Consider the following 144179-nt stretch of genomic DNA (forward strand, 5'->3'; position numbering starts at 1 on the left):
CATTCATATTTTTTAATGTCCAAGTTTGTTTTCCGGGGGTAATGTGAATAACCTATATGCGATGTAAATTCATATTTTCCTATAAATTTCACAAGTTTGAATGAATATCTATATTAGTCTCTAAGACTTAAACTTAGTTTGCAACTCCCTTTGAACCTTCTTCTTAATGAGAAAGGTAAATATGCTAGATATACTTCCTGGAGATGTGATAATATTAATGTACTTACCGTTATCTTGTTGATATTGATGTGTTTCCGTTAAATATTTAAGAATATTCTAAATATACTACCGAAATTTACCCAAAGGAACTTTAATATTTTAGATAAATCAAACATAAACGGTTATATCTTTTCTTTCCTAGAGTTAAGATTTTACAAGAGAAACTCTACACTAAGATTTAAAACAATAGGGACAATTTTCGTTCTTTATTGCTAATTTTCCTATTTTGGATGCTGATGTTCCTTTGGCACCATCTTACGATGATAACATATAACAACTCGTGTCTGTTGTGACGATTTGGATTTCAATGAACGTAATCTATATATCAATTATAAATTATTTAAAAAATCATGGAATTCGCTACCATAATTAACTAAAAACCTTTACTAAATTCTAATATGCACATTGATAGCTCGGCAATCTGTCGATACATGTCTACTAAGAACAAATAGTTGGTGCAACAAGTAATATAACCTGAAACAAATGTCTGCAACAAGGACACATAATAACGGAATTTCTCTTATGGTTGGGGCCTGTTATCTATTTCTCGCATGAATAGATAATTCTCGTATCACACTGTCCGGAGTGTGATACGAAAAAGTGATACGAAAAATGCGTTAATTTGATTGGCCAACGAAACCTCCTGAAACGATATTGCGGCATTTTCATTGGCTATTCTTTAGGTCATTGTTGACAGTTAAAGGTCACAATGATGTACATTTCCTCCATTGCAACGGAGATAAGCGATGTCTTCAATAATATAGAAAATACGCACACTTTTCACCTTATTATATATTCTTATTCAAACATTATTACATTCTGAAGCGTACAAAATGTTTAAAAAAGTCTTATGTTGAAGATTGACGACGAACAGGACATATGACATCACAATGCAGTTATGTTCAAGCGACTGGGTCGACGTTTCGCGGATTTTTTTTATTAAGCACAAAAAGCATGTTTACCATAAGAGAAATAGGTTTCACAACTCGGGAGAATTAGATATCGTTTGATATCAACTCTCTTTTTTTAATTTAAATAGTAATAACAAACTCGCCACAGGCTCGTTTATTATTATATTGAAATTAAATAACTCGAGTTGATATCAAGCGATATCTAATTCTCACTCGTTATGAAACCTATAAGTACAAATGAATGGGTTTGTAACGTTTGTAAAAAGCATAGGTAAATTTCGGTAGACGTAAAATCTTCAATGTTGAAAGATAAAAAATGGAGTATCATCATTATCAGACAATTTTATGATGTTGTATCTAACTTTTCAGTTGTATTACTGAAATTTGAACATTAAAATTAATGTGTACACAGGTTGACTTTCTGACTATCCGAAATATTGGTCACATAATTTTTTCTGCAGGAAATAGGTTTGCTGTTTTCTTGTGAAATCCTTTCCTTGTTGTGCCCGTGACACACTTCATTTTTACTTTTATGGTACTGACCCATGCCTTAAAAAATCTTTTTAATTATTCTTATCACGTAGTTTATCACAATTTGCCATTGTCAATATCATTCAAGATATTTGCAATAGATCTTTTGCAAGTTGTTTCGGTTTCATCTTTGCAAAAATGCATACAACTTGTAAAGTCAAACAAATAATTTTGATGAGTTTAACTGAGACATATAATGCAATATCTGTCCCTAATTTTCATTATCGTTTGCCTTATAACTCAAGACAGCATGGTTTTTAAGATTGTTTCTATTGAGATTTAAATATGTATACATATTATATTAAAGTCATTTGACATTTGTTGATGTCTAGATGACTTGTCTTCTTTATCGTTTACTATCCCATCGATTTAATTCCCAAATCTCATTAATTCATACTTTCTTGGTCACTTTTGGTCATATATTTCCTATAGATTCTACATAATATTTATGCATTCCTATATTTGAAATGTATAGATATGCGTTTCCGTGAAGGTTTAGTAAAAAAAGCGCTTTACACCACGAAATTCATTCAGTGTTGTTTTCACCGGAGACGTTGTATATGTCTCTGTTAACCATAATTGAGGACTACTTCAAAATAAAGCTTGGCAGAATAGCAAACCAAAGAATCTTTTGACCAGGACTTTGAAAGGCAGTTCGGTAACGAATTGTTGTTATCATACAAATCTTCAAATCACAATGAAAACCATGTCAAACTTAACATGAAAAGTTCTGATCGTATGGAGAAAATGCACGACGGACAAGAGGATAGCAATATAGCGGCCACAGTTTTAGGAGTGTGGATATAACTATTATTATATGTAATACCACTGCAATCACAACACACTATGACATCAGTTTTACTTGTGCTTTTCGACCAGCTATGTCAATGTTATGTTATTGCAGAGTTATCTCTCCTATATTGACCAAAAAAGTTCTTCGATAACAAATAAATATTGTTCCAATTTAAAATAATAACTCTTTAAAATTATTTTTTTATTATCTATAAGTCACTAGCTTAGTTGGAAGACCCTAAGAGGAATCGTGCCAGGCAGACATATACACCTACCGATCATTCCATACACCAAATATGTCGGTCCTATCGCTTTAAAGTTCTTCATAAACAGATCAAACCACAAGATCCCAATATTTACCAATGAACACCGAAAAAGAGGTTAAGGTCAAATTAACCCTTCCAGACAGACATGTACATCTTACGATCATTGCATATACCAAATATAGTTGATCTGTGTTTATAGTTGCTGATAACAACTGACATAACCACAAAAACCTATCATTGACAATTGATTCGTGAAAATGAGGCCAAGCGCATATGAAATCTACCAGACAGACACTAATAGATCAACTAAATTTATTGTATGGATTCATTGTAAGGAGTATGTCTTACTGGCAGGTTTCATCTGAACTTGAACTGAAGTTCGTGGTTCACTAGAACAATGTTTAGTCTTTTGTGGATTGATCTATTTTTCAGATGCTATAACCAATAGGTTAAGTATAGTTAGTGTATGAAATATTTATATGGTGAACACTTGACCACATACTTTTAACCTTGATCACTAATCTATGAAATTAGGTCGAATTAAGTCATGTGAACCCTGCTTGACAGACATGTAACCCTTGCAAAACAATATGCAAAATATTGCTACCCTATTCCTAATAGTATTACTAAGATTGTAATCCCTTTGTTCTGTATTCTGTCTTTTTTCCTAAGGTGAGACAAAACTGCAAAAATACCATAATTTCAAATTCTTAAAGATAATATCTATAAACACTTAGGAAAAAGTATCACACCACCATGATCCTCCACAAACCAAAACCTTTAAACACATTATACTAAATATGGGGTCTGATATATAACCCATAAAATGAGCCGTATTTTGCAACAATAACTCTTATTCAAAGATGGTAATGGGTTTTGTTTTGCATATGGCCTTTCAATCAAATTACACAACTTTGATGAGGAAGTAACTTAAGATAAGTTATATTGCAACCTTTCTACACTGAAAGGTAAGTATCTTTTCCTTTTATTAAACTCTGTGTGACAACATATATTTTGTCAGTTAACTTGAAAGCATATTATGGGAAGGAAGAAAACATTAGTGAAATGTTCTTTGGAAAATAAACATCAACACTTTTGGCCATATTGTTTCCTCTGAAATACCAAGTGCAATTCCATGTTATTTTTTAAAAACCATGTGTTTCAGCTGTCTCATTGGCACTGATACCACATCTTTTTATATATATTGTAATGGTTTGGAATCTAGTTGGTTCTTACAATGTATATAAAATAAGGAGACATGGTATAATATAAATGAGACAACGATCCACCAGGCTGTGATCAAACAATGAAAAATCAAACAACTACAGGCCACTGCATGACCTTCAACAATGATCATTCAAAGTGATTGTAAGCACAGAAGGGTAAAGATTGTTTTTATTTATCAGTGGGAAGTAAAACCAAATATTGCATTGTTTAAAGTTTTCTGGACAATAGAAGATAACTCCAACGTTTAAAGATGACTAACAATGACATCATCGACTTTTTTAGAACAATGCACCCTGCTAAAATTGTGAAATTTTCTTATCAAGTAAAGTATCATTTTGTGACTTGATTATCTGCACATATAAATTGTTTCTGGAAATAGTCTTGGATAGGATGTATAAAGGTATAATTTGTGTATCTCAGAGGTAGTGCTAAACTTTGACAGGGTCTGATATCCAATCAGTATTGTAGGGTTTTGATTTCATGAAATCTTTACCCAAAATCATATACCTCCCATAAGTCTAGATTACTGAATCAAAATAACTTCAAATAAGAAAACCAATGCTTGATATTTAGTAAAACCTGTATAAACCGGCCGGCTATGGGACTACGAAAAAGGACCGGTTATGGACAGTGAGCCGGTTTTATACAGGTTTCCATTTTGACTGGAAGTAAATGACATGTGACGTCCGATATTTTGCATGAAAAAATTCTGTCAGATTGTAAATTAAGAAATAATTCATGGAAGCCATAGATTATTGGAAATTTACACATGGCCTGGGCCGTGATATTCGAATTTTATCCTGAGCGTCAGCGAGGGATAAAATTAACGAATATCACGGCCCAGGCCATGTGTAAATTTCCAATAATCTATGGCTTCCATGAATTATTTCGATTCTAATAAGACAAATACGATCATTTAAAAAAATGAAGCGAGGGTTGGTAAAGCTGTGTGTGTGGCTGTTCTTTTTCACTCCCTGTTAGATAAAGCTCAAACATTCGAATAAATCCGTAGCCTGCATGGATTATTTCGTGAACAACCGCTAAAATAAAAATCTGTTTCATTCTCAAAACCATCAATTGTCATTTTGATTTACATGTTTTTCTCGTAAGCTACCGTCAAATTCAAAGTTGACATTTAGTAACTAAGGAGCCGCCATGTTGACTTGTTGGAATTAGTAAATATGCGAATAATGCAATAGAATGGAAAATCAAACAAAACCTACCTTGATGATCAATTTTAATACAATAGTAAACAACAATTCAATGGTTCGCGTAACAGAAAACTTTCAACTCTAGCGTTTTCATTTGTATGACGTCATGTTTTGAAATGACTTATATGCGCCAAAGACATTAATAGACTTTCGCGGAATTTTATTTTATTTTTATTTTGTTGGTTTTTTCGATGTCTTGTGCAATACTTCTTTTTATTATGCATTCGAGTAAGAATAAAAGTGATTTCGTCTTTTCTTAATTGTAATTTTTAAAACAATAAAATCGGCAAAGGGTCAGTTGCAAATAGGTTTCACATTTGGATTTACGTGGGAAGTATATTGTAACAGCCATTATTATGTACACCACGGAGTCTGCGCTAAGTATAGATATATCGAGAATTTTATCACAGTGTTGTTTACAAAGCGAAAGAAGCACGTCATATTAGAATTACAAAAAATGTATAGACTGATAAATTAAAACACGAAACGCAATAACGTTATAACTTCGTATGATCGTTGTTTTGAATCTTCATATTCATTGGCTGTAAAAATTTAGAAACCTGTTGAAAAGAAATATTCAAGTCAGTTCAACGTCAGTTTAATCCGAGATATATTCGACGTGTCTCGGCTTTAGATTCATTAACACATTTAGTGTTTTAATAAATAATACAGCTTACTACTGTCCGATTGTAAGCTCACATTTTAAAACATGGCTAATTGATCATCTTGAAAAGCCATATTGTATGAACAAATATGTTTTCATTGCATATCGATCATTTAAAATTAATTGGACAAACCGGTTCTGACAGGTAGTAATTGATGTAATTAAGAATATTGGGACTGCATCATAAGACCGGAAATCGGAATACGCAGAGTCCGGTTTACAAAGGGTATTTCAACAAAGACTTTGAAGGGAAAAACGGGACTTTAATTTTCGGCCGGAATGGACAGGAAACCCATTTATTCAGGGTCAGGTTGACTCTGGTTTTACTGTATATGCTTTAACCTATGGGAACGAACTGTGCGTCTCTCCTTGCCAATCTCTTCTTATTGTCATATGAATCAGAGTTCCTTCAGAAACTTGTCCAAAAAAAATCAAAGAAGCAAATTCAGATATATTGATGATGTTCTTTCCATAAACAATCTATAGTTTTCTGATTGGGTTCCATCAATATATCCCCCGAACAGGAAATTAAAGAAACAGACACGGCTTCCTCTATCTCATTTTTAGACTTAGACCTAGAATTTGACATACACGATCATCTCAGTACCAGAATCGATGACAAAGGAGTCGATTTTAATTTTGAATTTATCAATTTCCCCCACCTTAGTACCAGTATACCAACTTCACCTGCATATTGGATATAAACTTCCCAACCGATTCGGTATTCAAGAGCTTGCAGCAACTACATGTTTTACTCAGACATCGTAAAGCGTCACCAGTTTCTAAGCAGAAAATTTATTAAAAAGTAAAATCACAAAAATACTGAACTCAGAGGAAAATCAATTTGGAAAGTCCATAATCACAAGGCAAAATCAAATAACAAAACGCATCAAAAACGAATGGACAAGAACTGACCAGAAGTATGTCAAAGAACGTCTTATCCTTTTTCTAAAAATAAAGTCCATCGGAAGGTCCCAATACCTTGTTGATAAATATTCTATCACAACTTCACAAATTATACACGATGGTCTTGAAGTATAGATTCTGGGTTCTGGCATTGTAACGTTTGTCATCTTAATAACGTGTTATTCTTTTATTGGTATTTATTAATATTACTCTTACTGTTAAGTCTGTTCTCTTGGTGGAATTCGTTAGACATAGCTCTGTACTTATACATTCCATCATTGTGTTATTATGACATGGTCAATGTTTTGTTATATATGTGTTTTTTGTTAAAGTGATAAAGATAACTAGAGGCTCTAAAGAGCCTGTGTCGCTCACCTTGGTCTATGTGAATATTAAACAAAGGACACAGATGGATTCATGACAAAATTGTGTTTTGGTGATAGTGATGTGTTTGTAGATCTTACTTTACTAAACATTCTTGCTGCTTACAATTATCTGTATCTATAATGAACTTGATCCAGTTAGTTTCAGTGGAAAATGATAGTGAAAATTTACAAATTTTATGAAAATGGTTAAAAAATGACTTTAAAGTGCAATAACTCCTTAGGAGGTCATTTGACCATTTTGGTAATTTTACTTATTTGTATATCTTACTCAGCTGAACAATATAGCTGTTTACAGTGTATCTCTATCTATAATAATATTCAAGATATTAACCAAAAACAGCAAAATTTCCTTAAAATTACCAATTCAAGGGCAGCAACCTAACAACAGATTGTCCGATTCATCGGAAATTTTCAGGGCAGATAGGTCTTGACCTGAATAACAATTTTATCCCTGTCAGATTTGCTCTAAATGCTTTGGTTTTTGAGTTATAAGCCAAAACTGCATTTTACCCCTATGTTCTATTTTAAGCCATGGCGGCTACTTGGATGGTTGAACGGGTCATCGGACACATTTTTCAAACAAGATACCCCAATTATGACTGTGGCCAAGTTTGGTTAAATTTGGCCCAGTAGCTTCAGAGGAGAAGATTTTTCTAAAAGATTTCTAAGATCTACCAAAAATGGTTAAAAATTGACTATAAAGGGCAATAACTCCTAAAGGGGTCAAATGACTATTTAGGTCATGTTGACTTATTTGTAAATCTTACTTTGCTGAACATAATTGCTGTTTACAGTTTATCTCTATCTATAATAATATTCAAGATATTAACCAAAAACAGCAGGTTCGGGCCAGGTGAGCTTATAACACAACGTCGACTGCTGTACCCCTTTTTTTTATAACGTTTATACCTATTATGTCTGTTTGTTTTGCTCACACATCGTTGTCATAATAATTGAATTTTATAAGACTGTCATGATCTGTCATACAAATCAGTTCATTGTGAACGGCCTAACAGATATAAATGTTGGATTAGGGAAAGTACAGCATACAAGGGATTCATATAGGAAACCAAAATCATTAATTATTCAAGCCTTATTTGGCACAACTTTTTGGATGTTTTGGTCTGCATTGCTCTTCAACTTTATGTTAGTTTGGCTTATTCACGATTTTGATCTGAGTATCACTGATCAGTCTTATGCAGACGAAATGCGCATTTGGCATATCAAAATTATTAGCCTGGTACCTTTGATAACTACATGTATTAATACTAATCTAATGATTCTCTTAATTAAATTACTAAATTCACTACAACATACTTAATTATAGCTGAGTATGCCGTATGGGCTTGGTTCATTGTTGAAAGCCATACAGAGACCTAGGCTGTTTATTTCTGCGTCATTTTGGTCTCCTGTGGACAGATGTCTCATTGGCAATCTAACCACATCTTCTGATTTTTATATTTATTTACATTTGTTGGTACAACACATATGCCCCCATCAGCTTAAATTTCAAATGTATACTTACGGGAGTTCAAATAAACATGTTGAGTACAAGGATTTCAAATATTTATTCAAAGGTAGAGAACATTTCCAATAACAAACAAAATATCAGCTCAATATATCTACTGGAAGGCTTAAATCAGGGCAAAAATAATGGTACTTTTTTTAATAAATTATCAGAGCAAATTGCCAGACATTATTTTTTGCAGATTTATTGCATGTTTTTGAATGAATAAAACAGTGTGAAAAATCACAAAAATACTGAGCTCAGAGGAAAATCAATTTGGAAAGTCCATAATCACAAGGCAAAATCAAATAAAACAGTGTGAAAAAGCTAATTAAGAAATCATACTTGCATTTGAAAATATGTATTTATGTTTTATGGTGTAAGTCCCATAACTCTGAAAAGCTTAATATTAAAATCTTTTATTTCAAAAGCAAGCTTACTTTTTAATGTTGCATCATTCTCAAATAATAAAAATTGCCTTATTTTTCATAAATAAAATGTTCACAATTAATCTAAAAACCATTAAAACAATTAGTTTGTAGCTTCATATTCCTGAAATCATACTTTATATTAAGAATCATGTATGCATCCCTAATGTTTGAAGTTTTTAACCCATGACTCTGAAATTACTTACATAAATCTAAACCAGATGCTCCGCAGGGCGTAGCTTTATACGACCGCAGAGGTTGAACCCTGAACGGTTGGGGCAAGTATGGACACAACATTCAAGCTGGATTCCGCTCTAAATTTGGATTGTGATTAAATAGTTGACACAGCATAGGTTTCTGACACAGAATGAATGTATTCAAATGAACTTAAAATTTTTGTTTTCTCTTAGAGCAATTCACTATGCTGTTGAATATTAATCCTCTCAAAAAAATGTTTGAAGAAATTTTCTTTTTATTTATGAAATTTCAAATGAGAAAAATTGAACCCAATTTTTTAATCACATCCCCCTTTCCCTTATTCCAAAACTAATTTCAATTAAAATATTCTAATGGAGTTTGCAACAATTACTACTCATTTAAATACATCATAAAATATTAAGATGTAAAAAAACTGCTTGTTATCACTGAATGGTAAAGATTATTTAAATTTATCAGTTGGTAGTAAAAAGTGAATATACATTGTATATTGTATATAACAAAGATTTAAGTTGATTCTGGACAAAGAAAGATAACTCCAATTAAAAAAAATTCTTGCAGATATTTCTTGCTTACTATACTGGACAAAGAAAGATAACTCTTAATTAAAAAAATTTGCAATTTCACAATATTGTGAAATTAGATATTTCTTGCCATTGCACAATACTGTGCAATTGAAAAGACTTGCTATTGCACAATACTTAATATAATAATTTTGGACCTCGATTTGGACCAACTTGAAAACTGGGTCCATAATCAAAAATCTAAGTACATGTTTAGATTCAGCATATCAAAGAGGCCCAAGAATTTAATTTTTGTTAAAATCAAACTTAGTTTAATTTTGGACCCTTTGCACTTTAATTTAGACCAATTTTAAAACTGGACCAAAAATTAAGAATCTACATACACAGTTAGATTTGGCATATCAAAGAACCCCAATTATTCAATTTTTAATGAAATCAAACAATGTTTAATTTTGGACCTCGATTTGGGCCAACTTGAAAACTGGGCCAATAATCAAAAATCTAAGTACATTTTTAGATTCAGCATATCAAAGAACCCCAAGGTTTCAATTTTTGCTAAAATCAAACTAAGTTTAATTTTGGACCCTTTGGACCTTAATGTAGACCAATTTGAAAACGGGACCAAAAATTAAGAACCTACATACACAGTTAGATTCGGCATATTAAAGAACCCCAATTATTCAATTTTGATGAAATCAAACAAAGTTTAATTTTGGACCCTTTGGGCCCCTTTTTCCTTAACTGTTGGGACCAAAACTCCCAAAATCAATACCAACCTTCCTTTTGTGGTCATAAACATTGTGTTTAAATTTCATTGATTTCTATTTACTTTAACTAAAGTTATTGTGCGAAAACCAAGAATAATGCTTATTTGGGCCCTTTTTTGGCCCCTAATTCCTAAACTCTCCCAAAATCAATCCCAACCTTTCTTTTGTGGTCATAAACCTTGTGTCAAAATTTCATAGATTTCTATTAACTTAAACTAAAGTTATAGTGCGAAAACCAAGAAAATGCTTATTTGGGCCCTTTTTGGCCCCTAATTCCTAAAATGTTGGGACCAAAACTCCCAAAATCAATACCAGCCTTCCTTTTATGGTCATAAACCTTGTGTTAAAATTTCATAGATTTCTATTCACTTTTACTAAAGTTAGAGTGCGAAAACTAAAAGTATTCGGACGACGACGACGACGCCAACGTGATAGCAATATACGACGAAAATTTTTTCAAAATTTGCGGTCGTATAAAAACTAAATAAGAGAGTTTTCCAGTTCTCATTAAAAGCTAACACTTTGTTCAAATTCAGAACATGTTCAATAAAGCATTCTAGAATAATTATTTAAAAAGTAGCTGATTTTGATACCATCGGTAGAATCAAAACTCACATATCAAAGAGAGGCTTGACTTATATCATGGACATACATGGACTGATGAAGAGACAATGGTATATCATAAACAGTACATATAACTAGAGGCTCTAAAGAGCCTGTGTCGCTCACCTTGGTCTATGTGCATATTAAACAAAGGACACAAATGGATTCATGCCAAAATTGTATTTTGGTGATGGTGATGTGTTCGAAGTTCTTACTTTACTGAACGATTTTGCTTCTTACAATTATATCTATCATGAACTTTGCCCATTAGTAACAGAGAACTATATTTGGTAAAAATTTACATAAATTTACCAAATTAATGAAAATTGTTAAAAATTGACTATAAAGGGCAATAACTCCCTAAGGGGTCAATTGACCATTTAGGTCATGTTGACTTATTTGTAGATCTTACTTTGCTGAACATTATTGCTGTTTACAGTTTATCGCTATCTATAATAGTATTCAAGATAACCAAAAACGGCAAAATTTCTCTAAAAATTACCAATTGGAGGGCAGCAACCCAACAACCAGTTGTCCAATTCATCTGAAAAATTCAGGGCAGATAGATATTGACTTGATTAACAATTTAACTTCTTGTCAGATTTGCTCTAGATGCTTTGGTTTCATAGTTATAAGCAAAAAACTGCATTTTACCCCTATGTTCTATTTTTAGCGGTGGCAGCCATCTTGGTTGAATGGCCAGGTCATCGGACACATTTTTCAAACTAGATACCCCAAAGATGATTGTGGCCTAGTAGTTTCAGTGGAGATTTTGTAAAAGATTACTTAGATTTATGAAAAATGGTTAAAGATTGACTATAAAGGGCAATAACTCCTAAAGGGGTCAACTGACCATTTTGGTCATGTTGACTTATTTGTAGATCTTACTTTGCTGAACATTATTGCTGTTTACAATTTATCTCTATCTATAATAATATTCAAGATAATAACCAAAAACAGCAAAATTTCCTCAAAATTACCAATTCAGGGGCAGCAACCCAACAACCGATTGACCGATTCATCTGAAAATTTCAGGGCAGATAGATCTTGACCTGATAAACATTTTTATCCCATGTCAGATTTCCTCAAAATGCTTTGGTTTTTGAGTTATAAGCCAAAAAATGCATTTTAGCCCTATGTTCTATTTTTAGCGGTGGCGGCCATCTTGGTTGGTTGACAAGGTCACGCCACACATTTTTTAAACTAGATACCCCAAAGATGATTGTGGCCAAGTTTGGATTAATTTGGCCCAGTAGTTTCAGAGGAGAAGATTTTTGTAAAAGATTACTTTAATTTACGAAAAATGGTTAAAAATTGACTATAAAGGGCAATAACTCCTAAACGGGTCAACTGACCATTTTGGTCATGTTGACCTATTTGTAGATCTTACTTTGCTGAACATTATTGCTGTTTACAGTTTATCTCTATCTATAATAATATTCAAGATAATAACCAAAAACAGCAAAATTTCCTCAAAATTACCAATTCAGGGGCAGCAACCCAACAACCGATTGACCAATTCATCTGAAAATTTCAGGGCAGATAGATCTTGACCTGATAAACATTTTTATTCCATGTCAGATTTCCTGAAAATGCTTTGGTTTTTTAGTTATAAGCCAAAAACTGCATTTTACCCCTTTGTTCTATTTTTAGCCGTGGCGGCCATCTTGGTTGGTTGACAAGGTCACGCCACACATTTTTTAAACTAGATACCCCAAAGATGATTGTGGCCAAGTTTGGATTAATTTGGCCCAGTAGTTTCAGAGGAGAAGATTTTTGTAAAAGATTACTTTAATTAACGAAAAATGGTTAAAAATTGACTATAAAGGGCAATAACTCCTAAAAGGGTCAACTGACCATTTTGGTCATGTTGACTTATTTGTAGATCTTACTTTGCTGAACATTATTGCTGTTTACAGTTTATCTCTAACTATAATAATATTCAAGATAATAACCAAAAACAGCAAAATTTCTTCAAAATTACCAATTCAGGGGCAGCAACCCAACAACCGATTGACAGAATCATCTGAAAATTTCAGGGCAGATAGATCTTGACCTGATAAACATTTTTACCCCTGTCAGATTTGCTCTAAATGCTTTGGTTTTTGAGTTATAAGCCAAAAACTGCATTTTACCCCTATGTTCTATTTTTAGCCGTGGCGGCCATCTTGGTTGGTTGACCGGGTCACGCCACACATTTTTTAAACTAGATACCCCAATGATGATTGTGGCCAAGTTTGGTTTGATTTGGCCCAGTAGTTTCAGAGGAGAAGATTTTTGTAAAAGCTAACGCCGGACGACGACGGACAACGGACGACGGACGACGGACGCCGGACGCAAAGTGATGAGAAAAGCTCACTTGGCCCTTTGGGCCAGGTGAGCTAAAAATGATAAAAAAAACTCTCACACTGGCCATTTCGGCAAGGCAAGCCTTTTTTGTTTTTTACAATCTATAACTTAATAATTTTAGTCTGAGATTTTATAAAAAAAGATGATTAAAAAACAATAACAACAAAAGATGATAAATGGATTGATAAAATGACTATAAAAATGTATGATTATAGTTGTACTAATGGAAACATGTCCTGTTCTAGCGGCTTTTTCACCCAAACACCAAACCCAGCTCTTTGGAATGTATTATAAAGTTCCTCCTTAGCAAGCTGATAGTCCATAACTCTTCCTTTAGCCTCTGAGTACAATTGTGGTTCATTAGACTCTGATTTACTGACAATGGAGGGAATTTTACCACACAGTTTAGAGAACTGATTAAACAAACTTTGTTTACATAGTCTTGAGATTCCACCTTGCTCTGTTTTCCCAGTTGTAGTATTGATGACTTCTAAGGTGGGATTTGATAAACACCAATTGACTGCAAAACTTGGTGCTTTACCTGGCATTCTACTCTCAGGATTTCTGATTCCACTTAGAAATGGTTGGTTGAGTTTGTATGGTGTTGGTATATCTTTGATACCACTAAGTCTTCCAAATACAGCACGTGACAAATGTTCTGCATGATATAAGTGGCCTAATATGATGCTGTCATAATATACTGGCTCAGTGAAGTGACTAAGTAAAGCCCCTGAAAGTATATAATATATAAATATATTTCATTAACATATAAACAAACTCTGTATAATGATTTTTATCTCTATAAGAGCACCAATAATCTTCCCTAGAATATATTTTACCTAAACCCTTGTTTTATCATCACAATGCTTACTTTAATTGTAACATTTTCAGTAACAATTCTGCACTAACTTCTTCAAAGTACTGTTTTAACTGAATCATTATTTTGCATTCATCTTTTTCTAGCCAACTTTGTTGAAATTTTATTTAAGGAATGACTGTAATATTTTTTTTGTCTATGAAGAAATAACATAAAAAATTTGGTGCACACTGAATAACGTGTGTTACAGTAGCAGATTATTTAACAGTGTGCACCAAATTTTTTATGTTATTTCGAATAGATAGAAAAATATTACAGTCATTTCTTATAATTTCATTCTAAATTCCCTTTTAAACCGTAGTAAACCATGAAAAAACGTTGATGACATCAGGGTCACATGACTAAATTATGTCTTTGAGCTCATAACAAAATAATGTCAGCCAATCAGAAGACGTGTTACATCCAAAATTTAATTATTAAGCCATATTCAAATTTACTTGGTGTATTTGAAGAGGTTTTCAAGATACAAGTTTTACATGTGTTCATGACAACTTATATTTATTTTATTTGTTTTAATTGTGAAACAGTAATTTTTAACAGGATCTTAATTTACATAATTTGATTCTTCCTGATTTACAGTACCTACTCTGCTTTTTTGTGAAATGAAACAAAAGACACAAATATTTCTCAGTAGTACAAAACAGCACCAATTGACAATTTCAACCAGATTTGATATTTCAGAAGCTTGTAAACATTTGCATCAAAGATAAGACAAAAACACACAAAAATGAGTGGTTAATGTTTGAAATTTTGCATGAATTTTATGTTGTCTGCAGACATAAATCCATAAGAAAAAGGAAAGTTATTCGTTGTCACTGTGGCAGTAAACCATCAAAGACAACACGAAAAGAAAGATAATTGTTTGCCTTCAATAATAACAAGTAGAGACATTATCTATAAAAGACATTCTCAGATTAGACATAAGATACAACAAAACAACATAACACTTGCTTGTAAAATAACATCAACATAACTTTCTATCACCTTTGTGGACAATATAACTGCAACAAAACATCTTAACCTTGTAACTAATCTTATTCATGCATATGTTACTATAGCATTACATGTAAATACTTGACATCAAGTGATGTTACAACAACATATTTATCATGACTCTAAAAATGATAGCATACTTAACCAGATGCTCCGCAGGGCGTAGCTTTATACGACCGCAGAGGTTGAACCCTGAACGGTTGGGGCAAGTATGGTCACAACATTCAAGCTGGATTCAGCTCTAAATTTGGATTGTGATTAAATAGTTGACACAGCATAGGTTTCTGACACAGAATGAATGTGTTCTAATGAACTTAAAATTTTTGTTTTCTCTTAGAGCAATTCACTATGCTGTTGAATATTAATCCTCTCAAAAAAAAAATTATGTCAAAATTTTTCATTTCAAATGAGAAAATTTAACCCAATTTTTTTAATCACATCCCCCTTTCCCTTATTCCAAATTAATCTCAATTAAATTTCTAATGGAGTTTGCAACAATAACTACTCATTTAAATACATCATAAAATATTAAGATGTAAAAAAACTGCTTGTTATCACTGAATGGTAAAGATTATTTTAATTTATCAGTTGGTAGTAAAAAGTGAATATACATTGTATATAACAAAGATTTGAGTTGATTCTGGACAAAGAAAGATAACTCCAATTAAAAAATAATATTGCTATTTCACAATATTGGGCAATTAGATATTTCTTGCTTACTATTCTGGACAAAGAAAGATAACTCTAATTAAAAAAAAATATTGCTATTTCACAATATTGTGCAATTAGATATTTCTTGCCATTGTGCAATACTGTGCAATTGAAAAGACTTGCTATTGCACAATACTTAATATAATATTTTAGATCCTAATTTGGACCAACTTGAAAACTGGGCCCATAATCAAAAATCTAAGTACATGTTTGGATTCAGCATATCAAAGAACCCCAAGATTTCAATTTTTGTTAAAATCAAACTAAGTTTAATTTTGGACCCTTTGGACTTTAATGCAGACCAATTTGAAAACAGGACCAAAAATGAAGAATCTACATACACAGTTAGATTTGGCATATCAAAGAACCCCATTTATTCAATTTTTAATGAAATCAAACAATGTTTAATTTTGGACCCCAATTTGGACCAACTTGAAAACTGGGCCAATAATCAAGAATCTAAATACATTTATTGATTCAGCATATCAAAGAACCCAACCGATTAATTTTTTGTCAAAATCAAACTAAGTTTAATTTTGGACCCTTTGGACCTTAATGTAGACCAATTTGAAAATGGGACCAAAAATTAAGAATCTACATACACAGTTAGATTCCACATATCAAAGAACCCCAATTATTCAATTCTTGATGAAATCAAACAAAGTTTAATTTTGGACCCTTTGGGCCCCTTTTTCCTAAACTGTTAGGACCAAAACTCCCAAAATCAATACCAACCTTCGTTTTGTGGTCATAAACATTGTGTTTAAATTTCATTGATTTCTATTAACTTAAACTAAAGTTATTGTGCGAAAACCAAGAATAATGCTTATTTGGGCCCTTTTTTGGCCCCTAATTCCTAAACTGTTGAAACCAAAACTCCCATAATCAATCCCAACCTTTCTTTTGTGGTCATAAACCTTGTGTCAAAATTTCATAGATTTCTATTAACTTAAACTAAAGTTATAGTGCGAAAACCAAGAAAATGCTTATTTGGGCCCTTTTTGGCCCCTAATTCCTAAAATGTTGGGACCAAAACTCCCAAAATCAATACCAACCTTCCTTTTGTGGTCATAAACCTTGTGTTAAAATTTCATAGATTTCTATTCACTTTTACTTAAGTTAGAGTGCGAAAACTAAAAGTATTCGGACGACGACGACGCCAACGTGATAGCAATATACGACGAAAATTTTTTCAAAATTTGCGGTCGTATAAAAACTACTATTAAAGAACTGTCATATATTCTGAGAATATCTTGTTTTAGAAAATATTCTAGTTAAAGGTGTGCTTGGCTATTTAGTTTTAAAAGTCAGATTTTGAAATTAAAGTATCTTCTTAAATCTGAAGGAAAGAATAAGATAAGCCTTTGTACTTTAATATTCTATCTACAAATCATCAAACAACTTTTTTCTGTTGGCTGTCTGTTTGGCTAAGCTATGCATGATGTAGGATCAAGTCTGATTATGGACAGCATCGATCATATCCAAACTTAAGTTGACTGTTATACAATTGACAGGTTTGGTATAATTCAACTGACCTCTAAAGGTTGCCAGTATATATCATGATATATGGTCCCAATGGTCCCTTTACTGCCATGAAAAGAAATATCATTTCAAAAATTGCCAGTATATATGGTCCCTTGAAATAACTGAAGATATGATTAAAATGTTGCCAGTGTATATGGTTCAATGAAAAGAGATATTATCTCAAAAGTTGCAAGTAAATATAAGGTCCAATGAAAAGAGATATCATTTCAAAAGTTGCCAGTATATTTTGTCCTATAAAAAAAAAGATATTACTGCAAATATCTATATGTATAGATATATATTGCTATTTTTCAAGAACTCTCATATACTTTTCAATACATGTAGTTTATTTTGTAAAAGAGAAATTGTGTAATTAAATACAGCAGATGATGACAAGTTACATTGGAAATTAAGAGCTTAACAAAAAACATGGCAGTACAGTGGTACTTATAATCATTTACAATCTTCAACACTCCATGACATGTTGTGATAAATAAATGTCTAAAGGATTGTTTTTTCTCTCTAGTGGGTTTGACATTGAATGATGCCTTAATCATCTTCACTATTGTAATGTTGGAAGAGTTGCTGAGTTCTACAATTTGTCTGTAGTTCCACTTAAAATGCTAACAGTGAGATGTACATGGCAGCTGACTGATCATCAAAGCTACATTTACATGCATTTTTGCGCCTGTCCCAAGTCAGGAGCCTCTGGCCTTTGTTAGTCTTGTATTATTTAAATTTTAGTTTCTTGTGTACAATTTGGAAATTAGTATGGCGTTCATTATCACTGAACTAGTATATATATGTTTAGGGGCCAGCTGAAGAACGCCTCCGGGTGCGGGAATTTCTCGCTACATTGAAGACCTGTTGGTGACCTTCTGCTGTTGTTGTTTTTTTTTTTTATTTTTTTTTTTTTTTTATTTTTTTTTTTTTTTATTTTGGTCGGGTTGTTGTCTCTTTGACACATTCCCCATTTCCATTCTCAATTTTATTTTTTAACACGTTTTTTCCTCATACCATTGAAAAATGAGAGCTAAAAATGTTAACTGGCTTGGACATTAATGGAATGGCATTGATCTAGAAAGTCATATACAATTGTATGCTGCAGTGACATGCATGCAAATTCAAACCCAAATGCAAATATCAATGAAATAAAAATTAGGTAGTTCTTGTATAACGTAACACTCATTTTTGCTTAAGCAATACTAATCATAATAAAACAATACTTAAGCCTTTCTTCTTATTTCCTTAATAAAAACAAACCATATGAGTGTTAAATTAGTGAAAAATTAATGACTTGCTCTCTCAAAGGTAGTAATTCTTATAATCTTAAATACATTAAACACTATTTTCCTAAAGGAGAAATTAATTTAGAATAGAAAATTGACCCAATGTATCAATCACAACAAGAACCAACTGAAGTAACCTGACATTTCTTAATACAATTTCCCACAAGACTTTCAACAACAGCATCAATAAAATGTGCATAACAATCCATTTAAGGTAGTAGCTATTAACACATAAACTGTATGATCAAATGATTGGAAGAGGATTTAAGTACTGTAGTGATCTGGATAATGACTATTAAGGTTATGTTGAGCTCCAAGGATATAAAGATTTATGAGATTAGAGAGTCTTTGACGTCATGTAATTATTTAACAAAATGAAGTAAACATAAGGTGGCATTCAATAAACACATCCCTTCTACTGCAAAAGACAAGTTAAAATTAATTCATAATTTCATTAAAAGATAAAAGATTATTCCAAACTAGCTTTTTTTCACAAGATTTAACTGCCACTGTACAATTTACTGAGACAAATTACTCCATAATTCCTTCATATATTCTGGTTGCACTCCATGTACAGAACATTTCTGACATATTGATTTTAAAACTGGTTAAACTGGTTCAGTAGCTATTGTTTACAAGAGGATGATTTTTAAGCAGACATACAGGTTTGATTAAAAACGAAAGTTTTACAGAACAATTTCTACCATTTGTTTCATTAGTTCAAGTTACATGTAATTCTCACAGGAAAAAAAACTGTCTTATTTAGTCGTTTTAATGTTTTAAATCATTTACCTTTAACAGATATGATAAGTATGATTGATTTGTGCTTAATGCCACTTGCAGTATATGCTATATCAATTATTCGAGGCAGCCAGCTTTAATTTGTTAAAGAAACCAGAGAACTTTAAGAGAACTACCAACTTTTTAATTGGAAGCAAAACAGACAACCTTATTCAATTAAGATCAGAGGCCAATGCACCTGCCACATGGGGGTTCAAACTCACCGCCTCAGTCAGTGTTGACAGGCTAGTAATTACTGTAGATGAACTGGTAAGACAACTAGGCCACCAGGGTATGGTGATGATTTGAGTGAAATCACCACATTTAATTAACATGATTAAAGCAATCTTTCGATCTTTTGTTTCCGGTCATATCTACTGTATCTATATGGGAAATTCTTCCATGTGTAAACAACAAAAATAAGTGTTGGAAGGAAAGTTAATAGTAGATAATTGTATTGTACAGAGATATCTGTAAATCTTAATTACAAGTCTCTGGGGCTATCAATCAATAATATATAGCAACAGTTAGAGCTATAAATCCAACAATTACAGAACTGGCATTGTAAATTAACAGGGAAGAGGAACTAGATGGAAACCACAAATTCTGTTACAGTCGATTGCATTGAGAGTGTAGGCATTATTAAGGTAATATCTTTGGTTAGCTTGCTTGGTAGCTGAACCGTGAAGTCATTATTAGGTAAGGTACACTACCCTCCTTACAAAGTAGCCTAGTACTACAGACAGATACATTGGTTATCTGTAGGACAAGTCTTCTCTTAAAAGAGGGTAGTTTACCTAACCTAATAATGACTTCACAGTTTTGCTACCAAGCAAGCTAACCAAAGATATTACCTTTGTCACACACTTGATGCAATTGGCTGTAAGTGCAAGCACTCACTTCAGATAAATATTTTATTTGCGAGAGGCAATAATCACCTAAAACTATCAGTACTTTTTTTATATTCAAAGACTTAAATTACATAGTATAAGCAGGATAAAAACTGGTCCAACTCAACAGATTTTACTTTAAAATAAAAACCAGTTATGACCTGACTTGGAACTCTGTACTAGTCATTATACCTTGTATGGTATATCTGTATCAATATCAAAAAAAATATTCATTGCCAATCATACAGACATGACAGAGGGAGTAATATAAAGACTAAATCAAAGTTTTCAGCTGGAGAAATAATTTATAGTTTATTCATATTGTAATAGATAACAGAAACTGTAATCATTTTTTTAGCAATAGAAATGTGAGTTATGTATAGCTATTATCTGGAAATTATTTTCATTTATTTGTAATCAACATTTTATTCCAGTCATATATGGAAATCTAATAATGCGGTAATAGCATCTTTTATCAAACACTCTTACCTTTAAGCTTGGAAAATATATAACACATTTACATGGCATAAGGAGAAAAATCGATTTTTAACAATCAGAATTGTTACAAAGAGTTTGTTTAGAATAAAGTTTTATCATGTCTATTTCAGTACATGTATATGTAATATGTATTTTTTATTCATGCAATTATGATGCCTTTTTTTTAAAATAGAACATGCCCGGTAATCTATCAAGTTGACAATAACAAAAGCTCCCTACCTACTAGTAATTGATAATCTGGCAGTATTGAATTTTTACAAATAAAAAACATATATATATATAACTGTCTTGATTACAGAGCAGTATGCCATATTACACAACACATCTTTCACTCCCTTCTTAGCCTGTTGATACGAATTAAGATTGACAAATATAGCTTACTATGCTGTATGTTTTGCTCATAATTGAAGGTTGTATGGTGACCAATAGTTGTTAATTTCTACATTGTTTTGGTCTCAGGTTAAAAGCTATCTCATTGGCAATCATGACAAAATATTCAAAGTTTTATAAAAAAATAATTTAACTCGACCTTTGAAAAAAACCACCAATAATACCAACCTTGTACTCCTAATACATTCCACCTTGCTACTTTATCACTACATGACATTGTCAACAGTCTTTCTCCCTGTAAAATTCCATCCCAAGTCTGTGTGACACCTGACGGCTTCACTGGAATGGTGCCCTCCCCTGATTCTATTTTAGTCCTCAACTGACCTCTCGCCTTTCTATTTGGATGAGGATCTTCCTCTCCTGTTTTGGCCTCATGTGGTGAAAAAATTCTAGAATCACCGCAAGGTGCTGTGCTAATGTATAAATGAAATTTTATTCCTTCTTTAAGTCTGAACCCTCCATTCTCTCGTTTGTCAAACACAGATGTCTCCAAATTACCTTGAATTGGTGATAAATATTTTGCTAATTCAAAGTATAAAAAGTTTAACAAAGAACGTCTTGCTAGAATTTCAGCATGGCAATCATTCACCGATTGTCCCTTTTCACTTATGAATTCACCATTTATACATTTTGTCCCTGTGGTGACACATATGACTTGTGTTGAATTCGGATCACCATCCCTCGTCATGACAACACCAGCTAGTACTTTGCGTTTAGCATACTGAGTGGTAAAACTATTTGTCAGATCACTGAATTTTAGCAATACAAGTTTTGATACAGTATTGGCTAGTTCATGTGATATTTCTGCTGAACCATCATCTCTTTGAACGGGCTGCATGTCTGAAATAAAATTAGATATTCTTATTAAGGATCATCTTAAATGTTTTGAATTTATAAATGTAAACTGATCAGAACAGTACACATGGTACAAGTAAAAGATAGCACTGCCAACTTATACTCCTTAAACTGCATATTTATTGAGAAAAAACATTCAGGTATGTTCGAAGAAAGAAAATAACATGTCCTGTTATTGATAATTTTAGCAACTGTGTAACTGTATCATTTCAAAATTGGATTTCTTCTCCTCATTACACTTTGAATTCCGTTTAATTGCAATTTTACTGGTATTTTTTTAAAAACATTTTCTAGTTGCTTTGGGGATGTTTTTAAAGCCAATTTAAAATTAAGAAACTTCATAGTTATATAACCTTTTTCTTAAAAATTACTGCACTGTGTTAAATATTATTGCAATTTCTCTATTCCTTACTGTATAGTACTGTAGAATACCTTTATTCATGTTATTCATATAATTTTTTTTTAAAGGTCATATCTGTATTATCTTACTTGACTCGTGAAGATGAAAATGAGAATAGTGGGGAATATGTAGAGACAACAAACTGACCAATGAGCAGATAATAGCTAAAGCTTTCATTAAGTGCTCACCACTTTATATGTGAAAAACCCCCAATATGACCATCTTGATGCATGTAATTATTACATAATTTATACCTGGTGCTTGACAAGTGTCAATTTTATAAATTTTAAATAGAGCTGCAGCAGCTGCTCGTGCTTTAGCTATCCTCTTGTTTCGTGCAGTTCCTTCAAAAACTTCCTTGTCAACTTCCACTTTCATTGTAAACATTTTAGAATGACTTTCACCATGTTCATTTACAAACTCATACTTAAGTCCTGGTCGTAATTCATTCAATATCATGACAGGGTTTTTACCATCAGGGTTAATTGGAACTGTTGATTTTTTAGTGATGGCATTGAGAGCTCCATTTGTACTCACAGGAACTGTTGCTACAGGTGTGCCATTTTGATTATTTGCTTGTTCAAAGTTATTAAAGAATACTGTATCTTGTGGGTCAATAGATACATCCGATGTGAAGTCAGTGCCCTGAATTTGTGGTCCTAACACTTTATGGGCATCAAATGCATTGGGAAATTGCACAAATGATTTCAAAGCTTTTTCTGCAGCTATCAATTTTGCTGCTTTCTTAGTTGTACTAGCTCCTTCATAAGCCATTCCATTAACTTCTACAGACATAGTAAATATAGGTGCATGAACAAGTCCAGTTTGAGACACAAATTTGAATTCAAGTCCAGGTTTCAGTTCATTGAGTTGCATAAGGGCATTTTTTGGAGGTGCAGGGCCATTTGCTTTTCGTTTTTTCTTGCCAACAGGGGATACAACTGCCCCATCAGAATGGGTACGTTTTCCTAACATTGTGCTCTGTTTTTCAGTGTCCTCTTCTCCTATTTCTTCTTCTTCCTTTACTTCTTCTATATCTTCTTCTTTTTTTACTTCTTCTTTTGTTTCTACTTCAGTCTCTTTACAAACATCTATAAAATATAGAAGAATAACAATTACTATTACTGATTTTAATTTAATTATTCGCTTTATCACTGAAATTATCATTTAACATTATTCAATTTATAGTAAACTTCATAATCAGTGTAAAATTGTCATGCATATTTAGCCGGATACTTTAACTGCCGTGGAAAATCTGGGTAATTTGGATAGGGTACAATTTATACCTCTTATCACAGACCACTACAGACCTCTTAAGAGTTGCTAAAGGTTTCTTTAACATTCATAGAACATGAAACTCCTACATTGGGCTTCCTCAACCTTTCTTTAAATGAGTCTGCATATTCAACACTATGGATTCAACATAAATAGGTTTGATTTTATAAAACAGCAGAATTATTGAAACCACAACATGCCAAAATTCTTGACTTTACGTCAGGGGGGGGGGGGGGGGGGGGGGGGGAGATAATTTGTAGTTTCTTGATAATTAGTGACATCACAACAAAATTTTATTTAAGAAAAAATCCATTGTTCTTCATGATATTCATTTTAAGGTGTTATTAATTCCCTTTTGACAATGTGATGTACAGAATAGTTTGCCATTTTTCCCCTCAAACTAATTAGCTTCAAGCACAATAGCTACATATATATATAGACTGGCAAAGACTTCAATCAAAAGTGTCTAACTTCCATGAAAGTACAGAAATTCTACAAGAATGGCCATCAGTATGATCAGGAAAGAAAATCTCCTTCTCTTAAATCAGACAGATTAAATCAGACAGATCATACTCCTCATGTTATACTTGAATCAATTTTATAACTAATGAAATTCATATATCAATTTTCTACACCTCTCAGTGATTTTCCTTCATTAATTATTGATAATCTCAGAAAGTTTTATATATTGATCACTGTGAGGGAAGGTTTTTTATTTCTCTTAGAGTTGTATGGTATGGTTTTAAGTAGATAACAAAAATTAAATTAGTATGATTATCTTTGTATTATGATCATGTAGAAAGAAATCTATCAGCATGGCCTAGTTAATAAATTCATCTAAACTGAGTGAGTTAGGGCATTCATACTGTTTGCAAAATAGATGTTAATCATTTGTTACAAGTATTGCACCAGTAGTAAATATCTTCATTCATATCTGTGCTAAAGCTTTTTGTTATTTTTTTAATTGTTACTTAAAATTATTTCTGTAAGTACCATAGAAATAAGAGCTCTATTCTCCCCTATTTCTTCCAAAATCTAATCCTTTCAGTTTATGCAGTTGGGCTTTTCTTCCATATAATTGTTACACACACATGGATCATAACTCAAAATAAGTTGTACAGAATATCATGTAAATAATCAAGAAAGTTCAATGAAGATTATCTCAAAATTTAAATATATTGACAAAATATACATGTATAAGTTGAGGAAAATCTTTAAATAATGCTTTTCAAGGATTTGTACTGAAGACTATAGAAGGTGTTCTTTTTTTCTAAGATTAAATCAAAAAAGTACAGTGTCGTTAGATTATTTTGTTGAAAATAACATAGTTCTAAAGTCTGTTAATTTTGATAAAATTCCTCAATCAATTTTATATATAAAGATGTATAAATTCATTAAGTGTAAAATCTTTCAATAAGTTTCAAGGATCTACATGTCTAGGTGAAAAACTGTAGGAGTTGATTGTAAAAAGAGGTATCTACTTATCCCCACTCAACTCTACATCAACACACTATTTTAAAATGGTTTTGCACTTGGTGCAACCAAGCTAATAATAAGCTTGTGACATACATAAATATTTATATATATGCTTTCTTATATGATTTAAGAAAAACAAACTTAGCATAGTGATTTTTTTTTATATTATCATTACCTTGATCTTATAAACATATATATTATTTATATTAAGATCCGTTTTGTTACATCTTGTGATCAATTTTATTTGGCAATCACCAATGGCAGTCAGCAGGGTTAAAGAACATCAGTTGTTCGACCTGTTAGTAAAATGCGTTTTGTTTAAATATACCTTTTTGGTCTTTTGGAAAATGTTGTTTGTGCTGTTTTTAGACCCTTCTACAACGAAATTTGTTTTACATGCACACATATAAAAATTGCGGTTTTTATCCAATGCAATCATAGGTTTGAACATAGTTTTTAATTTAGACACGTTTATACACATGTATATGCTACTAGTATGAAATAAAAAAACAAATTCAGTATAAAATCCTTCCCAAAACAATGTGTTTTAATTAAACAAATCCATGATCTTACCTTTAATAATAAGATATTGATATGAGTTTCCTGTATAACACAGTGCAGTACTAATGAAAACTTATCAGTAAGTCAGATGAAAAAAAATAATCAATAGGAACGACACAAAACGTCCTAGCCCCTTCAAGAATTCCTAAAGAACATTTCTCAGGAGAGTAAATTGATTAGGTTACCCCCTTTATAATCTGACAGTTCTGATAGATTAAGAATTAGTTGGAGATTATATACAAAGGGTTTAAGGTAGTGTAACTTTAAATAAATATATTCTGGATTAGGAAAATAAATAGTCTGTTTCTCAGTAAAGCAGGTGGTAGCATGATTATTAACTGTTTAAAGTGCATGGGCTATTTGCAGTATATCATTTGTATAAAATGTGTTGCTACCTGCTGAAATTTGTAATTTATCAAGTTTGATCAACTGTAATTTCAAATTTGATCAAGACTACTTTTTCCACTAGTCTTCATATCATGTTCATATGAAACTTTTTTGTGAGAAGATTTATGTATACATGGCTCACAAATTCAATGTATTGTGTGCATTTATAATTTAATTAATTGTAATTCTTATCTATGCTGTACTATAGGTCTTACGAAAATGGAGTCAGAATATCATATACATAAAAACAAGATGCTCCCAAGAGACAGCATCGCTGGGCTGGGGTAAACAAATATGCCATTTTGATATTTATTTCAATATTTTCTTTCAAGCAAGTAATAAGTAATAACAAACTTACAAGGACAGTAACTCCTACTTTTATTGACTTATTTTTCATTATGATTGCCAATTAATTAGACAGATATCCAACAAACAACAAAGGATGAGAATGCAAACAGCTTAGTTTATGCCTTTAACAATGAGCAAAAACAATACTGCAACAGAAGCTGTAACTGGCCCATTGTGAAAATTGTGAAACTATTCAAAAAGCAAGAACAACAACAGTGAATGCAAACAAATGGGACAGACAGCAACCATCAACAACAACAAAAAACAAAAAGGTTGTTGGCTTGGAACAGATACAAATAGAATGTATTGTATATGAGAACATATTTGCCAAAACAAAATTGCTAAACTTAATTCCTCAATTTATATTTTTGGGGGAAACCGTTTAATTTGGTAGACAAGGGTCCTCTCGCTCCACTCAGCATTGCCACAGAATCAATGCACAATATTTGATCTATGGCTATGATGTCTGACTGAATATTAGATAACTGGAGTTTGAAATCAGTCATCTTACGTTTTTACTATTGCAAAGTCCAGTTTAATTGGTTTTTAATTGATTATGTTTTGAGATCAAATTTAATACTTATGATATATAGAAATAATATACACTGTACGAAGTATGATAATTTCATAGACAAATATTCCAAGCAAAGTTTATACACTGGTAATTCTGTTGTAGAAGTACAGGAAATTCTTTATGTAGACATTTGATTTATGTTAAATATTTTCAAGCAAATTAATAATAGTTTCACTTTCATGTATTAAAAATTCAAACTAAAGTCTAGAATACTCTTAAAATCAGTGAAACATTCCGTTCCACAATATTGATTGCTTCTTTAAACATCGTAAAATCAATTTACTGCATTAATCACTACACAGTTTTTCTACATTTTTTTTAATTACACAAATTTTATGCTTCCTCCATTCCATGATTGAAGTTAATAGTTTAAAAGCCAAAGAAGGCTTGAATAATTGTTTTACTTTATGCAATAAATGCTGAAAGAAGACAAACTTTTTCTCGCAAGCAATTAATTGGACATTGATTTATACCCTAAAAAATCAAACAAAAAACATCATGATATTATAACAGGCATTTGTTTTCCTCCCAAGAACCACAACATTTAGACCTTATCAAATTATCTCAAGAAATGACCATGAAAACAAAACCCAGAGTATTTACACCATAAATATGTAACACTCCCAAACGTATCCTTCCCCCCAATCGTGTCCGAGTCTCCCAAACGTGTCTTTTCTCCCTAAACGTGTCCGAAATGTACAATATTTCCCAAACGTGTCCAATTTCATAACCCCCAAACGTGTCCGATAAATGTTATTCGCCAAAACGTGTCCAATATTTAACGCCAAAACGTTACACGTCTTTGAGCGCGTTGACATGTATCTCTTGAATAATATAGCTGATAACGTTTACGGCAATTCTATGATGGGAGACACATGTGATGAAGTTGTCATTTATCAAATTAAGTTAGTTCGATGTAGGTTTTTAATGATTAAAATAATTGCAAAATTAATCTGTTATTATTAAGTAACTTTGACTGCAGTTGTTTATTGTCCAGTTGCAAGTATTTCATATTCATTTAGAGCGAACATACACATATATATTAACACACTTTGTTAATTATTTTGTACTTATTAACTCCGATGATGCCTTTTATATTTATCCGAATATTGCATGGCATGCTTTTAACAGTATTTTTTTTAACTTTTGTCAATAGTTTGTGTGTATTTCAATAGCCCATCAAATTATAAACTTGTTATCCGGGTTTTAAATAAATTTTAAGTTTCCACCATCACTAAGGACACACGATAAGAAACATAACGTCCAGTGTCAAATATTTCATAGTACTAAAAGACAGCTGAGTGACCATACATTGTATGTGTTCATAGACCACCGCAATTTGCGCGTCCCAAGTCAGGAGCCTCTGGCCTGTGTTAGTATTGTATGATTTTTAGTTTTAGTTTCCTGTATATAATTCGTAGTATGGTATTACGTCCATTATCCCTGTACTAGTAAACATATTTTTTAAGGGGCCAGCTGAAGGACACCTACGGGTGTGGGAGTTTCTCGCTACATTGAAGACCCATTGGTGGCCTTCGGCTGTTGTCTGCTCTATGCTTTGAAACATTCCCTATTTCCTTTCTCAATTTTATAGAAAAGATCATGAGTGAGCGTGGACAGAATATTGTGTTCAAAACAGTATTGTTGTCAACACAGTACTTACAAAATAGAAAACATTTTATATATATGTAACATGTATTAGGCAAACTGTGAAAATGTAAAAGTTATACAAATGCTTAAACCAATTTTTTGTTAATGAATGTTTTCGTTGAGGAATCAAAGGAAAACAAATTTATCCAAATTTAGTGTAAAACTAAATATTTGACATATATCAGTAAGGATTTCATTGAAGAAAAAACGATTTACTAGATGAATCTAATACCTACATCTCCTTGGAACCTAATAAAGTGATAAAAAGTGATTTTGAATAAATATGATCCTTATAAATTGCCTTGATTATTTTTTGACATTATTGATGAGTTTTTAACAATTTAGTTCAATAGCTCTTATACCAAGTTTCAAATTGTGAAAAATTTCTTGCATTCTAATTTGTGAGAGATTTTTTGCTATAACTGGCCAATAATTACGAAAACACCAATACAAGAAATGGACAAAACTATGTACCTTATCTCTCAATGATGGTGAATAACTGCATAAAAATAATCTTACCGGGTAAATGGTATGCTATTAAGAAAATCAAAAAAGGCTTTAGGTCTACTTTTACCTTTATTTTAATACAGCTCAGAACCAAAATGGAAATTATGTTTAGTTTGTTCTTCTGTGCATTGCTGATGTATGATGGTCTAATCTCCAATTATACAACATCTCCTTACTTTCATATTTATCTTAATAACTTTTTAATTTGTAGAACTGTAGGTTGATGGCAGATCTTTGATGGTTTCTGTTAAGTGACTTAAGTTTATTGACAATTTTTTTTAAACAAGGGATGATTAAGACATGAGAACCTGTCTATTGAGGGGGGATAGGACCTTTATCTGGACTCCGGGATCGGGTGTTTTTAAGCTCGGGATTTTGAGATTGACCCTTTCGGGATCCGGGAATTCTTGTTTTCGAAATTCGGGACGTCAGGATTTACTTTATTTAAATTCGGGACCTCTGGATTTCGTGTTTTTAAACCCGGGATTTTGGGATCAGGACCCCTCCTATCCCCCCTCTCTATTGTCTAGAACTATATGATGCCCTCTAGATGTCTTTGGGTAAGTTATGTTGCTGGAATGTCTTCTCATAGAGTTAAACCCCCACAGCTTCTGTTATTCATGTAACTTGTAAGGTTGACAGTATTCATATGGCACTAGATCACTCTAATTTACAAGATTGGGAAAACTGCCAAACAATTTTTAATCAAGTTTTTTGCAGTTACACAATGAGAGACAATATATCAGACCTGCTGTAAACTTTGTAAAACATTATCAACATGTGTGGGATATTCCTTACAGCCTTTTCATAGTAATTCCATAGCTGATAATCATGTAAAGGAAAGCAATTAATCAGAAGAAACCAGTGATGGATTTAATTAAGTAAAACTTTTTTTCAAGTCATATCCCTTAGAGATATTTTTTCCATTTCATGCCATATGACTTTTATATGTGTATAAGGTTTCTTATCTTATACAAGTGTTTAGTTGAGGAGGAAAAAAATCCAATTGTTCAAAAATGTCCATCAACAAGACCAGTAATTCCAATGATTTACAGAATACTAATATTATATTGAGCCTTTTACAACTTCATTAAATATTGAATACCTTGAAGTTTTGAAATACAACAAATGATCATTATTGACAAACATATGGCCTGTATACTGTGTAACAATGAATGTAGTCTTGTTTAACCATTGCAATTGTCATCACTTATCTGTTTTCAGTCTGGAGAAAATGTTGATGAAAATTGTTTCATCAATAGTCTAGGACTGAAGTCAATGCACTCTACAAGGTGATTTAATAAAATGAGGCTTCTAAATACATTAATTTCCTTTGTATGCAGGTATTTTTCATCATTTGTTTGAGAAAATAATTCAAGATCTAAAAGTGGTAATACACTATGTTCAATAGACAATTTTTAAAAGTTAAAACCAAGAGAACTGAAAATAAATGCATTTCATAATTGATTTATTTTCAATGTGTTTTATTCTCATCTATAAAGTGATCTGATCTTTTGGCATGTGTTTATGTGAAACTAAGATAATAATCTTTATTTTTTTTAGAAAATTTCCAGAAAAAAATCAAGAATTCAGAATATACGTAATGTTAAACAATGTCAGATGCAAGCCCAGTGTAGAACTCAATGCTTAATCTATCAGCCATCCATTATCAAGCAAAAAAATCCACAAATAACATGAATTATTGTTTTCTTTAGCACCAAAATATCTCCCTAAACATTTACTTTGCACCCCTGTAGTGTTTAATTATGCCTACTCTGATAAATCTAATCATGGTAGCTCGTTTTCAAACCATTACATGAAGTCAGTAATTTTGTTCTCCACATTTAATCAACACAAGCACTCAAACATCACAATATTATATTGAAACAGATATAAGTTGTATAAAAGAATCTTACAAACATCAAAAGATGTATCTTTCACCACTTTAGAATACTTCATTGCTCATCCAAAGATAATAATCAAATTTTCAGATAGCAAACATTAGCAGTTAACTTCCTACTTCAATTTTTTTTAACTATTAAATGATGTTTATATGATATTGCAGTAAGTGTAAAATAAATAGATTTATTTGTAAGAACGGAAAAAAAATCCAAAACATCCCACAAAAAGGAAAAAAAAAACACTTTTAAGAATCGTAATTGTTCTTATGTATAATGGCTCTTATTCAACACTGACCATTTGACCCTTGACTTGTTTCAATGGCGATTGGTGTTTACCTCTGGTGGCAAATATTATATGCATTTCAGCATATTAAGAACTATAACAGTAGTATGAGTTTATTTCATCATAGTTTAGATAATATGCCTTTAGCCACATTAGAACCCTAATATATAAGAGCAGCAGATCAAATCATTGCCCTTGCCCTGCACTGGAGGGGACTATGCTAACAGGAAACCACCATGGTTTCAGACCACAAACTTGGATGGAAGTGAGCCTCAGAGAGTCAAGAAGACTGATAGACAAAACATGAAAATGAAAATTAATGCTCACTAATAAAGAGGGAATAATACATAAATATATCACAGAAATACATAACATACAATGTTGTTTTCTTAGAAACATGTTCACTGTGTCAATATTTCACAGTAGTTATGACCTTCAGAAGAATGTGAAGCAAATGTTATATTTTAGTTGATGTATTGTTTGTCTATATGTATCTTCATCCAGCTTCATCTTCATCAATACATGTCAGATAGAAGGCACCTTTAGATCAAAAGCTTGATAATGAAGTCATTACTGTAGAAAATAAACATGCCATTAACACAACTATTTCAGTTCAAATCTGACTTCAAATTGCCCTATAGTTACATCAAACATATCAAATAGGAAATGTTTTACTTTCATTAATATTCTTTATAACAAAATGTACAGTAGTGATAAATATAATATTGAGATTTACAAAAAAAAGTTCAAAATTAAACCAGAGGCTTTAAAAAAAACATAAACAAAATACTGAACAATGACTAATTACAAATCACTTGGTTTATTCTGTTGCATTTAAGATAGTAGTCCCTATATTTTGCAACCTTCTTTATTTTTCTTGATACACTTTCCTAAAGAACTTTTGGAAATGTGCATATATTATTTGAAGTATGAAGCAATTGTCCATTTGCCAATTACCAATTTAATTCTGTTATGACACACTTTTAAAACAAATTACTTCCCTTTTTCAATCTTAGACTGGTTCCATACCGAACAAAATTGTCTTTTGCCAATGCAAAGTTTGATGAATTGAAAGTGATGTATAGGCGGTTTAACTAATATTTCATAGCTCTCCATTATAAATGAAAATTAATGTCCCTCATAAGGGAGACAACTGAAAGAGGGATCTTTAATTACAGGGTCAATTATGGGAATTGAAAAATAGCCTATTGGTTAGGGATTTTCATGAAGACAGGTAGAAGAATGACGTACTGTAAACCAACCGATACACCAACAGATACTTTATTTAATGTTAAACCCTTTGTATTCCTTTGTATCCATTTCCATTGCATTGTGATTTTGTCATTATCAAATCGGTTTATTTGAAGAAGTTGAATAAGGAACGATCTAACTTTACATATTCACGACAATTTATATTTGCGTTATTTTTCTACTCGCAAAAGTGGCAAAAATAAGATTGTAGACAATGTGTGTCTTACTTTTAATTACTATTAATATCTGCGTTAAATCATCTAACATGATCACAGTTTTAAAATAAATCTGCATCTTCATTGATTTTTTATCATTTAAAGGTAAAAAATGTACTTTACTTCAGTATCTAAATATAAAGTTTGATTTGATTCTTCGATTCTACCTTTAAAACAGTCAATAAGATTAAGTAAAACTGATTGGCAATCAATAGTTACTCTTCTAAATCATCTACTTATTGACAAAAGTTTGAAACTTTACAGACAATATTTCAATACCAGTCAACACAACTGTCACTTGAATGAATAAATCACCATCAAAAGCAAACTTAATTGACCGATGAAGAATCATAGGTCAATAGGAGCTAGCAAATGGAATTATAACAGAAATCGAAGGTCCAAAATCAGTGGCAAATAAAGTATAATGCTGATCATATCCTGGCTTACTGCGTACACTTTATAATTAGAATAGTTGGGGGTTCAAACAGTAGGACCAAGTATCTTATGTGCCACTCACTCAAAGAGATGTGTACCAATTCAATATATTCAAATAATTTATTTATTTTTCATTTATAAAACAGAATGTGTCCTTTGTACACTGATGCCCCAATAGCACTATCATTTTACCTCTTCAGGTGGACCATGAAATTGGAGTCAAAACTCTAATTTGACATTAAAATTAGAAAGAACACATCATAGGTACATGTGTACTAAGTTTCAAGTTGATTAGACTTAAACTTCATCAAAAACTACCTTGACCAAAAACTTGAGCCTGAATCAGGCTCGATGGATTAACAGACCGAAATAAACAAAATGCCCCTAACACTTCTTGCTACAAGGTCAAACATCAAGAAATAAAGGGAAAATGCATTTTATTCATAATTTCATAAGCAAGACATTAGTGGTGTCTAAAAATGAAAGACTGTCATCTCTTTGAAGATCACCTTACTCTTTGATAATTTTCAAAGTATAATAAATTAATATTAAAGGAGCCTAGCTATAGCTGAACAATCAAATTAAGAATGGAAATGGGGTATGTGTCATAGACAACAACCCAACCAAAGAGTAAAAATAGCTGAAAGCCACCAATGGGTCTTCAACACAGCGAGAAAATCATGCACCTGAAGGATGCTTCAGCTGGCCAATAAACAAACATTTGTACTTGTTAAGTAATTTTTAAGAACTATTTTGTATCAGTAAGGAGCAAAATTGTCTGAATATATTATTATATTAAACCTGGCGCAGTTAATGTACACTTTTGAAAGACCTTAAATTGATATGACCATCTGTCACATATAGAACACAAAAGGAATATGTCCAAACATATGTTACTCACACGCCTTTATCAAGATGTAACATGGTAAATTAAAATACACAATATACTAAACCCGCTCAATTTAAATGTAACTTTACAAATGATTAGCAGGTATTCAAATTCATATACAAAGCTTTGTTGAACTTACTGAATGAAGCTTAAGAAAATCAATTGTTTTAAAGTAGCACATTCTGTCTGAGCATGTTCATTAAATCTTTTTTTCTCTCGTTTACTTCTGTAGTCTCACCCACTAATAAGACAGTATTCACAAGAGAACTTCATTTTTATTACATACAAAATTGCCAACATTGCAAATACTACATAACTCTTTTTTATTATTTTTTCCATGTCAAATACTGACTACTGTTTTTAGATAAAACTTAAGTTTTAGGATTTCATTTAAGCTTATGATTTATGTTCTTTTAAGAATTTTACATTTTAAGGTTACATCTCCGATGAATTCGTTCAAACCTAGCTTGAGTATAAAGTACAAATGATTAAGAATGTGAATTTGAAATTAAAGTTTATATAGTGACTTCTAAATAACATTTTAGTTTATAATATTTTACATTTACCAAACATTCCCTTATTATGTAATAATGTGAGAACAAATCTCTTAAATATATATAAGGATCTACAATAAAAGACCAAAAAAATAATCAAATTTGTGGTCTGCTTCCCCTTTTTACATAGATTTTTATGAATGTGAGAAACAGAGTATCTAATCTGATTTGAAAATGGACTTGTCATGACCGATGGATGGCTTCAATCAAACATTTCTGGTCAAATCATGGAAGCGTTCAAAAAGAAAAGAGGTTTCACACAAGAAATCATTTTAATCTGAAAAATTCATGAAAAATGTATGATGGAAAATAACACAATTAAGGAGTATGTATTAGCCATGCATGCATGACAAAGAGAGGTTAGTAAGTGCATACTGAAATGCGAGTAAAAGTAGCATAAATTGTATATATAGCCTATATAGTGATCATTATATACTTGAATTATCAACTTTTCCAGAATTCAAATAATTCCTTGTTTTTAAACTGTTTTCAAACACTGTCTAATTGTCAATGGTCAGATGAATGATACATACATATTAATGGCAGTTGCTACTACTGCTCCTTTGGTCAAGTAATGGTACAAATCAGCTAAAAAATTATCAATCAAGAAACAGTTTGAGAAGTTTGAGGTATGAAATGGTCATAATAACATAACAACTTGTCATATCAATATTTATTTCCTTCAGACAAAATATTTGGAGGTCATTAACTTCATAAAAATGCTGAGTAATCTATCGTAAAAATTTAAAATATAGCATTTCGATTAATTCGGAACCCTAGGCCTTGCAAGACAAGATTTGGTATTAAACAACAACACAATGTCCCTCCCCCTCTCCAAAAATCTACTCTTATTCTTAAATCAACTGAAAAATAGGACACTTACTGTATTTAGAATGCTCTCGTTGCCTGATACCTATATTTTATCAGACAACTGTTTCATCATAAATGTTATGCAATTAACAAACCATTTATACTTTTCCCCTAGTAATCTTTAATTATTATGCAACATATATCTAAGGTATATGTTTTTGATAAAGCTAGGTTATTTGTTGTTCTCTGCACTCTAAAATCAGCTAAAACATAAATACACTATACCACCTGGGTTATACATTAAAAGGTTATTTTAAAACTAAGAAACGCCTTTTTACTACTGTATATACACTATTACTTCTCTCAAATTAATATACAACTGATGACATTTTTTTGTAGTAGGTTGTATTGCTCAACATATAATTTTTTAAAGGTTTATAAAATAAAATAAATAATATATTAAATCAATTAAAGCAAAAAAACTAAATCAATTTTAGTAATGTTTTTTCAAAATGTGAAAAATTAAATAAATTGAATCTTCTCACCACATTGAATTATAAATCCATAATTAACAAAAATTAAGTGGGTATCATAAACACAACTTTTTCATCAGCACATCCCACAGCAGTTTATCCTATTATACTGACAAAAGGTACAGTAAAATACACAGCTGATATTGATCCAGCAGATGCAATCGTCCTCTTTAGAAATTTGAATGTCCTTGTTCATGCAGATACAACATGTGTTTGGGACTTAGTTTACATGTTAAGTACTAGTTCGGTGTTTAAAGTACAAGGTATTAAACAATTGGAAGAATGATAGATCCACTGAATGCCTGGTATTAAGTGTTTAAATTGTATCAGACCTATAATCTTTGACAAAAGAGAAGATTAAATGATCAACAACAAACAAAAGGTTTATCAAGTGTTCAATTTTATTACTGTTTGGATATAAACATTCCAGTGTATTATATGGCACAGACATGTATGCTCTGATTAGTTTATTTGGTTCCTTTTGAGGAGTTGAATAAAAATAACATTTCTTTATATGGAGGTTTCCCTATCAATATTTCCTTGATTTCTATGGATTCTACCTTCCATCAAGGATTTGTATAGTAAGTCTTACTACATGTATGTACTATACAAATCCTTGCTTCCATATTTTCAACTTTTAATAGTTTTAATTAGAAAACAAATCTAACAGAAAAAATAAAACACCAGAGTTGGTTACTTTATATGAAAACATCTTTTAAACCTCAGAGTAGAAAAAATAACTTTAAAAATCTTCATAAATTGTACAACCCACTTCCCATAAAAACAAATTATCAGTCTCATACTATCTAATGTTAAATTAGACATGATAACTGATCATAAGTTTATAAGAGAGATTTAGTTCATACAGACTATAGCTAGCACTAAAGTTAATTTATTCAGCTATGTCTCACATGTTCTCTATATGAATTTAAAACCCAGGGGTTGACTAGGGTATAGAAATACAGTTATACTTTTGTCTTAAAACCCTTGGTAAAATGAAGTGTATGTTGGAAGGTGAAGATTCTATAATTGTACAACTCTGTCCAGTCAGAATGGGGACGTTTTTTTTTTAACCCTTATACAGTTATTACTCCGCTCTGCATGTTAAAGAACACTTGTCATAACTCTCAGAATGGTCCAGAGGTGACTTATTGCAGGACAAATTTGTATCCCTGTCCAACATACTCCTCACTTTTTCAAGTTGCAGCTTGAATTCACTGCCCTTCAAACAGCACCTTGAAGAACCTATGAAAAGTATTACTAATAATTGGTAAAAGTCTCTTTTGTATTCAATCTTCATTCACAAGTCTGCAGAACATATGAAAATTAATCCTTTCAATCAGCTTTTCTATGATGTCCTTATATCATTTATTGTAAAGACATGGAAATAAACTATATTTGAACTCTGGTGAATAGCATTGTCTCATTGGCAATCATATCACATCTCCTTATTTCTATGCAGGTATTGTTGTAGTTATTGACTAATAACTGGTATAGCCATACAACATATAACAGGATGAAGGCAGATAAAGTCAGATTTTTGTAAAAAGTGATACTGACCTAAAGATTTGGAGGATCTTAATAATGGGTTAATAACAGTGGAAGAATACAGGGTGGTCTTACAAGAAAGGCTTATCACAGAATAGCACAGCAATCTGTAAACACGATTTTTCTCTATAAAGATGACCTATTTACAGGTATTACTTTACAGAGGTGACTTTATAGAGAGTTTGACTGTAAAAAATGATGGTACAAAATGTATTCATATTGATTGACTTAAGGGATTTTGCATTGGAAACATACACATTTATTCTGAAACCAGTATTTAGCATTAGAGATTAGGGTTATGCTCTATTCAAACATTTTATGATGGTATGATACTAAACCCCTAATGGGAAGTATTTGTGCTTGATTTTCCCCACCTCATTATTGCTCCTTTCCCACTAAATTAGAACACAATTTTATTTAGTACCCAGCTGAAGCACTCTTCCAGATGCAGGATTTTCTCCCTGTGTTTAAGACATCTTGGTGGCCTTGGGATGTTATCTGCTCCTTGTATTGGGCTGTTATGTCTTTGACACATTTCTCCATTTAAAATTGAGAATGGAAATGGGGAATGTGTCAAAGAGCAGCAACCCATCCATAAAGCAGACAAAGGCAGAAGGTCACCAACAGGTCTTCAATGCAGCAAGAAATTCCCACATCAGGAGGCGTCCTTCGGCTGGCCCCTAAACAAATATATCGCCATACTAAACTCCAAATTGTACACAAGAAACTAAAATTAAAAATAAATACAAGACTAACAAAGGCCAGAGGCTCCTGACTTAGGACAGGCTCAAAAATGTGGCAGGGTTAAACATGTTTATGAGATCTCAACAATCCCCCTATACATCTAGGCAATGCAGAAAAGTAAACGCATCTATATAGCAATTCTCCATTTTCAATTTAATCAAAATGACTTTTTGATAATTATAAACTTGCACTCTAGTTCCCACACATGTATACTGTAAATCATCTGAGTAGAACAAAATCATTACCATGATTACTAGGTAATTCTATTGTCAGGAAGGTAGGTATTTATGACCCTTTCTCATAATGATTATTGGTCTTCTCTGACATAATTATTGCTTCACTATGGTATCCAAGAGAGTCGCAATTACTGAACTCATGTCTTTCTTTGTCATAAAGGTTTCTTTTATAATTATGAATTATCAAATATGATCCATTCAATCAACTTGACGATAGGATTCACTTAGTGTATGTAGTGTGCAACCAATAAAAAAAAGCAACAGTAGACATGCACTCCGACAAGCAAGGTTACAAATTTGTGTGTAATAACTGAATCCTTTTTTCACTATGTATTATAGCAAAAAAAATTAAGCTAACTCCACCAGAGGCATATATACGTATATATACTAGTATGTCTCTGATTCCACCATATTATTCCCAAAATCACTGTATCATATAGGCATATCATTGAGGGACAGACTTACATATGGACAAGGGTACACTTAATGCCCCCTCTCCATTACAACAGGGGAAACAATCTCTACCAACCTACCCAACCCTACAACAGATGGGTAGGCATGTGGCAAGTAGTGGTGATAAAAAGATTCTTTAATCAAATGTTTCAAAAAGGAGTACCGGTAAATTGCAAAAATTAGGTATTGTTCCCTCTTTTTCCTCATCCTCCCTTTTTATACTCCAAATTCAGTTTAGACTAAAAACTCTAAAAACTTCTATTCACACCTTTTATATTTAAATTTCTATATCTAAACAATTAAAACTTTCCTAAGTTATTGAAGTATGATCATGTTATCAAACAGGTATATTATCTTTGAAACAGAAATGTAAATATGTTATGTAAAAGCATATCAATTATCAATGGTCTAGTCAAGAGTCCTTATTCATATTAACAGAATCAAAACTTGTCTATCATTAAAACCTCTATGGTACTTCTAGTTGTTTTTTGACTTTTTGAAGTTTGAATGCCTTCTAATCACATCTCAATTGCATCTTACAAAATGTTAAAATTCCAAAGCATTCTAGTATGTCCAAAAGCTGGAGATTCATATTCTCATTGAAACAGCTAATATGCACAAAACAATAGAAAACAAAATATCAACTTTGAATGCTTACATTTCAATATTCACTGGAAAAAGCAATTTCTAGCAAGGCCAAACAAAGGTAGTCAATCAAATATGGATGGATGAATACAAAACAGGGTAAATCTATGTAAATTTGATGAAAATGACTACAAAATACTCTTGAAACACAACTTTAAGCGATATCCAAGATATTTGTAATGTGTTCAATCATGATATAAACATGAAGGAATATAAAGTAATTAATTACTAACAGACAGCACTGGTTAATCAAAACAACAAAAAATAATTACCTCAACATTCTGATGGTATTAAGCAAAAGTGTAAAACACATTTTTTGATTCTAATTGGTATAGAATTATTTCGTATGTTTTTTTAATTAATATTTGAGCATATTTAATGACAATTTAATGATTATTTAATACTCCTATGCTGATGAGGTATAATATAGAAAAGCATAAACATGTACGCCTACATTTCTGTATGTCATCTTGACAGATTCAATAATTCAACTAAGATTTACATTAATACTAAGTATTAAATTGGAAATAAACCAACTATGAATTTAATATAATATTAATTACCAACATGCATCAGAAAAGGAAATTGGTTTAGCATGTGATTCTCCAATATGTCTAGACAATTTAAAAATCTATTTTTGGTGTCTACATGGAATATATAAAGTCAAAGACATGAAACTGCATAATATTCTGATTAAGAAGAATTGAATCAATAATTTGTAAGATATCAATGTAAAATATATACTACATACATGTGGATTCATTAATTTACGTAGATACCAATTTTCGTGCTTTCGGGAAAACTTTCATATTCGTGAATATTTAATTTCAGGGTTTTGGTAAAGTCTGCATTTTGTCCTTTGGAAAATTTGTAATTCTTTGAAAATTTAAATTTGTGGTTCCACTGTACCCATGAAATCCACGAAAATTGGTATCCTTTGAATATTAATGAATACCCAGTATACATCATACTTGAAAATTATTAAGAAATGTTTACATGATACAACTTTCCATGTAATCTGAACATGAAGTAAAGAAGACTGTATGTCAAATGAACCAAATGAACCTTGTCATATCATATCATATCATCAATTAACAGGTTCTTCTTTCTTTATACTTCTGAACTTATCATGAATTGATGCCAAATTAGACTCTGATGAACAATAAGATTAGTTTATTTATATCATGTTTGCCTTTTGCATGAAATAAGTATACAAAGTAATCAGCTTCAGCTAATAACAGTCATGATTTGGTTTTTGGTTTCAAAAGTCATTTTTTTCAAATTTCTTCTTTAATTTGAAAACATGTCGGGTGGTCATGGATTATTAATTGGGCTTTTATCTACACTGGCAAGTTATCTTGCTGCAATGAAAATTAACAGCAGATAAATTCTTCCTTCTGCTGGCTGCCTGACAAGATTTATTATATCCCAAATCTCACAGACAACATAAGCACAGTTGGTAATGAACTCCTTGATAGATGATTTTTCAATAACATAATTTTTAAAGATTTTTCTTCAAAATTTTGATAAATATATAGATCTATGAGTTTAAAGTGACTGAAAAATTTAGGCATACTAATATATGAACATACATGACATACAAATTGCTGTGGTAATTGAAAATCTAAAAAAAACACAAAAACTTAACATTAACCAATAAACCATGAAATCTAGGTGAAAGTCAGAAGAAACCTGCCAGACAGACATGTTCCCCTTACAAACATTCAATACATCCAGGGACTTTCTATATGAGTATAGAAAGTCCCTGATACACCACATGCATGTATAGACTTATAGTTGACCTGCTTATAGTATCTGAGAAACAAACCTCATCATTTAACATTAACAAGGTCAAGGACAATGGACATATGACAGATAGAAACTGCATTACATAAGGTATCTGCATACAGTGTATGATGCATCCAGGACTATCAACTTATGAAATTTAAAGTCTTAAGCTTTACTCAAATAATTTAAATCGCTGCCGCTGACGTTCAAATGTAAACTTTAACACATCTAAGAAGAGGGTCTTTGTTGATGCCATAGGGTAAAGAGCATTATCACACTATGTTGAAGTGTAAGATGCTACTTACAATTCTTCAATACCTGATACAACTTGTTGTTTTCTTTCAAATAATATTAAGTGAACATGGGAAACAAGATTTAATCTTCTTTAATATCATATCAGGCATTTCATGTAATGTTTAATGGTTGACTTTTTTTTTATCAAGAAGGGTGGGGTTTTGGGTTTTAAAAAATAATCACCTTAGTAAATAAGTAAACAATGAAATGCAATTAAAATACAAATTTCACTATGAATATCAGATAATTTGAAATAAGTGCAAAATAATATATAATGCAAACCGAACTTACTTGGACAGTATTCTGTGTTGAAGAGTTGACGTAGAGCTGTCTGAGCTGCTGCCATCTTGGCAGCCTTCTTGTTAATTCCTGTGCCTTCAAATACCACTCCTTTAACATCGACACCCATGGTGAACACTTTCCCTTTTTCTTTAACAACCTCTGACAAAAGGTCATACTTCAAACCTTGGACCAACTCATTGAGGTACATTACAGGGTGTTTATCTGTCTGCTTTGAGGCAGGTCCTTCTTCCATTTTCACATCCTCCCTCTGTCCTTCAGAAGAAGGGCCTGTCTGCTTTGAGGCAGGTCCTTCTTCCATTTTCACATCCTCCCTCTGGTCTTCAGAAGTAGGGCCTGTCTGTTTGGTTTCAGAATTGTCTGTCTGTTCAATTTTGATGTCACTGGATGTTGTTGCATCAGAGATTTCTACGACTATACTTTCTGCCACTTTCTGGATTTTTTCCATGACATCCTCCTCAGATACAGACTCCTTCTTGATTGTTTCCATGTTTGAAAATTCTACAATGTAGCAATTAATTTTTGACAAAATTGCAATGATTTATCATGTTTATAGTTTTGTTTCAAGTTTAGGTGATTTTTATTTTTAGTTTCAAAACAATTTATCCTTTTTTTTATGCTTTACAAATTTTATCAACAAAACTTAAAACCATGCAAATAGCTTTTCTGGCAGTTGAATTTCATATCAATTAGGAGAGGGAGTTTGCAAACTTGCAAAATAATAAACTGTCTATATCACAGATATGTCTTAACTTTTCGCATGTTTTGTAATTTTGATTATGTAAATGTTGAAATTAAAATAGCAATACTTTAACATGCAAGTTATTTGCAAATATTCAAAATAGATGAACCATGACTGAAGGTATATGGCTATAAAATCTCCATGGAAATGAGATGTGTCGTTTCTAATACAACTGCATACCATAACCAATTGATTAATTATAAGTTGTTCCCTTTAAACAAACCTTAGCATAAACTTGTAAACTATGAAAAAGTTTCAAAGTCAATGAACCATGATGAGGGGTGGGGCTATATAATCTTCATGGAAACAATACTTGCAAATGCCCATAAATTTGCATACCAAATATCAATGACTTAACATAAGCAGTTTTTCTTAAATTGATCTAATCACAAACTTATACATGTACATGTAAACTAAGCAAAAGATTCAAAATAAATTGACCATGACTGAATGATCTGAGTCAACTATTCTCCATGGTAATGAAATGTGCTATTTTTTATACAGCTGAATACCAATTAACAATGGCCGACCACTAATATTTCCTGTTCAACTGACCTAATCACAAAATGATACATGAATACCAAACAAAATTTTCAGTCTATAGACCATGACTTACAGGCAGAGCCAAATTATCGCGATGGAAATGATATAAGCAAATGCTTATACAACTGCATACCAAATATCATTGACCTACGACTAGTGGTTCTCCATAAACTGACCTAATCACTAACTAATACATTTAAAATAAAAGTTTCAAAGTCAATAGACCATGACTGAGGGGACAGGGCCAAAAAAATCGCCATGGAAATGAGATGAACAAATGCTTATACAACTGCTCGCCAAATATTATTGACCTACCACTTGTGGTTCACCATAAGTTAGACGTAATAACAAATTAACTAATGCATTGTTGATGCCGCCTTCACTGGAAACAGCATACATGTACCTATGTATTGCTAAAAATTTACGTGTGTCGAGATAAAAATGGGACACACAGAACAGTCAAGGGTAACAATTAATGCCCCTTTGCTTTCCAGGATCATTTTTTGCTGATTTAATTGAAATTTGACAACTGTAAAAAAGAAGGGAGCTCAATACAATGTTCAGAAGAATGCATATGCCGGATCACAACTCAAGCATTAATACTGAAAGGAATATTGTTAACAATAACTTAAAGAATTCAAAATATTCCATACACAGATAAACAATGGGTTTTATTGTACTTTTAAACCAAAGGCAAATAAACAAATGCTTTTTAAGTAAAATGTAAATTAAAATCAAACTGTTCAGAATGACTGACTGCTTTTCATGTTTATCCTTAACAATTATTTTCTTAAACTACAATGCATCATGTCAATGCATGTGCATCATTACTTTTTATCTAGATCTAAAAAATTGAACTAAAAATAAAAGTTTAGAAATATAAGATAGTTGTTATTCTTATTTCACCTTATTTCTGTTAGTCTTTTAGAATTGCTTAAGTAAATATGTCTTGAATAGTTAAGTGGTTATACAGTTTACCCAAAAGGTATCTTGTAAAATTACATTTGGTTAATTGGAGTACAAAATTAACCCATTAGATACCCATATTCTCACAGAATATTTTGATCATGTTTTTCACATATATAAATGGCCCAAGTTATGTCTTTGTTCAACCTACAAATCTGACAACTTCATTATCAAAATCAGCCTTGATGACTCACAGAAAAATAATTTATGTTAACATAGTTAAGTTAAATGTTTTTTCTACTCATATTGAAAGAACTTGTTTACAAAATGCATGATCAAGCAAACATTTCAAACAAAGAGAACAAATTAGTACAACTAACTTGTGATGAGTTTTGTGAATTAACTTTATTTGCTACTAGACATAAGAATGATAATAAACAGCCAGATCATTTAAAACTTGTCATTCATTGGAACTGGGCAAAGGGGTATAACTCTAATTCACTAAGTAACTGTATTTTTAAGTTTTATGGGAATTGATAGAAACACTGGATCATTGGATTTAAACAATGGGATCATGATTGATTAACTATTACTTAATTAGGAATAATTGACTTCATAGATTTTTAAGAAATAATGTTTTGCTCAATGAAACATGTTTAGAACTAATCACTTACATATATATGGTCATTATGATAGAACTTAGAAGTACAAAATGTATCTGTATCTAAATTATACTATTTATAAACTAGTGTTCTTAACTATTGGTTCCATCAGTCTACATTGGCATGATAACAAACTTTAAATATTTGGAATTTAATGACTGAACAGTATATAACATGTCACTTGCAGCTTAACAAAAACCATTCACTAACAATGAGCTACATGTAGAACATTTAGCATGAAGAGTGAATTCAGACTGTAACTTGATAAAACCATTACTATGAAAGGACAAAGTAATTTTTAAATACTATAAATTCTGAAAATTTTGCATGCATATACATGTACTATTGCAATTGTTGAACAATAAACAAATGAAAGTTTGAGTAGTGATTTTGGTAAATGCTGCATATCAATAATGTTATATATCTTGACATGTGAGTGTTTTATCCTTAATAAACCTATCCTTAATTTGGCAATAATAAAACCATAGGTATTAATGTTTCAAAATAAATGCATGACATACAGTTAAAATCTCAAGATAAATTAAACTCATGGAATCAGTCATCTTGTTTAAGTGATAACAGAGGGTGAGACTTAAAACAACCTTCATTACTGTTCTGTATTTACATCTATCATTTATATAAACAAGTTCTTTCAAATTTATGTACATGTAGTCTTTGGCATCAAAGTTGCACTTATAGAACATAAACTACCCTTCTAAAAGTCAAGTGTATGACTGATTTTGATAATGTCATGCCAATTGTTATCACCATGGCAATAACTTCAGACCATCAACTGTGATTGGCTCTTGCCACAGTGACTCACCAACAAAAAGACATTTTCTGGAAATCTTGGCACGTTCAGAAAATACCTTATTTCTTTCATGATTTGCTACTCAGCAAAAGAGGGTTCTGAAACTTTCAACAAAATAAATATAGAAATATACAGTCACATAGACACTGATTACATAATTATAAACATGATAAACATGAGAATGATGATCATGATGATAAGCACAAACATATATTTTTTTAATTCAGCCTTGTTAATTTAAATTTCATTGAACTGCAAAAACATGTATGACTGTAACTGTATGGTAGAAAACAATTAAGCACTACATGTATTCAAATTTTTTTTACCATTTCAAAATGTGTTATTTTGCAAATTGACCATGTTGACAATGTAAAAATATATCTAGTGTATGAAGTAAGTATTTTTTTTTTAAATTCTTCAATCCACTACTTTTAGTTTTATTAAAAATTGGGGCTGGATTGACCTGGGTCAGATTCACTTGGGCCAGATTGTCACAAAAACCTTAGAGCCTTGGAAAGCAAGCTCAAGAGAAATTGTACCATTGCAAACTTGTACCACATCAAATCCTACATTTTGAACCAACGTAAAAAACGTACAACTGCAAAGTTGTACCATTCAGAACTTGTATACCACTTGAAACTGGTACCATCAAATATATATTCCAGTGACTCTGAACGTCCCTTGGCATTGGCAAATGTCTGGTAATTTTGATTTAATGCTTTAAACAATGCAATATTCAATTTTACTTCTTACTGATAAACATTTTAGGGTTATGCCACTTTACAAATGAACAAATCGCTGGTTTTTTTTGTTTTTGTTCTCTAACTTGAGTTTGTCTCCAACTAAATGTGATGAAAATTAAATATATTTAGCTTTAACCACAAAACTCAGTCTAAGTTTAATTTTTGGAAGTGTCACTTTAACAGTTCTTGAGTTATGTCCCTTTATAGCATTATATGCTAGCAGGGGCATCATCTGTGTCCATATGGACACATTCCACATTTTTTTAGATACAAATACTTGACTGTACCTTAATTGGAATGCATATATATGATTATCCAAACTAAATTATTAATTAGCAGTTTAATCCAGATATCAAACAAATGTTGCATGTGCACATTTGGTGGGGAAAATACTTGGGAAACACCTATAACAGTCAACTGGTTTTTTTTTTTATTATATAGACAATTTTTTGTGACATGATTTTGAGTGTGCGGTTTCATATTGTGGTGGGCTGAGTTGATCATGGGCCGAGTTTACCCGTATTTTTAATGGTTGGATCATTTCCCTTTGTTATTGATTGGAAAAAATGGAGGCAAAATGTTTATTTCATCACACGAGTTGAGAATTTCCTTAAAAAAGCTATCATATTCATGATTATGAACATTTAAGGATGTATCAGGCAACACTACATGTATCTTCACTTTAAACACGAGTTCAGTTTATTTTTCACTTTACGACTGAAATAAAATGGCTTAGGGTCGGCCCTCAAAATAGGGACAGTTGGCTGGGTAACCGTAAACAGACATTCATTTTTTTTAACCCAAACAGCTGAAATAGGACTGCCAGGGATAGAGTTAAACTTGGTATATATTATTCTTTATTTACACACCATTTGAATGTGTTTTGACATGTTAAATAAGTTGCTATGAGTTTACAATAATATGAATTTGCCGTGGTACGTGTTGACATAGGTACTAGTTTGCAATGGTACAAGATAACTATAATTCAGAGCCTTGTTTAATTTTTCATGCACATACTATGACAGTCACATAAATTCCATTAAATGGGGATGAAGTCCCCAATAACAGTAGAAAAATCAATAAATAAAAAAGAAAAAAAAAATAGGGAAAATAATTATGATGTCTTGAAATATTATTATATTTTTTTTTCTTTGACGCCTTACTTCGACGTCATAACGCCAAACTCATATTTTCAGTTGGACTTTGAGAGGGAATTTACTGATTTATTAAAACGTTTAGCTGATTTCTCCTTAACCCTTACCATGCGGTGACCGTCATTTGACGGGCTGACCCTAATAACCGTTATTTGGTTCCAATGGCGTTCCATACTTTTAGAAGTCCACTTTGTGATACTTATTTTAAAAGTTATGCATGTTCTGTCAACCTTAGGCTATCCATATTCACGTTTCTCATGTATAAGTAGAATTTTGAGCACAAATACGGACTTGGAAAATTGAAATTGGCTAAAACTCGGTTTGCAAACCCACGGCCATATTACTACTGATCATTATTATTATTGAAATACGTATAGGAAACAACTGCTTCCGGTTTTGGGTCCATTCGAAGTCAAAAATTGGCAAAAATTGTGAAATTCAGTATTTTGGGTCCAAATGACTGCTGAATCAAGATCAGATTCACTTCAACCTAACAACTGTTGGGGTCAATTAGTTCACTAGGGTCCACTCTACATGCAGGCTACAGCTGGATACCTTAACCAGCAACCCTGCAACCCTGGGTCTTCTGGGTCAAGAGAAGGGGTGAAAAATCGGCAAAATTTACGCTTTTTGCACCTGATGACCCATTTTGGGGCAAATTCCCGCCAAAAAAATTCTGCCTCCTCACCCCGTGATCACCTATATTAGATTTAAAGAAATCAATATGCTACAGCAACAGGGCTAAGCTCATTTGCATATAATTTGCATATATTTTTGCAAATAAACGAAAATTAGACATTTTCTAAAAACAATTCCGCATGGTAAGGGTTAAGGACCTTGGTAAAAGAAACCATTTATTTTCCAGTTTATCTCAAATTTGGATGTTTTTTTCTTCTTATTATGGGTCAGAACAGGCCAGTAAGGCCTCCAGATACAAGGATTAGTTCAAAAACGCTTAGAAAAATATTTTATTTTTTTAAGTTTGTTAACCCTTACCATACCAAGTTTGGTGTAAAAATTATTTTATAATCTTCTTAAAAGAAATCAAACAAATTTTTTTTAAAATGCAGTCGAAATGTTCCCGCCTCGGATGGAATTGTTACTTATATTATTATTTCTGTAGGAATTAATTGGAAATCTTTTGCACAAACAAACACATAAAGGGTAAGAATTTTTAAATATGCACTTTTTTTTTAACCTTCAATGAAAATTTGATGGCTAAATTGGGTCTCAAAGTTGAGAGCAAAATATGCTCTCGAAGTCCAACCGTAAATGGCGGCTTCAGCATTATGACGTTGAAGTAAGGCGTCAAAGAAAAAATATAATAGCCTTTCAAGACGTCATAATTATTTGGACTACAAATTTTATTTACAAAAAAAATAATTCATATAGACCAGAGGCGGATTTAGGGAGGGGGGCAGGGGGCCCGGGCCCCCCTTTTTGGGAAAAAATTTGGTTGCTTATATAGGGAATCACTAAAGCATGACTGGCGCGGGCACCCTCTTAGGTCAGTCAGTGGGCCCCCACTTATGAAAATTTCTGGATCCGCCACTGTAGAATTTGTCCCCCTGTTCACAGGTAATGCAGGACATTTTTATATGTGATGCGAGAAGAGGGCAATACTAAAGCATGAAACAAAAGTATGAGGGAAAAAGATTTGAAGATTCACAGAGAGAGTAACTTCAGTAAGGAATCAATTTCGAATCATTTGGTTGACTGGGTCAGATAATATTTCTGTTTGCTTCCAATGAATATCTAACATTTCAACGTCCCAATAAAATGGATTTTGTGTTTAATGCTTATCACATTTTGTAAAATTACGTGTTGACACTTGACAATGCTTGAAATAGGCGTAAATTTGTAAGATATGAAACCTGTAAGCTGCAGCAGGAAATCGATCGAAGAAAATTAACTGATCAACGTTAATGAAAAGCTTGGTCTCTTATAAATTTAAAGTCAATTCGGTAAGTTCAAAGTTTCGTAAAATAAAATTAATATTGAAAAATTTCAAAAAGTGAAATAACCAAAAATGCACGTTCAGTTGAGTATTTATAAAGTTTGATCAAATTTCTAAACTATCAAATTTAAAAACGATATTTCGAATTTTAATATTTTAATTATTTGGTTAAAATTTAAAAACTTTTACACAATTTTGAATTTTGATATTTTAAAACTTTAATCAAAATTCCAAAAATCTAAAATTTCAAACTTTTTAAAACTTTGAATTGATAAGTGTTACCCGGATCAGTCAGGACCGTTAAACTTATGCTAATCCAATTCTTGAACCAGAGGCGGATTTAGGGGGGGGGGGCAGGGGGCCCGCCCCCCCTTTTTGGGAAAAAATTCGGTTGCTTATATAGGGAATCAATGAAGCGTGACGGAAGCGGCCCCCTCTTAGGTCAGTCAGTGGGCCCCACTAATGAAAAATCCTGGATCCGCCACTGTTAACCAATGCATACATATATTATAGAATTTCCTTGAGAAAAAATATGTAAAAGTAAGTTTTTTTAAAATAAAAAATAGATATAGTTTAGTTATAATAAACATTATATGTAATTCAGGTCTCAGACATTTTTTTTTTAATTTGAAGTTTCATAGTACTTTAATTCTCAAACATGTAAAAAAAAAATGAACTTTTAAAATTTCAACTTTATACATTTTTATAAAAATTACGAATTTAATTTGAAATTCGGAAATCACAAATCAAATAATGATCTTAAGTTATTCAAACAAGGGACGTATATTGTTAGTTATACGTCCTTGTTCAAACTAAAATTTTCCACTTTTAAAATGAAAAAAAAAATATTCACTGATGCCTGGAAATATAGAATTTCAAAGCTTTAACTTAATAAAAAAAAAAAATCGACTTGAAACTTAAAAGGCCACACTAATTTAGGAAAAAGTCATTTGAAAAACTGAGCCATTTCCTAGATTTCTCACTTAGAAATATTAACTTAGGGTCTGGAACAATAATTCAAAGAGATCAAGATGTTGATTAATTCTTCCCCTCCCACCACCCACCCACCCCGATAAAAAGAAGAAAAAAACAACAGTGTAGGATCAATAGATTCTTTTATTAATGTAACATGCTTAAATATGTAAGTTCCATAACTTGATAACTGTGATATTTTTAGCTTTTTTGTTGAAAGTCGATGTTTAAAATGTAAATCAAATATCATGACCGTGAACATTTCAGATTATTAATTTGCAGGTAGCAATAGTAAAAAAAAGGTTATAATATTAAAATGGCCTATTTATATAATTTGATCATAAACTCAGCATTTTTTTAAATTTAGAGTCGACCAGCATGGTATGGGAATAGAAGTCAATATATTATTTCAAAGGTATGGTTAAACGTGATAAGCTACTCTAGGGACACGCATAATATTTATGTATCTCTTTCGAGCTCAGTAGCGGATCAAAGGGGGAGGAGTCCGGGGTTTCAGTGGAACCCTCTTTTTTTGGACTATCAATGCATTTGATTGGGGACATGTAGTTGGAACCCCCCTTTTTCCTGGGTTAGGAACCCCCTTTTTAAAATGGCTGGTAACCAACATATAAGACACAACAATACCAGAGACATATAATATGTCTTTGACACAATAAAAAAGACATCAGAGCCAAATAATACAATGTTTCTGCAAGCATGTAAAAAGTAACATGAAAATGCAATCAAGGGTATATCATGGCCAGCAAATTTAAAAAAGGGTGCCCAACCCAAGATGAAAAGGAGGTTCCAAGCAGACGAACATTTTCAATCGCATTGATTACAAAAAAGAGGATTCCAAACCGGACCCCATCAAGCTCCAACACCGTGAGTAAGCATATTTTTAACCATGATAATTAGGTTGAAAGGCAAAATTAGAACTGAAATAAAAATCATAAACCAAGAATGATTAGAATTCATAACAATAAATCTTATTAAATATATACCGTCAATGACGTATGTTAGTTAAAAGTCCTTGAGATAGGCAACTATTATACAAAATGAGCACGTAAATCATTCGTTAAAACAGCGCAATGCTCATGATAACATTTTATTAATCCGTAATCAAGAACCCATAAAGGGCACCATTTTACAACAATATTATGCACAATATGATTGGGAAAAAAACTAAACAGAAACCTAATACCAAAATTTAACGTTGTTTACATGCAAGTTGGTAAATGAGCATTTGCCGTGAACTGCCATGATCATTGAAATAATTTTATAATATATCATGGCATAGATAATGGTTTGCAAAAAAAAATTGACATTTTGCAAAATTACTGCAATGATTGGTGCTTAAGTGTGAATACAAACAAAACAAAGGTTCGTATATTCAACAAGGCTGGTAGATTGATTAACAAATATGATTGTATGCTAAATGGTGTAAAACTAGAGTGTGTTAATACATATAAATATTTGGGTATACATTTTTGTGCATCTGGCTCAGGATGAATTATATAAAGGCACTAAAAGCCTATTTTAAGTTATCTAAAGATTTTTTATCCATGCATCCTTCAGTCAAAACAAGCATGCATGTTTTTGATCATACCATCAAACCCATCTTACTATACAGCTGTGAGATATGGGGTGCCTTTAATCCTTTGTCGTCTAAATAGAAATGGAATTTTTTCATTTGACCATATTTATTCTAGATTACCTGCTGAAAAACTTCATATTAAATTCTGTTAATTTATTCTTGGAGCTCCAATAAAAAGCACCAGTTTTGCAGTTTTAACTGAGTTGGGAAGACTACCAATATATTTTAACATGATTGAAGCAATGACTAAATACTAGTACAGACTAGAAAAGTCAGACACTAACTTTCCATTGTTATATAATGCATTTTATAGAACCAAAGAAATTGTACGAGTCAAAGAAACCATCGTGGTATATGTCATCTGAAACTTTGAACTTCTTTCATTGATTAATAATTATCAAATATCCTCAGACACGGCTAAACCAATTGACAACAGAAAACTAAGAATTGCCATGTTAAAAGATTCGGAAAAAATCTCAAAACTCACTCAGAAGGAAAACTTTGCACATATGTTACCTTTAAAGGGAAACTTCGCAAAAAAATCAAAAAATGATATTATGTTCATTCTGAATAAAAATCCTCAAATTCATAAATATTAAAGTTTTATTCTGCTAGATAAGCGATCACCATCGATTTTGAATTTAGGGTATCAATTATTTTCGTTCAGCAATTTTGTGTTCTTTCCCAATGAATAACAACGATATGTCTATAAACCACAAAGAAACAAAACTACAGTAACCGATGTAGTCGTAATTGCGTGTCGATATCTTGTCAATCGTTCGGTTGGTTTATCCGACTAACTAACTTGAAACGGAAAATATTCTTATTTTTTTTTTAATTACCATGGTTTTTAAACTGTTGATATTGGAATTAGGTAAACAGTCAAAGTTGAAATCATAAATAAGTGTTCCTTGAAAATAGTTTTCGAAAATCTAATTTGTTCATAATTCTTTAAAGTAATAAACTTTTTTTCAAATAAATTCTGATCTTCCCTCATCTGATCACCAGCATGCCTAAAGGTATTACTTCCAAAGGTATTGTGAGGGGTTTGAGGTGACACGTCCAGGTATTCAAGCGATTTCCTGTCGGGCTATCGTTTCACTTCTGCAGGTATTGATAGTGTACATGGCCGATAACTTATAACTTTCCATTTTGAACTATCAGATGTATAATATACAACTATGTCTTACTTGTCATTACTAAACTCATACGCTTGTTTATAAATAACATTTCTGGTGTAAAAAATATGATTCATAAAAATATAAATAATACCCCAAAAATTAGATTTGATGAAATTAAAATCTATTTAAATATTTTTTCCAAGGGTGATTTTGGGAAAATGTAATATATACTCGTTGTCAATTGTGAAGGACAGATTGGAACATACCAGAAATATTGATTTAAAAAAATGTACGCACTTGTCGACGACTCGTGTATACGACTGGGTAGAAAGTTACGGAACTAAAGCGCAATTTAAAATATATACATGTATACATTGAACATAAGAAAAAAACATATATTTTGAATAAATTGGGGTAAAAGTTTTGTAAATAGAATAGTCCACGTAGGCCAACGGTATGTAATCATCGAATGTCGTTAGACTATAATACCAAAAGAAGAAGACGAAGAAGAAAAAGTGAACCAATTTGATTTAAATAAAGGTCGATGTATAACTTGCTTTGGTTCATCGTAGTTGTGGACAAAGTAAAATCACAGATTCATATTTCAATAAGATTGTTCGCGAACAAAGGAAGGAATTCGTCATCACAATTGTTATATATGCCACTGGACGAACACTAATTATCCCCGAGGGATGTGCATTTTTGCTGGGAAACTATTGAGTATCAAAGTTCCAAATTAATTTCGGGATTTATTTTCTTTGTTGGTATTCAATAACAGAAAAAAGACTTTTAGTTATATTAAAAAATAGGGAAATATGACATTAAATTGGTTCTGTCTTTTTTTCAAAACATCGTTAAAATTGTGTGTCTAAGGTGAACGCCACAAGAAACCTGTTATACTAGTACGAGAGTATATCATGTAAACATTCTTTCTTAATAATATGGTTGTATTGGAAATCTTTTCATACAGATTGACAACTAATAGTCCGATATGCATGTAATATTTGCCACATGACGCCCATAGTTCTTTCTACAATCATCATCTTATTCTTTGATATTGCTGTAAACATCGATGGTTCACACCCAAACAAAATGGGAGTTATGTACCTTCAGAGCTTCTCCATGTTATACACTTGTGAAACTTAATATATAGACGAAATTTCGGTACTATTGAAATGAATCTACATCTCACAAACAGGATGCATGTTTAAACAACGATTTTGAGTACTCACCTAACAAACTAATATAAACGTATGGCAATATATAACCATGAAGGAATTTAGTTTTTGTCAGACGCAAGAACTCGTCACTATCATAAAGTTATACGTATATATGCATGCAGTTTCAAATATCAAGAACAAGCGGTCGATGTCGATAGTCCGTTTTCTAACTGTTCAGAGTTAGACATGTCACTTGTTCATTCTTGGAAGCCTTCATATTCCCCGTCCAACGATGGGAACTCTTTCTGGTTGTGTTGACTATAAATGCTTGTATGGTAATTATGTCGTTTATCTGTACAACTGGTTGCATTTCCTCTCCTTTCCCAACAAACAAACTAACGAAACGCTACTAGTCTGCTTTCTCTGAAGCTCATCATCAATAGCACTTATACGTAAGGAAACTTACATGTATACTAATAATGATTGTTTCAAGAACAACGATGTAGGGACGAACTATTCTAAATTCGTCAATATCAGTTATGCATGACTAACATATAAGTTTTATTACAACTACTGTATTATTTATTTGAATTAATCACAGATATCTTGTTCAACATTGCACAAATATTATCATATAATTTTTTTTTTAAATGAACAAAATCCCCCCCCCCCCCCCCAAAAAAAAAATAATAAAAAATTAATAAATTCTTAGCTTAGATAATTGATATTCTTTTCACAAAAAGTTCGTGTAAATAATCCAATGAATTTAATTATGTAAGAATGAAATGCTATAAAGAAACCAAAAAAAAATCATGCATGTTAATTGTATGTTGTATTTTTTTTTTCAATTAAAAACTTTAAAATTGCGATAGTTTTACGAGCACTAAAACACAGCCAGATTTGAATACAAGTTAAGAAATTCCGGTAAAGTCATTGATATCAAACAGATGTGCAATGGTATATCCTATCAAATTAGGTAACATTGCATTTAGTTTTTATTAAAGATTAAAAGTACTACTTTTTTATTTCATATTTGAATATTTACGATAATTGCCGCTAAGAAAGTAATCAAAAATTGTTTCATTTTATTTTTACACACTTTCGGAATAACGAATCTGAATTTTATTTTATCTTAATTAATTTACACAATTATCTTTATTCTCATCCTGTATTAAATCTTAGTGTATTAAAAACGGCACACGTTTTCTGATCATTTCTGTTTATCCTTTCCAAATAACAACATTCATACCTGTGTACGGTTGAACTCACACCTGGGGCTAAATAGCTACAAGGTAAACGAATTGACCTCAGCCGAGAAATATACAGCGACCTTTACAAAATAATATACACACTCTGCTCACACATTAGTTGCATTGAAATGATCATCAAAACAATAACGGTAAATAGAACGGAAATATTTTCAGTTAAATATCAGTAAAAATGTTCAATAAAAATTTTATAAAAAAATCTCAACAATAATAAATGAAATTTATTCGAAAACATTTACTAGAGATAATTTTATAGGATTATAGGACTTCAATTCAATTAATACAAAACGGTATATGCATATTCATTTTCGTTCATTCTTATATTGTGGTTAATAACTACGACCATTCGTCAGCTGTGCGCTTTTAATTACGTATATTGTCGATAAGCTATAAGAGTTAAACAGATTTTATTTTTTCCCAGAATTCAACAAATCGGGCTAATACGTCACGACCCACTCGAGAATTCAACAAAAAAAGTTACAAATACTTGATTTTCTCCGTTATTAGAAGGAATATAAATTTAAAACTTTGCAAATGTGTTTTTTATGTTAAGATGAATATAATTAGATGATAAGTAAAAAATCGCGGAATTTCCCTTTAAATCAAATTTTGGTTGTGAAAAATATCTTAATATTGTTAAAAATTTGAAGATAGCCGGAGTCTAACAAGATTTCGCATATCTGCTCACCATTTACTTATAGAGAGAGGTAGATATAGTAATACTCCCCGACACAATAGAATATGTAAGAGATGTTCTAGTGTAGTAATGAGGTCGAAGATGATTCACATTTTCTTTTCAACTGTGATAGTTTATCAGATCAAAGGAAAGACATGATAACAATGATGAAAAAATTGCTGCAAGAATTTTCAAAATCTTGACCCTAACCAAAAACTGATATGGTTAATGAATAATAAAAAAAATATATACAAGTACGTTGTAGCACATGCTTGAAATTAGTCTGCATGGGTTCATAGTTACACCATCAAAGTAAAACGTTTATGTGATGTCGGTTCAATTTTTACTGACTGGTATCTTCTTAGGGCAATTATATGGGAAACCAGATACAGTGCTGCTTGCTTTGATACCGGCTTTTTGAAAAACGATCATTGCCATAATTCAGCCAGGTGAGACAGTGTTTTCTCAATACTGCATTGCTCTCTATTCAAGGAAACACACAAGTATGATAATGCACCCATAATTGGTTCATTGTCAGCCTGGGTATAAGTCTATAACTATGCTTTTACCCAGTTTTGCTCCCAAAAATCCACAGGCACTTGTTTCTATCCATTGGAAGAACCACTATCAACGTATATTTACGCTCGTAAATATACGTTGATAGTGGTTCTTCCAATGGATGGAAACAAGTGCCTGTGCAAAAATCTTAGGCACTGGCTACGGTCATGACGGTCATACCTGCCAACTTTTGAAAGTGCCCATGGGGGTTGTAGTGCACGACAACAATTTCAAAAGTTACAATTCTTTGCAACAACTATTTTGCGCGTGCTGTTTTGGGGTCTAGAAAAAGTGTCATATTTGTAAGATGAGCTTACATATAATTCAGAATGGAAATGGCTTTTTCTTAAGTTTATTTGCATCATTCTAGTTATTATATATCAGCAGAAAACATGTAGCTGTAAGACCAAGAATTGTTTTCATGTGTAAGGATACCAAATAGTTGTTGACTTTTCCAATTTAAAATTATACACAAAGAAGGACCTTTATCAGGTTGGGAACAACACATAGGGATACCCCCCTCAATGTTAGGACATTAACAACCACTTTTTAAGTACAAATGAGCACATATTCATATTATTTGAAGAAAAATTTCCCAAAGAACTATACATTTTATGATCTATCTGGTATGATATGGTCAACACATGTCCAAGAATTTTGATATGTTCTTGGCCTTATATCTTCTTTATTATTCAAAATAATTGGACCCTTCATTTAGAAAAGCTGTTCCAAATTTAATGTCAGAATTTCCCATTTTTAAGTTAATAAATCTCAGGGCTCACGCTACCAGGAGACTTGGGCGAAGAAGTCGCTTTCCTGACCGTCACTTCGCTTTCCCCCACCCCTAAAAGCGAAGACAAGTCGCCCTGTTGTTTACGATACTCGCTTTCAGTCGCCTCCGTCATCGGACATTTTCAATTTTTACCAAGTTGATGAAACATCAACTTTTTATTGATAATTAAAGAAATTCAGACATAAACGATTCATTATCTTATGAAAAGAGGTTGATGCATTGTTTTTGCAGTGTGTAGCAAGTTATTTAATTAAAATACAACTTCTTATCACTTCTTGCACTTCCGAAAGTTCTGGTGCTTGTTACTCGAAAACGTACATCAACCTAACTTTTGGCTGCACAATAAGTTTGTTACTTCATTTAAACCTGCTAACAGTTGCCTTCAGTAAATCCATTTATTGCATTAAAAACGTCATGATCCTTTCCAAATAACTTGTCAAACATCGTTTATTTTTTGTAAATTTTCTTGCAACCGTCCGCCATTGACCGATTTCTAAACTACGGATCTGAAACGGACCACCTATGACCGAAATCCGTATTTTTACAAAAATTACCACGAACGCACGGATGGAACAGCTGACAGAAGAATATTGATCCCAAAAGGAAAAATTACGCATTCCACACGCATTAAAAGACTTTTGGTTACATCTAATAAACTCATCATTGATTGGTGTATATAATTCCCTATAATTTATATGGATTGTTGTAAACTATTGTAAAGTTGCTTAACTCTTAGACTATTACACTAATATCAATATATTATGACCCAGCTTACCTTTATATATCTTTTGATGAGAAACACTGAATTTCATACACAAGATAGTTTTTAATAAAATTGTAATTGATATATATAATACTTTCTTTACCTTTTTAAAAAATTTTTTTTTATTTAGTGCTAAATATTTAGTTGGTAGTTTCTCACAAGGACCTAAGTAAAATTTAAACAACTTTTAATTTGAAATGTTACTTTAATTGTATACTCAGATATGAATTGAACAATATAAAAAGAACATTATTTACAAATGACCTCGTTTATATAAACAGTAAAATCCAAACATTGTAGCGCACCGCACGAATGAGCACTTCTCTTTCAAATCTCACCACTTCTCCCTATCAGTTTCAAAAAGAGAAGTCACTTCTCCCTATAATTCTGAAGTAGTGTGAACCCTGAATCTACATTTTTCTATGTTATTTTTTACAAGAGTAAATGACCCCTTGACTAAGGGTAGTCCCTCATTTCAGGGATTCCTCATGATGATGTTGTGAAAAATAAAGAATAGTACATGTACATTATTCTTTAAACATGTTAAATGATTTGATAATTTAATTGAATACATAAATAAAATTATTTTACAGCAAGTGTAATGTCAATATATTAGTGAATAAACATCATTGAAGTTTGTCAATCAGCCATTCTTTTATTCTTATTCTGTGTAAGAACTTCCTTGCACATGTTGCAGGTGAAAAATCGTTTGCCATGTTCACGATTTTACTATTTTGACCAACAAACAGAGGAATACAACACAAGTTCAATATCTAGCATGTTAAAATAATCTTGAGAGAAAACATTTTTGATTGGCTGATTAATTTGATCATGAGAAACATACATTTTGATTGGTTGAACACAATTTTCTTCCATTGGACACAGTTCAAAATTGGGAACAATCATACTTTTCGTGTAGATTTTCACCAAATTGTGTTTTAGAGGTTTTTTCAGGAACATGATCGTGCAATCGTGACAAAGGGTCAAAATCGTGTAGTACACGCCTAAATCGTGATAGTTGGCAGGTATGTACGGTTACATGGAAATATTACAATAATAAAAAAAATATTGTTACATTAGAGACTAATTGCCAGAATGCAAAGTTGGGTAAGGAGCTGATTAATTATGAATGTAACAACAATTATTGAGGCTATGGTTACATTGCGTTATTGTTACATGAAAAACAGCAATGTACGCTAGATATATTAAACTTAAATCTTCTATAGTTTTGTTGCTTTATTTTTTCATATATATATGTACTAAATAGTACTTGTAATAATGATAATTAATAATTATTTATTATATATATATATTCTACAAATGATCATGATGATGTTTTAATAGTTTTACGTATTAATGGATTTGATGTTCTTTAAGAAGATACCACATGTACTTCAGATTAGTAGTGCCAAAGGTGAAACAAATAGTTTAATGGTTTGTTGTTGAGAACTCAGGCTGTGAAAGTGTTCACATTTAAGTATTCAACTGCACACCTACTCTTATTACTGTCCTTGTACTTTGAACAATGGAAGAAGAGATTCATATTACCAATTTTGTTTTGGGTGAAAAATTAAAAACTTGGGATGCATTTGAAACGAAACTGAAACGAAACTGAAACAATATCAAGACTCAAATTTCATACAGCTATACAAACACAGTTCTAAAAAAAAATATTTTATCAAAAGCAAAGTTTTCTAACTGTGAACTAAAATACTGTGAACTTCTGTATACATGTACATGTATCCATGGTGGACATAATTTCGTTTCAAAATCAGAGAGAGCTGAAATGTGTCGGACTTAAACATTCAAAAACCACTTACTTAATATGTAGAAACTGCCATTGTAAATAAAAAGAATAAAGCAATTGTATGTAATAATTGTACATGTATGTATTGTATGTACATGTATTGTAAATATAAAATAAATGTCTTTAACTTTTATTATTTAGTACATACATGTATTACTAGTCCCATCGTGCATTGCTGTTTTTCATGTAACAAAAACACGATGTAACTGTAGCCTCAATAATTTTTGTTACATTCCTAATTATTCAGGTCCTTACCCAACCATACATTCCAGCATTTAGTCTCCAATGTAACAATAATATTTTTGTTATTGTTACATTTCCATGTAACCGTAGCCAGTGCCAATATCTTAAGTGAAAAATTGGCAAAATATAAACAAGCATATTTTATTGTTTTTTTTTACAATAAGTTGAAGTGAATGCATAACAGCACCCTGTGTCAATGTGTGTAAAGTTTCACTTTCTTTTCCATTTTTCTGTTTTTAATTGATAGTTTTGGACTGTCTGGACTGTTTATGACATCGCCATTGAATTCGAGTCCGTTAGGTAAATTTAATGAAGTTTAAGTCCAATCAACCTGAAACTTAGTTTACTTGTTCCTTATGATGTGATCTTTCTAATTTTAATGCCAAATTAGAGTTCTCACCCCAATTTTATGGTCCAATGAACATAGAAAATGATAGTGCGAGTTGGGCATCTGTGTACTGGGGACACATTCTTGTTTAGAACATAAACATATTACCGTATTTCAATTATTTGTAAGAAATGATTGAAAAAATAAATATTGATATCGGATGTAAATATTTTGGTAAAATGATATGACTAAACATCAGAAAGTATTTAATAATAAACATGATAAAAGTGTTATTTCATCAGAATGAAGTGTGTTTATTCATACAAATTGATATTTAATAATTATATACATTTTTTTTTGTAGTTGTTATATTCTTTCAAAGTTTAAAAGTCAATGTGCATCTTCTGCTTTCTTTTCACAGATGTCAAAAGTTGTGGGATGCAATTTTGTCGTGATTCAATACCAAAAGTAACAATAAAGCCTAAGATTAGACTGGGGCAATTTGTCATGATTCAAAAGTATTAATAAAACATAAGGGTAGGCATTAATAGGCATACAAAAATAGGTCATGTAGGGAAACCCTTTACAAAGTACTTTTTATTTGACCTCAGATTAGCTGACCACTGACATTTCTTTGAATTTTTCAGTGGTGTTGTAGTCCTGACCAACTGATTTTGCTGCAATCAACAATGGACGGTGAAGGTGATGTGAAGATGGAAAGCATGCCTAGTGCGAGCAATGGAAATAGTGATGTAAAACCACCTGTGAAAACTTCAGTCATGGTTATGCCAACTGGACCTGCTCCCATGATATCCAATAAACATCCTGTCATGCATCTAAATGAACTCACACAAGAAAGTAAATTTGAATTAGTGTCTGAAGACAAGGAAACTGGCCCAAGCAACAAGAAACGTAGAGTCTACACTATGATGTTGATGTGTAAAAATGAAAAATTCCAAGGAATTGGTCAGAGCAAAAAGATTGCTAAAGAGGAAGCTGCTAAATATGCTCTGCTGAAACTGTTTAACATCCTGTATATTCCAGGTAAGTCTGTTGATAACTGTTTAACATCCTGTATATTCCAGGTAAGTCTGTTGATAACTGTTTAACATCCTGTATATTCCAGGTAAGTCTGTTGATAACTGTTTAACATCCTGTATATTCCAGGTAAGTCTGTTGATAACTGTTTAACATCCTGTATATTCCAGGTAAGTCTGTTCATAATTGCATCAAAGTTTTAAGAAAAATCAAGATATATAGGTAGTATTTAACTTGATTAATACATGTAATAGGAAGAGTTGAGTACTTACAAAACACCTTGGAAGTCAATACCCAGGTACTTAGGCCAGTAATGTATTACTTGTTTTATATTAGCCCTGACAGAATCAATAGGCGAGGTAGGAAAAAAGTAAACTATATCATGTATATTTTTGTAAAATATTTAACATGTTTAACAGACTAAAAAGACAGTTAAAGATGAAAATGAACTTCACTTTTATATACATGTATATGGGTGGAATCAGAAAAAATGAAGATTTTAACATATTGGGGCATATTGTTTCCCCCATTATATTTAGGAAAGTAAATTAAATGTCAAACCAACAAGTTCAATACCAGCTAACTTGCAGCCAAATTTCATTTAGATATCTTGTACCAGCCGAAAGTTTTATTAAAAAAACATGTCAAATTTGTCAGGAGTGTGACGCTTTTTGTGTGACAGGATTTTTTTTTAATAATTTACATGTTGAGTAAAAATTATTATGATGAATGCATGTATATGAAGATGGTTTATAATCATTCACAATACTTTGTTTTGTAGATTATAGATTGGTGTTATCATTGCACAAATATTATGTAAATAAATATACATTGTGAAAAGGTATGTACCAAAAATTAATTTGGGCAAAATTTGATAATTTCTAAATTAAAGTGTTATGGTTGTATTTTAAAGGAGTATATGTGTGTAAAACTGGTAAGTATTTATTGTATACATGTATAAGCTATCCATAAAAGGCTATACAGACATCCTGAGGTGCATAATTCACATATTGGATTAACTTCTATACAAGCACCCAAAAATGTCAGGAGTGTGACAACTGTCTTTAAACATGTACTAAATTTATATATTGCTTTTCATCTTACATTGTTATTTATTTTTCAGAAGCACCTGTTCCATAGAGAAGAAAAACATTTATTGCAGCTGTGATAATCTATATGTTGAATCTACACACTTGATTTTTAGATGTCAGGAGTGTGACACTTTTTTTATACATTCAATGACATTGTTTAAATTTTAATTACATATTAAAAAAAATGATCCATTGTTACTTGGTGTCAAAATTTTGATAGAAGAAGGTTAGTAAATACAAAATTTAAACAATATATGTCATTGAATGTATAAAAAAAGTGTCACACTCCTGACATCTAAAAATCAAGTGTGTAGATTCAACATATAGATTATCACAGCTGCACTAAATGTTTTTCTTCTCTATGGAACAGGTGCTTCTGAAAAATAAATAACAATGTAAGAAGAAAAGCATTATATAAATTTGACAGTTGTCACACTCCTGACATTTTTGGGTGCTTGTATAGAAGTTAATCCAATATGTGAATTATGCACCTCAGGATGTCTGTATAGCCTTTTATGGATAGCTTATACATGTATACAATAAATACTTACCAGTTTTACACACAAATACTCCTTTAAAATACAACCATAACACTTTAATTTAGAAATTATCAAATTTTGCCAATATTAATTTTTGGTACATACCTTTTCACAATGTATATTTATTTACATAATATTTGTGCAATGATAACACCAATCTATAATCTACAAAACCTAGTATTGAAGAATGATTATAAACCATCTTCATATACATGCATTCATCATAATAATTTTTACTCAACATGTAAATTATTAAAAAAAAATCCTGTCACACAAAAAGCGTCACACTCCTGACAAATTTGACATGTTTTTTTAATAAAACTTTCGGCTGGTACAAGATATCTAAATGAAATTTGGCTGCAAGTTAGCTGGTATTGAACTTGTTGGTTTGACATTTAATTTACTTTCCTAAATATAATGTGGGAAACAATATGCCCCAATATGTTAAAATCTTCATTTTTTCTGATTCCACCCTTATGTTGATTAATAAAAAAAGAGAACATATTCTATATATTCAATAATTTCATGAAATTTCGATAGAATTGCCTTCTGGTTTTTGATACTTTTCTTCCAACATGTGATAAATGCATTCATATTATATATTTTTTGATATATATGATATGTGTCAAATATGTCAGGAGTGTGACAAAATCCCAGAAATGGATGCTTTTCTAAAAAGATGATTACTTTAAAAGTGTAGCCTATATTGGTATATTTTTTTTTGCTGATTGTTACCAAAAGTTGCGTCTTTAATGGAAAGGTGTTTTTGTTAATATTCTTAAGTAATTTTTTTCTGTATTTAAACTTTTATAACCAGGTCATTCATATTCTGCCATACATAAAGTGCTAAAACAGGATTTTTTTCAAATTGATGGCGATAATGTATAGAGAATTTGGTATCCAAATGTTCCTTAATCAACCTGGCATTAATAGGAAATATGTTTATGCTTTTAATGTATTCTTAATTGATGTAAATCATGTGTATATGTTTAGTTGTATTTGTTCAAATTACTGATTTTGTTAGTTATTAAAAGTTAAAATTATTCTTAATGTCTTAATGCTTTGTCTGGACACTTAAGTTTCATAAAATAAATGATATGGTGAAGGTGGTGAGACAAATCCTGAACCCCAAAAAATATGTTTATTTTTGACCATGCTCGTCACACTTTTGCCTCATTTTTTCTGATTCCACCCATTATGTAAATGTTAAATTGCAGTACATATAACATGTATAAAATATATATATATATGTAAATAAAAATAAGAAGAAGATGTGGTATGATTTCCAATGAGACATCTCTCTCCACAAGAGACCAAATGACAAGTACACTTTTTATGTCTTATTGTCATGATGAATGCTATAATAGTTGTATTTCATTAGCTCAAACTAGTTGAAATCATACTATAAAAAGTTTATAATTCAATTACAAAAATTAAAAAGAAATAACCTCTGATTCACTTTATGACTTAGAACATGCTCATGTACACAAAAGTGTTAAAGAACTTAACTCACTTTTAAAATCAGGTCAGACAAAAATATGTAACAATATATAACGGGAGTTGCAGTTAACAAACAACAGTTACAATTAAAACAATAAAATTATACTTTATAAGAGAATGCAAATTATCAAAAAATATCCTGATGGAGGGATATATAAATCGTTTTGTCATACATTCATGACATTTAAACAAACATAAATGCTATAGATAATTTTTTTCCAGATGCTAGCATGTCTTCATTTGTACCAGAGGGTATGGTGCTAGGAAAGAGACCTGGGGAAGAGTCACCTCAAGCTGCAGAACCAGGAAGTAAAAAGAAAAAGAAGAATAAGGAAGCTGAAGGTCCAAAGAATCCCGTGATGAGACTGCATGAGTTACGTTCAGGTCTTGAATATGTGGTAGAATCTCAGTCAGGTCCAGTACATGCCCCTGTGTTCGTAATGAGTGTAGTTGTGGATGGTCTTAAGTATGAAGGGTGTGGCAATTCAAAAAAGAAGGCAAAAGTTGATGTGGCTTCAAAGGCACTAAATGCTGTAGAGCCGCCTGTAGCTGAACAAACTATCAAATGTGAACCATCTACTACAACGTAGCTACGTTTATAAAAAATCTCTGTAAATATAATTATTCAGTGTGGAAACATTTCATTTGGTTTTTGTTATGTTTAGTACCAGTAATAAGTGTTTTTACATAACTTAAATGCAGCGTGCTACACAATGGTTATAGAATTGCATTTTATGTATTGTCATTTTAAAGTTTCAAATTGATAAGTCAATTTTATTTTTTCCCATTCATATTTTATCAATATTTGAATGGAAACATGTTATAGAAAAAAATCCTGCTGTCTGTGTATATTGTAATTTATTCAAACGAAAATTATAGACTTTGTTAGAGGATAGTTTTAAATAACATGAGCGTGCATATGCACTTTCTTCATTGAAGAAAATATGACATTTTCAATGTCAGTTACTTATTATGTTGTTTTTGTCTAGTTTTTTAGCTTTGTATTTACTTGATTTTCATATTTTTTGGTACTACACTAGTAACTAAATTTTATTGTGAAAAAAAACTTAAAAGCTTATTATTTGGTTTCAAGTCAACAATCTAAAATGACCATTTATTTTATAAGGACAATTGGAAACAGTATATGGATGATCACTTTTGATCATTGGGACCATTTATCTTTTTTATTTCATATCCCTGGTGCAAAACCAATTCCTGATAACTATTTTCTATCATCAGTCGTACATGTATTACAAAAATGTATCATCAATAAACAAAGTTTTAGAAGAATGCCAGGTCAGACACTTGCCTTATAACCTCTGACCTTTGTGTTATCATACTTATCATGGGCTATCATCACATTTAATGAACTCCTTGGGATAGTTGAATTTATGTATCATTTTTCTTCTATGGTAATAGAGTAACATAAAGTTGTATTGTATATAAATTAGTTTGTTTGTATTTCATTCAAAAGTCATAGGAATTCCACCCTTATAATTCAGTTCCTTTCTTTTTTTTTCACTATCATTATTTTTTAGATAAGTTCATTTTATCCTTTTTTACCTCAATACAGAGATAACATTTTTACAGAATGGAAAATTTGTCTTTGTTAAAATAAGTCCTTATCATCAATTGGCCAATTAAACACAACCATGAGGTGTAAGTATTATATAATATACTGCAAACAAATTTAGGGAATATTTAAACATGCCTTAGTATTTTAATGAAAACTTCTGTCTTTATACATTGTACCAAACTTGAACTGTCTGTTATGTTGATTATGTCTTAAACAAAAGTTTATAGATCTTTTGTCAGATGATTGCTTGTTTTGTTTTATTGGATTGCCTTCTCAATGATGTAGATGATTTCTTGTTTAATATTGGATTGCCTTCTCAATGATTTTTTTTTATACGACCGCAAATTTAAAAAAAAATTTCGTCGTATATTGCTATCACGTTGGCGTCGTCGTCTGCATCGTCGTCCGAATACTTTTAGTTTTCGCACTCTAACTTTAGTAAAAGTGAATAGAAATCTATGAAATTTTAACACAAGGTTTATGACCACAAAAGGAAGGTTGGTATTGATTTTGGGAGTTTTGGTCCCAACATTATAGGAATTAGGGGCCAAAAAGGACCCAAATAAGCATTTTCTTGGTTTTCGCACTATAACTTGAGTTTAAGGTAATAGAAATCTATGAAATTTTGACACAAGGTTTATGACCACAAAAGAAAGGTTGATAGTGATTTTGGGAGTTTTGGTTTCAACAGTTTAGGAATAAGGGGCCAAAAAAGGGCCCAAATAAGCATTATTCTTGGTTTTCGCACAATAACTTTAGTTTAAGTTAATAGAAATCCATGAAATTTAGACACAATGTTTATGACCACAAAAGGAAGGTTGGTATTGATTCTGGGAGTTTAGGTCCCATTAGTTTAGGAATTAGGGGCCAAAAAGGGACCCAAATAAGCATTTTTCTTGGTTTTTGCACCATAACGTTAGTTCAAGTAAATAGAAATCTATGAAATTTAAACACAAGGTTTATGACCATAAAAGGAAGGTTGATAGTGATTTTGGGAGTTTTGGTCCCAACCGTTTAGGAATAAGGGGCCCAAAGGGTCCAAAATTAAACTTTGTTTGATTTCATCAAAATTGAATAATTGGGGTTCTTTGATATGCCGAATCTAACTGTGTATGTAGATTCTTAACTTTTGGTCCCGTTTTCAAATTGGTCTACATTAAGGTCCAAAGGGTCCAAAATTAAACTTAGTTTGATTTTGACAAAAAATGAATCGGTTGGGTTCTTTGATATACTGAATCTAAAAATGTACTTAGATTCTTGATTATTGGCCCAGTTTTCAAGTTGGTCCAAATCGGGGTCCAAAATTAAACTTTGTTTGATTTCATCATAAATTGAATAAATGGGGTTCTTTTATATGCCAAATCTAACTGTGTGTGTAGATTCGTCATTTTTGGTCCTGTTTTCAAATTGGTCTACATTAAAGTCCAAAGGGTCCAAAATTAAACTAAGTTTGATTTTAACAAAAATTGAAATCTTGGGGTTCTTTAATATGCTGAATCCAAACATGTACTTAGATTTTTGATTATGGGCCCAGTTTTCAAGTTGGTCCAAATCAGGATCTAAAATTATTATATTAAGTATTGTGCAATAGCAAGTCTTTTCAATTGCACAGTATTGCGCAATGGCAAGAAATATCTAATTGCACAATATTGTGAAATAGCAATTTTTTTTTTTAATTAGAGTTATCTTTCTTTGTCCAGAATAGTAAGCAAGAAATATCTAATTGCAAGAATTTTTTTTATTTGGAGTTATCTTTCTTTGTCCAGAATCAACTTAAATCTTTGTTATATACAATATACAATGTATATTCACTTTTTACTACCAACTGATAAATTAAAATAATCTTTACCATTCGGTGATATTAAACAAGCAGTTTTTTTACATCTTAATATTTTATGATGTATTTAAATGAGTAGTTATTGTTGCAAACTCCATTAGAAATTTTAATTGAGATTAGTTTTAGAATATGGGAAAGGGGGATGTGATTAAAAAAATTGGGTTCAATTTTCTCATTTGAAATTTCATAAATAAATAGAAAATTTCTTCAAACATTTTTTTGAGAGGATAAATATTCAACAGCATAGTGAATTGCTCTAAGAGAAAACAAAAAAATTTAAGTTCATTAGAACACATTCATTCTGTGTCAGAAACCTATGCTGTGTCAACTATTTAATCACAATCCAAATTTAGAGCTGAATCCAGCTTGAATGTTGTGTCCATAATTGCCCCAACCGTTCAGGGTTCAACCTCTGCGGTCGTATAAAGCTACGCCCTGCGGAGCATCTGGTCTCACCTTATAGATAAGTTTGTCATCAACACATTTATATAATAGTACTAACTGCTAAGATTTCACACAAATTCATATTTTTTTTACATTCAACAACTTTTTGTTTTTATAACATAGTTATATTGTTCATGATCAAAAGATTATTTTGATGTCTGAGGAAACAAAACTTGATAATAGCAAGATAAGCTATAATTTGTACGAGTTATCATAGAATTGACAAATAAAAAGTAAACAATGATGTGGTTACTTGTTTGATTATCAAATACTTTTTACATCCCCTATCACTATCTGCACTTGGTCCTCTATGACATCCATGTCTGTCATTGATTTTTACATCCCCTATCACTATCTGCACTTGGTCCTCTATGACATCTATGTCTGTCATTGATTTTTACATCCCCTATCACTATCTGCACTTGGTCCTCTATGACATCTATGTCTGTCATTGATTTTTACATCCCCTATCACTATCTGCACTTGGTCCTCTATGACATCCATGTCTGTCATTGATTTTTACATCCCCTATCACTATCTGCACTTGGTCCTCTATGACATCCATGTTTGTCATTGATTTTTACATCCCCTATCACTATCTGCACTTGGTCCTCTATGACATCCATGTCTGTCATTGATTTTTACATCCCCTATCACTATCTGCACTTGGTCCTCTATGACATCCATGTCTGTCATTGATTTTTACATCCCCTATCACTATCTGCACTTGGTCCTCTATGACATCCATGTCTGTCATTGATTTTTACATCCCCTATCACTATCTACACTTGGTCCTCTATGACATCCATGTCTGTCATTGATTTTTACATCCCCTATCACTATCTGCACTTGGTCCTTGACATCTTTGTCTGTCATTGTGAAATCAACAGTTTTCCTGACATTTTTATGATCACACTCCAAAAGAGGGATACACTGTTTGCAGTCTGTTCAACTGCCCTTCCATTCATGTCTCTTCCTGCATGTCCTGTGTCCCATAAAATTTTTGTCACACTGTTCTTAGGAAATGCAAATCAGAGCTTCTTGAAATTTGGTATCAAGCTTCATGTGAGAATACTATTAAAGCTGTGATGGTTTCACATTCATCAGTCATCAGCTTCCTGTTTTATTAAATAAGAATGTACCAGTATTCTTCTTAAATGTGTAAACTGTATGAATTGTGATATGACTCCATATAGGAGCAATTTCATTTGAAAGACTTAATTGTCTTGCCTTGATGGAGTCAGAAGCGAGACATAGGTATGCTGTTTCCGGTGTCAGCGTCAACAATGTATTAGTTTGTGATTAGGTCTAGTTTATGGTGAACCAAAAGTGGTAGGTCAATCATATTTGGTATGCAGTTGAATAAGCATTGGCACATCTCATTACCATGGAGATTATTTGGCCCCACCCCCTCAGTCATGGTCTATTGACTTCAAAACTTTTGCTTATCTTACATGTATTACTGTGGATTCATTACTATTCGTTGGATACCAATTTTCGTTGATTTGGTGGGTACAGGTGAACCACGAAATTAAATGTTCAACGAATAATTCATTTTCTATAGGCGTGTATGCATACCTCAGAAAAAACACGAAATTAAATATCCAGGAACATGCAAGTTTTCCTTAATCCACGAAATTTGGTACCCACGAAATTAAATGAACAAACAGCAGTTTGTGATTAGGTCAGTTTATGGGGAACCACTAGTGGTTGGTCAATGATATTTGGTATGCAGTTGTTTAAGCATTGGCATATCTCATTTCCTTGGAGATTATTTGGCTCCACCCCCCATGTCATGGTCTATTGACTTTAAAAAAAATTCAAGTTATCATGTATTGGTTTGTGATTGGGTCAGTTCAAGGGGAACCATTAGTGATAGGCCAATGATAATTGGTATCCAGTTTTATAAGCATTGGCACATCTCATTTCCATGGAGATTATTTGGCTCTGCCCCCTAGTCATGGTCATTGACTTTGAATATTTGAATAACTTTTGTAAGGTGTTAAAGTATTGCTATTTTGATTTCAACATTTGCATAATTAAATTTTAAAAAGACCAGACTTATCTCTGTGATAACAGTTTCTTTTTGATGGAGAAATTGTAAATGCAATATGTCCAGGTCAAGAAACAGTATTTAAATGTGGCTATTTTGTTGGTTTTCCCGTGTGCATGGTTTTACACAAGTATTTTTTTATGCCCTTTATAGCTTGCTGTTTGGTGTGAGCAAAGGCTTCTTGTTGAAGACCGTACTTTTGTTTTTCTTTTACAAATTGTGACTTGGATGAAGATTTCTCATTGGCACTTATACCACAACCTCTTATATCTTTAAGATTCAGCATATTTAAGAATCCGAAAAATTTGTTAAAATTAAACCAAGTTTAATTTCAGATACTAAGGACCTTTTTGGGACCAGTGTGAAAGCAGAGCATCTAAATATACCGTTAGATTGGGCATATAAAAGAAAATCAACATTTTATTTATTGATGAAATCAAACAAAGGTAAAGTTTAAAAGACCTTAATGTAGACCAATTCAAAAACGGGGCACAAAACTAAGTTCAAAATACACATAAGATTCAGCACAACGTCCACAAGTATTCAAGACTTTGAATTAAACCACATTGAAATTGCTCAAGAAACAAGTATTACAAAAGTATTGTTTTTTGCCCCTTTTTCCTTAACAATTCTGCGCTTTACTCCCAAAATCAATCCCAACCTTCCTCTTGTGGTAGGGGTGAATATATACAATCCAAGGAAAATTCAAATGGAACTCTGTGGCACAATTTCAAAGTGATCCAAAGACTTATTGTCCAAAAACCAGAAAATCAATTTTTGGCTCCTTTTCGGCCCTTTATTCTTAAACAGTTTGGGCCACGAGTCCTAAAATCAATTCCAAATAATGTTATGGAACTTAGTGCTACAATTTCAAAAAGATCCATATTCTTAAACTCAAGTTATTTTTTGGGAAACAAAGAGTCTTCCGAAGACGAAGTAGACATTGCCATAACATAATATGAATGCAAAAAAATTGCTGTCATATAAAGATAAATACTGTAATCATAGTCCTATATCTCTTCAAATTCAACTGAGGATAAAGCATCATGGTCAAGACTATATAGCAATGATAAAAACAACCAAGAATGATGACTTGATGTCTAATGGTTTACTTTTGTAAATTGTGACTTGGATGGAGAGTTGTCTCATTGGCACTAAGACCAAATTTACTTATATCTATTGTGAGTATAGATGTGTTTAAGATAGAGGGACAGGCAGACACCATTACAATTTCCCCTGTGACACAACAAATAAAGAACAAATATCATTGGTCAACTTATTTTCCACATATAAATGTTTTAAATTAACAAATAATATTTCAAAACTAATGATTCTTGTTGAATTGTTTAATAAATTCAAAATATGAACATACATCTCAATAAATTGTAAAATACTGCAAGTCAAACACTTGACATCATACACTTTCTTGGAAAGTAAAAGCTATCATAATTAATGAATATAAATTCACATCCACTTCCTTTTCTTAACACAATAAGTGTAGTAAAAGAGTTTTTAGTAGGACAAAATGTAAAAGGTAAAATAGTTGTAGAATTCACATCCCCAAGTCTCTCATTCTGCAGCTTTTGGGATATGCGAGACAAAATGAGATATATAAACTTAGTGGTCAAATATGTAAACTTAAAGAATAATGTTTTTTTTTCTTTCTGAAAATGTCATATGTGTCTTCAATACCTCTTTATATTTTGCTGGTATAGCTCTTCATCACAAAGATTGAAACGATGCATTACTTACATAATGAAGGTTAATAAACAGTTGATATGAGTTGAAACTTGAGAGCAATGTTTTCGGTATATTTCAGATTTTGAAGGGCATAACTCATATTATAATATTTGATTGACACTTATTTTCAGAATTGTCCTAGACATTACTGATATAAACATATAATATAAGTTTCATAAAAATCTGACAAGAATTGACTCACCAGAGTGCTATTCACAATCCAATTTTCTATCTTATTAATATTTCTTAGAACCATAACTCTTTTAAAAATGATTCATCAGCATCGATATTCTAACCTGTCCAAAACATTGGATATATGAACATACAATATAAATTTCACAAAAAATTGGCAAAAATTGAACACAGAGCTCTAATGATACAATTTTCAATATAATTAATGTTTCCAAGGGGCATAACTTTTTAAACAATAGTTAATTGGCACTGGAAAACAAACTGATCAGACATTAGTGATACAAATCTATGCTAAAATCTGGCAGGAATTGTACATGTGAGAGAGCTAACAGGGCCCAAAGGAAGGATGCACCGGGATACAGAGCCACACGCAATATTTCTATGTCCCCTGCAATGTGTCGAGCAGGGAAAAAGTTAATGGCAAGACTAATATTTACCTAAACATCTTAGACTACAAAGCTATCATTAATACATGATGTGTCAAAATTTTAAATGAGTTACATATCAGTCATTCAAAAATATCTGAATATGGATGTTCAAAGTTTCAGTGAGAAAAAAACATGAGCACAAACTTGTACTGCCACACTTTGTTAAAAACACATCAAGGATAATAGAAAATTATAAATTATAAAAATGCATACTTCCATTAACAACAATGGCAGGCATAAACACATTTAATACTTTGTATGGTACTTAAAACAAATATGAACTCTATTTAAATAGACTGGCATGTCATTCTCAAAGAGATTATAATTGTATATTAAGAACACCTGCATCACTAATGACTATATTTTGGTTGTATTGATACTAAAACTGTCAGAAACTTGATGATCATTTTCAAAATCAACTTCAACATTTGTTGTATCTGAATGTATTGTTTCTGAAGTTCTTTGACTAGAATTTGGTTTTAAAAGTTTTGGCGAAGATGATTTTTCTGTATTAGAAGAAACTCCAGAGTCTTGTTCAACGGAATTAACGTTTGCAACTAAAGATACAGAAGGGTATTCTGTCATTCTATCCTCTTCGTCAGAAAACGATGAACTGATATCAGAATTATTAGAATCCCTACACTCATCAACATTCAGATTTTCTGACTTTTTCTGCTCGTTTTTGTTCACATGCGCCCATTCATTATTCTCTTCTGTAGTAGAAAGACCACAAAATTCTCTGAAATACACAATACAAAAGTGAAGGATTGACATACTGTGGATTCATTAATATTCGTTGGATACCAATTTTCGTGGACTTCGTGGGTACAGGAGAACCACGATTTCAAATGTTCGACGAATTACAAATTTTCTAAAGGAATGAGTGTAGACTTTGCCAAAACCACGAAATTAAATATCCACAAATATGTAAGTTTTCTCCAAACCACGAAAATTGGTACCCACGAAAATAAATGAATCCACAGTATTGGAGATGACAAATGTCAGTGTTGAGGAAGACATGAGTTGTCTCCCATTGTAAATCTAACCAAAAGGTGATGTGCAAGTTTGGTTAAATAACTTGTCAAGAAAAACATGTAAAAAGAGAAAAACATTAATAAATACTTCTCTAAAATCTTTAAACTATAGTATAAAAACTAGAGGCTCTAAAGAGCCTGTGTCGCTCACCTAGGTTTTTGTGAATATTAAACAAAGGACGTAGATGGATTCATGACAAAATTGTGTTTTGGTGATGGTGATGTGTTTGTTCATCTTACTTTACTGAACATTCTAGCTGCTTACAATTATCTCTATCTATAATTAACTTGGCCCAGTAGTTTCAGAGAAGATTTTTGTATAAGATTACTAAGATTTACGAAAAAATGGTTAAAAATTCACTATAAAGGGCAATAACTCCTTAAGGGGTCAACTGACCATTTCGGTCCTGTAAACTTATTTGTAGATCTTACTTTGCTTAACATTATTGCTGTTTACAGTTTATCTCTATCTATAATAATATTCAAGATAATAACCAAAAACAGCAAAATTTCCTTGAAATTGCCAATTCAGGGGCAGCAACCCAACAACGGGTTGTTCAATTCACCTGAAAAATTCAGGGCAGAAAGATATTGACCTGATGAATAATTTTACCACTGTCAGATTTGCTCTAAATGCTTTGGTTTTTGAGTAATAAGCCAAAAACTGCATTTTACCCCTATGTTCTATTTTTAGTTGTGGCGGCCATCTTGGTTGGTTGGCGGGGTCACGCCACACATTTTTTAAACGAAATACCCCAATTATTGTTGTGGCCAAGGTTGGTTTAATTTGGTGAAGTTGTTTCAGAGGAGAAGATTTTTGTAAAAGATTACTAAGATCTACAAAAAATGGTTAAAAATTGACTATAAAGGGCAATAACTCCTAAAGGGGTCATTTGACTATTTCGGATATGTAAACTTTTTTGTAGATCTTACTTTGCTGAACATTATTGCTATTTACAGTTTGTCTCTATCTATAATAATATTCAAGATAATAACCTAAAACAGCAAAATTTCCTTAAAATTAACAATTTAGGGGCAGCAACCCAACAACGGGTTGTCTGATTCATCTGAAAATTTCAGGGCAGATAGATCTTGACCTGATGAACATTTTTACCCCATGTCAGATTTGCTCTAAATGCTTTGGTTTTTGAGTTATAGCCAAAAACTGCATTTTACCCCTATGTTCTATTTTTAGCCTTGGCGGCCATCTTGGTTAGTTGGCGGGGTCACGTCACACAATTTTTAAACTAGATACCCCAATGATGATTATGGTAAAGTTTGGAGTAATTTGGCCCAGCAGTTTCAGAGGAGCAGATTTTTGTAAAAGTTAACGACGACGGACGCAGGACGACGGACGACGCCGGACGACGCCGGACACCAAGTGTTGAGAAAAGCTCACTTGGCCCTTCGGGCCAGGTGAGCTAAAAACTTATGTAATATTATGATACTGCGAAGCACTCAACATCTTTTTAGAAAGGTTTAACTCATGTTGAAATTATGATCATGGTTTTCAATATATAGAGAAACAGATTTTACTACCTTATTCAATTAATCATGACATTTTACAAAATCAAATTTTGAAATTTTATGAATATGGTTTGTTAACAATACTTATTTATTTATATACCTGCAGTTTTCTTTGAAACCATTGGCCTTCCATAAACTTTCTAGTGAGAAAGCAGAGATTTTCCCTTCTATATAATCTTTCATTTCTTTGATGGTGAGATTAGTTTGGAGAAACAAGTGCATTGTTGTATCAGACAAAAATACTTTCTCTAATAAAAGACTGAAAAATTAAATTTGTGTTAATAAATTTCATCAAAATATAGAATATCATATTACATTATTGAACTGAAAGAACATGCATTCCCAAATCTTGACAGCAGACAGGTGTAGTGCTATGTTTTTCAAAAAACTATACTGATGAAGTATTTAGACATTATATTAAGGTGGTACCTAACACTACAGGGAGATAACTCTGTAAAATCAGCAGAACGTTTTAATGACGTTGTGTTCTCAGGGAATATTAAGCGTCTCAATGATCAAAATAAGTGTTTGTCAAACTGCTATATATATCAGAAAAATTACACTAGTTATATAATATAACTAGTGTAATTTTTCTGATTAAACAGTTGGTTCAATTTTTTTGATTTTTTTATATGTTTGTCAAAGTCTCAAAGTAAATACAAAAATGTTAAAATTTTAAGAAAATTAAACAAGCCAAACTAATTTTAGTTTAGGTGTTAGGTACCACCTTAAATTGTATTCTTATGTGAATACTGTTTATAAAGGTCTACTGCTTTGAGCTAGTTTACCTGTTGCTTTCAATGCTTTGTGTTATTGTAACTGTTTATATATGTAATTTTGTGACTTTAGGATTTTGTCAGACATAAATATACCCAGATTCAAGGAATTGAAAGTTTTTTGTAATAACCTGATGAAGATTATTAAAGAAACATGTTTTTCAGGCACATTTATCATTAACAATACTTTTTTCAACTGTTGTAAAAGTTGTAACTATAAATGTTAATGCTTACAGTAAATATCGTGAAAATTTGGGACCTGATATCTGATTATGGTCAACCAAGAATAAGATGTGATAAACTTTTCTAAAAGATAAAGGATAAACTGATGATTTTGCCATTTTAACCTCTTTGTAGATCTTTTCTTGCTGATCAGTATTGCTGTTAAAACTTTCTCTGTATCTTTATAGTTACAGCAATTATAGGAAATAATGAAAACCAAATGATGAAATTAGTAATTTAATGGCAATAACTTCTAATAGAAGTTGTCTGACAGGTCTCATGTACAACAATATGTAGAAGATGAAAAATAAAAAGTTTCCTTTTACCACTATGTTCTTTTTTAGCCACGTTGTCCATATTGGTTGGCAGACTGGAGCGTCACACACATTTTTAAATACTTTTATCATGAGTATTGCAAAGTTTAGTTCCTATTTACACAGTATAAGTTTCAAAGAAAAAGATTTTTACAATAACAGGTCAGGTGAACAAAAAATCAGTGACAATGTTCATATTTATTTATCATACTTCATATCAAAATGCCATAATTTTGATTGGCTGATACCAGGGTGTTAATTTACTCTATCACATGGCTAAGAGGGTGACATTTTTTTTGAATGTTACCCTCTAGTCTAGACCAATCAAAAATTGATAGTTTAAAGGACAATGAATTGAATTCACATCAAGTAATTAAATACAATGCTAAAGTTCTACGTTTTGGCTCAGATTTTATCAATTGACTGTCATAAATCTTGCTTAACTTTTGTTGATTTTTCTAATACCCGTAACGTTGTTATGTATGTGATGTCATAGAAAACACTTTTAAAATAAAATTAATCTGTAAAAGACTATAATGATAGAACATTCAGTAAAATAAATTAAATAGCACATAGCTGAGAGGGTGATGGAGCAGATTGGTACCCCTCGAAAAGCATTGTCAACCTTGACTTCGCCGCAGTTGACAATGTTTTCTCATGGTGAAAATCTGCTCTTTCACCCTCTCAGCTATGTGTTATTTATATAATGTCTCACTTACTTGTTCAGAAAATCTTCTAAACCTGTCATCCTGAACGCAATAAAGCTAGGATCAAATCTGTCACCAAAATATTTCTTTGGTGGTAATTGTGGAGGGGTCCTGTCAAAATAAACATTTATAATAAAGAGATTTGTTTTTCACATATCGTGTTTAAAACAAAATTGCATAGGTACCAAATTTGATACGACAATATCAACAAAATTATTAAACATAAATATTTAGGAGTCTAAGAACTATCACATGGTTCAACCTGTCTACTGTAGCACTGGCAACAAAAAGCTTTTCTTATGTTTCGATGGGCCTATTTTAAATTGTTTTCTAGAGTTGGCGGTCATATTTCACTTCAGATCAGTATCAAAACTTAAGGATAAACCTTAATATGATTATCCCTTTATAGTCCAGTGACTCCAGTCAAACTAAGATTTAACCTCAAACTAATTGCAACAGGAAATGGTTTAGTTCTAATCTAAAGCATAATGCGCTTTATATACACAGAAAAAAAGTCCCACAATATCTAACTTGAGGAAAACTCAAAATCAACATTTTTAATTTCCTTAGGAAATTAACATTGGGAGGGGAGATAACTCTTGCAAAAAATAGTCTTTTTTGGTCAGTTTTTTTGTTGTTTTTCTTTAAATTTATGAAAAGTATGATACTTTGATGGGCTTATAAGTTTGTATTTGACTAAATTCTATAACCTTCTGCTCATGAAATGTTCAAAACCGAAGCGCTATGGGTAGTTTCATTTTTTCGTGCATTTTTCATTAAAGAAATTGCAAATTTAAAGCTTTGTAACCATTTTGAAAAAATAATGTGAAAATTTGGTATTGTTTATATCTGTGTATTATATTTTTTCAGCAACTTACTTTTCTAAAGAAACTTTAAACCACAAAAAGAAGAATACATGCTTAATTATTTTTATTAAAATTGAAATTCTTTACCTTGACATGTTGAAAATTTCAATAAGTGGTCAACTAATGAATTACGAAATCTAGATTATAGCTTGATAAAAGATATGAAAACACCTTTAGAGTTGTTTGTTATACTCTAAAGACCGCTAAAAAATCAAGAATCAGTTCATACTGATGAGTAGAAGTGGTCAAGTTATAATTTTGTATCAATTTTTATTGATATTTCTGTCTTTTTTGCAAGAGTTATCTCCCTTTTCAATGCAAATCTCCAGAGGAATTTTAAATGGTGATTTTTTTAGTCTTCCTCAAGTTAGATTTTATGGGACTTTTTTCTTTGTTTAAATGGTGATTTTTTTTAGTCTTCCTCAAGTTAGATTTTATGGGACTTTTTTCTTTGTTTATTTGTGGTATAATGCTAAAGATTAAAACTTAAAAATCTTCTATTGCAATTACTTTCAGGTTAGGGTCAAATTTATGCTAGATTGACTGGACTATTAGTATTGTAATTCAATCCTCCAAAAGCTTTTAGTGGTGTGACTTTCAGTTTGTTTTCACTGTATGCAGAATCATAAAATAGTTATCAATTCAGAAACCTGATGTTCAGTGGTTATTGTTTGTTGGTGTGGTTCATCAGTATTTCACGTTTCTTGTTTATCATATAGATAAGACTTTTGGTTTTTCTTTATTTAAATTGTTTTACACTAGCACTAGTCGTTTTGTGGCCCTTTATAGATTGCTGTTCGTTGTGAGCCAAGGCTCTGTGTTGAAGGACGTACTTTGACGTACAGAGAGATTCCTCATTGGCAATCATACCATATCTTCTTATTACATGTAATACATAATATCCCTGTACACAAGCCTTTTTCAATAATAGATTATTCTGCATTGTATTTACTTTTGCTTCAGGATCAGAAAAAAAAGCTAATGACGACTTCAACATACCGGTACATACCTGACAATTTGATTTCATTTTCAAAGTTTCTCTGCAAACAGGCTATTTATTGATATAAACAAATGCACAATAGATAGACAAAATGCACAGGTCACAAAGTAAAGAGAAAGGTCACATAGTAAGAAAGGGAACTCATTGTAATTTTAAAATAATGAATTTCAGCTAGAATTACATACACTAAAGGGTGATGATTCTTGAGAGTTTTCCTCAGCCATTCAAACTCTGAGTATCTTCTCCTTGTGGTAGACTCACTCAAACAGAATGACTTATTAGATGTCTGAAAAAGAGAAAAAAGACATATGAATGGATAGACGAATGAGAGAATGGACACACAGACAAACAAAGCAGCACACAGACTGATAAACATAATACTACTATAGGTGGGTAAAAAAATAGAAGGAATTTATATTTGCATATAAATAAGTGTAAAGTAATTTATCAAAAACAGGTGAAGCATAATGGAAATCATGAAATTGATCATTTCAAGGTCAAATGGCTGCTGTCAGCTGTCTATCAAACCTATTTTATTAAGTCAAGATATAATCTAATCCTGTATGACTGAAAAAAACTTAGATCAAATAAAGTCCATACACAGTCACTAAAAAAAATGCATATTCTTACTCAACATGCTCAATAAATACAAATAATCATTTCAAAACAAAAAAATCTAAGAGTAACTATATAATCTTACATTTACAGCAATCTCATAACTAGTATATCTGCCTTTATCCCAAGTGTTGTGAGTCACTGGATTTCTTACAGAAATGTCTAACACAGACTGAAAATAAATACTACCATATAAAAAAAAAATCATAAAAAGGAGAATAATCAAACAAATACATATACAATATTAGGTCAATGAAAGAAAAATATAAACTTTGATGTATGAGGCTGAGAAACTGGGGAAGACTGGGAGGTTCTACTGAGCCCTTCCCCAGTTTTGTGTAGAGTACAAATAAGTTTATATTTTTATGAAATTGACCTAATATTGTTTTTATATTGCAACTTAAACTAATACATGTAATATATTGATACTTTTTTAAATCGTAACACAAATGTCAAACTTATTTTCATTCCTTAATGGACCCCTGATGATTGTGGAGAAAGTGTTCCATGATGAATTGACAATTTATACAAAATACAGCTGTGTTACTATATTTAGGAAATAAACACAACTAGTTGCAATATAAATTAATGTTTATTTCAATTACAGCAAAAACATTAGAAATATAGATGTTTATCCCTAAATTACTGTATAATAACACACCCATAGCCAGGGGGGTTGAGGGGTCGTAAGAACACCTTGAAAACAAATCAGCACTGTTTAAGTTGATATAACTGTTAAAGTTGACTATGGTTGTATTGAACCCCTTTCCTGCTCAATATTTACTGTCATTTAATATTTTCATATTTATCTTGCAACCCAAATAAAGTTAAGGATACTTGCATGGTTATTTAGATTAACAATTGTAAACATGTAAATATGAGATTGAGTTTATTTCCAACTAGGCTCTGGACAAAATCATCATCGTCAGGTGTCACATGATGAACTTGTAACATACTGATGTTCATAGAAAAATCACTTATTAATTATAAGTTGAATTGTTAATATTATGCTTGCCTCTTTACCTTTATTGAATTTAAAGGGTCATTAGGCAACAACAATTTGATTTTCTGGGGGAGGGGGGGGGGGGGGGGGGGGCTAAATTTTTTGGAAAATAAATTTGTTTCCAGTTTTTGGAGAGAAATAAATGTTTTTTATGTAATGCTAAAATTGAAAGAAAAAAAATGTTTTTAACTAATTGCCATAAAAAAAATGTTTTTTGCATAGGCAATTGAAATGTTATACAAGTAGCGTTTACAAGGGGATACTGCATACAAAATGTACACAATTCATCAAATAAGATAAAATGTATGTATGTTAACATACATTGTTTCAAGCTGTCAATTTCCATTCACTTACCTGTGGCATAACTAATTCATCATGTTCTGTTGTGAATTAAAAAAATGTAAATAACTGTGTTTTAACAACAATTCCAGTTCTGAATCAGATAATGCATAAAAATTTGATTCTGGTCATATGTCATGTATGTAAAGTCATCATTGTAACAATTAATGTACACATGATAACAAAGTTACATACATTTGTAGATATAGATAACAAAATGAATTTAATTGTGGATATCTGCAGATGAACTAGGTAACATTCTACCTACATTATACACTCATGGAGAAAAAAAATGTTGCATTGTTGAATATTGAATTATATTTTACCTGTTTACTATTAAAAATAATAAGCTGTGCACATACATGTACCAAAATGTCTCTCTTTTTTATGTTTCAAATTATTAAGTGTGTAAAACAAACATTTTACTAAAAGTACACAAAATGTACAGATTTATTTAACATTATCAATATTCAATGAAAATTAGGTCAGTCAGATGAAACATGCATGACAGACATGAACATCTTTAAATCATTCGAGACACTAAACTCTTGACAGATGGTATATTTTTGACATGCTTAGCCAATGCATATAATAGCTCTGCACCATGCCAGTTGAAGGTTAAATTGAACTTTCCCATGAATATGTATGATTCAAATGAATTGCAAAAATATAGCATTAATGTTTGACTTTATTTTACCAAATTGGACCAAAACTGATAGCATTGAAGTGGCAAATATTTCACAATTCTGCTTTTACAAGTGTTTGATCCTAAGGGCTATTCCAGAAAAAAATGTGTGCGGGGGTTGGAAGGCACATTGTATTAATAACACATGGGTGATGGGTATCAGAGCACCTTTTCACACTATAATGCACTATAATTCACAATTACAATTGTCTAGGTGGCAAGTGCTGACAAAAACTGCCTTCCAACCCCACCATACATTTTTTTCTGGAATAGCCCTAAGTAAAAGTAATGGTTTGATTTGTTTAATTAACTTTTTGGCTTAATGTCTCTTTAACCTGTTTTTAGTGGTTCAAAACAATACATGAAAATGTAATTGTTCCAAAAAGCATGCAGTTGTCTATCTATCATCTTGAAACTACATGTAACTTAATAATAACAAGCAAGTACCATAACTCTGGCACATATATAGTGAAAACAGCAAAATTTGAAATTGACCTGTATTTAGTGGTCCAAAACTTCCCATTTGAATTACTGTGACTTGACTGTAAATGTTGTTGTCCATCTATTTCAAATTATCAAACTTATATTTTCAATTGGTCAGAAATTTGTACAAACTGTTGTAGAAAAAGTCAAGTTGTGAAAGTGCAAGGCAGTGGCGGATCCAGGAATTTTCATAAGTGGGGGCCCACTGACTGACCTAAGAGGGGGCCCGCTTCAGTCACACTTCAGTGATTCCCTATATAAGCAACAATTTTTTTCCCCAAAAAGGGGGGCCCGGGCCCCCTGCCCCCCCCTAAATCCGCCTCTGCAAGGTGATACATTTGTAAAATAGAGCATACTTCTGATAACTTTTGTCTGCTTTTTTTGTATTTTGTGAAATTGTTGATGGGATTTTCTAAACATTCTTGTATTGTTATTGTCATTCAACAGTTGATAGGTAGATATAGCTATTTTTGAAAGTTCTGCTAAAAAAATGCTCCAATTTAAGTTTTTGAATTATTTCTTCCAAAATGGTGTTTTTCTATGCATGCTACAATGTACAAAGTAGTTTTAAAAATTACTTGTATTCTCTTGAATACTTTGGAAAATGCACTGTAATTAGCTAAAATATGTTCTTTTGTAGTTTTAGAGGGAGATTATATCCATATTTCATTATATAAGGAGCAGTGGAGAATAAAGTGACACTCATCCTCCATGTAGTTGCTTTTACCATGTTTACAAAATTCACATAAGAATATATCATTTGGATGCTCTTCGTTATACATGTATCTACCTGTCTATAGTCTTAAAGGAAGAAATTACACATTTCAGTTGTGTAAGGAAATATTATTCAGTTTTTTAAAAGTTAATTTAACATAACAGACTGAGTACCAGAATTTTCTACAACAAAGTAGGTAACCTGTTGAAAAATTATATACTTCCAAAGTTAAAAGATGGTTATATGAAAATTGTCTTTACACCTTATCGCTCTTTATTCCAATCCGGAAAAAAAAAGTCAGGACAGTCGTTTTGACAACTTCATTTTTGTGTCAAGTGTTGCAAAAAACAAAAATCATCAGTTAACATGGTTAATGAGCTAAGAAACCAAAAACTACTGAAATTGAACATAAATGATTATGTGCCGACTTTTTGAAACACAAATTGATGTCATACAATGTAAAATAAAATTGAGAATGGAAATGGGGAATGTGTCAAAGATACAACAACCCGACCAAATAAAAAACAACAGCAGAAGGTCACCAACAGGTCTTCAATGTAGCAAGAAATTCCCGCATCCGGAGGCGTCCTTCAGCTGGCCCCTAAACAAATATATACTAGTTCAGTGATAATGAACGCCATACTAATTTCCAAATTGTACACAAGAAACTAATATAAAAATAATACAAGACTAACAAAGGCCAGAGGCTCCTGACTTGGGACAGGCGCAAAAATGCGGCGGGGTTAAACATGTTTGTGAGATCTCAACCCTCCCCCTATACCTCTAACCAATGTAGAAAAATAAACGCATAACAATACACACATTAAAATTCAGTTTGAGAGAAGTCCGAGTCTGATGTCAGAAGATGTAACCAAAGAAAATAAACAAAATGACAATAATACATAAATAACAACAGACTACTAGCAGTTAACTGACATGCCAGCTCCAGACTTCAATTAAACTGACTGAAAGATTATGATTTCATCATATGAACATCAGGCACAATCCTTCCCGTTAGGGGTTTAGTATCATACCATCATAACATACATTTGTATATGAGAAGAACATATAACCCGTGTCATGCCAACAACTGTTTTTAGAATAAATGTCTTTAGTTCTGACGCAAAGACCTTATCAGTGACTCAATATTAACGCCAAAATATGCAATCTTTAATGACTTGACAACAGAATCGTAATTATATCCCTTCTTAATCAATCTATTTAAAGGTTTTGTAAGTTTCTGAGGTGAATACTGACACCTTTGTGCTTTATAAAGAATATTTCCATAAAAAATTGGATGTGAAATACCTGAACGTATAAAAAGTGATATCGAAAACCCTGGTGTAATAATTTTTCAGTAATACATAAATTTCTCTCGTTAAAATCTAAAACATTGTAACAAACACTGTAAGATGGTGACAAGGGAACGTCACCATCTAAAAACGGATAATTAACGATAGGAAATGAAAAATCATCCCTTTTATCATAAATTTTAGTATTCAGCTTTCCGTTAGTGATATAGATATCAAGATCGAGGAAAGGGCAGTGGTCATTATTAGTATTAGCTTTATTTAAAGTAAGTTCAGCAGGATAAATTTCATTAATATACATACTGAAGTCGTCATTATTGAGAGCCAAAATATCATCCAAATATCTAAAAGTATTATTAAATTTGTTTATCAGGTGTTGTTTTGATGGGTCTTTGCTTATTTTTGTCATAAATTGTAACTCATAACAATACAAAAAGAGGTCCGCAATAAGTGGTGCACAGTTAGTCCCCATTGGAATTCCGATAATCTGACGATATACGGAATCCCCAAAGCGAACAAAAATGTTATCTAGTAAAAATTCAAGGGCATATATAGTATCAAAGCATGTCCAATTAACATAGTTTTTTTGTTTATTGCTACTAAAAATGACCTAAAAGAGTTTGAACATATATATTCACATTCTGATTTTTTGAATGCCCATTTAATTAGGTGTGTGAATTTTTTCTTAATGAGAATGTGAGGCAATGTGGTATACAGTGTAGAAAAATCAAAACTTTGAACAGATTCAAAATCACCAATATGAGCATGCAATTTATCAAGTACTTCCAACGAGTTCTTGACACTCCAAAAGTAATTTATTCCACTATTTTCGAAGGCCTTATTTGAACAATTTATTATAAGGTTTTTAATTGTACCAAGTGTGCTGGTAAGAAGAATAGACAATTTAGTAGTTGAACAATGGCTTGAAGACGAAATAAATCTATATTTGTATGGGGTTTTGTGTAGTTTTGGAAGCCAATACATAGTTGGGACTTTCATTGTATTTGGCTCTGCTTGTAAAGCGGTGGCTAAAAGTTTATGTTTGTTACAGATTTCGTTTTCTGAAAATGGAGTTAGTTGGAATGTTGGTGAATTGGTGAAAAAGCTTACTTTGAACTGTTTTAGATTTTGATTAAATTTCTTTGAAAAATTTTATGCACAATTTATTTTTTAATAGGGCTCCAGACAGCTTCAACTGGTTTGTGAAATATATAAAAAAAAAAATACAGAACCAATCTATATGTATGAAAATTTGTCTAGCTGCATATTGCCCTAACTATAAGCCAACTCACAACACCTTTTTACCAACTACACTCGCTTTCAACCAACTTGCCCTATTTATGAAAAAGAGTTAGATCCCCCTTTATTTAGCCCTACCAAATTGCACCACTTATGAAATGTAGCATTTTCCTAATGATTTAAAGTCTAAAAGTACTGGTACAAAAATGTCATTTTGGTCTTTTGTGGATAGTTGTTTCATTGGCAATCATACCACATCATCTTTTTTTTTATAAAAAATTGTACTTTTATTAATTAAGAAGGCCTATTATGTATGTGCCTGTCCCAAGTCATGAGCCTGTAGTTCAGTGGTTGTCATTGTTTATGTGTTACATATTTGTTTTTCTTTCATTCTTTTTATATAAATAAGAAGAACATTGTCATTTCGTGCCTTTTGTAGCTGACTATGCGGTATGGACTTTGATCATTGTTGTACAGTGACCTATAATTGTTAATTTCTGTGTTATTTTGGTCCCTTGTGGAGAGTTGTCTCATTGGCAATCATACCACATCTTCTTTTTCTATATAAAACCTTATATAATTGTTTGCTGTTACACTAATTTAACACAGTATAACACCATGCGTGACCATGGCATAACAAATGTTGTTCCACGGATATATAGTTATCAGTTTTTTGGGGGGAAATTATGTTGTTCTTGCAGTTCTCAGAAAATAGTGATACCCAACTTTTTTCATACATGTAAGTACTTAGGGCATTTTAAGTTTGAAGGTCGGGTGCAAGTCTTTTTCATGAAGGGGTGAGTTAGTAAAAATAAGTAGGTGAGTTGGTTGAAAGTTAAGGCGATTTGGCAGTGGGACAAGTTGTCTTGCTTCTTTTCAGAACTTATCCAGATTGGAATTTCATGTACATGTAGAGATAACGTGTTTTTAGTAATAACAAAAACTTTAAATATAAAATAAGGAGATTAATTAAATTTGTATGCCAGTAGTTGATGTTTTTATCAAGTTGACAACATATTCTTTTTTCCTGACCATGACATAACAGTGTTGTACTGCAGAAAAGTGTGAAATTGAGGAGGGGCTCTTTCACTTTCAGAAAATTATAATGCATGCTGTCATAATTTATTGCTGATGCCATGATAACTTTTGGTTAGTTTACAAATTTACAATGTTTACGTTATACCTTTTGACTCTCAAAACTGGTGTTAGTGTTATCCATGAGTTAAGTACGATTCATTATAATAGACATGAGATTACGACAGGGGAAATAATAACAAGCTTTCTATTTCCTGTCGTATGTAGTTTTCAGAAATTACCAGATGATACGTCACGTGATGTCAACAAAATTCTGGTAAACCTAAAAAAGTAACCCTAGTTTCGAGTACGAAACTGAAACTCGATTCCCTAAAGTGTAAATATATTCAAATTGGTGGAATTAATATTCTATCCTAGTGCGGTGGTGGAACTATTTTATTGTTTTACTCCATATACGGAGGTGTGCCTATATTAGCAGAAATTCATTAGAATCAGATACGATTAAAAACAGATAGGCCTATCTTTTTAACAACAAGGTGGTGCTCCTACTGAAGGAGGAAGGTACAGATCATACACTACATACATACATACATGTTTCTCTCCCCTATCTCAACAATATCTAACACAATTCTACAAGCAGAAAGAAAGATTATGTGATCTAAAATGCCTGCTAGCATACAGTGTTTGAAGTGATCTGATAACGTAATGTAAACATAATTTGCAAGACCTAACACCACAAAATGTACCTAAAATCCCACATGTGTTATTGACATTGCAGTTTTTTCATCTTTTTGAGACAGGGCCATTCATGTTGCTTTGACCAGAGACAATTGTATTATATGTTTCTGCTTTGACACATCTAGTTTATTTAAGGGCATACGATACAGTTTTGATTCTGTATTTACAAGTTCATGAAAATTTGCATTTAGGCTATTTTTTACCTGATTAAATCAAATATGTAATAAAAAATATACCTTCATGTGCTCCTTTTTGAGTCAAACGAGGTCGAAATTTGGTATATTTGCTCAAAATTCAGATTTGTGGCCGTAATTTCTTTTTTGAAAGAAAGACATAACTTTTTTGTTATAAAAGATAAACACAAATTGTTTTTTGTTAGATAATCAGTAATTTCTGTATTTTATAAGTATCATAAAAAATATGCAATTTATTATTCAGAAATAACTCATATTTATCAAATATTCATGAATTGAGGAAAACACATCAATTTTTACTGCATGTTTATCAAAATTAAAAAAAATCCTCTATTTACAGTTTTATAAAATTTGGATCACATAATCTCCCTGCAAAATGAAACAAATTACCGTTTTAAAAAATAGGGGTCCATGAACTCGTTTTCAAATTAAATCAGTTTGAACGACAAAAATCAGTCGAAAATGCATCTTTTCCCGATATGTTACAGTTTGACGTCGTGAAAATAACATTTTACGTTAGCAACGTCATTACCTCCCCTGTAACTGTATCCTATGCCCTTAAATTTGTTTAGACTGGCTGGGCTTCAAAATAAAGCTTGTGGAGGCTGTTAATTACCTTTGCTCGTTAGTTTTAATCTAGCGGCGTACTACAGTACATGATATATAAGGCATGGAGATGTTATTGTTACAGATCATCTCAATTATCTATAGTAAAGGATCCTACAAATTAATGCAAGATACAGTCACAGAAAATAATTATATTTATAAGTATGTCTGAGTCAGTGACAACTCTACAACAGTTTTACCCATCGGATCAATTTCATATATATAGATATACATGTATATGAAATAGTGAATTTTTGAAATAAGGGATTTTGTAAAATCCCTGAAATTTGGGGGATTTTGTATAATCACTGAACTGATTAGCGATTTTATAAAATTCATGATTTTGACCAGGGATTTTACAAAATTATTGTAGTAAGATTTTTTTAAGTTTAAGGTTGATTTAGCCTTTTTATATTAAAACTACATGAGTAGTTTGAAGCAAGCAACTACAAACTTTCACACATGTCTTCAAATCAAACTTACACACAAAAGTTACTTCTAACAATTGACATGATTGAAGGGAAAATAAAATGTAATAACATATGGAATTTGGAACAAATATCAAGAAATTTTAAAACTCATTGCTAAAAAGCCAGAGAAAGAAGACAAAACAATGCAATCAAGCTCTTATTATTATCTGATCACCTTATTCGAAACTAAGTTATTGTTTATCATATCTATAAAGTGCTTATGTAATTACTAATAAGTATAAACCTATAAAATCAATTTTTATAAGACAAATATAAAAATAGAATATTGTAGAAAATGTGTAGTGATTTTCGTTTTGAGAGAGAAAAACACATAAATATGAAAAGAGAAAGAAATTAATTGGTTTAGGCTATGTCATGTATGTGATCAAGTGGCAAATAAAACATGCACATCAGGACAAGAGGATCTACAAATGTAATTGTGACATGAAAATTGATATAAAAGCAAATATTAGTGTTGTATTGTTAATTTGTAGCCTTAAAAATACATTTACATATCTTATTATTTGTAACAAAGAAAACAACATTATAGATACATGTAGGTACTGTGTTTTGTATACTTGCATTTCTTGCTTTGGTCATATATATTCTCAGATACTGTCTTATGCATGTATTCTATCATAAAGTGATAACACTATAAAAAGTTTTCTATAATTTCAAATTCTTTATTCTAAAATCCAAATCAAATTAAAAATAAATTTGTGTTTAATGTAAGTATGAAGTTTTTCAAAGTGGAGATATCAATTAAATCACATTAAAACTGTATTCATCAGATGAACATATCAAATCTTATATGTATGTCTTGAAGACATATACAACATACCATTCTTGTATCAAACATGACATTTAGTTTGTGTCATACACTAAAAACCATCTGGAGCCATCTGATCCCCTGTTTTTGAGTCTGTCAGTTATATCAACAGACAATTTCATCTCTTTTCGAAAAGCAGTTAACCTGTATTCTGTTTGTGATGGACAAGGTATTTTTAAATGTTGATGTTCTCAAAAGCATAAGATGTGAACAAAATATGCATGCCTGTCTCAAAGCAGGGTAATTGTGTTTCAGTAGATGTCACCAAAACTTATCATGCAAAAATTATTAAATCATATCTAGTTCAAAGTAAAATCATGTTTATCAATCAGTACACATCCAACAGAGTTAGTGTAATACATCATGAACAGTTTAAAAAGCATAACCTCGTACATGATATAACGAAATATGTGATTAAGTTAACACAAAGTATATGTGTTTAATGATGATTTATATATATGTAAAATCTTCTGTTTATCTTATAATACATGTATTGATTTTTTTTACACATTTTTTTTTCAGCATACAGACTTATCCACCATGGATCACGATTATGAAAGTCATGGAATTGTAGAATATATAATTAGAAAGAACTCTTCTACACAGACTGACTTTACCCTTGTTGACATCAGTAATCTGGAACAAAGGAGCAAACAACTTGATAATATGCATGTCTTATTGAAGGAGTGGATCAGTAAAAGGCTTACATTATTGGATGAACCTACCTCACAACTATTTAGGGAACTTGTCAGTGATTTGTTTGGTAAATTTATTTAAGCTGTATATATAGTGTTAAAATATCAAACACAACCAAGTTAACTATTTCAACTTGTGTTAGTTCTGATATAATTAAGAAATAATTCCTTCATGTCATGCTCTATGCTCATTTTAACATGGGTAGGCATTATATTTGTCGATATTTTACACTGAGCATTAGCCAGGTGTAAAATGTTGTCAAATATAATGCCTACCTATGTTAAAATTAGCATAGAGCATGACATGAAGGAATTATTTCGATTCTAATAGGACAAATGCAGTATTTTTCTAGGTCAAAGCGTAAGAAAATACTGTTAAAATGCTTGGCTTTTTCCCGTTTCCTCCCCGAGCAGTCTTTGCATTACAATTTATATTTGATAAGTCTAAAAACCACGAGCAGGGTAAATATATGTTGTTTTATAAAAAAATATAATAAAAGTGTATGCTAGCTGCTTTTAAATGTATACATTTTAAAGGATAACGATGGAAATAACGTTTATATACACAGTTAGTTCGTGCGCATGTGTCAAACATATTTTTTATGCTCATTAGAACACGGCTTTGTTTACAAAGCGTAATAAGAACGCCATATTAGAACTGTAAACAAAGCCATACATTTGTATTTATTAATTGCAATAGAACAACAGGTGCCTTTGATATACATCTTAATTAAAATTGCAACGTCAGATGTACATGATGTATTTTGAACGATGCTTGAGATTTAAATGGCCATTTTTGTTGGTAGGTGGTGCTAGGGAGTTAAGTTTAAATCATTCTAAAACATGTAAAAGTCATTTGTCTTACATATCTGTTAAATTTTTTTTTAGATTTCTTTAACATTTTGGCTTCATCAAATAAAAATGGTTGCCTTTTTATGGAGCTTACATGCCTGTTTTGATGTACAAATTTTTAAATGTTTCTTATGAGAACCATACTAGTTCTATCATTCAATGATCTATGCTCATTTCAACATGTGTATGCTGCAATTATATTTGCCATGCTAGCTCAAGGTATAATATCTTATAATAATCAAAAATGTGTCCATAGTACACGGATGCCCCATCCTCACTATAATTTTCTATGTCCAGTGGACCCTGAAAATAGGGTAAAATCTCTAGTTTTGCATTAAGATTAGAAAGATTATGTCATAGGGAACATGTGTACAAAGTTTCAAGTTGATTGGACTTCAACTTCATAAAAAATTACGGGACTGACATACAAACGGACGGAGGAACGAACAAACATAGGCACAGACCAGAGAACATAATGCCCATAAATGGGGCATAAAAATGAAAATGTACTAATCAAGGCAACAAAAAACAACAAATGATTCAGTATATCGCCAAATTAAATGTGATGTGGAGTTGGATAAACCAGTTTGCCATTGTCACTGGTTCTTAAAGCTTCTGTTAGAAGACAGTAGCCATTTATATAATTCATGTTATCATAAGTTACTGTCTTCTATATATTTTATGCCCCTCCTAAGATAGTAGAGGGGTGTTATGTGTCCGGTCTGCATGTCAATTTGTTCCTCCATTCTTTCATTCGTCTGTCCTGCTTCAGGTTAAGGTTTTTGGTCAAGTTAGTTTTTTATGAAGTTGTAGTCTGAACAATGTGAAACTTTGTACACATGTTCCCTATGATATGATCTCTCTGCTTTTAATGCCAAATAAGAGTCCTTATCCCAATTTCACTGTCCACTGAACGTAGAAAATGATAGTGCAAGTGGGGCATCCATGTACAACAGACACATTCTTGTCGGGGCCTTTTATAGCTGACTATGCGGTATGGGCTTTGCTCATTGTTGAAGGCCGTATGGTGACCTATAGTTGTTAATGTCTGTGTCATTTTGGTCTTTTGTGGATAGTTGTCTAATTGGCAATCATACCACATCTTCTTTTATATATTTATCAGAGTGTTGGGTTTCTCTTTTGAATTAGTTCACATTATGTTATCAGAAGTTTGTTTTCTGCATGCTTTAAGTTTTGCCCCATGGAGAATGTACTGTGACTTGCATCTGTTAACAGTTTCGTTCTCTTGTCTTTGTTGTCTTTTTATGTTTTATTGGTGCATTTCACATTTTTTATTTTTCAAGGGTTTTAACTACCAGTAAATGGCTCAGCCATTTGAGGGAGCAAACTAATTGTAAAAATAATGTGTTACATTGTTGTTTGTTACCTTTTATAGAACCAAGAAACAATGACAGCTTAATGAGGGAAAACACTATAGCAGAAACTATCTATACCAGTACAGTGGAACACAGCAAACACGTATCTAAACTCACAGATAGAAAACTGTGTGGAACACAAATTAACATGACAGAAATAGATTACAAACACCTGCAGTTAGAGAAAACTACTACAAAGGAATCTAGAACAGACCAATCATGTCAATTGGATGATGAAAATGAACCACTACATATGGAATGCTTCACTGTTGGGGGAGATGAAGATATAGATCAAGAAAAGGATTTAAACCAAAGAACAAAAACTCATTTAGAAGGTTAGTAAAGGGCAAATGAGTTTTCATAAATATCAGTAATTACAACTATTTTTTATTCATGTTGTATATTATCTTTGCTTTATTTTGATATGCTTATCTACAATAAAGAACATTTTTAGTGATTGTCTTTGTTTATATTTGTTGGCTTTTGCTTTAAAATATAAAAATAAAGTGTAATTGACAAAATATTTGTATTTGAGTGTTAGCATTATTTAAAAATTTCTTGACTCTGAGGTGGATTCAGATAAAGTCCTGACCATTTTATGTATACCATCTAACGAAACTGTCCTTTTTGATCATATAGCTCTTCAACTTGCTGTTTTGGTTCATAATACATCTTTGAATTTCAAATCTCAGCTATCAGTGTTTCTGGTGTAGGTAAGTCAAGAAATGCTGAAAAGAATTACATGTTGTTTTCATTTTCTAAGAAATAATTGTGAAGCATCTACTTGAATGACTTATTTACAAAAGTATACTTTCAGAGATTTATCAACATGACCATGGCTTTGATATGGAGTGTACCAAGATAAAAACGGAATCTTTCCACAATTTTACAATTGGAAATGAAGAAAATGAGGATCGAGGCTCAAGGATAAATAACGCTTTGGGTACTCATGATTTTGAAAAAAGGAAAGAAAATACATTTTTTCCCAATATCTTAAATCATCAAAAACAGTATTGTCGGTGCAATATGTGTGGAGATTCGTTTTCTGCTATAAGTGCATTAGCATACCATGTGAGAATGCATCATGGTAAAATGATAAAACCTTGGGAAAAACAAACATTAAGTATAACTAATGATCTGAACAAGTCTTTAGAAAGAAGTACAAATGAGAATGTGGAGAGACACACGAATAAAGACAGTGGTCAAAACTTCTTTCCGACAAAGAATGATGAAAAACTTGATTTGAATTCTGAACCACTACAGAGTAATATTCAACATACAAGAGGCCCAGTAAGGCCAATTATGCAATCAGCTATAATGACAATTCAAAGTGTCAGAGATTTTCCTGAAAATCCAAATACATGTAGTTTACTGAACAAAAACCCAAATACATGTAGTTTACTGAACAAAAACCCAAATACATGTAGTTTACTGAACAAAAACCCAAATAAATGTAGTTTACTGAACAAGAACCCAAATACATGTAGTTTACTGAACAAAAACCCATATACATGTAGTTTACTGAACAAAAACCCATATACATGTACTTTACTGAACAAGAATCCAAGTACATGTAGTTTACTGAACAAAAACCCATATACATGTAGTTTACTGAACAAGAAGGTGGACAACAAGTGTGAAAATTATACAGAAAATGAAAACACAGATGTCGGTCTTGAAGTATTACGTATAAACAAATCAATATTTCCAGAAAATTTGAAGCTTCATAGTTATTTTAAACCAGGTAAGATGTAGAACTTCATAGTTATTGTAAACCAGGTAAGATAGCTATTGTAAGCCCGGTTAAATAGGCATGGAACTGTATAGTTATTGTAAACCAAGTAAGATAGGTTTGGAACTTCATAGTTATTGTAAACCAGGTAAGATAGCTATTGTAAGCCAGGTAAGATAGGTGTGGAACTGTATAGTTATTGTGAACCTAGTGAGATAGGTGTGAAACTTCATAGTAGTTGTAAACCAGGTGAGATGTGGAACTTCATACCTATTGTAAACCAGGTAAGATAGGTGTAGAACTCGATAGTTATTGTTAATCAGGTAAGATAGGTGTGAAACTTCATAGTAATTGTAAACTTGGTGGGATGTGGAACTTCATAGCTATTGTAAACTAGGTAAGATAGGTGTAGAACTCCATAGTTATTATAAATCAGGAAAGATAGGTGTGGAACTCCATAGCTATTTGTAAAACCAGGTAAGATAGCTATTGTAAGCCCGGTTAAATAGGTGTTGAACTGTATAGTTATTGTAAATCAGGTAAGATAGGTGTGGAACTTCATAGTAATTGTAAACCAGGTGAGATGTGGAATTTCATAGCTATTGTAAACCAGGTAAGATAGGTGTAGAACTCCATGATAGTTATTGTAAATCAGGTAAGATAGGTGTGGAACTTCATAGTAATTGTAAACCAGGTGAGATGTGGAACTTTATAGCTATGTAAACCAGGAAAGATAGGTGTGGAACTTCATAGCTATTCATGCTATTGTAAGCCATATAAGATATAGATCTTCTTAAATTCAAACTGACTATATTTTGCATGTGTTCATCTTGTACCAATCATGCACTTATCATTTTGTATGTTTTCTTTCCATCATGCGTTCCATACCCGTGTTATGTGCACTGATTAATCATTCTGTCTTAACAGTGTATTGTGCATTCATCAATCATTTAGAACCGTGTAACATGGATTTGTCAATCGTTCATCCCTAATCATGTAACATTCATTCATTGTGTTTTTTATATGATTCTTGGTTATAGAGCTCTCCCAAGCTCATGTTTTATCTGTAGGTGTGTATATATGTTCTGACTTTAAATAAAAATTAACATGCTTACTTACTTTCTTGTGCATTCCAAATTTACTTCATCATACATAACGTTCATTCAGATTCTTGACTTTTTGTGCAATTATTTCAAGTTTATTTAGTGTCTTGGCTGGGACTGACACATTTAAATATAATGATACATGTTCTACATACAAACAATTACATGATATCATTTAATGACAGAACAGTTATTCATTCATTCAAGGTGTACCTGAAATAGAGTTAGAACCAGGACCAGTGTTCAAAACAGAACCCATGTTTGAACCAGAACCAGTGTTCGAACCAGACCCACCTCTAAAGAAACCAAGGTTGAAAGATATGTCAAGCGGAGAGCACATGTACATGTTGGATCAAGCTAGAGTGGTAGAGACAATTAAGCAACAAACTGATGGGGGAGTGTGCCTTTTCAGAGGTAAATAAAATTCACATGTACACAACAATATACTATCATCATATAATGGGTTTTCGTGCTTTTAAGATGGCATTGTGATGTCACAATTCCTATTTAAAAAGCATGCTTACATTTGTATAACAGTTTCATTCCAAGTACAAATCCATATGATCTGACAATATAAAATAAAAGTTTTTTAAGATAATAAACATGTACAAATAAACATGTGGCATGTAGTCACAAACCAGAATAAAACCATGATAAATACAAATATGGTAACTAATTTCTCTCAAATTCAACTGATCCATTTAAATGCTGAAAAACACATTGCATATATCATCTGCTTGTTTACAAGCAAAAGGAATAAGCACGACAATAATGTTGCAAACTGTTATAAAAATATATCACAGCGGACTACTTTATAAGATTGTAGACCCCCACAGACAAAAATATTCTGTTGTTCAATATGTGATTCAATTTTTGTCATCTGGACAGACCAAGAGAGTATTAAGGCATGAAATTTGTGATGCTTATGTCACTTGAGTTTTAAATCCCCTCGCAGACGAAACCATATTCCAGTTTGAGCATGAGAGTTCACAATCTGATGACGAACTATGATCAATAAATTTCATTTAAGGTGTACCTGAACCAGAACAAGCGCTAGAATTAGAACCAGTGTTAGAACCAGAACCAGTGTTAAAACCAGAACTAGTGTTCAAAACAGAACCAGTGTTTGAACCAGAACCAGTGTTTGAACCAGACCCACCTCTAAAGAAACCAAGGTTGAAAGATATGTCAAGCGGAGAGCACATGTACATGTTGGATCAAGCTAGAGTGGAAGAGACAATTAAGCAACAAACTGATGGGGGAGTGCGCCTTTTCAGAGGTAAATAAAATTCACATGTACACAACATTATACTATCATCGTATAATGGGTTTTTGTGCTTTTAAGATGGCATTGTGATGTCACAATTCCTATTGAAAAAGCATGCTTACATTTGTATAACAATTTCATTCCAAGTACAAATCCATATGATCTGACAATATAAAATAAAAGTTTTTTAAGATAATAAACATGTACAAATAAACATGTGGCATGTAGTCACAAACCAGAATAAAACCATGATAAATACAAATATGGTAACTAATTTCTCTCAAATTCAACTGATCCATTTAAATGCTGAAAAACACATTGCATATATCATCTGCTTGTTTACAAGCAAAAGGAATAAGCACAAGCACGACAATAATGTTGCAAACTGTTATAAAAATATATCACAGCAGACTACTTTATAAGATTGTAGACCCCCACAGACAAAAATATTCTGTTGTTCAATATGTGATTCAATTTTGTCATCTGGACAGACCAAGAGAGTATTAAGGCATGAAATTTGTGATGCTTATGACACTTGAATGTTTAATCCCCTTGCAGAAGAAACCATATTCCAGTTTGAGCATGAGAGTTCACAATCTGATGACGAACTATGATCAATAAATTTCATTTAAGGTGTACCTGAACCAGAACAAGCGCTAGAATTAGAACCAGTGTTAGAACCAGAACCAGTGTTAAAACCAGAACTAGTGTTCAAAACAGAACCAGTGTTTGAACCAGAACTAGTGTTTGAACCAGAACCCGTGTTCAAAACAGAACCTGTGTTTGAACCAGAACCAGTGTTTGAACCAGAACCAGTGTTTGAACCAGAACCAGTGTTTGAATCAGAACCAGTGTTAAAACCAGAACTAGTGTTAAAAACAGAACCAGTGTTTGAACCAGAACCAGTGTTAGAAACAGAACCAGTGTTAGAAACAGAACCAGTGTTAGAACCAGAACCAGTGTTTGAACCAGAACCACCCCTAAAGAAACCAAGGTTCAAAGAAATGCCAAGCAGAGAGCACATAGATATGTTGGCTCAAGCTAGAGTGGAAGAGACAACTAAACAACAAACTGATTGGGGAGTGCGTCTTTTCAGAGGTAAATAAAATTCACATGAACACAACAATTATCGTATTGATGGTTTATGTGCTATTTAGACTGTGTTGTGATGTCACATGTATACATTTGTGTAACAATTTCATGTGAAGTATGAAAATTTATGATCTGATGAGATAAAATAAAAGTTTAAAAAAAATCAAATATGTACAAATAAACATGTGGCATGTGGTCACAAACCAGAATAAAACCATGATAAATAAAAATATGGGAACTAATTTCTCTCAAATTCAACTGATCCATTTAAATGCTATAAAATTGAAAGTTAAGTACAGATTATTAATACTGTAATACTGAAATGACAAAATTGTTTCATATATTTAAGGAATGACTGTAATATTTTTTCTGTCTATGAAGAAATAACATCAAATATGTGGTGCACACTGAATAAACCACATACATGTGTAGCTACTGGGTTATTTTAAAGTGTGCAACACATTTTTATGTTATTTCGAATTGACAGAAAAATATTACAGTCATTTCTTATAATTTAAATCAAAATTCCATTTTAAACAGGAGTAAACCATGAAAATTGTTGATGACATCACAATCACATGACAAAATTATGTCTATGAGCTGAAAAACAAAGCAGCATCATCCAATCAGAAGATGTGTTACATCCAAAATTAAATTATAATAAAATGGATTGATCCTAACAGGGAATTGAAGCTCATTCTCCTATAAAAAAAAAATAGGCATGATTACCAATGTACCAGCAAGGTTTTCAATCCATTTATAAATGCAACAAGATGATCACTCAGTTTGAATTTAGATCTTCATGAGAAAGAAACATATTGTGAACTAAAAATTGATGATGCAAATTAGTTCCCATATTTTTATTTAAATCAAAATGAGTGATACACTTGTATCTTTTAAAACAAAATGTTACAAATTTTTCATCAATTGTGCAAATTAATATGCCTTTTCATTATTATTTCAATACAATTGTATATTGTGTATAATATAACTTTATAATACTGTTTGTACTCATAACTATGTTATTATTATTTTGAGGACTCTCAGGAAGATTAGTTTTAACTAATGGGATCATCCTCTTGAAATAAAGATTATTTATTTATGCATGTCGTGCAGATATGTACTACAACAAGACTATTCAGGAAGCTCAAAATTTTGATAAATTTTGTGAATTCCAAGACAATGATGCAATGACGTAAAAGAAATATGTTTATCTTAACCCTCTGACTACACCACACATTAATAAGACCATTATTTTTTTTAGCTTACATATTTCTGACCTAAAAATGTTTGTATATTAGTATTTAAATTTACAAAGTTTGAAAGTCCCTTGTTCACATGTATGTACATGTACCAACCTGATATCTAGTAAAAAGATAAGCATGAAATTTCAAATTCTTTTTTTTATGAAAGTGATAAAAAAAAGTCTGGTCAGGGAATCGGTAATCCAATAAAAAAAAAGAACAATGGCCTTAAAACATCATATTCATTTCTGAATTTGCATATTACAAAAGTTAATATTAACATTAACTTAGGAAAATAATTTTAGAATAATAATTTCAGGATGGTTGACAGAAAACAGTTATGATGATAAGTTTGAGGAACTTGAAAGCTCTATATTGAACGACAGATTAAGCTATTTCTACCCAAGCCTGCAAACAAAAAAAGGGAAAGATTATTCAAAATCTGCATTAGTTGGCATACGTGCAGCAATAGCCCGTCATCTCACAAGTCCACCATATAATTGTAATGTTAATATAATGAAAGATAACGCCTTCATGACTTCTAATCATGTTATAACCGGAATGATTAAAACCCTCAAACGTACTGGCAAAGATTTTATAATGCATAAAAAACCTGTAACTGAAGATGACATTCAGCGTTTGTATTCAAGTGGTGTTTTTAACATAGATACACCAGTAACACTACAAAATAAAGTTTTCTGGGACTTAATGCTAAATTTTGGTAGACGAGGACAGGATGGACTAAGTAGCTTGACAAAGTCATCTTTTGGTAAATTCAAAGATGACAAGGGTCAAACTTACTACAAAATGATATATAACGAGGCAGATAAAACTCACCATGGAGTTGATTCCCATGAAAATAGACACCAGGTCCGTATGTATGAAAAATCAGAAGATAAAAACTGTCCTGTTGCAAGTCTGGACTTTTATTTATCAAAATTGAGTCCTGAATGTGATGCATTATTTCAGCAGCCATTGCTTTATCCAAAACCAAATTGCTGGTATTCTAATCCAGCAATGGGGAAAAACAAATTGAGTCAAATGATGCCAAGGATTTCAAAAGAAGCAGGTCTTTCCTATAGATACACCAACCATTGTATAAACAGCAACCGTTGGTACTACGCTGCAACGCACCAGAGTCGATGATATAACTATCATGTCAGTATATTAAACGGGTCATAGAAACATTAAATCATAATAAAGTTATGTTGGTGGACCATCAGATGCACAAAGGCATGTCCTTTCATCAACTTTACAGAGTGTAGCTAGGGCAAGTAATGCCAATTGCAATGAATCCGTGTCAGAGGGCGCCCTCCTGCTGAGTCGCTAATATAAGTACTACTTGTCTAGGAATTCTCTAGCAGATATGAATCTATTCACCAATGCTACAATTTCTGACTGCAGGTTTACTATTAATTTAGTGAATAATGACATACCTGATTCCCCTTGTGTTCTCGTTTCATGTTTGTTTGTGTTCAGACTATAATCAAATATTAAACCTGAAAATATTGAATCTATAAACTTTTACTTAAATCTATACTTGAGTCCTACAATTAAAACCAACAGTGTAAGATTTTAATTTTAAAGCTGACAAATTTTTGTCCCTCAACAGGTGTTTAATATCATTGATATACTACAACACCAATAGCAATATCCATGTGCATATATTTTGGACATCTTACAATCCTACAATCCCCTTCCCTTTCATAAATGTGTCCTGCAAAATTAGACTATTTACTGGATTTGTTATCACATAAGCAACACGAAGGGTGCCACATGTGGAGCAGGATATGCTTACCCTTCCAGAGCACCTGAGATCACCCCTAGTTTTTGGTGGGGTTTGGGTTGTTTATTCTTTAGTTTTCTATGTTGTGTCATGTGTACTAATGTTTGTCTGTTTGTCTTTTTCAATTTTGGTCATGGCTTTGTCAGTTAATTTTGTGATTTATGAGTTTGACTGTACCTTTGGTATCTTTGGTCCCTCTTTTATTAGTAACGTTCTCCAATGTTGAACTATGCTAGATTATAATTTTTTTCGCTACTGTGGATTCATTAATATTGGTTGGATACCAATTTTAGTGGAATTCATGGGTACTGGTGAACCACGAATTCAAATGTACAACGAATACATATTTTGAAAAGGCTTTGTATACAGTGATTGATAAAACCACGAAATCAAATATCCACAAAAATGCAAGTTTTCAGCAATCCACGAAAATTGATATCCATGAAAATAAATGAATCCACAGGAATTTGTCAAATTCATATTTTACTAAGATATTTCAATCATTTAGATTTTGATAAATACCATTACAAATATCATATTTGTCTCAGTTTCTGATGATCACATATACATGAGGCGTATTCCATCAATAAAATACAATATACAAGGTTGTTAGGTAATTGTGGATTGCAAATTAAGAAGTTAAATGTCAAACTTTAATAATAAAACTGAGGAGAATTTAACATGGATTTGTATTTTCTCTTCAACAGTATTTTTATTCTCTGTACTGTATTTTCATTTAAACTAAGCTAAATGTGTTATGTGGCAAATTAAATAAAAATACCCGGTAAACGGTATATATATAAATTATATATCACGTGATTTTAGTATAGACTCTTTTTTAACTTGAAATGTGTTTAAGGGTTTAAAATAAACCTTTTTTTTGTCGAGCCTGCGACTTTTGTCGCAGAAAGCTCGACATAGGGATAGTGATCCGGCGGCGGCGGCGGTGTTAGCTCACTTCTTAAAAGCTTTATATTATAAAAGGTGGGAGACCTGGATGCTTCATACTTTGTATATGGATGTCTCATGTTACGAAGTTTCCGTCAGTCCATGTCCAATGTCCTTGACCTCATTTTTATGGTTCAGTGACTACTTGAAAAAAAGGTCAAAATTGTTTGTAATGTTAAATTCTCTCTTATTATAAGTAATAGGATAACTATATTTGGTATGTGCGTACCTTGCAAGGTCCTCTTGCCCGTCAGACAGTTTTCACTTGACCTCAACCTCATTTCATGGATCAGTGAACAAGGTTAAGTTTTGGTGGTCAAGTCCATATCTGAGATACTATAAGCAATAGGTCTAGTATATTCGGTGTATGGAAGCACTGTAAGGTGTACATGTCCAACTGGCAGGTGTCATCTGACCTTGACCTCATTTTCATGGTTCAGTGGTTATAGTTTAGTTTTTGTGTTTTGGTCTGTTTTTCTTATACTGTATGCAATAGGTCTTCTATATTTTGTGTATGGAATGGTTGTAAGGTGTACAGGTCTACCTGGCAGGTGTCATATGACCTTGACATCATTTTCATGGTTCAGTGGTCAAAGTTAAGTTTTGGAGTTTTGGCCTTTTTCTCTAATACTATATGCAATAGGTCAACTATATTTGGTGTATGGAAATATTTCATGATCTACATGTCAGTCGTACAGGTTTTATTTGACCTTGACCTCATTTTTTACGGTTCATTGCAGAGTGTTTAGCTTTTGTGTTTTGGTCTGTTTTTCTTAAACTATAAGCAATAAATCAATTTTTGTTGTTGTATGGAAGAATTGTTAGCTGTACATGCCTACCTGGCATGGTTCATCTGACCTTGACCTCATTTTCATGGTTCAAAGGTCAATGTTTAGTTTTCTTGGTTTATGTTAAGTTTATGTGACAGTTGTAATAAAGCTTTATTATTAGGACTATCAACATAATATCAATGATTAGTAAACAAGGCGAGACATTTCAGTGTGTGCACTCTTGTTTTTTTTTGTTTTTTTTTTAAAGTTTTTGATAAATAGTTAAATATATGATTTTATCATAACAATTCTTTCTTTGATAAAAAATAAACATGTAACACTTTCTCGGATTAACTTTCATCATGTTCTGATGCAAATCAGGGACACCTTTTTAAATGTATCTCAGCTTAAAGATAAATATCAACAACAAAAATTTACAATAGCACTTTGTTAACCTTTTAGGATTATTTAAGAAGGACAGATTTTTTCCATGGAGGTATTTTTTGTTCCGTTACTGAGGATATTTTTTAGGATATTTTTTGTCCTTAAATATTGGAGTTAAAGTTGTACTAGGGATTTGTACAAGTCCATAGGATAAATTTGACTCAAATAGGATATTTATTGTCTCATAGAAAAAAAGTTAGTTTTTATCTGATAGATTTTTTTTAATTTTTATACGCCCGTCAAAATGTTGGCGGGACGTATAATGGTATACACATGTCCGATGTCCGTCCATCCGTCTGTCTGTCTGTCTGTCTGTCTGTCCGTCTGTCCGGCGTAAACATGTCGCACCGTAACTTGAGAATGACTTATCCAAATTTCATGAAACTTAATATAGTTGTTTCTCATGATGGTTAAATGATCTGTATACTTTTTGGTGAAAATTAGATTTACACTTTTTGATTTACGGCACTTTGTAACTATAACAGGGGTGTGTTTTTTTCACATGTCGCACTGTATCTCAAAAACAATTCTTGATTATGGCTTAAAACTTTAAACACTTCTTATTTATATTAATCTTAATATCTGTATACTTTTTGGTGATGATTCAAAATTTCATTTTTGAGTGATTGAGTATTTTGTAAAAAAGGGGGATTTTTTTTTTACATGTTGTGCCGTATCTCTATAACAATTTATGATTATTGCTTAAAACTTTACACACTTCTTTGTTATATTGATCTAAAGATCTGTATACTCTTTGGTGATGATTCAAAATTTTATTTTTGAGTTATTGAGTATTTTGTTAAACAGGGGAGGTTTTTTTTTTACATGTCGCGCCGTATCTCAAAAATAATTTATGATTATTGCTTAAAACTTTACACACTTCTTTGTTATATTAATCTAAAGATCTGTTTACTTTTTGGTTTTGATTCAAAATTTTATTCTAGTGATATTTAGTTTTAAAAAAAACCAGGGTGGGGCGTTTCCCGCAGTGTCTCAAAAACTATATATGGTTATTGCTTAAAACTTTCTCAGAAACTATTTATGATTATTGCATATAACTTCCACATAAGACGTCGGGTGTATCATGCGCTCATGGCACAGGTGTTTACTATTGGATATAATAGTTATTTTGAAAAATACAACTTTAATTCATTGAATATAAAAAAGATGTGGTTTGATTATGCCAATGAGAAATTCTCCACTAGAAACCAAATGACACAGAAATCAACACCTATAGGTCACCGTATGGCCTTCAACAATGAGAAAAGTCCATACTGCATTGTCAGCTATAAAAGGACCTGAAATGACAATGTAAAAAAAATAAAATGTGAAAACAAACGGCCATATTTATGAACTAAAAGTGATGAAAAACAAATATGTAACACATAAACAATGACCACCACTGAAGGACAGGCTCCTGATTTGGGACATGCACACATGCACATTCATACAGAATGTGGCAGGGTTAAACATGTTAGTGGAATCCCAACCCTCACCTAACCTGGAATAGTGGTGTAACAGTATAACATGAGAACGAAATATAAAAATCATCAGATGGATAAAAATACAAATATTACAAGTGCACTTGGCGGGTACTTGTACATCCCAACAACACAAAGACACTAAGTACAGATCTGAGAGTACTCACAGTTACTGACAGCTAACTGAAAGCCACTTACAAGTAATAAAAAAAAAATGCTTCTAAGACTAAATTATCAATGATTACGCATCCAACATCCAATGGATTTAGTGTAAAGACGTCATAAACAGTCAGTTTTGTTTGCATCTATCAAGATCCAGCAACGTTTGTCTAGTGATACCTACATTATATGACATGCAACTTAATTACCAATAAATGAGATGAAGTACAATGATAACTTGGGTTTTTAAATGATTCCAATTATTTTTCATCAGAGCTTTCATTGTTGGAGCAATACAGAATACTAGTACATGACTCATCCATCAAATATATCAGTATGTAGTAGCTTACTTTTGACTCGACTAAAATTATTTCAAAACAATTAAAGGTGAACTGTTAGGTCTTGTCTGTATCCTATGGAAGCCCATAAGGGACCTACAAAAAAATTATATTATATCGTTATTTCAATATAAATATAGTTATTTCGATATAATTAAATCGTTATCTTGTTATCTGGATATATTTATATCTTTATTTTGATATAATTATATCGTTATATTGATATATTTATTCGTTATCTGGATATATTTATATAGTAATCTTGATATATTTATTCCGTTATCTCTATATATATATTTATATAGTAATCTTGATATAATTATATAGTTAAGATGGGGTTATGGCACCTTTTTGCAAATAACTCAAAAACTTAAACAGATATAAAAATCTAGCAGAGATTAAAATGGATCAGTACAATTTATCTGCCTCTTTCGAAAATAATGCAGGTTGGTCTGAAAATTCGTTTCAGAGCTATAATGGCCCTTTATTTTTGCAATTTTTTATAATTCTGACAATATTTCGAAAAAAGTAAAAGCTAGAGCCTTTTTGTATTATTATCAAGAACCCGAAGGTGGTGGATGCTAAAATACTCTTTTCATGATAAATACCTATTGCAACTAAAATTTTCAATTACAAACGCGTTTTGCAGGATCTCGATATTGACGACTTCAAGTCTAAACCTCCTGATTGCACTTGTGCTAGTTCCCAATTCACATATAATCCTGCTGGCCACGTTATTACCGGATACCTTAACATTGTTAATAACACTTCTCTACGAAACGTGTTATCGAAAGGTCCGAAATATCGTGAGCCTAAATCCATCAATTGGAAATACAAGTTTAAAATTCTGATGGATTCAGTCGAGGATTATGCCAGGCAATGGGCTAAGCGCGAGAAGGAAGACCTAGACACTATCCGAATGGATTAAGGCAGTGAGGTCGTTAATACAAATCAGAATTAAGAAACTGAATGGGTTCATCGATGCCCATGCTACGTCAATCTTCAAAGATCTAAATGTTGCTAAACACCTATCTGACCTCCATGATAAATATGTTGTTGTCCCCGCAGACAAAGCCCCAAATAACATCGTTTTTGTCTGTAAACGTCATTACATTAATTGCTTGATAAACGAATTAGGTATAGACAATTCACTTGGAAACCCAACATATACCCTCACGACACTTACCAAAGAGGAAATCCTGGATAATCATTGGTCTGTTCTTTGTTCCTTTGGTATTTCAACCAAAGATGAAGAACTGGATCTTCCATCACTGTATTGGATACCTAAACTAAACAAGTGTCCTTACAAACAACGGTATATTGCTGGATCTTCCGAGTGCTCCACGAAACCCCTTTCTAAATTATTAACATCCATCTTATCAGCAATCAAAGACGGGCTTCAAAGTTATTGTGAAACTGCCTATTTCAGAGGTGGCGTCAATCAGATGTGGATACTTAAAAATTCCAAAGATCTCTTAGAGTACATACAATCTAACTCTCTTTCATCTTGTAACAGTATTAAAACATTTGACTTTTCTACTCTTTACACAAGTATTCCACATTCCAAACTAAAAGACAAATTAAAAGAGTTGGTATTACTTTGCTTCATAAAAAAGAATGGCCAACGTAGATACAAGTATCTTGTCTTAGGGAGGGATAAATCCTACTTTGTAAAGAATCATCTGATTTAAACAAAAATTTCTCTGAAACCGATATTATCAAGATGCTTGATTTCTTGATTGACAACATATTTGTTACGTTCGGAGGACGTGTTTTTCAACAGACTGTCGGCATCCCAATGGGAACAAACTGTGCCCCTCTACTTGCTGACATGTTTCTTTATTATTATGAGGCTGACTTCATGCAGGAACTTCTTAGGAAGAAAGATAAGAAGTTAGCAATATCCTTTAACTCTACTTTCCGCTATATAGATGACGTTCTTTCACCAAACGATTCAAAATTTGGTGACTATGTGGATCGCATCTATCCCATCGAATTGGAGATAAAGGATACTACAGATACAGTTAAGTCGGCTTTATATCTTGACTTACATCTAAAAATTGACAATGAGGGTCGGTTGAAGACAAAACTTTACGACAAAAGAGATGATTTCAGCTTTCCAGTTGTGAACTTTCCATTTCTAAGTAGCAACATTCCAGCAGGATCTGCTTACCCTTCCGGAGCACCTGAGATCACCCCTAGTTTTTGGTGGGGTTCGTGTTGTTTATTCTTTAGTTTTCTATGTTGTGTCATGTGTACTATTGTTTTTCTATTTGTCTTTTTCATTTTTAGCCATAGCGTTGTCAGTTTGTTTTAGATTTACGAGTTTGACTGTCCCTTTGGTATCTTTCGTCCCTCTTTTATGATATTAATCGAAATGCTCCTTTTGTCTTATTCTAATTCGAAATAATACCACAGCTTGACTGGAGCGCCCCTCCCCCTTTACAAAAAGTTCTGGATCCGCCAAAGTGACTCCTTATTTTATAGGTTACAGAAATAACCGTTTTTAAAAATAGAAACTCAGACATTAAGGCATTTAAAATGTATTGTTCTTCAACCACACTTTGAAGAGATTTCTTTTGATTAGAAATCATATCTTGCTTCTTTTTAAATAAACTCATCATAGATACCAGCACTAAATTTAGTATATATGCCAGACGCGCGTTTAATTCGTCTACTAGAGACTCATCAGTGACGCTCGAATCCAAAAAAGCTACGAAGTTGAAAAGCATTGAGGACCAAAATTCCTAAAAAATTACCAAATACAGCTAAGGTAATCTATGCCTCAGGTAGAAAAGCCAAAGTTTTTTTTCAAAAAATTCAAAAATTTGAAAACAGTAAATTTATAAATATAACCATATCAATGACAATTCATGTCAGCACAAAAAGTGCTGACTACTGGGCGTGCGATAGCCTGGGGGAAATAAATCTCCACCAGCAGTGGCATCGACCAAGTGGTTGTAAATAAACTCATCATAGATACCAGGACTAAATTTAGTATATACGCCAGACGCGCGTTTCGTCTACAAAAGACTGATCAGTGACGCTCGAATCCAAAAAAGGTTAAAAGGCCAAATAAAGTACGAAGTTGAAGAGCATTAAGCAACTGTCTTCTGCGTACATTGGATACTAAGTTCATTGTTGGCAATACCAAATTGTTATATGATTTAAAATTTTAACAATAATATTGATCCGACATCAGTTTTTTTATACTGATAACTAATTTTGCATAATTTTTGTTGCGATTTTTATATGATTTTGAAACTAATTTTGTTATCTTCATAAAATTGTCCTTAAAAGAGGGACGAAATACGGGGCGCCGAATGGGACTCTTGTGTTTTTGTTCTCGAAATTCAATTTTGTACGGATAAAAGTGACCTTTGTGCAACAAAAATGAGTTCAGTTTAAGAAAATTTGTAAGATACTACAAATTTAAAATTTTGTCATACAAAATTATTTTTCAGAGAACAAAAGTCACTTTCGTCATGACAAAATTCATTTTTGTTACACAGACGACTTTTGTTACCTTATTTGAACATTTGGCGACAAAAGTCAATTTTGTATGCAAATTAGTTTAGTTTGGATTCTGTGAACTAATTTGCATACAAAATCGACTTTTGTTACACAAAATTGACTTTTGTGAGACAAAATTGACTTTTGTGAGACAAAATTGACTTTTGTGAGACAAAATTGACTTTTGTGAGACAAAATTGACTTTTGTGAGACAAAATTGACTTTTGTGAGACAAAATTGACTTTTGTGTGACAAAATTCAATTTTGTCAATTTTGTCTCACAAAAGTCGATTTTGTGAAGACAAAATTCAATTTTGTGCCTCAAAATTTATTTATGTGACAACAAAATTCACTTCTGTGAGACAAAATTGACAAAATTGAATTTAGTCTCAATTTTGTGAGACATAATTCAATTTTGTCAATTTTGTCTCACAAAAGTCAATTTTGTCTCACAAAAGTCAATTTTGTCTCACAAAAGTCAATTTTGTCTCACAAAAGTCAATTTTGTCTCACAAAAGTCAATTTTGTCTCACAAAAGTCAATTTTGTAGTCACCTAACTTCAATACATAATTCGTTTATAAAACAGTTAATGTAATGAGTTTTTCACACTGGGGCTTAATCTGCGGGGACTACAACATATTTGTCATTGAGGTAGGAAAAGTGTTCTGCAACCTTTGGGTCTTTAAAGATTGACGTAGATTGGCATTGATAGACCCATTCAGTTTCTTAAATCTGATATGTATCAACGACCTCATCGCCTTAATCCATTCGAAAAGAGTGTCTACGTCATCCTTCTCGGGCTTAGTCCATTGCCTGGCATAATCCTCGACTGAATCCATCAGCATTTTAAAGTTGTATTTCCAATTGATGGATTTAGGCTCACGATATTTCGGACCTTTCGATAACACATTTCGCAGGGAAGTGTTATTTACAACTGTGTCGCCTCGTACGTTTTCATTCAAATGTAATGATGTTATCCAATTTGCATTTTCGATTTTAAGATTCTGACGGAAGTTTTAATTCATCTACCTCCGCAATAAATGGTTTAAGTACTATAAGTGAATAGTTTTGGACGATATTCTTTTCTCCAACACCAAAAGAATGCAAGCATTGAACAACTTTATGAAAGCTTGAAGATACTTCACATCCGAAAATGTATAAATCGAAATGTTTTCATCAAGAAGACCAGCAAACTGATCTGTAAAACTTGCAATATTCCTGTTTCTTTCGTAAGTTTCTTTTCCAGTGTGTTGATATCAGTTGGTTTTGTTCTGAGTCGTTTTGTTATAATTTTATCATTTTGCCTCGTATTGTAAGTTAAGTTTTTCACCGTCTTCCATTTATCTGACTCTACAGTTTTATTTTTGTGTGTGTCAAGTTTCAATTTCTTTATTTGATTCTTCTGTGTACAAATTACTTTCTTGTGATAGCTTTTTTTTTTATTTTCTAGGTTCATGATAGTTAAAACGTTTATTAGTTTCCTCCAGCTTTACAGTTTACTGATAACTGCTAGTCTACTGATTGCCCTTGGAGAAATGCTTCCTCCTGCAGATGTCAGAAAAAAGATATTCTTCTTGTTATAGCAGTAAAATTGTAAAAGGGACAAAATTGAAAAAAACATAATAAGGAAGGTACATGTAGCAAGTCTATTGTAAGACTATCGTGATTCCATTCGTTTAACAAGAATATCTATTTCCGTTTGCAGTTCATATTGTTAATTGATCTAAAGTCAGAATCCATTTCTGATGAAATTTCCAATTCTAGTCCAAATTAGTTCTCCGCACTTGCTCCTCGTTATTTATATTTCGCATGTGTCGTCTGACAAATCAATTTTATATTTAGAAAATTACCTGTGATAATATTAAAACGTCACAACGCGTATAGTGTATACTTCGTATGTGGTGTCCTGCACAACTCCGTTGTAATTATATGGTTTATGCCATATAATAAGGATATTTGACTAACCAGAAGACCAGCGTCAAACAACCATTTTTTTTCTTAAAATTTCCTGTACCAAGTTATGAATATGGCAGTTGGTATCAACTTATTTACTTTAGTCCGTTTCTATGTATGTTTGCGTTTGCTTTGTTGCTATTCAGTATTCCTGTTGTTCCGTTGTTTTCATGTAAATATAGTTCATGTGTTTCCCTATATTATTTAATGTTACAAATAAACTATTTTTAGAATATCTTTATCTTTTTTAACATAGTACATAATGTGCTATAAACCTTTGTTGCGTTCAATGATCTTAATTTTAAGCTTGACAGTTTTGTCATTTTTAAATCTGTTAACTTTGATGGCAAAGAACCAGCTGCTGTGTCATTTAAAATTCTACTTTACCACGGAGGACCAAATTAAATTAGAATAATTTTCTGAAAATAGTATACATATTCTTTTTATCCTTTATTTATACAGTGACACAGTTTCGTCATAGATTTAATACGGAGACTATTCAAGTATAAAGCAGCTGTCGTTATAGTAAGATCGTATAATTTATAACTGATAACAGATAATAGTCTCAGTATTTTGCGTGTATTATTTCCTTGTATTGTTCAGATTCAAACATTTTTACATTTGTATTTTTATTTTCATTATCAACTGAGATACTCATTATATCTTGTTCCGCGTGAGGGGATATTATAATGTTTTTCTGGCCGTCAGTCACATGCAATTTCATCACAATTTTCTAATGGCTTCTAATGAACTACTTCTCTGATCTTTCTAGAACATTATGTCACTCGCCACATTAACATGATTTACCTAGAGATGTTGTTTCAGATTCACCTGTCTTTAACTTCCTGCATGTTTACCGAATATTTAGGACGCTGTGGACGATGTTTGTACGAATTCAATTTTGCTTAACTATATTTATAATATTTAGTATTACATATGAAGTAATCATCATTTAGAGCAATGCGTAGACTGATCAGCATGAAAAAGTAATCGCGATTTTTAGTTAACTGAGTATAATAGTTCCATTCGAAATAAAGACATATACGAATTTGAAATACAATGCAAAATTCCTTAAAAAAATATTGATCTGCTTTAGCTTTTGACATGTTAAGTGCCATTCTTTGTAAGAATCAGGCAATTTAGGTAAAAATTAAAACATGATTAGAAAAAAACACACCGAGCTAATCATGCTATTTAATACTAACCATCATTCTGTGTTAAAAAGTATTAGTCTTTCGTTTGTATGTGTCTAGTAATATCAAATAACTTGGTCAGAAAATTGGTTAGAATGATAGCAAATTATAGAGTTATCTCCCCTTATTCGTTAATTTCTAGTGCATTTTAACCAAATTGTATCTTCTATTACCTGAACAGAAAATGGAAATGAATGTTAATTTTGTGCATAACTACATATTATGAACTGAAATCAATGTCAAATTGGGTGGGTTTTTTTGGTCATGTTTTCACCACTGCCTGATTCTAAGGCAAACTGGCACTTAAAGCAAAATCAACATCCCTGAAATTTCACAGGAGAGATTGTGTGTTTGAACTTCTGACGGTCTGAATGATGTCCAAGTATATGCAAAGTGAGCATATACCAGGTGTTTTCATTTATTTTCATTGGTACCAATTTTGGTGAATAAAGGAAAACTTGGTATGTTCGTGGATATTTAATTTCGTGGTTTTCGAGGTCTGCATACATGACAATTTGTCATTTGTTGAACATTTCGTGGTTAACTTGTGCCCACGAAATCCACGAAGATTGGTATCTGAGAGGAATAATATTTATTGTATATATGTAGCCTTTGTAGGACTCAAATCTATGGCGGGTTCCAAATCTATGACAGACTCCTTATCTATGGCAAATGTGACGTTTCCAACGCCAAACTACTCAAATCTATGGCAGACCTGGGGGAAACTGTAACATATAACGTCACAATTGAATAACCCCATATTACATCTTCGCCGACGCTAACGATGGCGGAATCCATAGATTTGAACACCATTCAAGATGAAGTTATATATTTTCCTGATAACAATTTGCTGTTGGTTTGAAGGAAGATGTGACCTACTATTCCGAAGAGGGACAACATGTGCTGTACCAGTCAATGCCCGCGATGAATAAGGGCACCGGCGGCTATTTTCAGTATCTCATATTTTGGAAAGGGAGTTTTGGTCTAGTCTACGGTCTACGGCTGGCAAAGTTTATAAAGTGAAAGATAAAATTACCGGATACAAATTTAATTTAAATCCACATCAAAAAGATGAATTAACGATATCGCTGAAATAAATATTGTTTGAAAATTCAAACTGTTTATTTTTATTTGTTATTTGTTATTTTATTTTATTTTTATATAAAAGGCGGTCTTATTTTTGCTAAAGGACTTATCAGTTGGCCCGTTTAATCAATGGGTTAAACAGATACCATGCATTGATTAAAAAATGTTTATTTTTTACAGAGCGCATCATTTCATCTTGAAGTCTGTATTAAGGTTTATATATTTATAATTCATGACTCTTTTTGGTTTACCATTATGGAATGTGTATTTCACAAATGTTTATAGAAATGTTCCCGTTGTCAGATGTTTCCTCTTTCTTAAGACAAGTCATTGGGGGAAAATGTACTGCATTGTTTTCCATTTGCAAAAAAATGCCATAGATTTGGAAACAATAAAAAAAAAAACGCAGTAGATTTGGAAACTACAAAATTTGCCATAGATTAGGATTATAAAAAATCTGCCATAGATTTGGGATGGCATGACATCACATTTACCATATATTAGGAACCTGCCATAGATTTGGAACCCACCATAGATTTGAGTCCTACATATATATCAAATTAATATAAGAATCTAAATGGAGAAGGTGTCAAAGAGACAACAACCCGACAAAAGGGAATAAAACAGGCCAAGGCCATGCACATGAATCTTCGGCTCGAAAGCGGGCTTCAGCTGGCCCCTGACAAAAAGCTACATGTACTCGTTAAGTGAGAATGGACGTCACATTGAATTCCAAAAAATATATAAAAGAACTAGAATTAAAAGTAAAACAGCACAAACAGGCGCAAACATGTGGCGGCGATAAACATGTTTTGTGTGATCTCAACCCTCCCCTTCTATCTCTAGCCAATGCAGAATACACAAACACACAGCAATAAGCACAATGAAACTCAACTTAAAAGAAGTCCAAGTCAGATGTCAGAATAGGTTTAACAGAAGAACCTAAGAGAAATGACGTGCCAGCTCATATGAAAATCAAACACAATCCCTGTAATTTAACGATTTAGTATACGTACCAACATATGAGAAGAAAATAACCGTTTTATGAAAATGTGGTCAAGATAAATACAAAAATATTTGGAAAAATATAAGCGTTTTCTTCATAAAATAAAAATACAAAAATATTCTAAAAAAAAATCTCATAACTGACTTTTCGTTTAAGGCCATTTGTCCGGTGGCCTTCTGTCCCACATTCATAATATATATATAAATTTTAAAATAATTATTTATTAATCAATATTGCCAGCTTTTTATAATATAATTTATAATACATTTGAAAATATTCATTTGAAGAAGAAAAAAATGTCTCACATTTGATGTCAATGACTTTTTGTTTTGAAATTTCCTTCGAGTTCAGTATTTTTGGTATTTTTGTTATTTTACTTTTTTTTTTATAAAGATGGTTATTAAAGGTATACACATATCGGTTGTCAATCATAACATCCACCCAATGAAATAATACTTGATATGGGAATTGGAATTATAAAATTATGAGTAAAATTGCAATCCATGAAAATCATAACATATGTTTACTAATGTTAATGTCAGGATATACCGAACGTTACAAGTTGCAAGTATCACACAACTAACGCTTTGAGGATGAAAACAAAACAAACAATTATTCTTGCAATCGTGTGCGCAGTATCATTACTGACATCTAAAATATATTGCAATATCAACTTTGTTTTTATGGAGGACACACAACATCGCTACATGAAGGACCTAAGTTTTTATAATTCAGAAGACGAAGAAACACCAAAACCCGAAAGAATTGTACATAAGAAAATAACAAAAGCTAAAGGTATAAATAATAAAACCGTATTTAAAGAAATGAATATTTCTACAAGAAAGACTAAATGATGCGTAGTTCCACAAACATCAGTTAAGAACATTATTGAACAACGATATGACATGTATTGGAAAAATGTATTTCTTTTGGTATTTGTTCATGTTGCATCGCACAAGTTTTTGCGACGACATTTGATTCAGTCAACTTTACAAACATTTCCACCATACTGAGCTGGAGCCTCATCTATAATGTCAATGGATGTCATTAGAAAAATGTATGATGCAACTAAACAAGTACCTTTCATTTGGTTGGAAGATGTGTATACAGGTGGATTTCTTCCTTGGGTTACTAATATTGAAATGCAATGGCCTAGATGTTTTCTGGAGAAAGTGGGTGACAAATACAATGATATATCGTGTTCACTTGTTTATTTAACAGAAAACATGAGAATTCAAAGAATTGTGTGTGAAACAATATCAAAACGGACCACATTCCAATGCAAGTGTTGAAGTTAACAATGAGTAGACAAAAAGTAGGATATTTTGTCTGTTTGTCTTTTTTTTCCACTTTGGTGTTGACATGAATATCAATTATGTGGTCATTTTTATAAATTCCCTGTTTATAAAACTTTGAGTTTTTCGAAAAACTAAGGATTTTCTTATCCCAGGCATAGATTTTACCGTAGCCGTATTTGGCACAACTTTTTGGACTTTTGGATCCTCAATGCTCTTTAACTTTGTAATTGTTTGGCTTTATAACTATTTTGATATGAGCGTCACTGATGAGTCTTATGTAGATGAAACGCGCGTCTGGCGTACTAAATTATAATCCTGGTACCTTTGATAACTATTAGCCATGTAGTCCAGTCAAACTACGGTTTTAACCTCAAACTTATTTCAACAGAAAATGTTTAAGTTCTAATCTATAGCATAAAATTCTAACTCTGCAAAATTGGGTCTTTTTTGTCTTTTTGGGGGGGGGGGTTGAATTTCTTAAAATTTATGTAAACTATGATACTTTGATTGGGTTATACGTCCGTATTTGACTACTAGTATACTTTGTTATCTTCGGCTCATGAAATGTGCAAAACCGAAGTCTTATGGGTATTTTTATTTTTTTTTTGGTGCAATTTTCATTAAAGAAGTTTTAAACCACAAAAAGAAGAATATATGCTTAATTTTATCAAATTTGAGATTCTTTTCTTTACAAGTAGAAAAATTCAATAAATGCTGATCAACTAATGAATTACGAAATCTAGATTGTAGCTTGATAAAATCTATAGTTATTAATACTCTAAAGACGGTTAAACTATAAAGAATCAATACATTCTGTTGAATAGAAGTGGTTAAGTTATAATTTTGTATCAATTTTTATTTATAGTTCTGCCTTTTTTGCAGAATTATCTCCCTTTTTCAATGAAAATCTCCATAGGGGAATTTTAAATCGTGATTTTTTATTCTTCCTTAAGGTGTCAGACCAAAATTATTCCCTCCAATTCAGAACATAAAAGTAGAACGCAAAAGTAGCCCTACTCTGACACAAAATAGTGCTTTTGATATCCTTGTTTACTTAAACTAACCAACAATTTTGCAGAAATGAAACTTTTGGGGAAAGAGAAATATATTTAGACCATTTTGAGCCAAAATTTACTTGCCTATGAGTTTGCTTTAAAAATTGAGGATTAATGCGCTCCATTAAATACTAAATTAAGATTTCCAGAAAACCAGGGGTTATTTTTGGAGTACCTCTCTTCGGTTTTTTTTGTTAGGGGACTTTATAGGTATATTGAAAATTGGCATGCAGAAAGCTGATACATGTATTATTCAGGATATACATTGTACCTGGTTTCTTTGAGGTTAAACTTAAGGTAAAATATGTAGATAGCTGTTAATGATCAGAAGATAGTATCCAGTATTCAATTTTGTAAAATATATATTTTTTTTCCGTATTTTACTTATAAATGGAGTCTGCCAGGAAACATTACATTCACTCTGTGGTTAAAGTTTTTAAGATTTTAATAATTTTCTTAAACTATCCTGGATTTGTATCAAACTTGGACAGAAGCATGTTTTTAATCATTAGATAGTATACAGAAGTAATTTTTGTAAAAATAAATTCATTTTTCCCGTATTTTACGTATAAATGGACTTAGTTTTTCTTCCAGTTAACATCACATACACTCTGCAGTTAAAGTTTTTAATTTCTATTTTCATTTTTGCTCATTTTGCGCTAAAGTCCAAGTGAACTTTAATCAATACTTGGCGTCCGTCGTCCGTCGTCGTCCGTTAACTTTTACGAAAATCATCTCCTCAGAAACTACTGGGCCAAATATAAACAAACTCTGTCCTAAATCATCCTAAGGGCATCTTGTTAAAAAGTGTACCAATGACCCCCTGGTCCATCAATCAGGATGGCCACCATGGATAAAATTTTAAGAAGGGGTAAAATGCAGATTATGGCTTATACCTCTAACTAAAGCATTGAGAGAATATTTAACATAGAACAATTTATCATCAAGTCAAAATCTATATGCCCATAAGTTTTCAGACGCATTTTGGGAGAATTATTTGAATATTATAATAGATAGAGATAAACTGTAAACAACAAAGTCGGCTCTACAAATTAATGATTGATCAAAATTGTCAATTCACCCCTTCAAGAGTTATTGTCCTTTGACATGAATTTTTAACAATTATTGTACTTTTTTTGTAATCTTTTACAGCAATTTTACGTTTTGCCAAATACAGCTAGGGTTATCTATTTCTGAGGTAGAAAGACCTTTATACTTAATATTTAAAAAAATCAAAAGTTTTATAAACAGTCAATTTATAAATATGACCAAAATTCATGTCAGCACTCAGAAGTGCTGACTACTGGGCTGGTGATACCCTCGAGGAATAAGACCAACAGTGGAATCGAAGTTTTTGACATGTGTAAAAAATATGAGCTATCATAACCTTCATATACAAATATCTAGACTCTCTTATGTTTCAGTTATTACAACAAAAATTATCAGTTTTTAATATATAATTAAGCATATAAACAAGGTAGATATGAAATTCTTTGATTCGTTTGTCAACGTAGTTCAATTCAAAAGTCAGGCGAATTTGTCTTATTATATTTTTGGAATACTTGTAAACATTATAGCCAATTGTTGCTCATTTAGTCATCTGTATATTGTTACTCCCCAGTGATTTGAAAGCTGGTATTTTTACAGTGCTCTCCGTTACACACTTGATACTCGCAGATGTCCGTTGTCGTGTTCTGATTCGTATTTTACAGAAGAAATAGCTTACTTTGACCTTATATTATAGACTGACTTTTTTAATCTATATATCGACTCTACTTATGTGTGTAGTTATTCATTTTGTATTTGTTTATACTTAGTTTCAGTATAACGCGCCAAATGTAACGTTACATGTTCTTGTTTATGAATAACTTGTGTATTACGTCACACGTTGTATAAAATAAGTAACGCATGTTCCTACGTTTAAAGTCTCACCAACAACCTCCATGCTGCCAGTTAGCAGTTTCTCTTAAGCTGTAGTTTGTTGCACCAAGTAAAAGTACTTGGTGACAATATTAAATGCTGAATATTTGAATGCAGTGAACCAAGTAGAATTTGCTGCATCATTAAATTTGCTAGGTGAAAGTATTTGAATGCCGTGCACCAAGTAATGCAGTGCACTAAATAGATTTTCTTGCACCAAGTAAAAAGTAAAATCACAAAAATACTGAACTCAGAGGAAAATCAATTTGGAAAGTCCATAATCACATGGCAAAATCAAAAACCAAAACGGATCAAAAACGAATGGACAAGAACTGTCATATTCCTGACTTGGTACAGGCATTTTCAAATGTAGAAAATGGTGGATTAGTACTTGGTGACAATATTAAATGCTGAATATTTGAATGGAGTGCACTATGTAGATTTTCCTGCACCACGTATGCAGAGTATTTAAATGCAGTGCACCAACTAGATTTGCTGCACCGAGTATGCTATGAATTTGAATGCCGTGCACCAAGTAGATCTTCTTGCGGGAAAGTGTTTTATTAAACTTGGTGCAAGTAATGCACCTTGTCGTATTGCTTATTATATAATTAACGTCTTTTGTTTCATCAACCACTGCTTTTAATATATTGTTTAAATAGAAATAATACATTTTATGAACTTCCATTATGATTTTTATTAATACTTCCGTCACCGGAGGCCCACAAAAGTAACTACGGGTGTATATCCTGACAAGAAAATCCCGGAACGTTACAATATGTAGGATGGGTGGTTTTCACCTGTTTCTTATAGACGTTTTGTTTTCATAACTTTAATCCCCCCTTTTCTCCGTTTGCAGTGATTTTTACTTCTGTGAAGCAAAGATATACACAGAGCTTGATATTCAAACAAGTTCGACGTTAATGTGTCAAATTTTGAAACAAATCATTTATATACATGTATACTCCTTCACACCCAATAACAGAAATTTGATATTTACATAGAGATTGACGAACATTGTGACGTTACAAGATATTATAATATGATTTTCGAACAGAAGCGTTCTCATATGCATTGCAATTTTAAAAAATGAAAATAATTGCATTCGCTTTCACCTCATTAAAAAATAAGAACGATTCTTACGAAATTAATGGCTTATAAACAATAAAACCCGAAAAACTCTCCTATGGTATTTATCTGCAAATTCGCTTTCGATTAAAAAAACCAAACCTTCAACGCATATGCCGTCAAATTTTTCAATTATACATGTTACGTATTGCGACGCAATATCGTGCGTAACAACCTTACTATCATCTAATAACATCTTTAGATCTTACTTGTAATGAACTGAATACAAAAAATTAAAATTTAGGAATTGAAATATGTCAAGGTCACTGTTATTATTAAAACAGGTTTATTGAAAATTTCAAATTTTGCATCCTATATGAAAAAAGCCAATCTAAAGTCATTTTTGGCGATAAAAATATAAAATAAGTTTTAAATGTAGACCCAAAGATTTTTTTCTATGAATAAGTTGTTTTTATTTTTCTCCAAATGCATATATGTAGGAGAAACAAGCTAATTGAATGTGACTGTGCATTTTTCTGGAATATATGCTGTGACCTTTGACCCTGATTAAAAAAAAACGTGACCACGGAAGACGACGACAACAACGGTATTTCGATCAGCCATGTTCTCATCTTTCCAATGATATGACATATAGCCGTGTGTTATTCCGTTAAGACAAATTGATCAAATTTGTTGATTGGTCACCCTACTACACTGGGGTGTTTACATTGGCAATATTTACTATCAATAATGACTGTGAAACATAAAAGGAAAACATTGTACAATATAAAACGAGAAATAATTAAAATTCAATACAACATTCTTCTTAAGTAAAATCAAAAACATAAACAGATTTTTTTTTAATTTTCATTTAGTTATTGAAAAATCAAAAACGAAAAGACGGAAACACTTTTGATTTTCGTTTTGGTTTAAGATAAATAAAAAACGAAAAATTAAAACACTTTTGATTTCCGTTTTGGTTTAAGAGAAATCAAAAACGAAAAATTAAAACACTTTTGATTTCCGTTTTGGTTTCAGAGAAATCAAAAACGAAAAACGAAAACACTTTTGTTTTTCATTTTGGTTTATGAGAAATATGAAAAGAATCTCGTTTTTTGTTTTTTGTTTTTGATATTTAAAAATGAAAAAAACGAATGGACGCAAATATACACGGACCCTTAAAGTCTATGGATTTTCAACCAAAAAAATCTTGGTTTTATTTTCACCAAATTTTCCTTTTTCTACTAAATGCAATTAAACTATAATTACTAATGCTTTGCACGAATTTTCCCCTTGGTATATGTACAAAATTGTCCATCTCTATTATTTATTATCTACTATGGCTAAGAATTTGATTTTATTAGTAAAAGAAACAATTTAAATGAGTAATGTTTAGTTGTTTTAACTTTGATCATCATTATTGTATACAGGTTTATACTGTTAGTGTCTTATAAGTCAGTATAAATGGCTGGATATTGATTGTTTTATGTGCCAATATTATAAGTATATGTTTTATGGCAATCGATATGTGACACTTTAATAAACAAATTTATATACTGCAGTTTGAAAATTTGGTAATTGAAAGGCCACAGAAGGAGTCATAAAACTTAATTGAAATTAATTAAACTGCATTTTTGAAATGCATTATATTTCATAAAGGTTTTCACTTTGTTTTATCTTTGTCTTAAAGACGGTATATATATGTATGTATATAAGTGTTGATAAATATGGTGTACTTTATATTATGTTAAGTGTAACATTTTTTTTTTCAAAATTATACTGAACACATTTTTAATTTCAAATTTTTTTGTTCAAACTCTAGCCAGGGGAAATAGCTGTTTTTTAAACAAACAAAAAACACTTGCTAAATTGATGAAATAAAATAGATAGATACATAAAATATGTCTAGGTTGGTTAAGATTTGGTCGAGTATGGTTCAGACTAGGTCGAGTATGGTTCAGACTGAACATGGTTCAGACTAAGTATGGTTCAGCCTAGGTCAAGTATGGTTCAGACTAGGTCGAGCATGGTTCAGACGCGTATGAAATGTTAAAGTACTGGTCGCGTGAAGCTCGAGTACAAGTTTATACTGTTAAGTATAGTTTAGACTTTAGTCGAGTTATATCAAGTAAATTTCAGACTGGTCGAGTTAAAATCAAGTCAGTCGAGTACAGATACAGGCTTTTTCAGACTTTTACTGGTTTGTAGTGGGTTAAACAGATAAAACTAAGCAAAATGATACATACACAGGTCTACTAGCATTTCCTGACATGCCAGCTAATAGGAAAATCAAACACAATCCTTCCCCGTTGTTTAAGGATTTAGTATACGTACAAACATTAAATATATGAGAAAAGCATAACCCGTTTTATAAAGTTGTGGTCAAGACATATACATTTTTTTTCTAAAAAAATATTAGCGTTTTCTTACTGAAAGAAAAACAATCTCATAAATGAATAGTGATTTTTCGTCTGACGCCATTTGTCCTGTGGTCTTCTGTCCCACATTCATAAGATGTATAAATTTGAAAAAGAAAATTTATTAATCAATACTGTCAGCTTGCAAATTGATTTTACGATTTTGAAAACATTCATTGAAAAAGAAAAAATATCACACATTTGATGTCAATGACTTTTTTAATGGAATTTTTTTTCCTTTCGAGTTCAGTATTTTTGTTATTTTTGTTATTTTCTTTTTTTTATATAGACGATATTAAAGGTACAAAAAAAGTTGCCAATCATAACATCAAACCAATGAAATAAGACTTGATATGGGCATTGGAATTATAAAATTACGAGAAAAATTGTAATCTATGAAAAGTATTATATATGTTAACTAATGTAAATGTCAGGATATACCAAACGTTACAGGTGCAAGTATAAAACGTTAACGCTACGAGGATGAAAACGAAACAAACAATTATTCTTGCAATTGTGTGTGCATTTTCATTACTGATATTTAAAATATATTGCAATACCAACCTTGTTTTTATGGAGGACACTCAACATCGCTACACGAAGGACCTAAGTTTTTATAATTCAGAAGACGAAGAAACACCTGAACCCGAAATAATTGTACATAAGAAGATAACAAAAGATAAAGGTATAAATGATAAAACCGTATTTAAAGAAATAAATATTTCTACAGAGTTTGAATACTTTTATCTTAACGCATCACGAGAAAGACTAAATGATGCGTTGCTCCACAAACATCAGTTTAGAACATTATTGAGCAACGATATGAAATGTATTGGAAAAAATGTATTTCTTTTGGTATTTGTTCATGTTGCATCGCACAAGTTTTTGCAACGACATCTGATTCGATCAACTTACGGATCAATTTCAGAATTTGAAGATCACAATATAGAATATATTTTTGTAATCGGACAAACATCTAACATAACTGTTCAAAGAGAAATTAATGACGAAAGTAGGAACTATAAGGATATTGTACAAGGTAATTTTGTCGATTCCTACAGAAATTTAACATATAAACTCGTATTTAGTATGTTTTGGGTTAACAGTTATTGTAGCAGAGCCAAATATGTAATTAAAGTCGACGATGATCTCATTATCAACATTCCATTTGTAATGCGACATCTTCAACAAAAAGCGAAAAACAATGTGTTTACAAATGTTCTTGAATGTAATACACATTTGGCATCTGAACCCAAAAGAAAAGGGTATAAGACGAATATATCTATATTGGAGTATCCTTTTCATACATTTCCACCATACTGTACTGGAGCCTCATCCATTATGTCAATGGATGTCATTAGAAAAATGTATGATGCAACTAAACAAGTACCTTTCATTTGGTTGGAAGATGTATATGGAGGTGGATTTCTTCCTTGGGTTACTAATATTGAAATGCAATGGCCTAGGTGTTTTTTGGAGACTGTGGGTGACAAGTACAATGATATATCGTGTACACTGTTTTATTTAACAGAAAACGTGAGAATTCAAAGAATTGTGTGGGAAACAATATCAAAACGGACCAAATTCCAATGCGATTGATGAAATTAACAACGAGTAGCACAGGTGAACTAGTTAATCACCTAGTTAATTGCGATGAGAACATGTTTTGAAAGCAAACAAATGTGTGACAATGAGACAATTCTCCATCCAAATATCAATTTATAAAAAAAAAAACATTATAGGTCAATGTGCGGCCTTCAGCACGGAACCTTGGCTCACACCGGACAAAAAAATATAAAGGGCCCCAACATTACTAGTGTAAAACCATTCAAACGGGAAAACCAACGGTCTAATCTATATAAAACGGCCTTTTCTTTTTTTAGCAATGGCGTTGTCAGTTCATTTTCGATTCGAGAGTTTAGCTCTCCCTCTGGTATCTCTCGCCCCTCTTTTAAAGATGAAATATTGTATGGATAAAATCAAAGTGGAAGTAATCTTAAAGTTGAGTATATGATACTTACGATAAATAGTTCAATACCCCAACAACAAACATGTAAAAAAAAGGGAAAAAAAGTCCATAAATAAACTAATTATAGATACCAGGATTGATTTTTTTTATTATTTTCGCCAGAGACGTGTTTTATCTACAAAAGACTCATCAGTTTATTTATATGTTTCTAATTTTAGTGTGACGTCCATTTTGCTGAACTAGTATACTTTTTGGTTTAGGGGCCAGCTGAAGTTCGCCTCCATTTGCAAGATTTCCTCGCTATGCTGTCTCTTTGACATATTCATTATTTCTATTTTCATTTAAGCCAATCTGGCGCTAAAGTCCAAGTGAACTTTAATCGATACTTGGCGTCCGTCTGTTCACTTTTACGATTATCTTCTCCTCAAAAACTACTGGGCCAAATATAAACCTACTCAGCCTAAATCATCCTAAGGGTATCTAGTTGAAAAGTGTATCCGATGACCTCACTCTGTCCATCAATCAAGATGGCCACCATGGCTAAAATTAGAAGAAGTGGTAAAATGCAGATTTTGACTTATATCTCTAGCTAAAGCATTGAGAGAAAAATTGACATAGAAAAAATATGTCCATCAGGTCAAAATATATCTGCCCATTTAATTTTAAGACGCTTCAGGCAACCCGTTCTTGTGTTGCTACTCCTGAATTTGTAATTTTAAAGAAATTTTGCACAATTTTGGGGTAATTATTTGAGTATTATAATAGATAGACTGTAAACAACAAAGTAGGCTCTGCATTTCAATGATTGATCAAAATTGTAAATTCATCCTTTCAAGAGTTATTGTCTTTTAAAGTAAATTTTTGAACAATTTTTGTATTTGTTTGGCTTTTTAACTATTTCGATCTGAGCGTCACTGATGAGTCTTATGTAGACGAAACGCGCGTCTGGCGTATAAAATTATAACCCTGGTACTTTTGATAACTATTTGGTAATTTTTGTAATTTTTGTAATTTTTGTGAAATGGATGTCACACTCGTTTGCTGAACTAGTATACTTTTTTGTTTAGGGGCAAGCTGAAATCCGCTTTCAGTTGCAAGATTTTCTCGCTATGTTTAAAACACATTGGTTACCTGATATTTGGTCCGGATGTTGTCTCTTTGACATATTCATCATTTCTATTTTCATTTTAGCCAATCTGGCGCATAAGTCCAAGTGAACTTAAATCGATACTTGGCGTCCGTCGTCATCCGTTAACTGTTACGATTATCTTCTCCTCAAAAACTACTGGACCAAATATAAACCTACTTGGCCTAAATCAGCCTAAGGGTATCTAGTTCAAAAGTGTATCCGATGACCCCACTCTGTCCATCAATTAAGATGGCCACCATGGCTAAAATTATATACAAATGGTAAAATGCAGATTTTGACTTATATCTCTAGCTAAAGCATTGAGAGAAAATTTGACATAGAAAATAAATGTTTATCACATCAAAATCTATCTGCCCATTTAATTTTCAGACGCATCAGGCAACCTGCTGTGCTGTTGCTACCCCTGTAATTGTAATTTTAAAGAAATTTTGCACAATTTGGAGAAAATTATTTGAGTATTATAATAGATAGACTGTTAACAACAAAGTAGGTTCCACAATTTAATGATTGATCAAAATTGTCAATTCACCCCTTCAAGAGTTATTGTCTTTTAAATGAATTTTTAACAATTTTTGTTCATTTTTGTAATCTTTTACAAAAATCTCCTGAACTCAATCTATCGGACCAAATAGATAAATAGATTTAAACTAAACTACAAGTTTCAATAGTATATATCTTCATTAAAAATGTTTCCGATGACCCTATCATCAAATCAACATGGTCATCATGGACAAAAATAGAACAAAGAAGTCTTTGGAAAAATTGTTAGAAAAGAAATTCAAACGGTCAATACTTCAGTTTCTGTTGTAAAACGATGACTGTTATAAATTTTAATAATTGGCCATATTTAATTAAACTTAGCCTTTATCATTATTAGGGTATTGTTTTTTGATTTTGCCATGTGATTATGGACTTTCCAAATTGATTTTCCTCTGAGTTCAGTATTTTTGTGATTTTACTTTATACTATTAATTATCATTTCAACCTTATTTTACATGATTTCCAAAAACCACTGTAGATACAGGTGAACGACAAGAGCTCTTGAAAGCCTTTAGTTTTTTTGTTTATTTTTCACTTCATTTTTTTTTTGCTAATTTGGCGATCCTGTCATCGAGATTTGAATATATAAATAATGATACCACTTATTTAAGAATAAATTGTTATGTATTTTATTTTCATATTTTCATTAAAGGAACAAAATCATTAATTCGTTGTTTTTCGTTGTCTGACTTTTAAAGTAAAATTGCAAAGGTATACAAGTGGAAACATCTTTACATCAACAATAAACAAACATAGACAAAGAATACAAAAACATCTACCTTCATTATACTTGATACAAAAACTTCACAAAACTCTGTTTGAAAAACGATACACAGCTGGCTCTGTAAGATATTCGATTATACGTCTTTCTAAAGTGCTGACTTCTATTCTCTCTACAGTAAAAGATGATCTTAAAAAATATTGTGATGAGATATATATGTGTCAGTCACATGTGGAATACTGACTTTTCGTCTGAGGCCATTTGTCCTGTGGCCTTTCGTCCTACATTCATAACATGTATATCTTTTTAAACAATTATTTTAAATTGAGAATGGATATGGGGAATATATCAAAGAGACAACAACCCGACCTTAGAAAAAAACAACAGCAGAAGGTCACCAACATGTTGATTTGTTGATTATTATTGTCAGCTTGCAAATGTATATGACATTTTGGAAAGAAAATGTCACATATTGGATATCAACGACTTTTTGTTTGGAATTTTCCTTTGAGTTCAGTATTTTTTTTTTTTTTTTTTTTTTTTTTTTATAAAGACGGTTATTAAATGTTTATTTATACCGGTTGTCAATCATAGCATTCAACCAATGAAATCAGACTTGATATGCACATTGAAATTATTGATTATGAAATAATGAGTAAAAATGTAATGCATGAAAAGCATAACATATGTTTACTAATGTAAATGTCAAATGTCAGATTATACCAAACGTTACAAGGTGCAAGTATCACACGTTAACGCTTTGAGGATGAAAACAAAACAAATAATTATTCTTGCAATTGTGTGTGCATTATCATTATTGACATTTAAAATATATTGCAATACCAACTTTGTTTTTATGGAGAACACTAAACATCGTTACATGAAGGACCTAAGTTTTTATAATTCAGAAGACGAAGAAACACCTGAACCCGAAATAATTGTACATAAGAAGATAACAAAAGATAAAGGTATAAATGATAAAACCGTATTTAAAGAAATAAATATTCCTACAGAGTTTGAATACTTTTATCTTAACGCATCACAAGACAGAATATGATGCGTTGCTCCACAAACATCAGTTTAACACATTATTGAACAACGATATGAAATGTATTGGAAAAAATGTATTTCTTTTGGTATTTGTTCATGTTGCATCGCACAAGTTTTTGCGACGCCATCTGATTCGGTCAACTTACGGATCAATTTCAGAATTTGAAGATCACAATATAGAATATATTTTTGTAATCGGACAAACATCCAACATAACTGTTCAAAGAGAACTTGATGACGAAAGTAGGAACTATAAGGATATTGTACAAGGTAATTTTGTCGATTCCTACAGAAATTTAACATATAAACTCGTATTTAGTATGTTTTGGGTTAACAGTTTTTGTAGCAGAGCCAAATATGTAATTAAAGTCGACGATGATCTCATTATCAACATTCCATTTGTGATGCGACATCTTCAACAAAAAGCGAAAAACAATGTGTTTACAAATGTTCTTGAATGTAGTATACATTTGGCATCTGAACCTAAAAGAAAAGGATATAAGACGAATATATCTATATTAGAGTATCCTTTTCATACATTTCCACCATTCTGTACTGGAGCCTCATCCATAATGTCAATGGATGTCATTAGAAAAATGTATGATGCAACTAAACAAGTACCTTTCATTTGGTTGGAAGATGTTTATGGAGGTGGATTTCTTCCTTGGGTTACTAATATTGAAATGCAATGGCCTAGGTGTTTTATGGAGATAGTGGGTGACAAGTACAATGATATATCGTGTTTACTAGTGTATTTAACAGAAAACGTGAGAATTCAAAGAATTGTGTGGGAAACAATATCAAAACGGACCAAATTCCAATGCGAGTGATAAAATTAAGAATGAGTAGACAATACAGAAGGATGTTTTATAGATAGAGGAAGATGTGGTGTGAGTGCCAATGAAACAACTCTCCATCCAAATATCAATTTATAAAAAGTAAACCATTTTAGGTCAATGTACGGCCTTCAGCACGGAACCTCGTCTCACACCAAACAACAAGCTATAAAGGGCCCAACATTACTAGTGGAAAACCATTCAAACGGGAAAACCAACGGTCTAATCTGTATAAAAACGGCTTTTTCTTATTTAGCAATTGCGTTGTCAGTTCATTTTCGATTCGTAAGTTTAACTCTCCCTCTGGTATCTCTCGCTCGTTTTTTAAAACGAAATATGGTATGGATAAAATCAAAGTAGAAGTACTCTTAAAAGTTAAGAATATGATACTTACGATAAATAATTCAATACCCCAACAACTAACATGTCAAAGAAGAGGGAAACAAGTCCATAAATAAACTAATTATAGATACCAGGATTGATTTTTTTTCGCCAGACGCGTGTGCTGTCTACACAAAACTCATCAATGACGCTTGAAAAACATACGGTTGAAAAAAGGTAACAGCTTTGAGAACCAAAATTACATGTGCTTGTGGTCAAAATTATGAAGTCGCTGAGATTACCAACAATCAAACATTTAAAAAAAAAGGTTTATTTATATGTTTCTAATTTTAATGTGACGTCCATTTTGCTGAACTAGTATACTTTTTAGTTTAGGGCCAGCTGAAGTCCGCCGCCAGTTGCAAAATTTTCTCGCTATGTTTATAACCCATTTGTACCCGATATTTAGTCCGGATATTGTCTATTTGACATGTTCATCATTTCTATTTTCATTTCAGCCAATCTGGCGCAAAAGTCCAAGTGAACTTTAATCGATAATTGGCGTCCGTCGTCCGTTAAAAGAGGGACGAAAGATACCAAAGGGACAGTCAAACTCGTAAATCTAAAACAAACTGACAACGCCATGGCTAAAAATGAAAAAGACAAAAACAAAAACAATAGTACACATGACACATTATAGAAAACTAAAGAATTAACATCACGAAACCCACCAAAAACTAGAGGTGATCTCAGGTCCTCCGGAAGGGTAAGCAGATCCTGCTACACATGTGGCGCCCGTCGTGTTGCTTATGTGATTACAAATCCGGTAAATAGTCTAATTCGGTAGGTCACATTTATGAAAGGGAAGGGGATTGTAGTTACGACGTAAGGAATATCGTATCAATTGGGAGATATATACCCCGTATGCAGGTGCTGCTGGAATGTTGCTACTTAGAAATGGAAAGTTCACAATTGGAAAGCTGAAATCATATCTTTTGTCGTACAGTTTTGTTTTTAACCGACCCTCATTGTCAATTCCTAGATGTAAGTCAAGATATGAAGCCGACTTAACTGTATCTGTAGTATCCTTTATCTCTAGTTCGATGGGATAGATGCGTTCCACATAGTCACCAAATTTTGAATTGTTAAGTGAAAGAACATCATCGTTAACTTTTACGATTATCTTCTCCTCAAAAACTACTGGGCAAATATAAACCAACTCGGCCTAAATGATCATAAGGGTGTCCAATTGAAAAGTGTAACCAATGACCCCACTCTGTCCATCAATCAAGAGGTCCGAGACCACAATTATTTCGTAGTGCATTTCTTTTTGAAAATAAATGAAAATAAAAAAAATCCCACCTGCGCTTTGAAACTTTTACAGTGTGTTGTACTACTTTTGGGACAAATTATATCAAAATTATAGAAAACTTCATCGTCTCTAACTCAAAATATGGACAATTTCATCTTAAGGGTGTCTTGAAATCTTTTGACAGCTTCCGAAGTGCTATTTTTCAACCTTTTTCACCTGGACCAAATCACTACTTTCCTTTAAAATTCTGGACCCAAATATTTTTACAGTGTAATTTCACCCCCCTACTTGCAATTTGAGGCATTAAACATGGAGAAATAAATTTGGAAGGGGTATAAAAATTAATGGCAAGTAACCCACTGTCAACACTAGGGACTATATTTGTGAACAACGATAGTCAAGGGACGACAATTGTGGTATCGGACCTAATATGGCCACCATGGCTAAAATAAGAAGAAGTGGTAAAATTCAGATTTTGACTTATATCTCTAGCTAAAGCATTGAGAGAAAATTTGAAATAGAAAAAAATGTTCATCAGGGCAAAATATATCTGCCCATTTAATTATCAGCCGCATCAGGCAACCCGTTGTTGTGTTGCTACCCCTGCATTTGTAATTTTAAAGAAATTTTGCACAATTTTGGGAAAATTATTTGAGTATTATTATAGAAAGACTGTAAACAACAAAGTAGGTTCTACAATTTAATGATTGATCAAAATTGTCAATTCAACCCTTCAAGAGTTATTGTCTTTTAAAGTAAATGTTGAACAATCTTTTACAAAAATCTTCTCAACTTAATCTATCGGACCAAATCGATTTAAACTAAACCACAAGTTTCAATAGTATAAATCTTTATTAAAAAAATGTCTGATGAACCTATCATCAAACCAACATGGTCATCATGGACAAAAATAGAACATTGAAGTCTTTGGAAAAATTGTTAAAAAAAAAATTCAAACGGTCAATATTTCAGTTTCTATTGTAGAACGATGACCTGTTATGAATTTTAATATTGGGCCAAATTAAACCAAACTTAGCCTCAGTCATTATTAGGTTATATGATTTCCAAAACCACTGTAGATACAGGTGAGCGACACAAGCCCTTGAAAGCCTCTAGTTTTTTGGTTTATTTTTTATTTCATTTTTTGGCGAATTTTGCGATCCTGTCTTAGATATTTGACTTATTTAAGGATAAATTGTTGATACGGTGCTTTTTGTCCGCAATTTGCTTTTTGTCCGCTTTTGCTTTTTGTCCGATAATTTTGCTTTTTGTCCGACACTTTTGCTTTTTGTCCGTTTTGCCTTTTTAGCTCACCTGGACCAGAGGGTTTAGGGAGCCTTTTTCATCACTTGGTATCCATCGTCGTCGATAACTTTCAGAAAATCTTAAACTAATGGCAAAATTAAAGCAAATATGTCCACAATCATCCTTAGGATATGTAGTTTAAAAAAGGTATCCGATGACCCCGACCAAAAAATCAAGATGGCCGCCATGTCTTAAAATAGAACAATGTGGTAAAATGTAGATTGTAGCTTATATCTCTGAAACTAAAGCATTTAGTTCTTGGATAAAAATATTCATTAAGCCATAATCTATATGCCCGAGATTTTTCAGTTACATCAGTCAACGCGTTTTGGGGTTGCTGTCCCTGATATCTTAATTTTTAAGGTGAATTAGCATTTTTTAGTTTTAATTTGATTAAAGTTTTATTTTAATGTCGTTATAACGAGTAAGCTTACTTGTTAAAACGACTTAACTAACAACACAGCTCACTTGTTTTAACAACTTAACTAACTCGTTAAAACCACTTGACTTACTTGTTTACTTAAAAACTACTACACAATTTTTAGGTGATGTTTAATAACAATAAAATGATTAAATGTGTTGCTATTAGATAATAAATAAAATTGAGAATGGAAATGGGGAATGAGTCAAAGCGACAACAACCCGACCAAAGAGCAGACAACAGCCGAAGGCCACCAATGGGTCTTCAATGTAGCGAGAAACTCCGGCATCCGGAGGCGTCCTTCAGCTGGCCCCTAAACAAATATGCATACTAGTTCAGTGATAATGGACGTCATACTAAACCCTGAATTATACAAATGAAACTAAAATTAAAAAGCATACCAGACTAAAAAAGGCCAGGGGCTCCTGACTTGGGACAGGCGCAAAATTGCGGCGTAATTAAACCCTTTTTTTTAGATCTCAATCCTACCCCTATACCTCTAGCCAATGTAGAAAACAATACGCACAATAAAACTTAGTTTAAAATGTCCGAGTCCGATGTCAGAATATGAAAGAATAGAATAAAAACAAAATGACAATTATTTATAAATAACAACAGACTACTAGCAGTTAACTGACATGCCAGCTCTAGACCTCAATTAAAGTGATTGAAAGATTATGTCTTCATCAAATGAATATCAGGCACAATCCCTCCTGTTAGGGGTTTAGTATTATGTTTAGTATTATACCATCATGAAACATATGAGAAGAACATGCCAACAACTGGTTTTAGAATAAATGTGTTTAAATCCGATGCAAAGACCCTATAAGTAAATCAATATTAAAGCCAAAATATGCAATCTTTAATGACCTGACAACAGTATCGTAACTATATCCCTTCTTAATAAGTCTGTTTAAAGTTTTTTTTAGCTTTTGAGATGAATACTGACATTTTTGTGCTCTGAAAAGAATATAACCATAAAAGATTGGATGTGAAATACCTGAGTGTATAAGATATCTGCATGTTGAGGTATATTTACGAATCATTTAATGAATGGCTATTATTTATTTTGAATTTATTGAACCATAAAAATTAATAAATTATTGCCATTCATTATAATTAATTTCTATCAAAAAATAAGGCTCAACGAACTTTTCATATTATTTATCTTGACAATAACAACATACACACATGTTGGAGTATGAATACACAACGTCAGCGTGGGCGTGTTGCCATCAAAATTGATAACATTGAAAATAAAACTAATAATTTTAACCAATCAGAAGACAGTAAATAAACAAAATTTCCTTTTTCCTTTGTACTGATGTAAATTTAGTAAATGTTTTGACTAGTTTGTGATATCGAAAACCCTGGTGTAATAATTTTTCAGTAATACATAAATTTCTCTCGCTAAAATCTAATACGTTGTTACATACACGAGCAAATCGTGCAAGTTGAGATATAAACACCATAAGATGGTGACAAGGGAACGTAGCCATCCAAAACTGAATAATTAACGATAGGAAATGGAAATTCATCTCTTTTATCATAAATTTTTGTATTAAGCTTCCCGTTAAGGATATAGATATCACGACCGAGGAAAGGACATTGATCATTGTAAGTATAAGCTATATTTAAAGTTAGTTTAATAGGATAAATTTCTTTAGTATACATACTGATGTCGTCATTATTGAGAGCCAATATATCATCCAAAAATCTAAAAGTATTGTAAAATTTTTGTATCAAATGTTGTTTTGATTGGTATTTGCTGATTTTAGTCATAGTTAGTAACTCATAACAATACAAAACAGGTCTGCAATAAGTGGTGCACAGTTAGTCCCCATTGGAATTCCAATAACTTGACGATATAGGGAATCTCCAAAGCGAACAAAAATATTATCAAGTAAAAATTCTAGCGCAAATATAGTATCAAAGCATGACCAATTGACATAGTTCATTTGTTTGTTGCTTCTAAAGAATGACCGAAAAGAGTTTGAACATATGTATTGGCATTCTGATTTTTTACATGCCCAATCATTTAGGGATGTGATTTTTTTTCTTAATATGAATATGAGGCAAAGTGGTTTATAGGGTAGAAAAATCATAACTTTGAACAGATTCAAAATCACCAATATATGCATGCAATTTATCAAGTACTTCCAACGAGTTTTTGAAACTCCAAAAGTAATTAATTCCACTATTTTCAAAGGCCTTATTTGAACAATTTATAATCAGGTTTTTGATTGTACCAAGTGTATCTGTAAGTATAATAGACCAATTAGAAATGCAATTATGGCTTGAAGATGAAATAAATCTATACTTGTAATGTGTTTTGTGTAGTTTTGGAAGCCAGTACATAGTTGGAACTTTCATTGTATTTGTTTGTGATGGTTAAGATTTCCTTTTGCAGAACCTCAATGTAAAATTTACGTCAAACAATAATGATATTATTAGCGTCTATATCAGCCGGGACAAAAACAAATTCCTTGGCTAGTTTTTGTCGAGTCTGCGACTTTTGTCGCAGAAAGCTCGACATAGGGACAGTGATCCGGCAGCGGCGGTGTTAGCTCACTTTTTAAAAGCTTTATATTTTAGAAGGTGGGAGACTTGGATGCTTCATACTTTGTGTATGGATGCCTCATGTTACGAAGTTTCCGTCAGTCACATGTCCAATGTGTTTGACCTCATGTTCATGGTTCATTTACTACTTGAAAAAAAGTAAAGATTTTTTGTAATATTAAATTCTTTCTTATTATAAGTAATAGGATAACTATTTTTGGTATGTGCGTACATTGCAAGGTCCTCTTGCCCGTCAGACAGTTTTCACTTGACCTTGACCTCATTTCATAGATCAGTGAACAAGGTTAAGTTTTGGTGGTCAAGTCCATATCGGAGATACTATAAGCAATAGGTTTAGTATATACGGTGTATGGAAGCACTGTATGGTGTACATGTCCAACTGGCAGGTGTCATCTGACCTTAACCTCATTTTCATGGTTCAGTGGTTATAGTTAAGTTTTTGTGTTTTGGTCTGTTTTTCACATACTGTATGCAAAAGGTCTTTTATATTTGTTGTATGGAATGGTTATAAGGTGTACAGGTCTACCTGACAGGTGTCATATGACCTTGACCTCATTTTCATGGTTCAGTGGTCAAAGTTAAGTTTTTGAGTTTTGGCCTTTTTTTCTAATACTATATGCAATAGGTAAACTATATTTGCTGTATGAAAATAATTCATGATCTACATGTCAGTCGCGCGGGTTTTATCTTACCTTGACCTCATTGTTTACGGTTCATTGCTCAGTGTTAAGCTTTTGTGTTTTGGTCTGTTTTATTTAAACTATAAACAATAAGTCAATTTTATTTGTTGTATGGAAGAATTTTTAGCTGAACATGCCTACCTGGCATGGTTCATCTGACCTTGACCTCATTTTCATGGTTCACAGGTCAATGTTTAGTTTTCGTGGTTTATGTTAAGTTTATGTGACAGTTGTAATAAAGCTTTATTATTAGGACTAACAACATAATATCAATGATTAGTAAAGAAGGCGAGACATTTCAGTGTGTGCACTCTTGTTAGTTTAAGCATGGATTTCTGGCGAAAACATTTATAACGGCCGAATTTAAAGTTTTGTCTTGGTTAATAGAAGAAATTGTCATTATAAAAACTGAAACGCATGTGGAAAAACACACAAACGCATAAAGATGTTTATTCAGGACAATAACTTATATAAAAAAATAACAGCAGAAATATATATGAACTACCACCAATGAAGGTTATAAAATACTATAGGTAATACTCAATGCTTTACGTAATGTGCTGTTTATCTTTTTTTTTGTCGTTTATATAAAAATAGAAGATGTGGTATGATTGCCAAGACTTAAACTTGCACAAAAATAATGGATTTATACTTTAACGGAAACATCTCTTGAAAAACTATTCGTTGATGGCTAAATGCTATTTATTTCTGAAATCTAAATTTTGTTTCGCTGTTCTGGGTGTTCTAGATGTTACATGCAGCTAAGATTGGTGAAACAATTACAAAAAAATACTGGTCTGTAAAAAATGTCCGCAAAAGTAAACGAAAGAAAGCCGCTGGAATGCACTCCTGGTCTCAGATAAGTACATTTAAAAAATGACAGCTATCATGAAATAAGTGCCAATAAAAGAGTGAGTCCAACACTACACTTGCTTTTTCAAAATCAAAATCTATATTCAAAATGATAATCTATATAAAAAAAAAAAAAAGGAATATTAAAATTTACAATTTAAACAATAGATCGATATCAAACAAAGTGTTATATTATAATTTTTCGGCTACAATGGGTATATGAAACATCCCATGTCGAATTATCAACATTGAGTCCAAACAAAGAATGTTTCTGTCATGTTTTGCAACGAAATCTCTACAGCACATGGTACATGTAGTGGGACCACTAGATGTTTAATAGGATCCCGCGAAAAGTCTGACTTTGGTCCACGAAGGTAGCAAAGTGTCTGTGTGACCATCGCTGACGGCTTTTGGTACACATAAGATATTTTATTTTATTGGTTAACAGATATTTTTAAATACGCCGACCACCCATTTAAAACATCACCAATGAAAGGGTGTCATGCTCTTTGTTAAATTCAATGAAACTGATATAGCCTCAAAGGTTTTACATGAACACCAATGTATACTCGTGTCAATTTGAAAGCCACGCAGAATCAATGTCGAAGATGTTTAAGACAAATGCATCGATCCTGCTGGGCGTTTGTTGCTTTATATCTCCCTTGACATGGCCTATCATTAAAAGGTCCCTTTTGAGGATTTGTGGACTTTTTGGTAGAGGGTAAATAATTATACAGTCTACAAGCAATTGCATCCTTGGAAAAGCCTCCTTAAATTACAACCCAAATTGTAAGTCATTAGTTGTTAGAAAGACCTGGCATATAGTCTGCTGTTTATTGAAGTGTTTTTACAATAAGGGCGTGACATTCATGACATAAGCTAAACTTAACATGTCGAAAGTAACTGCAAGAAAAAAGTCATACTTGAGTTAGAAAACGTTTGAACTCGAATTACGTCCGTTCAAATAACCCTTGTCCCTCACATATGTTCCAAAAATCTATCAAGCAAAAAGTATTCGACATTTGTCTTAACAGTCATTTTTGAACAACTATGTATAGTTCTAATAATAATAAACTAGAGGCTCTAAATAGCCTTTGTGATCACCTTGGTCTATGTGCATATTCAACAAAGGACACTCTCCAACATTGTACACAAGAGTATAATTCATGACAAAATCTGTTTTGTTGATCTTGTATTGCTGATCATGTGCTGTTTAGATTCCTTCTATCTTGTTTAGTTTTGCTTTAAACACAAAAGAGGATAAAAAATCCCCATTTAAGTGCAATTACTTCTATACAGATGCACAGTCTACTTTACTTTGTCGACACCATTTGATTTGTTAGTAGATCTTGACTTGCTGATCATTTTTGTGATTTAATGTGTATCTTAATCTATTATAATTATCTATAATATTTGACAAAATTTAAAAAAAGATAGATGAAAATCTTCTTTAAGGTGGTATGGAAGTTAAGATTGAAAATGCTAGAATTTGCCAAAACGTAGTACAAAAATGTATATATGAACTGTGTAATGTTCAAAAATTTAATAAATATGAACATATAATATAATATATAAACATTTTTCGCAAGTTTCAGGTTGTGACAAAATTACACAATTTGTATGACAGCGCTGAAGTACATATAAAAAAAGAAGATGTGGTATGATTGCCAATGAGACAACTATCCACAAAAGACCAAAATGACACAGACATTAACAACTATAGGTCACCTTACGGCCTTCAACAATGAACACAGCCCATACCGCATAGTCAGCTTTAAAAGGCCCCGATAAGACAATGTAAAACAATTCAAACGAGAAAACTAACGGCCTTATTTATGTAAAAAAATTAACGAAAACAAATATGTAACACATAAACAAACGACAATCACTGAATATACAGGCTCCTGACTTGGGACAGGCACATACATAAATAATGTGGCGGGGTTAAACATGTTAACGTCCATTATTCATTATTCCTTTTCCACTATTCAAAATTCAATAAAGAATAATGAAATAGTTCATTAATCACTATACGTTAAGTGATGAATAATGAATAATGAACTAGTTTTTGTTTCAGTATTCAAGTTGAAAAGTGAATAATGAAATAGAAAAATATGTTTTGACTGTGACACTATATATATACATGTATACCGTATTACAGAATTCGTAATTTTGATCTTACAAATATTCAAATTGATATCAGACAAAAAAATCAAAACACTCTTTGAAATTTTTAACTTTGTTTATTTATCTAGTTTCGGAGGAATAACTAGAGGGATTCCCCTACTATTTTTAACAGAAGTTTCTTGGTTTAATGTATGGACGACCTGAATACCATAAATATAAAAACATCTCAAATACTTTACGTTGTCTTTTATTATTTTCACTGGACCTTTGCTCTTCCTCGTCCCTTGATTATAGATATGACATGCTAATTGTACATCAATGACCATTAGAGGGGTTACGGAGGACCAAAATGGCAAAATACGCGTGAAAATTAAAAACTAACCATTTTTTAATAATGAATCGGGTAATTTGAATAATAGAATGGCTGCTGCGGCCCTTCAACCCCTATTTACACTTATACCTTATACCTCATTTGAAAGCTTATTAGTAGAGGAGCAAAAGGTATGTAGTCAGGGTGTTTCTCGTCGCCTTTTAGAGGAGAAACGAATGACCAAAATATCGAAGTGCATGTGACATAGCTTATTTTGAATAATGGAATTGACTGCTGCGACCTTTCAGCCTCTAATTCAAGAAACCTTAATACATCATTTGAAACCTTGATAGAGTAACAAAACTGTTTTAACAACGTGTATTTTGGCACCTCTAATGGTCATTGCGGGACATACTGTTTATAACCATTTAATTCCTCTTTGTATAGCTATATGCTATATAGCTCTTCTTTCTCTGTTGGAACGCTTTTGAATGACGTATAAGGTAGCAATACACAGTAAGGAGTTTGGTTTCGTATTTTGGCCCCGGTGGATATGAAAGTTATAGTGCAATAAAATTCATTTTTAGACAGCTGAGTTCTAATTTAGCCTTCAAATACTGTAAATAAGAACATGGAGATTATTTTTTTACATGTTTTATGGCCTATTTACTGTTTGACTCTCCGTATTTTCATAACTAAACTGGCCATAGGTCCGGAAATTAATATAGATAAATGTTTACAAGCGGTTTTTTTCCACACGAAGTACAAAAACAAAATACGCGTATATTGGCATTTACGTCCTCCGTAGCCCCTCTAATGGTTAATGCGGAACATACTGTTTGTAACCATTTTATTATGCCCCACCTACGATAGTAGAGGGGCATTATGTTTTCTGGTCTGTGCGTCCGTTCGTCCGTCTGTATGTTCGTTCGTCCGTTTGTCTGTTCGTTCATCCGTATGTCTGTTCGTTCGTCCGTCTGTCCCGCTTCAAGTTAAAGTTTTTGGTCAACAAGGTAGTTGTTGATGAAGTGAAGTCCAATCAACTTGAAACTTAGTACACATGTGCCTTATGATATGATCGTTCTATTTTTAAGCCAAATTAAATTTTTGACCCCAATATCATGGTCCACTGAACATAGAAAATGAAAGTGCATATTTCAGGTTAAAGTTTTTGGTCAAGGTAGTTTTTGATGAAGTTGAAATCCAATCAACTTGAAACTTAGTACACATGTTCCCTATGATATTATCTTTCTACTTTTAATGCCAAATTATATTTTTTATACAATTTCCTGGTCCATTGAACATAGAAAATGATAGTGCGAGTCTCCGTGTACTTTGAACACATCTTGTTCCTCTTTGTATAGCTATAGGCTGTATACATGTTTACCTCCTGTTTCTCTGTTGGTTCGCTTTTGAATGACGTATAAGGTAGCAATACGTTAAGCTTTCGAATGAGTCATAAGGTATAATCTGTTATTAGGGGCTGAAGGGTCACAGCAGTCCATTCCATTATTCAAAATATCCATTTCATTATTCAAAATATCCATTTCATTATTCAAAATATCCATTTCAGTATTCAAAATTGGCTATTTCTTAACTTAGTTTCACGCGTATTTTGGCATTTAAATCTCCGTAACCCCTCTAATGGCCATTGCGGCACAATCGACATGTTATAGCTATAATCAGAGGATTAAGAATAGCAAAGATCTGGTGAAAATAAAAAAAGACAATGTTTAGTATTTTAATTTATATATATGTTTTTTTGGTATTCAAGTCGTCCATACATTAAACCAAGGAATTTCTGTTAAAAATAGTTAGGAAAACCCACTAGTTTATCCTCCGAAACAAAATAAATAAATTAAAAAGATCCGGCATTATTTCACATAGTGTTTTGATTTATTTCTTACAAAATTGTATATTAATTTGAAAATTAGTTAGATCATACGAAAATGACGAATTATGAAATACGGGATATAGTGTCACAGTCAATAATATAATTCCATAAAAATTCATACCTGACCCGTGTTTTGTGGTATACTCATTGCGTATAAGCTTCATGCCATTTTTTAATGCAACCTGCAGTTAAAGAACGGATATTAAAAATTGAACAGTTTTTCCATTTCCAAACTCTAGAGCAGTAAAAGTGACGCCATCAAAATTCAAACTTGATCTGGAATGTTCGGTAATAAGCAATTGCGTTTAAGTTCCATACCATTGGTTTGGGGCAAACTATAGTTAAAGAATGGAAATCAATTTCGGACGTCATCTGACAGTTTTGACAATTGGTAGAGCTCAACATCCTGCTGTTGCCAGATTTTCTCCCTTTTTAATGGTTTTCAAAATAATAAAACTTTAATTTTACCCCGTTTGTTCTATTTCAGTCATGTTGGCCATCTTGGTTGGTAGGTGAGGTAATCAGACATATTTCTTTATAAATCAGATGTCAGTGTCGGACAAAAAGCTAAATTATCGGACAAAAAGCAAAACGGACAAAAAGCAACGGACAAAAGGCAAAAGTGTCGGACAAAAAGCAAAATTATCGGACAAAAAGCAAAACAGACAAAAAACAACGGACAAAAGCAAAAATGTCGGACAAAAAGCAAAATTATCGGACAAAAAGCAAAAGCGGACAAAAAGCAAATTGCGGACAAAAAGCATCGGATCAATTGATATGTATTTTATTTTCATATTTTCATTTAGGGAACAAAATCATTTATTCGTTGTTTTTCGTTGTCTGACTTCTGAAGTAAAATTGCAAAGATATACTAGTGAAAACATCTTTCCACCAACAATAAATAAACATAGACAAAGAATACAAAAAACATCCACCGTCAATATACTTGATACAAAAACTTCACAAAACTCTGTTTAAAAAACGATACACAGCTGGCTCATTAAGATATTCGACTTAATGTCTTTCTAACGTACTGACTTCTATTCTCTCTACAGTAAAATATGACCTTCAAAAATATTGTGATGAGATATATGTGTCAGTCAAATGTGGAATAGTGACTTTTCGTCTGAGGCCATTTGTCCTGCGGCTCTCCGTCCAACATTCATAACATGTATAACTTTTTAAACAATTATTTTAAATTGAGAATGGAAATGGGGAATGTATCCAAGAGACAACAACCCGACCATAGAAAAAATAACAGCAGAAGGTCACCAAAGGTTGATTTGTAGATTATTATTGTCAGCTTGCAAATTTATGTTACATTTGAGAAAGAAAATGTCACATAATGGATGTCTGTATTTTTGTTATGTTTGTTATTTTACTTTTTTTTTATAAAGACGGTTATTAAATTGTTTAATTATACCGGTTGTCAATCATAGCATTCAACCAATAAAATCAAACTTGATATGCACATTGAAATAATTGATTATAAAATAATGAGTAAAAATGTAATGCATGAAAAGCATAACATATGTTTACTAATGTAAATGTCAGATTATACCAAACGTTACATGGTGCAAGTAACACACGTTAACGCTTTGAGGATGAAAACAAAACAAACAATTATTCTTGCAATTGTGTGTGCATTATCATTATTGACATTTAAAATATATTGCAATACCAACTTTGTTTTTATGCAGGACACTCAACATCGCTACACGAAGGACCTAAGTTTTTATTATTCCGAAGACGAAGAAACACCTGAACCCGAAAGAATTGTACATAAGAAAATAACAAAAGCTCAAGGTATAAATAATAAAACCGTATTTAAAGAAATGAATATTTCTACAGAGTTTGAATACTTTTATCTTAACGCATCACAAGAAATACTAAATGATGCGTTGCTCCACAAACATCAGTTTAGAACGTTATTGAACAACAATATGAAATGTATTGGAAAAAATGTATTTCTTTTGGTATTTGTTCATGTTGCATCGCTTAAGTTTTTGCGACGACATCTGATTCGGTCAACTTACGGATTAATTTCAGAATTTGAAGATCACAATATAGAATATATTTTTGTAATCGGACAAACATCTAACATAACTGTTCAAAGAGAAATTAATGACGAAAGTAGGAACTATAAGGATATTGTACAAGGTAATTTTGTCGATTCCTACAGAAATTTAACATATAAACTCGTAGTTAGTATGTTTTGGGTTAACAGTTATTGTAGCAGAGCCAAATATGTAATTAAAGTCGACGATGATCTCATTATCAACATTCCATTTGTAATGCGACATCTTCAACAAAAAGCGAATAATAATGTGTTTACCAATGTTCTTGAATGTATTTTACATTTGGCATCTGAACCAAAAAGAAAAGGATATAAGACGAATATATCTATATTGGAGTACCCTTTTCATACATTTCCACCATACTGTGCTGGAGCCTCATCAATAATGTCAATTGATGTCATTAGAAACATGTATGATGCAACTAAACAAGTACCTTTCATTTGGTTGGAAGATGTTTATGGAGGTGGATTTCTTCCTTTGTGTTACTAATATTGAAACGCAATGGCCTAGGTCTTTTATGGAGATAGTGGGTGACAAGTACAATGATATATCGTGTACACTGTTTTATTTAACAGAAAACGTGAGAATTCAAAGAATTGTGTGGGAAACAATATCAAAACGGACCAAATTCCAATGCGAGTGATGAAATTAACAACGAGTAGACAAAAAGAAGGATATTTTATAGATAGAGGAAGATGTGGCGTGAGTGCCAATAAGACAACTCTCCATCCAAATCTCAATTTAAAAAAAAGTAAACCATTATAGGTCAATGTACGGCCTTCAGCACGGAACCTTGGCTCACACCAAATAACAAAGTATAAAGGGTCCCAAAATTACTATTGTAAAACCATTCAAACGGGTAAACCAACGGTCTAATATATATAAAAACGGCTTTTTCTTTTTTAGCAATGGCGTTGTCAGTTCATTTTCGATTCGTGAGTTTAACTCTCCCTCTGGTATCTCTTCCCCCTCTTTTAAAGATGAAATATTGTTTGGATAAAATCAAAGTGAAAGTAATCTTAAAAGTTAAGAATATGATACTTACGATAAATAATTCAATACCCCAACAACAAACAAGTCAAAGAAGAGGGATGAAAGTCCATAAATAAACTAATTATAGATACCAGGATTGATTTTTTTTAGATTTTCGCCAGACGCGTGTTTTGTCTACAAAAGACTCATCAATGACGCTCGAATAAAACAAAAGGTTGAAAAAAGGTAACAGCATTGAGAACCAAAATGACATGTGGTTATGATAAAAATTATGAAGTCGCTGAGATTGGCAGTTAACTCCAACAATCAAACATTTAAAAAACAAGTTTATTTATATGTTTCTAATTTTAGTGTGACGTTCATTTTTCTGAACTAGTATACTTTTTTGTTTAGCGGCAAGCTGAAGTCTGCCGCCAGTTGCAAGATTTTCTCGCTATGTTGAAACCCCATTTGTAACCTGATATTTGGTCCGGATGATGTCTCTTTGACTCATACATCATTTCTATTTTCATTTAAGCCAATCTGGCGCAAAAGTCCAAGTGAACTTTAATTGATATTTGGCGTCCGTCGTTCGTTAACTTTTACGATTATCTTCTCCTCAAAAACTACTGGGTCAAATATAAACCAACTCGGTCTTTATCATCCTAAGGGTATCTTGTTGAAAAGTGTATCCGTTGACCCCATTCTGTCCATCAATCAAGATGGCCACCATGGGTAAAATTAGAAGAAGTGGTAAAATTCTGATTTTGATTTATATCTCTTGCAAAAGCATTGAGAGAAAATTTGAAATAGAAAAAAATGTGTTCATCAGGTCAAAATCTATCTGCCCATTTAATTTTCAGACGCATCAGGCAACCCGTTGTTGTGTTGCTACCCCTGAGTTTGTAATTTTAAAGAAATTTTGCACACTTTTGGGTCATTAT

The 144179-nt window shown here is 31.9% G+C and overlaps 4 protein-coding genes across 10 annotated transcripts; 2 read left to right on the forward strand and 2 right to left on the reverse strand.

Annotated features, from left to right (window-relative positions):
• Nucleotides 1-13527: 13527 nt before the first annotated feature.
• LOC134707279 (double-stranded RNA-specific editase 1-like) lies at nucleotides 13528-49867 on the reverse strand. 4 transcript variants are annotated; one of them, XM_063566917.1, is made up of 7 exons: nucleotides 49807-49867; nucleotides 46048-46139; nucleotides 42660-42872; nucleotides 42363-42593; nucleotides 22969-23805; nucleotides 21628-22299; nucleotides 13528-14237 (listed from the first exon to the last, which is right to left on the reverse strand). In XM_063566917.1, exons 3-7 carry the CDS (start codon nucleotides 42859-42861, stop codon nucleotides 13717-13719), a joined length of 2463 nt encoding a protein of 820 aa, XP_063422987.1. In that variant the 5' UTR covers nucleotides 42862-42872; nucleotides 46048-46139; nucleotides 49807-49867; the 3' UTR covers nucleotides 13528-13716. The 4 variants fall into 4 exon arrangements, with proteins under 4 accessions (XP_063422987.1, XP_063422984.1, XP_063422986.1 ...); XM_063566914.1 differs by having other exon boundaries at nucleotides 42363-42872; XM_063566916.1 differs by lacking the exon at nucleotides 46048-46139 and having other exon boundaries at nucleotides 42363-42872; nucleotides 49807-49866.
• A 7297-nt stretch (nucleotides 49868-57164) lies between these two features.
• LOC134707281 (double-stranded RNA-specific editase 1-like) lies at nucleotides 57165-69444 on the forward strand. The gene is made up of 3 exons (XM_063566918.1): nucleotides 57165-57186; nucleotides 61823-62219; nucleotides 65566-69444. Exons 2-3 carry the CDS (start codon nucleotides 61865-61867, stop codon nucleotides 65931-65933), a joined length of 723 nt encoding a protein of 240 aa, XP_063422988.1. The 5' UTR covers nucleotides 57165-57186; nucleotides 61823-61864; the 3' UTR covers nucleotides 65934-69444.
• A 3140-nt stretch (nucleotides 69445-72584) lies between these two features.
• On the reverse strand, nucleotides 72585-87810 carry LOC134707283 (sorting nexin-10B-like). Of its 2 annotated transcripts, none has more exons than XM_063566923.1 (6): nucleotides 87632-87810; nucleotides 80760-80846; nucleotides 80245-80345; nucleotides 78206-78304; nucleotides 76275-76433; nucleotides 72585-74352 (listed from the first exon to the last, which is right to left on the reverse strand). In XM_063566923.1, exons 1-6 carry the CDS (start codon nucleotides 87665-87667, stop codon nucleotides 73971-73973), a joined length of 864 nt encoding a protein of 287 aa, XP_063422993.1. In that variant the 5' UTR covers nucleotides 87668-87810; the 3' UTR covers nucleotides 72585-73970. The 2 variants fall into 2 exon arrangements, with proteins under 2 accessions (XP_063422993.1, XP_063422994.1); XM_063566924.1 differs by lacking the exon at nucleotides 87632-87810 and adding an exon at nucleotides 82032-82172.
• Nucleotides 87811-88075: 265 nt separating this feature from the next.
• On the forward strand, nucleotides 88076-101194 carry LOC134707282 (uncharacterized). 3 transcript variants are annotated; one of them, XM_063566920.1, is made up of 8 exons: nucleotides 88076-88190; nucleotides 90843-91083; nucleotides 93264-93578; nucleotides 94061-94987; nucleotides 96286-96492; nucleotides 97109-97357; nucleotides 97979-98443; nucleotides 100001-101194. In XM_063566920.1, exons 2-8 carry the CDS (start codon nucleotides 90861-90863, stop codon nucleotides 100825-100827), a joined length of 3213 nt encoding a protein of 1070 aa, XP_063422990.1. In that variant the 5' UTR covers nucleotides 88076-88190; nucleotides 90843-90860; the 3' UTR covers nucleotides 100828-101194. The 3 variants fall into 3 exon arrangements, with proteins under 3 accessions (XP_063422990.1, XP_063422991.1, XP_063422992.1); XM_063566921.1 differs by having other exon boundaries at nucleotides 88077-88185; XM_063566922.1 differs by having other exon boundaries at nucleotides 88080-88185; nucleotides 90850-91083.
• Nucleotides 101195-144179: the final 42985 nt, after the last annotated feature.

Source organism: Mytilus trossulus, chromosome 2 (assembly GCF_036588685.1).
Source record: "Mytilus trossulus isolate FHL-02 chromosome 2, PNRI_Mtr1.1.1.hap1, whole genome shotgun sequence".
Classification (NCBI taxonomy): Eukaryota; Metazoa; Mollusca; class Bivalvia; order Mytilida; family Mytilidae; genus Mytilus; species Mytilus trossulus.

Coding starts and splice junctions, on each gene's coding strand:
- LOC134707281 (XM_063566918.1), top strand. CDS start 61,865: ATGGACGGTGAAGGTGATGTGAAGATGGAAAGCATGCCTAGTGCGAGC. Junction 62,220..65,565: donor TAACATCCTGTATATTCCAG/GTAAGTCTGTTG, acceptor ATTTTTTTCCAG/ATGCTAGCATGTCTTCATTT.
- LOC134707279 (XM_063566914.1), bottom strand. CDS start 42,861: ATGGAAACAATCAAGAAGGAGTCTGTATCTGAGGAGGATGTCATGGAA. Junction 22,300..22,968: donor TGACACTTGTCAAGCACCAG/GTATAAATTATG, acceptor ATTTTATTTCAG/ACATGCAGCCCGTTCAAAGA. Junction 14,238..21,627: donor GAATGTATTAGGAGTACAAG/GTTGGTATTATT, acceptor ATATACTTTCAG/GGGCTTTACTTAGTCACTTC.
- LOC134707283 (XM_063566923.1), bottom strand. CDS start 87,667: ATGGATAACACTAACACCAGTTTTGAGAGTCAAAAG. Junction 80,346..80,759: donor GTTATGAGATTGCTGTAAAT/GTAAGATTATAT, acceptor TCTCTTTTTCAG/ACATCTAATAAGTCATTCTG. Junction 78,305..80,244: donor AAGAATCATCACCCTTTAGT/GTATGTAATTCT, acceptor TTATTTTGACAG/GACCCCTCCACAATTACCAC.
- LOC134707282 (XM_063566920.1), top strand. CDS start 90,861: ATGGATCACGATTATGAAAGTCATGGAATTGTAGAATATATAATTAGA. Junction 91,084..93,263: donor ACTTGTCAGTGATTTGTTTG/GTAAATTTATTT, acceptor TACCTTTTATAG/AACCAAGAAACAATGACAGC. Junction 98,444..100,000: donor GGGAGTGCGTCTTTTCAGAG/GTAAATAAAATT, acceptor TAATAATTTCAG/GATGGTTGACAGAAAACAGT.